At 41.5% G+C, this 108,554-nt stretch overlaps 1 protein-coding gene across 4 annotated transcripts; it reads left to right on the top strand.

Moving 5' to 3' along the window:
• Positions 1–28,956: 28,956 nt before the first annotated feature.
• On the top strand, positions 28,957–108,115 carry wls (Wnt ligand secretion mediator). Of its 4 annotated transcripts, XM_072574121.1 has the most exons (13): positions 29,049–29,314; positions 50,227–50,502; positions 60,890–61,014; positions 62,021–62,182; positions 65,742–65,878; positions 66,602–66,770; positions 69,953–70,050; positions 70,980–71,043; positions 84,581–84,724; positions 89,360–89,443; positions 102,648–102,804; positions 103,971–104,040; positions 105,848–108,115. In XM_072574121.1, the coding sequence occupies exons 1-12, from the start codon at positions 29,209–29,211 to the stop codon at positions 104,012–104,014; spliced, it is 1,566 nt and encodes a 521-aa protein (XP_072430222.1). In that variant the 5' UTR covers positions 29,049–29,208; the 3' UTR covers positions 104,015–104,040; positions 105,848–108,115. The 4 variants fall into 4 exon arrangements, with proteins under 4 accessions (XP_072430223.1, XP_072430222.1, XP_072430224.1 ...); XM_072574122.1 differs by lacking the exons at positions 29,049–29,314; positions 103,971–104,040 and adding an exon at positions 28,957–28,975; XM_072574120.1 differs by lacking the exon at positions 103,971–104,040 and having other exon boundaries at positions 29,050–29,314.
• The last annotated feature ends 439 nt before the right edge of the window (positions 108,116–108,554 follow it).

Raw genomic sequence — 108,554 nt, 5'->3', positions numbered from 1 at the left:
CATGGAGGTGTGTAGGATTTTGAGACACATAAATAGGATGGATAGAAGGACATTTTTCCACTAGCAGATGGGTCAATTGATTTAATGTTAGAAGTTGAATGGTAAAAGGAAAATAGAGAATTTTTTTCAACCAGAAGGTGATGGGAGTCTGGAACTCACTGCCTGAAAAAGTGATTGAATCAGAAATCTTGTAACATTTTAGTAGTCTTCATATATTCATGTGTTGCCATAGCCTTCGGGGTTATGGATCAAGAGCTGGAAAATTGTAATAGTGTAGTCAGCTCTTTCTTGACCAGAGTGGAATCCATTCTATTCCCCGTGCCAGCCTGATTCCATTCCATCCCAGATAAAGGACCTCCCTGTCACAACTCTGACCACTCCCCAGTAACCCTCTTCTCCTGCTGGCCTGATAGCATCTGGTACCCAAACTACTCCTCTCTCCCCACTGTCAGCCTGACCACACTGACCCAACCATATCCATCTCGGACCTGACTCCCCAAAACTCAATGCATTCCCCCATCCACACTCCTCTCCTCCCCTCCCCTACCCACCCACAGTCCTAAGACATTTTCTTAACTCATCTTCTGAAATCCTTGGCTCTTCCCAGCATTGTCAAGTGTGAGGCAGTATATGTGTGCAGGTAGTTGGGTAAATATTTTTGTAGTTTTCGGGACAGAGGAGAACGCTGGTGTAATATGATGACCAAACAGGTACAGTGTGTGATTGCAATGCCTCTGGGTCTGGAACATGCTGGTCTTTAGACAATTCAGTTTACTTCACATGATATCAACAAATGGCTGATAATAATGGTTACAAGGACTATGGGCTCTAACAGCATCCTGGCTGGAGTATGGAAGACGTGTGCTCCAAGAATAACAATGTCCATAGTTAGTTTGTACAGCTGCAATGCAGACATTAACATTACAGTGTGCAGCCATTTCACAAAAAATCAGAATAAATCCAATTCAGTTAATTACTATTCAATCAGTTTACTCTCAATTATCAGTAAATTGATGGAGATGTTATCAGAAGCACTTAATCAGTAATAACCTGCTGACTAATGCTCAGTTTGGGTTCTATCATTTTTTAAATATGGACAAAAAAGCTACTGCCTTCCATTTTGTTTGACCTTTATATAACACCAATTCATCAATACATTGTAATAGAGCCATAAAGATGTACAGCACAGAAACAGACCCTTCGGTCCAACCGTTCCATCCTGAATTAAGCTAGTCTCATTTGCCTGGCACTTGACCCATACCCTTCTAAACCCTTCCTATTCATACACTCATCCAGATGCCTTTTAAATATTGTAATTGTACCAGCCTCCACCACTTCCTCCGGGATCACATTCCTACACGTACCACCCTCTGTGTGAAAAAGTTGTCCCTCAGGTTCTTTTTAAATCCTTCCCTTCTCACCCTAAGCTTATGCCCTTTAGTTCTGGACTTCCCCAACCCAGGGAAAAGACATTGTCTATTTATCCCATCCATGCCCCTCATGATTTAATAAACCTCTATAAGGCTACCCCTCAGCCTCTAACTCTCCAGGGAAAACAGCCCCAGCCTATTCAGCCTCTCCCAATATCTCAAACCCTCCAACCCTGGCAATATTCTTGTAAAGCTTTTCTGAACGCTTTCAAATTTCACAACATCTTTAACATAAGTAGGCAAGATCTGTTGGGTAGGCTAGAGGTTATTAAGATGGACAAATCCCTAGGACCAGATGGGATCTATCCAGGTTGCTGAGGGAGGTGAGAGAGGAAAAAGATATCTTTGTGGCATTCTTAAACACAAGTGAGGTGCCAGAGGACTGGAGGGTTGTTCATGTTGTCCCCCTGTATAGAAGGCTAGTAGGGATATTCCAGGTAACTACAAACCAGAGCCTGACGTCAGTGGTGGGAAAGTTGCTGGAGAAGGTACTGAGGGATAGGATCTATTTATATTTAGAAAAGAATGAATGTATCAGTGAAAGGCAACATAGTTTTGTATGGGGGGATCGTGCCTTACCAAATGAATAGAGTTCTTTGAGGAAGTGACCAAGTTGATAGATGAAGAAAGGGCTGTTGATGTCATATACATGGACTTTAGTAAGGCATTTGATAAGGTTCCCCATGATAAACTAATAGAGAAAGTGAAGTCACATGGTGTGTAGGGTGTTATAGCTAGGTGGATAAAGAACTGGTTGAGAAATAGGAGACAGAGAGTAGTAACTGAATGGAGTTTCTCGAAATGGAGAAATGTGACTAGTGGTGTTCCACAGGGATCAGTATTGGGGCCACTGTTGTTTGTGATATACATAAATGATCTGGAAAAGGGCACTGTTGGTATGATCAGCAAGTTTACAGATGACACGAAGATTGGTGGAATAGCAGAAAGCATAAGGGACTGTCAAAGAATACAGGAGAATATAGATAGACTAGAGAGTTGGGTGGAGAAGTAGCAGATGGAGTTCAATCCAGGCAAATGTGAGGTGGTGCATTTTGGGAAGTCTAATTCTAGAGCAAATTATACAGTGAACGGAAGAACCTTGGGAAAAGTTGATGAGCAGAGAGATCTGGGAGTGCAGGTCCATTGTACTTTGAAGGTTGCTGCACAGGTGGATAGAGTGGTCAGGAAGGCATATGGTATGCTTGCCTTCATCGGACGGGGTATTGAATATAAGAGCTGGCAGGTCATATTAAAATTGTACACAATGTTGCTCAGCCGCTTTTAGAATACTGTGTACAATTCTGGTCGCCACATTACCAAAAGGATGTGCAGAGAGTGCGGAGAAGGTTGACGAGGATGTTGCCTGATATGGAAAGTGCTAGCTATGAAGAGAGGTTGGGTAGGTTAGATTTGTTTTCATTAGAAAAAAGGAGATTGAGGTGGGACCTGATTGAGGTCTACAAAATCATGAAGGGTATAGACAGGTTAGTTAGAGATAAGCTTTTTCCCAGGTTGAAGGATTCAATAACGAGAGGTCATGCTTTCAAGGTGAGAGGTGAAAAGTTTAAGGGGGATACACACAGCAAGTACTTTACACAAAGGGTGGTGGCTGTCTGGAACGCGTTTCCAGCAGAGGTAGTAGAGGCAGGCACAGTAGATTCATTTAAGTTATGTCTGGACAGATGCATGAGTAGGTGGGAAGCAGAGAGATGCAGATGCTTAGGAATTGGGCGACAGGTTTAGACAGTGGATTAAGATCGGCTCAGGCTTGGAGGGCTTAAGGATCTGTTCCTGGGCTGTAAATTTTCTTTGTTCTTTGTTCTTCCAATACAAGGGAGACCAGAATTGCACACAACATTCCAAAAGTGGCCAAACCAATGTCCTGTACAGCCGCAACATGACCTCACAACTCCAATAGTTAATGCTCTCTGAGAAGTTTGTCAGTTGTAAAAAGTCTCATCTTCTTAATCTTGATGCAATGGGGGGGGTGGGCAAGAACACTCCACATCAAGGTCAAATCAAAAGATGGCTGCTGGTATTCCACAACAGTGACTGCATTTTTAAAAAATTCATGGTTAATGAAATGGTTTTGATATCTCATGGGAATGCGGTAGACACCATATAAAGACAAATTTATTTTATCTTCAGTGTTTCCTAAGTTTTAACTGGTGAGATGAGTGGGAGAATAGACAAGTGGGCCACCATAGGTGCATGGTGTATGAATAATGAGATGAGAATGGGACAGTAGTGTAAAAAACACATTAGGTTGGGTGTGGAGAAACCCTTCTTAAAAGTCACTAAAAATGACATTCAGCCGATTTCCGGGAAGGTTTAGCTCAAAATGATTACACCTTCTGTGTGTTGCATTGTTTTCTATTTGAGAGATGGAGAAATGAGCAAATGGGATTTGGTGCAAAACAGAAAAGGGAGAGTAGAGCTTAACGAAGCTGAGATTTGTAGAACCGACAGCACCTTTAGACACTTCAATTCACTGCACATGATATCAACAACTGGCTGATGGTAGTGGATACAACAAGGACTATGGGCTCTGATAGTATCATGACTGTAATATGGAAGACTTGTGCTCCAAAAGTGGCTATGCCCAAAACTAGCTATAGCAAAACATCTCAATGTGCTTCACAGGAGAATTAACAAATAAAATTTGCCACCAAGTGACATGAGGAGATACCAGGACAGGTGACTAAAGTCTCGGAAAAAGGAAAATGTTTTAAGTCGTGTCTTACACAGACATTAAGACTAGGAGGCTGATAAGGAGTACATTGGAGCAACTGTGTGTTTCATTTCAGCCTTTTCAGATCAGTGTTTGTCCTTTTTAAAACCATTTCAATCCATGAAAAGTTCTTGCGTATTGAATCAGATGATTGGAGTTGAATACTGATTGTCCATTTTTACAATGATCGTATCACAAACACAGAGAACTATGATGTAACCAGAGATGATAATGAAGACATTTGGAATGTTGCAGATAAAATATGACTATGTGAAACTATTGCTTAACTAAACCCTCAGACTCTTTGCCCAACCTGAATATGGGTTCGTAGATGTTAATGAGGACAACATTGTAGATTGACGAAGTTGACTTTTCCTATGTTTGATGTGACACCTGAGTAATTGCTTGTAGATATGCTCCATTTTTGAGCTGTGAAGTAATTGTTTACAGCTTATTAATCCACATCTGAGGACATTAATAATCAACCTTATAGCATAGACACATGCCAGCTAGATCAGGTGGAAGTGGCTTTCTCTGAAGAAATGAGTGAACTGCATGTTTAAGCACTACCATCTCACAAATTCTTGGTATTATTAGTTTCAATTTCACTACTTGATGGAATTTAAAATTGAGCCCAGTAATGAATAGATACCTGTCTATCTCATACACAGTTCACACTGTACCAGCAGTATTCAATTGTTCAACTGATCGATGATTGATTCATATCTGTTAACATTTTGGAATCTGGTGTGTCAGCTCTGCAGATCTCTGAAACTTAAAACACAATAACCTTTTTACAAATGGAAGGCAATAATGTGGCAAAATAAATAAATCCCTTTAAATAAATGCTAAATATTAAAATTGTGATGGTCTCATTTATCATTTTAACTTGAATGATCAAACATGAGTCAGTTTAAGACAATGTCTAACAACTGGGTGACTAATATAATATGACTATAGCTGTCCTGATGGCCTTGTGTTAACTTCAATGTGCTACTCTTTCACACAGACATAAAAAGATTCAATATTTACTTCCTTGTAGCATTTAGGTTAAATGGTCTGAATTGGTTGCTTGTATGAGTGTTGCAATCAAAACTGATTCAGGCCTAGGAAAGAGTAAGGTAACGAGATACAGATTCCTGCTTTAAAGTCAATGATTGTGAACCATGGTCAAATAGTCTGTCAAAGTTCACATGAAGAATATGGGAAACACAAAATGCAATATGAGGCTGTACCTTAGTAGCGGTGTGAGTGGTTGAGCAAGATAATATTATCTGGCAATAATAGTAATAAAATTCCAGCTATTACTATTTAAGGGCCTAATCTATTTGTTACTTGAGTACATTTTTCCTGCTATACATTCTTGGTATATAGGAGTGGCACGTCATATAATGCACAATGCATCATTCTGTTACTAATGTGAAGATACTTCCTCTTATTGTCTAATTGCTGCTAAATAAATACTGGATGAAGTCAAAAGTTCAATTCCCCATCAAGTTATGGCTCAAAATTCCTGACTCCCTCTTTTTCAAGGAATATTTGCTCGTAGTTGCAGACTTTTGGCTTCTATGTCAATTAGGATCTTTTGAATTGCTGGAGGCAGAATATACTCCAAATGATTGCTTTTGCCTTTCAATACTTTATTTCAGTTTAAAATTTGCAGTGATACTTGAAGACAGTAAACATGTGCTAAGTGTAATGATTTTAATACAGCCTGGTGTAAAATAATATCTATAGGGATGAAGCATATCATCTTATGTCTTCTGTCAATATTTTTTCTTAGCTAGCTATCATGAATAGGTAATGTTGACAGATTGTGACATCAGTCGATGTGCAATGTTTATTTGAATTAAAAAAGCACATTCAGAGGCTCCGTGTGCAGTGGTAATGTCCCTACCTCTGGACCAAGAAGATTTAGGTTCAAGTCCAACCTGCTCCAGAGGTGGGTAATCTCTGAACAGGTTGATAAGAAAATATCTAGGAGAAAGTGAGGACTGGAGATCAGAGTTGAGAGGGTGTTGGTAGAAAAGTGCAGCAGATCAAGCAGCATCCGAGAAACACGAGAATCGACGTTTCGGGCATAAGCCCTTCATTAGGCCTATGCCCAAAACATTGATTCCCCTGCTGCTCGGATGCTGCCTGACCTGCTGTGCTTTTCCTTTATCACACTCTCGACTCTGGTAAGAAAAGATGCATAGTTACAATCTTCCTTCTTTTTAATGACTGGCAGTGAGTTACAATGGAGTAATTCAGTTTTTAAATAACTTATTTAAGCTATTTTCCTCATTCTTCTAAACTCTAGTGAATACAATCCTAATCAACTCAATCTTTCCTCATATATCAATTATGCTATCTCAGCGATATTATTACACACCCCTGGAGTAGGTGGGACTTGAACCTAGGCACTCTTGGTCCACAGGTAGGGACACTGCTACTGCAGCACAAGAGGGACCTAGTTGCTAATATCTTAGCTGTCTGTGGGGAAAAGCAACTAGCTCATACTGAACTTGGAGGGAAGCTGCTCAGCATCATTTTGAGTAAGTATTGTTGAGATACTGGAATAAGCTCAAGAAAGATATAGTCAAAGGAGCAACATAATTAATGGGATTTGCCTTCCCTTGTTTCCAATGTTCCACACTGCTCTGCTGAAGTAACTGTTATTGAGATATTATTTCTATAATGCTTTGATCTCTTGCCCAAATAGTCATCTTTTAACGACTAGCCTAAGTAATGAGTATTGGTCTCCTTATCTGCAGAAAGATGTTCTTGCTATAGAAAAGGCACAGCAAAGCAACATGGTGGCTCAGTGGTTAGCACTGCTACCTCACAGTGCCAGGGACTCGGGTTTGATTCCAGCCTCGGGTGTCTGTCTCTGTGGAGTTTGTACATTTTCCATCTGACTGCGTGGGTTACCTCCCACAATCCAAAGATATGCAGGTTAGGTGAATTGGCCATGCTAAATTGCCCATAGTGTTCAGGGGTGCCTAGGTTAGATGCATTTGTGAGGGGATAAATTTAGAATAGGGGAATTGGTGGGTTACTCTTCGGAGGGTCGGTGTGGACTTGTTGGGCCGAAGGGCCTGTTTCCACAATGTAGGGATTCTATAAAAGAAAAGGTTTATCAAATTGGTACCTGAGATAGCATAACTGATACATGAGGAAAGATTGAGTCAGTTAGGAATGTTATTCACTGGAATGAGTGGGGATCTCACAGAAACCCATAAAATTCTAACAGGACTAGACAGGTTAGATGCAGGAAGTATGATCCCAATGGTGGTGTCCAGAACCAGAGGTCATAGTTTAAATATACACGTTAGATCTGTGAAAAAATGTCTTCACCTAGAGAGTAGAGAACATGTAGGATTAATTACCACAGAAAGTGGTTGAGGCCAGAACATTATGTGCTTTCAAGCAGGTGGCCGATTTAGCTCTTGTGGCTAGAGGGGTCAAGTAATATGGGGAAGGACAGGATTAGGGTATTGAATTTGATGATCAACCATGATCAAAATGAATGGCAAAGCAGGTTTGAGGGGTCGAATGGCTTACTCTTGCTCCTATCTTCTGTGCTTCTACATTTACTGTCATATTTTTACTGCATTGAAACATCCCAACCTAATCCTAGTCAAGAGTGTAGTGCTGGAAAAGCACAGCAGGTCAGGCAGCATCCGAGGAGCAGGAGAATCGCTGTTTCAGGCATAAGCCCTTCATCAGGAACCTAATCCTATTCTGATTATGCTCTCTGCTGATGATCACAAGCACACAAACCTTCGACAGTAGTGACTGGATCATAGTCAGCAGCAAGAAACTTGCCAGAATGTTTTTTTTCTCTGGGCTAGGGAGTTGACTTCCATTTGCCTACATTCTAAAATCAGCTGCTTCAACCAAGAGCAGGTAACACAAAGGTCCTCACTCTGTGCAGCTCAGCTTCAAAAGACTTCAACTTCTAAAGTAGTAAAAATTTCAAGTGATATAGTAGTTAATATTTTTAAGCGTTCTCAGAATGCTCAGTTATGATTTTGATAGTGCAGATGATGCACTCATGTCATTTCCAACCATTTATAATGCAACTAGAAAGAACTAAGCTCTAAACACCGCTAATAATCTATCATTGGAAGAAAGAAGATTCCTTAAATAATGAATAATTGGTTTTAAGAAACTGATCTTTTTTCTGGCTTTTAAAGGCCAAAGCTAAAAACTGTATGTTGTCAAGTGGCTGTTAAATGTTCTATGTACCATGTGCCCTAAAGGACTTTGTGAAAATCTGTAAATTCACGCTCAGCAAATGTGCGACTACCAAAATGCAATTAGCTTACACACAGCAGGGAAACTGGCATAATCAAGTGGATGTTTTACAAGAGGTTTTCTTTCTCTCTCAGCACTCTCCTGCACGATTACTATCCCCACCCCCACCATCCCTCATAGCCGGTGCCAAGAGGTATTGCCACATGAAAGCATCGCTGTCAGCATCAATCACTATTAGTTGCATGACTACATTCCAGATGCTCAACGGCCTCATTTAGTTACTTTGCTGCTGGAAGCAACTTCTCTGTTTAGTTATAATTCTGGATGGCTCTTCTGGGGTTAAACCCAAACGAACACAATAATTATTTTAAAAGTTGTATCCCAAAATCATGGCATAAAAATAGAAACATAACCATGAATGGATTATTGCCCTTATATGAAACAAACAGCCAATGCCACTTAGGTAGATCACAACTGCTATTCTCTTCCTGCAGTGATTAGCAATATTTACAGAGTAAATACACCTTTAGTCATATGCAAATAGTTGAATAAAGTTCCAAATTAAAGAAGCAAATAAAAACTGGCAACTAACATAAAAGGAAATCCAAAAGACTTCCATAGGCACATAAATAGAAAAACAGTCTTTCACCTACCTAGCCTCCTTGCCACCTTACGCCCAGCATCCTATTTACTTGGCACTCTATATATCTCGCACCTTACTTCCAACCCACTTGGCATTCTGCTACCCACCTGGCACCTTACACTTACTTCACTCTAAACTCACATTTAGCTTCTGTACTTAACTTTTGTCAGCAGGCATCATATGTTTCTGGACCTTAAATATTCAGAAGATGGCAGCTGACAGGTATGAAAAGACCTTCCCCTGACAGTCCCATATGATGATGCAAACATCAGGTGGAAGTATGGCTCCATACTTCTGAAGAAGCCCCAAGCAGAATATCCTGTCAGAAATACAGAGCTATTTCATGGCATTAAGAAAAAAAAGTGAGTGGCAAGCTGCATGAGATTGTCACTCCTCAGAAAATGCAAGTCAATTATTCAAGACAAAATTAGCAGTCACTTGGCGAAATATGAATTTATTAAGGAACATAATTTGTTAGGGGAAGGGAAAGTTGTGTTCAACTAATTTGTTTCAGTTTAGTGTTTGATAACACAGAATGTTGATGAGGTCAATGTGATTGATGTGGTGTACATGGACTTCCAAAATGCTGTTGACGAAATGACATACACCATCCACATCAGCAAATGTATAGCCCGTGGATTAAAAGGAATGATTTTGGAATGGATCCAAAATGTATTGCATGAAAGGCAATTGATTAGTGATGAGAAGTTGTCTTTTGAGAAGTTGACTTTTGAACCTGAGGAAGATTCTCCAGTATTCGGACTCCTGCTTTTCTTCAATATATATGACCTAGACCTCAATGTACAGAGCATGATATCAGAATTTTCCAATGACACAAAACTTGAAAGTACTGAGACTGTAAGCAGAATAATGATAAACTTCAGGAGGATATACATCATTGGATAGAATGGATGGACAAGTGGCAGATGAAATTTAATGTAAGAAATTGATTTATTTGAGTAGGGAAAGGGAGGAGAGACAGTAAAAATCAAGGGGACAATTCTAAAGGGGTTGTGGGAGCAGAGCACCATGGCATATATATGTATAAATCATTGAAAATAGGTCAGCTTGAAAAAGCATCTAATAAAGTATAAAGCATCTTGGGTAACATAATAAGGGCATAGAGTACAAGAGCAATAAAGTTATAATAAAATGCTGGTTTGCCCACAACTGCAGTATTATGTATCGTCTAGGCACAAAACTTTAGGAAGCATGTGAAAGTTTTACAAAGGGTAAAATAAAGTGGTTCAAGAGAGAAGTAGCTTCAGTTACGTGGATAGAGTGTAGCAGCAGAGGCAGTTGTCCCTGCAGAAGAGTTGATTAAGTGGATATTTGATCGAGATGTTCAAAACCATGAGTGTCTGAACAGAGTCGGTCAGAAGGAATTGCTTCATTGGTGGAGAAATCAAGAACCAAAAAGGACTGCTTTAAGAAGTTTGGGAAAAACAGCAATGTGGATGGAGAACGGACCTTTTCCGATGGGCAGCAGTGACAGAGAGCCCCTTCAACCTGTTCCTTTCTAACACAGCTGCAGTGTAATATCCCAAGAAAACAGGTAGGTGATGAGTGGGTGTTTCTTCAAATCAGGAGCTGTATAAACAGCTGAATAGCGCAGACAAGAAATTCACTTTTAAAATAGCTAAAATAAGAATTAATCAATTAAATTAAATGGATATGTTGCACTTTTAGCATATAGGAGCTGGTGCAATCCATGTATCTCTCCAGCGTGAATCACTTATTCCTGATGAAGGGCTTTTGCCCGAAACGTCGATTTCGAAGCTCCTTGGATGCTGCCTGAACTGCTGTGCTCTTCCAGCACCACTAATCCAGAATCTGGTTTCCAGCATCTGCAGTCATTATTTTTACCACAAAGGAAATTGGGTCTGTTGGAAATACGGATATCACATATCCTCTGCTTCCAATTTGCCAATTTCAAAGATCTTGGTATCCTTCTAATCCTGCAAAGATTTAGCTCAGTGTTCACACCCTGAATATTTCCTGTGGCAACCAGGTTGGGAATGTGTGAAAATGAAAGCCTGCCCTAAGGAAGAAGGCATGCCACAGTAACAGGCCCCTTGAATCAATGTATCTCCAGGCATTTTATAGAAAATTAATTTTCAAAACATTTGAACTGCTGAGTTTTCTTAATTGCTTTATTCCCTTGCTCTGTGTGTAAAGTTTATAATGCTCATAGCCCAGATATTAAATTAGAGAACCAGCTGCCTGATCATGGGGAACAGCAATGCTATCTGCCATCCTGCAGTAGGGTCACTTGATTTGCATGATTTCATTACATGATTTCCCACATGTAATGAAAGGCATCTGGTTGGGTTTATGAATAAGAAGGATTTAGAGGGCCAAGTGGGACTAGGTTTATATAGGCTATCTGGTCGGCACAAATGAGGTTGACTGAAGAGTCTGTTTCTGTGCTGTATCTCTCTGTGACTCTATGATTCTATGTTGAAGAGATGCTCCATCAATTAGTGGGCACATAATGAAAAATGTAGCAGCTCTTTATGGAGAAAATGTATCAATTCTACTGGAACCTAACTGGCTATTCAGCAAATAAAGCTTTCCTTGGAGGGTAGCACCAAATTGGAATTTCAGCTTTAAAAATATAAAGCTGGAAAGTTCTATTGCTACTGAAGGTCAACAATCTTCTGCCAGCCATGATGCTACCACTGAGTCAACATCACTTGGGAGTTTTAGAACATAAAGTCCATTGAAGACTAGCACTAAGATACTGTAAAATGATGAAACAAAGAATGTTTTGAAAGAAAAATAGGAATTGCTGGAGAAACTCAGCAGGTCCAGCAGCATCTGTGGAGAAGCTCACCTTTTGTTTTAGTGATGCTTTATTACTATTGCTGAATGGAGTGTGGGACAGAAAGAAATTCTCTTCCTGAGGCTTGGTATCAGGAGGGCCTCCTATCAAACACATCAGGCCTGAGCTAAGATAATAGCATAGGTTGGTGCCAATGCCCCAATGCATCAGTACTGCAAGAAAATGAATGATGTCTTGCACTCCACATGGGTAAGTGGCACCATCTTCTCACTGCAAGCTCATGCTCATTGGAGCATCACTCAGTCTATCTCTGCCACTGCACAGGCATCTTACATAGCCTGCAAGCCTCAGCATCCCATGCATGATTTGTTCAAATTCAGCTCATGCTCTCAAAATATTAACCCTGCCTGATTCCTACTCACTTATGGAGGATGCCTGAACACATTTCCAGGTTATATGTACTGATAAAGTGCTCATCTATTCATAGTCATCATAAACAATCCATCGCTTTGTCTCATTTCAGGAAACACTAGCCCACAAACATGCAGAGAGGGCTAAGACTGGTGGAGAGATATCTTACATAAAGGTCCTTACTCCCTGTGAGGAAAGAGTAATTTAGGGGAAAACTAGGTTCATTCCTGTAGTGACAAGGAGACAGGAATGGCCCAAGAATCCAGTAAGTAATATTGTGGTCTTCTCAGATGTGCCACAAAGGCAAATATATTGGTCTGCACAAACAATTGTGCAACTTCAGCACCTCATTCTTTCTCCTCCCTTCTACAGTGACTAGCAACATAGCTAGGAAAGAAGCCACAGCCTGAGCCCCTTGAAGCTAGTACCACCTCTGAGAATGAAGCCTGTAAACTCACAGTGGATTTATCGGCAAGGCAGTGACCTACACCCTCCACCAGCTTGGAGTCAACTAACTCGTTGGCTACTTTAAGCTACATTAGACTTGAGCAAACAACGTAGTGAGCATCACTGTCATCTTTCTGCACCAATGCCCATGGATCAGATATTCAGAGGACCGCTGGAGACCAGGGACCTGCTCCACCCCCATACAGGAGACCTACCTCTGTATTCCACCATAACTGACATGTTCAATGTGTAGAGAGAGGCAAGGAAACATCAGTCAGCTGTACCAACAGCCCCGATAGCCTGCTACAAAAGATGATGGGGTCCATCCATGTCACAGGACTCTTCTTGTCTGTTCCCCAGGACACACACTGAGACAAACATCAACTGCGCCTAGAGGACCATCAACTAGATGAAAGATGTTCCTTGGTCTGCCCAAAACTTGTTGGTCTTCCAGAACAAGGAGTTGACTTTGACTGAGTGTTGCAGTCTGTCACATACCAAGATATGTGCCGAGGGATGCACGAAAGCTTGGGGCAACTGCTGCAAGGCACATTTGGGAAAGACCACTGTCTGAGATCTTTCTGCCAAAGTTAAATGGGATCCATTCAGTTATTGGATACTCCTAGTGCCTCAAATGCATGTAAATATTGTCTTGAAAAATGTGGTGCTGGAAAAACACAACAGGCCAGGCGGCATCCGAGGAGCGGGAAAATCGACGTTTCGTGCATAAGCCCTTCTTCAGGCATGAGGCTGGTGTGCCAAGAGGGCTGAGGTAAAAGGTATGGGGGAGGGAATTTGGGGGAGAAGCACTGGGAATACAATAGGTGGAAGGAGGTGAGGGTGAGGGTGATAGGCCGGAGAGGGGGTGGAGGCGGAGAGGTCGGGAAGAAAATTGCAGGTCAAGAGGGCTGTGCTGAATCCGGGGGTTGGGACTGAGATAAGGTGGGGGGAGGGGAAATGAGGAAGCTGGAGAAATCTACATTCATCCCGTGTGGTTGGAGGGTTCCTAGGTGAAAGATGAGGCGCTCTTCCTCCAGGCGTCGTGTGGTTAGGGTCTGGCGATGGAGGAGGCCCAGGATCTGCATGTCCTTGATGGAGTGGGGGGGAGTTAAAGTGTTCTGCCACGGGGCGGTTGGGTTGGTTGGTGCGGGTGTCCCAGAGGTGTTCCCTGAAACATTCCGCAAATAGGCGGCCTGTCTCCCCAATGTAGAGGAGACCATATCGGGCGCAGCGGATGCAGTAAATGATGTGTGTGGAGGTGCAGGTGAATTTGCGATGGATATGGAAGGATCCATTGGGGCCTTGGAGGGAGGTGAGGGGGGAGGTGTGGGCGCAAGTTTTGCACTTCTTGCGGTTGCAGGGGAAGGTGATGGGAGTGGAGGTTGGGTTGGTGGGGGGTGTAGACCTGACAAGGGAGTCGTGGAGGGAGTGGTCTCTCCGGAACGTGCGGAGGGAGTGGTCTCTCATTCCTGAAGAAGGGCTTATGCCCGATACGTTGATTCTCCTGCTCCTTGGATGCTGCCTGGCCTGCTGTGTTTTTCCAGCACCACATTTTTCAACTCTGGTCTCCAGCATCTGCAGTCCTCATTTTCTCCTAAATATTGTCTTGTTCAAGTAAGAGATGCCTTTGGTTTGTTTGGACGGAGTCAAACTCCAATGTTTGTTTGTTTCCTTGATATGCTACTGTACAGAACCGAACTGCATTTGTGAGTATGTACACATGTAGAGATATTTTTTATGAATAAAGTACATTTTTTAAAATAAAAAATGCTCTCATTACCGTGGTGGCTCTGACTGGCAAGTTCTTCACAGAAAAGGTAACAGGAGAACGTGAGATCTGCAGACGCTGGAGATCAGAGTCGAAAAGTGCGGCGCTGGTAAAGAACAGCCAGTCAGGCAATATCCGAGGAACAGCAGAGTCGATGTTTCTGGCATAAGTCCTTCATCAGGAATGACATATGAAGGACTTGTGCCTGAAATGTAGACTGTCTTGCTGCCTGACGTGCTGTGCTTTTCCAACGGCACACTTTTCAACAGAAAAGGCAGCAGCCAAATTGGAAACCCAGATTAAGCAGAACACTCAGTTGTTGCTTGGGCTGCGCTTGGGCCTACATATGATCAGTCTATCTATGCAGTATGAATGGCAAGGCAAGAGGAGGATTGAGTCACCTCGACCACTTCAGGTGCCACTGCTCAAGGAGACAACATGGTCACCCAAAAAGGAGACAGGTTCCGGTGGCCTCTTCTCAGGACACTGCAGAGATTCCCTGCTGCTCCACCACCCTCCTTCCAGTGGCCCTATTGTCTCCAGCAGTTGACATTGAGAAGCATGTGCCTGCATCAATTTAGAACATTCTCAAAAGACTGTGGACCTCTGGGTCCACAGCTCCAAAGGATGCCCATCAAAGTCTTCAGATTCAGTATGCTCCCTCCACCTCATCAGTGAATGTTGGACCTGCTTCTAACTGTAGTGGGAGGGAGAAAATAAAACACCTTTAAGGCATAGCAGTGGAATCAGTTTCCATATTGAATTCATATCATCTCCACTTTAGTAAATATATATTCACTTGCACCGTTCTAATACTTGTTGCAGTCTTATTACATCAAAGAAAGCCAAGAATGTTCTCAAAAGTAAAATATGTAGAGCATTCTTCACCATCAAACTAACACGTTGCTTTTCAACCTCCACACCTTGCTACCTCTCTCATCAGCAGCAAAGTGAGCAGTTGCTGTGGAAGATTCAGCTCCATGGGACTGTTGCCACAGGCTGGCTAAACATTCCAGTCATACAGCTTAGCCACATGCATGTTGAACACAAATTTCAGATCGCCTGTACCTCTTAAAAGCAGTCTTTAAACCCTTTAAAAGGGAATTGCACACACTGGAAAGAAGCTGACACTGAAAAGGGGAGAGAAAAAGAGAGAGAGAAACAAGGCTTCAGATTTTTGAATGGAACATTGGAGGCCTTAAGTGATGAAGGGAAACTGGAGAATCGAGACCATGCTTCTGCAGAGAGGCAGGAGATCCTCCAGAGACTGAACCAAGTGAGAAGAGGATTAGCTCCTGGAGCATGGTCCCAAGGACTTGGCAGCAGTTCCACAAGAAGATCAATAACTCCAAGTGGGTGATTGAGGTTAGTGATTGCATCTTCCTATGACATTGCACTAGCCATTGCACCACAAACATCCTACTCTTCTCAAATCACCACAGGTCGATTATTCACCCATCACGAGTCCCTAGTAGCCTGAAACAGACCTAGCATTTAAATCTGCCTAACCCTCACAAACCTTCTAATAATGCAAGCCTCAGGCCCACTACATGTAGTTTCACAAATCTCCAACTATTCAGCTATGGCAGCACATTATAACAGAATCGCTGCCAGTCTTCCCTTTCACTTGCAGTACAATGAAGCACAAAATCAAAGGAACAGAGCAGAACTGAAGGAGAAACTCATGTAATGATCTTGTCTTATAACGTTCTGAACTCCCACTTCATCTTCATGTAATCCTGAAGATGTGCAAGCTATCAATTGCCTTATCATAGGGCATTTACTTTCCAATTCCGTCTCCTTTCATAACCAACCCCTTCCGAGTTTTTGCTTTCAGACATCCAAGAATTGCACCTGCCCAGCTTCAGGAGGAAGATGGATGTCAACACTGCATTGCAGATGAAGAGGTGCCATGACTTCACCTGGCACTTAGTGCCAGCAGTTAAGATATTAGCAATGTGAGAACTCTACAGGTAGGATAGAATTGGGATCTGCAGTAGTGAGTCACCAAACATGAGTGGATTGTAGCCAGGTCAGGGAGAATGTGCCAGCTCACCAGAGGGCTAGGTCCCAGATGAGTTATGCTACACAGGAATCTGACAGCTGCCCAGGAATCTGACAGCTACCCAGAAATCTGCCTTCTAAAGGCAGCCCAGAGCAGTGCAATGGCACTGTGGAGCACAAATCTGCTGTCCTCTCACCACCATTACTCTTGCTGTTGCATATCAGCTAATGAATCCAGACTGAGGTGATGTGATTCAAAGCTTAGCTATTTGGTCGGCACGGTGGCACAGTGGTTAGCACTGCTGCCTCACAGCGCCTGAGACCCGGGTTCAATTCCCGCCTCAGGCGACTGACTGTGTGGAGTTTGCACGTTCTCCCCGTGTCTGCGTGGGTTTCCTCCGGGTGCTCCGGTTTCCTCCCACAGTCCAAAGATGTGCAGGCCAGGTGAATTGGCCATGCTAAATTGCCCATAGTGTTAGGTAAGGGGTAAATGTAGATGTAGGGGTATGGGTGGGTTACGCTTCGGCGGGGCGGTGTGGACTTGTTGGGCCAAAGGGCCTGTTTCCACACTGTAAGTAATGTAATCTAATCTAATCTAATCTTGGTCCAGAGCTGCTCAAGGTTCTCCTGGAGATCCATCGACAGCTACCTCCAGTGAAAGTCAGCAGCCTTTTGCCAGCCAGGCTACAGCCATTGGGGTAACTCTGCATTGGAGCTCTAGGCCAGGCAAAGGCTTCTGCAGGACACAACAAGGGAAAGGACAAAGGTCAACAAATTATTTTTGAATGTGTAACTGGGCATAGTGGTAGACAAAGATGCTATGACAAAGTTTTTGTTAATGGCTCATATTGCAGCATTTTGGCCAGATCATTCTACAATAGAAAATCTCAGTATCAGGATTATCTCAATATCAGTATTCACCCCCCCACATTCAAACTTTACTCAAGTTCACACAGGTACTCAAGCATATAAGTATGGGATCTGTGGAATTCTCTGCCCCAGACTACAATGAAGGTAGGGTCACTGAATATTTAAGGCTGAATTTGATAGATACTTAATAAGAACAGTAAGTGTTGGTTAAAATCAGCAGGTCTGGCATTATCTATGGAGAGCAAAAGAGTTAACAGTTCAAGTCTGATATGCCTCTTCTTCAAAATTGAAGTGGGCTGGGAAAGTGATGGCTTTTAAGTTGTAGAACATAGGTGGGGGTGGAAACTGAGAACAATGGGGAAGCACCCCATTAATATTCTTAATTTATAAGAAAGTCAAAAAGTGTAGGGTTTAGACAGGAAAGTAGAGTTGAGGCCACAATCAGTACAGCCATGATCTTATTAAATGGTGGAGCAGGCCTGAGGCGCTGAATGGCCTACTCCTGCTCCTAACTTGTATATTCTTCCAAATGTATTTACAACAACATGAAATGTAGCACAAACCAAAGATTAAATCTGGAATTTTTCTGGAAAAACTATGCTAACACCACCAATTAAAACATTACAAACATAATGTTAAGCATTTTGAAGTACCATCTGATACATGCAATGATTTATGAGTACAATTCCTGAATAATCAGAGAACTCACTTAAAAGGTTTGCAAAAAATTTTTCATTTTCATTAAAAAGAACACAGAAAGGTTCTGTTGGTCTCTTAATAGCTGCGATGACTAAATGATGACAGTTAATAACCTGATTATTAAAGTGACATATGCTTTTCATGATGTTAGTTCAGTACTGAATTTAAATGGAAAATTCGCAGCCATTTAACATCATTGGGTATATCTTTGTTTGGCAGCATTCCCAGTATAGTTAATTTAACTTGAGTCACATTGTAGTTCTGAAATTAGATTAATCTGAACCTCTTGACAGAGCTGGAGTCTGGCAGGTGCCAAACTGCCAACCACTCAGCCTAAGCACATACCACGCTGCCTCCAGTAAAATTTAAAAATTGATAATGTATTTAATTTTAGATGAGCCTACATCACAAACCTTTCAAAGCTGTATTTAAAATGGAGGAAGCTCTGGATTAAAGACATTAAATTGAAAGGCATGCCAGTTTGAAAGATAACAAAAGCATTGAGCAAGTCTCAAGCTTTGGCATGGATCTGTGTATGTTTGCAAATTTTAAAAAAAGGCTATACAGTATACAGTTCCACCATAATCCTGGACCATTGGAGATGACCAGGTAATTCCGTATTAATCACTCCTGGATACTGTATTATTGTAAATAATTTGGATTGTCGATAAATTGTGAGTAGGTTATCCTTCTCTTACTGGAAAGAGAATTTTGCTGGAAAGATAATCCTGCTGCACCTGAGGGACTGGTTTTGCTATGAACTCAATTATTAGCTCACTAAATTTAACCCCACAAATCTCACCCAACTCCAACTCATCAACTGATAGATAGATATTTATGTTGCCTGTTTTTAATTTCTAGTTTTCTCCTCTCTTCTATGTGTAATGTTTGTTGTGATAACGATCATCAGCAATAACTTTGTTGTGACATGGACAAAATGTCCTAGGAGTCTTTTGGTGAAGTATAATGTCACTACCTTTGAGCCAGGAGACCCAGCTTTAAATCTCATCTGTTCTAGTGGTGTTTAGTAATATTACTGAACAGGTTGATTGGAAAATATGAACGCAATGTTCTGTCACTGGCAACCATGTTAAACTTGCGGAAAACACAAGCACTCTGCTTGTATTTATTGCTCATTAGCAAAATTATCCATTAAAACCCAAACCAAGTGAAGGATACCATACATGTTTATATGAACATAAGAACCAGGAGGAGAAATAGCTCATTTGGCCATTTGGGCTACTCAATAGGATCATTGCTAATCAAGCTGTGTTTTGTCTTCAATTTTCCAATCTAACCTGATGACAGCAAACAGCAAGACAATGTAACCAAAGTAGAGGACAATGACCTTGAATATACTTTTGTCCTCTCCTTTGGACACACATCAGCCATGTGTAACAGTGGCTATTGACTGCTCAGGGGCAAATCCTCTCATAGATACAGCAGCATTCAGCAATTTTCCTTACAGCAGTGAAAAACCACTGGAAGATTTTGGGGCTTTACTATTCAAAGACACAAGAATGAATGCTGTTTTCCATGTCATATCTAAGAGTTCAATATGTTTGTCAGTTTCCATGCAACAACAGCATATGATTAAACATTTATATCAGATTTGCTAATGTTGACCTCAATGCATCTACTACCAAACCAAACTTGGAAGAATCAAAATATCACAGAGTATTCTCCACTCATTTGGGACTGTTTCAATACAAGAGGCTGAACTTTGGTGTCAATTTAGCAGCTGAGGTATTTCAATTCATGATCCAGTCTACACTTCCAAAACGTGAAGGCATGCTGAACATCGATGATGAAGTTCTCATTTATGGTCACACTGAAAGTGAACTCAAGACATGCCAACAATCTTTTAGAGAATGTAACTTCATCTTCAATAAGGACAAGTGTTTGTTTGATGAAAGCAAAATTTGATTCTTTGTTCATGTGTTCAATAGTAAGGAAGTATCACCCAAGCTTTGGAAAGCTGAAGCTCATTTGACCTCAGCTATAGCAAATGCTGCAGATCCTACAAATATGCAGGAAGTTGAGATTCTGTCAATAAACATTGACAGATACTGTAGTTGCTTTATTTCTGACCTCACCGTGCATCTGCCTCCCTATCCAATCTGATCAAAGACACCACAAAGTGGTGGAGAGTACATCAAATAAACCATTTGTACACCAGAGCACACTGCACATAGTCCTATTTCAACCACAGAAAAGTACTTTATCTTGTGCTTTAAGCCAAAATTGCTACCTGCATATTAAGATACCAATTTCAATATGGGTGTCTGCACATACACTATCCCTGTTGTTACTAGCTCTATATCGTTAAGAAAGGGTCTTCAGCTTCTTACAGACTGTAATATTCCTTCATTTACAGCTGTACCATGCAGGTTATTAAGTGTAGCTCTGTAGTGTAATGTCTTAGACCTTTCTGTTTACATATTCATTCTAGACTGGTGCTTTCCCTCTTATTGATGCCAGAGTTGTGTGATCAGTTACATCATTATGATTTATGTAGAACATATACTATGAAAACCAACAGTTCATTGTGTAAGCAAGAACCCTCTCCCCAACAGTTGCTTTGAGTGTTGTCCTTATGCAAAAAGACAAGGTAGACAAGCTATCAAAGCAGATCACTAACACCCTCATAATAGCATCATTTGCGAAGAGAAACACTCTCAATCACATCGTAAACATTCTATTTGTACAGAAACATTTTAAGTAATAATTGATCATAAACCACTACTAAGCTTGTTCAACAATGCAGATAGCAAGTCACCTAATCAAATAGAGAGTTTGATACCCAAACTTCAAGAGTAAAAGTTTCACATTGAGTATCAGCCAGGCAAGGTCAACCCAGAGGACTGTCTGGTATTGCACTCAATGCCAACAGTCAGATTTACTATTGCAGAAATTTATCAAGGCTCCTTAGCCAGCACCTTCTAAACTCATGACCAATACCATTTGGAAGGACAAGGGCAGCAGATACTGTTTCTGTTTCAGAATTCTGGAACACATAGTGTTTTGCTTTTGTCATGCCAATATAAATGCTGCTCTACTGTGATCTATAGTATAGTATTGTAAGTTAAGTGTTCTGAAATTAATTGTAACATCCATACTACCACCTTGGCTGAGATCTTCTCACTAAACTCAGAGCAATACTGAAAATGGATTGTGTTGTTCCAGTCATGTTCAAAACATTTATTTTCTGTTTGTGTGTCAGTTATCCATTGGGTTTGGAAGAGCAATGGCTGCCACTAACCATTGTGCATGTCCACTACCGCTAAAGATTTCTTGCATTTACCACTGCTGATGGTTGTACAAACTCACCACCAATGATGCCTGTGCAGATTTACAACTGGAGACAGTTGTTCACACATGAGCAGCATCACCTCATTTATATTATGTTCCTGCCATTGGTATTGATGTTATCAGAGTTAACGGCATTTTAATAGAGAAGACTGGTGTACTAAACCAAAAATCATTTACATAATAAATTACAAAGTCTTAGAAAAATGTCCCTTTAATAATTTAACTGCTGAAAATAATTCCTACTTAAGTTAATTCTTTTCTTTGCCATTCACATGTTTTCAGTCTATTTATGTATTATTTGAGCAGTCATATAGAATGTTTCACTCTCTTCTATCATCATAGTCTCACAATGGCTCAATGCGTACAGCTGGTGTAGTCATACAGTACATAAAAGCCTTAAATTCGATCATCCATTTATACAGAATTAGTCAATCACAGACAAAAACGGTGGGGGTAGTACATTTGGTCCCAGTTTCCCAGGCTAGGGACAGAGGCTAATATCTAGCCAATGACTCCCCCCTGGAATGTATGTATGCATTTAATAAATGGAGATTTAATCTGCTTGGCTATGACACGTCTTTGGTCAAATAGCCCATGGGCACTGATGATAGGCTGAAGTTGAAGTGTTTTTGATCTAAAACAAAATGTCAAATTGCTGTGTCTCACTGAGGGGGAGCACTTGAAAACTTGGTGCCATTGATCTAGAATAGTCTGCCACTTTGGAGCAGCACATTTATCGAGGGAATTGTGTTATGTTGCATGACTGAATATTGAAATGTTAAATGCAAATCCAAGCTCTGATCTATGAAGCCGGGCAGCACTATTTTATTTGTTCTTGTATTTATCTTTGGCTGGTTTATCTTTTTTGATTGTTGTTATCCCATAGTTTTAGAAAGGGCTGTTTTTTGCATTGTCATTAGAGGGGAGGTAATGGCCTGGTAGTAACATCAGTAGACTATTAATCCAGAGACTGACGCAATGTTTTGGGTTTGATTTGGGTTTGATTCCCATCAAGGCAGATGGTGGAATTTGAATTCAATAAAAATCTGGAATTAAGAATTTAATGACCATGAAACCATTGACAATTATCATAAAATTCATTTGGTTCACTAAAGTCCTTTGAGATGGAAGCTGCCATCCTTACCTAGTCTGTCCTACATGTCACTGCAGACCCACAGCAATACGGTTGACTCTTAACTGCCTTCTGGGCAATTAAGGATGGGTAATAAATTCTGGCTGAGTCAGCAATGCCCACATCTCAAGCACAATACAAAAAGTCCACAAGCATAACATTTAATTACTAGGATGCTGAACTATATAAAAATTAATGAGAACTTGGATTGAAAAGTTATCTTCAGTCCTTTCAGCTTCATGGTAGATACCAATGTTATGACAGAAGGTTGGATACTCCAGCAGTATGGTACTATGTTAAAGAACTGTGAGAAGGTAGGTTACACTGTGTTACATTAATCTAAATCAATATGCTGCAATGACTGCTTATTTCACATCCACTTCTTTATTCTCTTTTATTGAAGGTAGCGAATGTGTTGGCAAACTCTTTGCACGTGTTAACAATCTGTTTGTAGTTACCTAATCTGTTTATAGTGTTACGTTCAAGTGATGAGGAGTAGAATGGCCTCTTTCTTCAACTACTCCTCGTTGACCACAACGGGCTTTTTAAAAAGGATAGGGTTGTGAATTCGGTAAGTGGCTGTTCACACATTGTCACTGTAAAAGGTAGAAACAGGCAGGTTTTGTTGTACTTTTTTAAAGGACGAACATAATATTTATTGTACTTAACCAGGGATAATAAAAAATTGTAAAACATACTGGATCTCACACACAAATGCACTCAAGCTTCAAAACACAAACACACATGCATACACAGACACAGAGTGGGAGGACAGATTAAGTGGTCTTATTAAAAATCCAAAAAGAATTAAATATATACAGATTTTGGACATTGAAGATTTGAATGATTTGAGGCTGAGCTCAAAATTCCCACTAGATTCGGTGTGAGACAATTTAAATAATTTGAGAGACAATGTATCTCTTTTTACAGAGTCAGCAGCCTCTAGGTTGGCTCTCAAAACTCTGACTTTGTTGTGGATGGTCTAACAGGAGACAGGGCTCGAGCCTGCAGGCCGAATGGAGAAAGGAAAAGTTCCACTCTGGGAATCTGCTTCTTGGGCATTACTTCAGAAGCGACGGCTTACCGGTTGAGCTCTATTCTGCTCTGTGGGACCTGATTGGCCAGGACCTGCTGGAGGTGTATGTCAGTATGCTTCTGGCAGGTACCATGAGTGAATCCATGAGGAAAGGCATCATCACCCTCAGCTACAAGCAGAAGGGGGAGAGGGAGGAAATCAGAAATTGGAGACCAATCTCACTGTTGAATGCGGATTACCAAATCTTGTCAAAGGTCATCGCCAACCGGGTCAGGTCTGCTCTGGGATCGGTGATTCACCCTGACCAAACCTGTGCTGTACCGGGCAGAAAGATCACTGAGAGTCTCGCACTCCTTAGGGATATGATCGCCTACATGCAGGACGGGGGGGGGGGGGGGTCGACACTGTCTCATCAGCCTGGACCAGGAGAAAATCTTTGACAGGATATTGCATACGTATATGAGAGATGTTCCCTCCAAAATGGGCTTTGGGGAGGGAATCTGCAATTCGATCAGACTGCTCAACACCAACATTGTCAGTTCAGTCACAATCAATGGGTGGGAATCAGATAGCTTCCCAGACATCTCTCTCTCCTGCCTTGTTTGTGTGCTGCATAGAGCCATTTGCCGAGTCCATCAGGAAGGATGCGAGCCTGAGAGGGGTGACTATTCCTGGCAGCGGGGGCCTACAGGTTAAGGCCTCCCTGTACATGGATGACATCGTTGTTTTCTGCTCGGATCCGCTGTCTGTGCACAGATTCATGTGCATATGTGACCAGTTCGAATGGGCCTTGGGGGCCAAGATAAATCAAGGCAAGTGCGAGGCCATGCTCTTTAGGAACTGGGCTGACCAATCCTCGATCTCCTTCACCGTCAGGACTGACCACCTGAAGGTGCTGGGTATTTGATTTGGAGAGGCTGAGGCATGCGCCAAGTCTTAGGAGGAGTGTATCAGGAAAGTGAGGCAAAAACTGGGCAGATGGAAGCTACGGGCACTCTCCATCGCAGGAAAAAACCTGGTCATCAGGTGTGAGGCACTGTCAGTGTAGATTTATGTGGCACAGGTCTGGCCTATTCCTAGAACCTGTGCCGTCGCAGTCACCTGGGCCACCTTCTGTTTCACATGGAGATCAAAGATCGTCCGGGTCCGAAGGGACTCGATGTATAAAGATCTGGGTAACGGGGGAAAAAACACACCCAATGCCACCCTCACCCTGATGGCCACCTTTTTGTGTGTGGCTGCATCAAGCTGTGTGTGGATCCCTGGTACGCAAACCAAGTGTCACTACATACTGAGGTTCTACCTGTCCCCGGTGTTGCAAAGGATGGGCCTGGTCTCACTGCCGCAGAACACTCCTAGTAGTTGGACTGTTCCATATCACCTGTCCTTCGTGAAGAAATTTATGAAGAAAAACACCTTTGATCACAAGTCCATCAGGAAGTGGTCAGCACGTAGTGTCCTTGAGACCCTTCGGGAAAAGGAGAGGGTAGATCCTATCGAGCAGTTCCCTGAGCAGACTGTCAAAGCCATTTGGCAGAATGCCTCATCGCCAGAACTTTCCAACAAGCACCAAGACATGGCTTGACTGGTGGTGAGAAGGGCTCTGCCTGTGAGATCCTTTATGCACGCCCGGACCCTCTGCCGCACCGCATGCTGCCCTTGAAGCGGCTGCAGAGGGGACAAAACTGTCACACAGCTCCTTCTGGAATATGCCTACACAAAGGAAGTCTGGAGAAGAATGCAGTGGTGTTTGTCAAGGTTTGACACGAGCAGCTCTGTGATGCAGGACTCCATGCTCTACGGTCTGTTTCCCAGGACGCACACTGAGACGAACATCAACTGTGCCTGGAGGATCATTAACTCGGTCAAAGACGCTCTTTTGTCTGTCCAACACCTGTTGATCTTCCAGCTGAAGGAGCTGACCCTGACTGAGTGTTGCGGACTGGCATATTCCAAGGTCCAGGACTATGTGTTGAGGGACTCGCCGAAGTTTGGGCAGCTGCTGCCAAGACGAGATGGGGAAAGGCCACCGTGTAACATCTGCCTGCCAAAGAAAGAATAGGGGACCCATTCAGTAAGTGGGCTCCACTGAAGCCTCAGGTAAATAAAGGGATGGTCAATGTACAGACCTGTATATATGAATGGTTAATTCCGATCTCTGTATGTAAAGAAATGGAATGTATACGTATGTATGGCATGACCAATTGTATAGATATCAAAATAATTTTATGAATAAAGTATATTTTTGAAATAAAAAACAGTACTTCTGCTTCTCAAGTGACTCATAGAAAGCAGTTACTTCAACACAAAAGAGTCAAATGATCCTGTCTCTCCAACTGACCAGGTACTTGAACATGATCATGGTTAGTGAACTCTGGGTCCATGGTTTACATAATTAGATTATAGCTGGGTAAATTCATCTCATAGCCAGGATTATGGTAAAAGGAATTACAGTTCATGATTTGTCCTTACTGAGTTGAACAACTAAATGATTGTTTGGAAACCTTGGGAATGGGTTAGAAGGTGACCCATTCATATTCTGCATGACAATTGTCACTGTCCAGGCTTTTTGTACAGGCCTAACTCCATTTGGATAGCATGCAAATGATCAGCCACCTTAGGAATTGCAGTTTCAAGTCACTGGAATGCTTGTTCAGTCTTTGAAAACTCATTCAGTGGCTTTCAGTCAGTAAATACTTAGTCATTTTTTGATTTGAATCATGACTTTCTGACAGTAGCCACACTACTTAAATGTATTTCAATACAGGGAATGTTTCCTAGTTGTGAAAGATGTATAGATGAACCTGATCATGCATTGCCCTCACTCCCCAACATCCACCAATGTTCAATTTCAGCAAGGGTCACTGGATAACAAATAAGAGGGGTTGCCTAGCTGATTTAATTTCATTCCTAACTCAACTGTACAGATGATAACTGAATCACACAGCACTTCAACAAAGCTGAACGACCTTAACCACAGGAATGATAGAATTTTGAATTTTGCTGGTTCCATGGCTCAAAGATGTCTTGTGGAACATTGGGTAAGGTCCTTGCCTCTGAGCCAGAAACTCCAGTTGCATGATACATGTCCCATTCCAGGCATTGATGGCCCAGAAAGGTGCATTCATAACATGGCTAAAAAGGTTGAGTGGCAATCTACAAATTCTTCAACCATATTGGACTTTTTAAGGGCCAGCTGGCTTAGTTGGCTGGATGGCCAACATGGATCAGCATGATGTCACCAGCATGGGTTTTGACAACTGTTTCAGCTGGAATGGATTTGGGACCCACTTCCTCGCCCTTCCCAAGATGGAACTGTGATGCTGTGTGTTAAACCTGTCTTGGACAAAAAAAACTAAAGAAGAAGAAGCTATGACTCAGTACATTACACTTACCATTTACTCAATTAGCCATGGTGAGAATTTGTGGTCTGCTTCTGCAAAATGGGTGCCACTAACATACACTAAATTAAAACCTTTATAAAGTAATTAAGTAAAAGGCATAAGCGTTTATCTTGGTCTCAGATCCATAAAACATCCCACTCTAGGGATTCAGGAACAGATTGTAACCTGATATTCTGGCACAGTACTGATCAGTCAGAGATGAGGTCCATTGGATGAGATGTCAGACTGAGTCCTCCTCTGCTGTTTGGGTGAATGTAAGTGATCTCCTGACATTATTTCAAAAATAATTCTTAGGAAACAAAAAAAAAGCTGTTGAGTATATTCCGTGCAGATTAGATTAGATTAGATTACATTACAGTGTGGAAACAGGCCCTTCGGCCCAACAAGTCCACACTGACCCGCCGAAGCGCAACCCACCCATACCCCTACATTTACCCCTTACCTAACACTATGGGCAATTTAGCATGGCCAATTCACCTGACCTGCACATCTTTGGACTATTGATAGATTTCTAGATATTAAAAGTATTTAGAGATTTGGGGATATCTTAGGTACAGCAAGCCTGTGTGGTCTAGGGATTGATGATACCCATAGGTTGCAGAGGCCCTGTGAAATTTGGGGGAGAAGGTTGAGAAGAACTGATCTCACCTAATGTTTTATATCCTTCTGCTGACTCAGGCACAGGGAAGCAAAAAATCTATCCTTGCTCATGTGTGATGTTAGGGTAAGACATGATCAGACCCTGCAGTGTAAGTACCATGGTCATCTAGCCTCTCACACAGAAGAGCAGAAATGTTAGATAATATACATTGGCTGGAACTTTACATGGAAACAATGGTGCCACTCCTAGACTCCTGTCTTGAAAGTAGGGGGCAGGTGGTCACCCAGAGCTGAGTTCATCGCCATTGGCCCGTTAATAGGCAGAGGGTGAGACATCTGTCTCCATCTGAGAAGAATACCCACTTCCAGGAGATGCTGGGCATTTAATGACCAACAACTCTCAAATTCTAGCAGCACCCTTAGCGTGATGGCATGAGATAGAAGATAGGTCTGATCTATTTGAATGTCAGGGAAGGATTGATTCACTCAATGGTACACTCCTGCATCCATTCCCTATAAAAGAAGGGGAGTTGACGCTGTCCCATATTTATTTCCCAATCAACATCACCATAGCAGATTATTTGGTCATTACCAGATTGTTGTTTGTGTGGTGTACAAATTCAGTGCTGCATTTCCTATATTAAAACAATGACCACACGAACAAAAAATACGTCATGGCTGTACAGTACTTTAAGTCGGTAAATGTGTCGCTGGAAAAAAGCACAACAGATCAAGCAGCATCCGAGGAGCAGGAGAGTCGACCCGTCGGGCATGCCCAGCTTTGAAATGTGCGATGCTTGAGGAAAGTACTGCCTAATGTGAGCCTTTCTTTCATGTATTAGTTCTATAATTATCAGTGGACCGTCTACAAAAGAAACAGATCACACTCTTGTTTGGAGGACCTTAATTTGTGCGCCTTGTTTACAACATCTGCAACAGTGACTATCCTTCAAAAACACTTTGAAGTAAAGGACACTGAGGTTTGGGAAAGGCGCTATATAAATGTAAATCCTTCCTTTTATCCGGTCAAAAATTCCAGAGGCAAAAATCTGATACGTTAAATTATGTTCTCAGAACAGTCACAGGAACCACTAACCGACAAGGTAAACAAGAAGAAAAAAGTGTTTGGTCCATTTATTCTCCCCTCCTGAAAATATAGCTTTAATTCCAAATGTTGGCACTATTTATCTGAGTATGATGCCATTCCATCATAAAGGCATCTTAGTTCCAGCAGGATGCCCTCATGAGGCTCGTTGATCTTCGCGGCTTTATCTGGGAGTTAAATTGTCCGTCAGCATCCCTTCTTCACAGGTACGACACGGCTGACCATACCCCTCACTCTGCGGGTTGATGGGTTGGCCTTTTAAAATTGCCAATGAATTAAACGTTATTGATCGCAGCGCTGGCAATCAAGTTATTTGAGATACTGTAGCAGTCGGCCGAACTAGATCTGGGAATGTGGCAAGTCATGTGATTGATTTTTTTTGTGTGTATCTGTGTTGTCGGTTTCCCACAGCGCCCCTTAAAAAAAAGCCTGAAGGACGAGAGGGAGAGAGAGAGAGAGGGAGAGCTCGTTTGCAGAATCACAGCTTCCGACACTGGAGCTGCGAGCAGATCCTCGCTTGGATTAAATTGACTCTAATTCAATTAGTTACTGTCACGGCCTGAAAAGAGTGAAAACAGGGTAATAAACGATGGCAGGCGCAATTATAGAAAATATGAGTACGAGGAAGTTGTGCATTTTTGGAGGGATTTTGCTGGTTTTCCAAGTAATTTCCTTTCTGGTGGGAGGTTTGATCGGTAAGTGGCTTCTACTTGTCGCTTTCTTTTGTTAGCTATTTATTACAGTATCGGTAGCAACGTACTATGATCTAATTAGTACTGCCATTGTACTTGGAGAGAGGAACTGCATGGGCTCTTTGTAGCGGTTCAGTCTTGTGCGTAAAGTGGAAGAAAACTTTTGGCCTACTTTCAGTATCAACTATTTTTTTTCCGGAAAACAAATAAAAGGGGGAAAGTGAAGCATGGCGACAGAACCTTGGGAGAGTTGCAATTTTTACTCCTGCTGTGGACAGTTGTACTTGGAGCGGCTGCTTTTGAGAGAAAAGTGCAGGAGAAAACAATAGTTCTTTGAGGAGTGGTTCCTGTGTGGTGCGGTTCTAGTTGATTTTTTTTGGGTTCCGCCAGTTTGGTGAAACGGGCTGAAATCGGGACGAGTGAATTGCACCGATTTCTGATTTCTCCAAAGTTCTGAGCTTACTACCTACGTCTTCTAAATCCGAGGGTATTTTTTGAGTACCAAACTTTTTGAAACCCACCTTTTATTTTAGAAAAAATAAACACTTTTTCTTTTTTTTGCCTTTTGTTCTTGCTCCAGTCCAGTTTCTGAACTTTGTAGCTCCACCTTCTCCGCCTCCAGTTGCGATCGAGGCGAGACTCTGCACTTTTATGGTCGAACAGACTTCGCGGTGTTTGTGTGGAATTTTTAAGGGATTGGGGATGCGGTAGCGGAAGAATCTTAAAAGGGTCGGACAGACTTTTTAATGGGCTCCTGTGGGTTCCCAGGGAATTCACTTCCCAAACTCTGTGCTTCTTCTGGAATTGTTTGTGTAACCGAGGATTCAGCCCCCAGGACGAATTCTGCAATGAGAAGCCCAGCGCCTCCCTCTGTTTTGGGGGTGGGGGTGGGGGAGCCACCGAATTGACCTCCCTGTTGGATGGATGGATGGATGGATGGGGATGGGGATGGGGATGGGGATGGGGATGGGGGTGGGGATGGGGGAGGGGGAGGTGCCGCTCATTTCTCAGCCGGGGAAGTGACCTGCGTGGTTCCCGGCCGAGCGGACGCGGTGCTCGGGAGAGTGATGGAGCGGAGCCGGAGATACCCCACTGAGGCCGGCTCCGGCTGTCAGACTCCGCCGTATTGCAAAAACGGGCAGATTCAGGCTGGAAGGAGCACTTTCTTCTCTTTTTTTCCCCTCCTCCTCCTCCCCCACTTCTCCCCCACCCCCCTCCTCCTCCTCCCCCACCCCCCTCCTCCTCCTCCCCCACCCCCCTCCTCCTCCCTCCCCCACCCCCCTCCTCCTCCCTCCTCCCCCCCCTCCCCCTCCCTCCTCCCCCTCCCTCCCCCTCCCCCTCCCTCCCCCTCCCTCCCCCTCCCCCTCCCTCCCCCTCCCTCCCCCTCCCCCTCTCCCCCCCTCCCCCTCCCTCCCCCTCCCCCTCTCCCCCTCCCCCTCCCCCTCTCCCCCTCCCCCCTCCTCCCTCCTCCCCTCCCCCTCCCCCCTCCTCCTCCTCCCCCTCCCCCCTCCTCCTCCTCCCCCTCCCCCCTCCTCCCCCTCCCCCACTTCTCCCCCTCCCCCCCTCCCCCCCTCCCCCCCTCCCCCCCTCCTCCCCCCCTCCTCCCCCCCTCCCCCCCTCCTCCCCCCCTCCTCCCCCTCCCCCTCCCCCTCCCCTCCTCCTCCCCCTCCCCTCCTCCTCCCCCTCCCCTCCTCCTCCCCCTCCCCTCCTCCTCCCCCTCCCCCCCTCCCCCCCTCCTCCTCCTCCCCCCCTCCTCCTCCTCCCCCCCTCCTCCCCCCCTCCTCCTCCTCCCCCCCTCCTCCTCCTCCCCCCCTCCTCCTCCTCCCCCCCTCCTCCTCCTCCCCCCCTCCTCCTCCCCCCTCCCTCCTCCCCCCTCCTCCCCCCTCCCCCCTCCTCCTCCCCCCCCCCCTCCCCCCCCTCCCCCCCCTCCCCTCCCCCCCCTCCTCCCCCTCCCCCCCTCCCCCCCCTCCCCCCCTTCCCCCCCCCCCCACTTCTTCCCCCCCCCCCCCACTTCTTCCCCCCCCCACTTCTTCCCCCCCCCCACTTCTTCCCCCCCCCACTTCTTTTCCCCCCCCCTTCTTCTCTCCCCCCCCCTTCTTCTCTCCCCCCCCCTTCTTCTCTCCCCCCCCCCCTTCTTCTCTCCCCCCCCCTTCTTCTCTCCCCCCCCCCCTTCTTCTCTCCCCCCCCCCCTTCTTCTCTCCCCCCCCCCCTTCTTCTCTCCCCCCCCCCTTCTTCTCTCCCCCCCCCCCTTCTTCTCTCCCCCCCCCCCTTCTTCTCTCCCCCCCCCCTTCTTCTCTCCCCCCCCCCCCTTCTTCTCTCTCCCCCCCCCTTCTTCTCTCTCCCCCCCCCTTCTTCTCTCCCCCCCCCCCTTCTTCTCTCCCCCCCCCCTTCTTCTCTCCCCCCCCCCCCTTCTTCTCTCCCCCCCCCCCACTTCTTCCCCCCCCCCCCACTTCTTCCCCCCTCCCCCTCCCCCTCCCCCTCCCCCTCCCCCTCCCCCTCCCCCTCCCCCCACTTCTTTTCCCCTGACTTTTATTTCAAATGTTCAAACGACTGGCCCTTGTTTGGTGATAACCCTCTCTATTTCATCGAGTCTGTTCCACCACCACTCGATCATGGCTGATAGTTTGTCAACCCCATTCTTCTGCCTTGTCCCTATAACACCTGATCCTATTACTAATCACGAACCTATCCATCTCTGTCTTAAGTACATTCAATAGCTTGGCCTCCGCAACCCTCTGTGGCAATGAGTTCCATAGATTTACCACCCTCAGGCTAAAGAAGTCCCTCCTCCTCATGTAAGAGGAATTCTAAGCAGTGGTCCCTTCATTGAGACTGCGCCCCCAGGTCCGAGACTCTCCTACTTATGGATACAACATCTTCAGTTCACTCTATCCGAATCTCTCAGTATTCTACAAATTTCAGTTAGATTCCCTTGTCCTTCCAAACTTCAGACTCTGAGACCTCAACTGCTGCTTATGTGACAAGCCCTTCATTCCCGGGTTCATTCTTGTAAACCTCCTCTGGACACCTTGTAAGGCCAGCATATCCCTCCTTAAATATGGAGCCCAAAACTGCTAGTATTATTCAGTCTGTGGTCTGACCAGAGACTAGTACAGCCTCAGCAGTGTATCTGTGCTCTTGTATTGTAGCCCTCTTGAAATGAAGGCTAACATTTCATTTGCCTTTCTAACTGCTGACTAAACCTGCATGTTAACCATAAGAGAATTCTGAACTAGCTCTCCCAAGTACCTTTGTGCTTCAGACTTTCAAAGTCTTTCCCTATTTAGAAAATAGTATATGACTATTCTTCCTACAAAAGTGCATAACCTCATACTTTTACACATTGTATTTCAGCTGTCATTTCTTTTTCTACTCTCCTAACCTGTTGAAGTCCTTCTGCAGCCTCCCTGAGTTCTCAACACAATCTGTCCCTCCAGCTATCTTTGTCTCATCTGCAAACTTAGTAATAATGCTCTGTTCCTTCATCCAGATCATTAATGTATAATGTGAATAGTTGTGGTCACTATACTGACCCCTGAGAATTCCACTAGTTAGCAGATGCCATCCTGAAAAAGACTTTTTATCCCCACTCTGTGCCACTCAGCGAGTCCTCTATCCATGCCAGTATCTTGCCATGACACCCTGGTCTCTTACCTATTTTAGCTTACTCTGGTGCGACACCTTTTCAAAAGCCTTCTGGACATCAAATATAATTCACATTCACTGGGTCTTCTTTGTCTAACTTGCTCATTACTTCCTCAAAGACTTCTAACAGATTTATCAGGCATGACCTCCCCTTGATGAAGTTTTGCTGACTCAGCCCTATTTTACCATGCACTTCCATGTACTGTGCAATCACATCCTTAATAATGGATTCAAATCTTGTGAATGACTAAGATCAGGGTAACCAATCTATAAATTACTGTCTTCCCTTCTGAAACAGGGATGTTACATCAGCCACTTTCTATTTCTGGCTGACTCCAATGACTTCTGAAAGATCACCACCAATGCCTCCACCATCTCTATGACCTCCTTCAGAACCCTGTGGTATAGTCTCATCAGGTCCTAATGGTTTACTCTCCTTCAAACTCTAGCTTCCCCAGGACCTTCCCCTTAGTGTTAGCCAGTATAGTCACCTCTACTCCCCGACTGTCTTGAAGTTCTGGTATGCTATTATGGTATGCTATCCACAGGGCTCTGTCCTTGGGCCTCTGCTGTTTGTAATTTTTATTATTGACTTGGATGAGGGGATTGAAGGATGGGGTAGCAAGTTTGCAGACGACACAAAGGTTGGAGGTGTAGTTGACAGTATAGAGGGCTGTTGTAGGCTGCAGCAGGACATTGACAGGATGCAGAGATGGGCTGAGAGGTGGCAGATGGAGTTCAACCTGGAAAAGATGCGAGGTGATGCATTTTGGAAGGTTGAATTTGAAAGCTGAGTACAGGATTAAGGACAGGATTCTTGGCAGTGTGGAGGAACAGAGGGATCTTGGTTTGGAGGTACATAGAACCCTTAAAATGGCCACCCAAGTAGACATAAGAAAGCATATGGTGTTTTGGCTTTCATTAACAGGGGGATTGAGTTTAAGAGCCGTGAGATCTTGTTGCAGCTCCATAAAACTTTGGTTAGACCGCACTTGGAATACTGCGTCCAGTTCTGGTTGCCCTATTATAGGAAAGATGTGGATGCTTTGGAGAGGGTTCAGAGGAGGTTTACCAGGATGTTGCCTGGACTGGAGGGCTTATCTTATGAAGAGAGGTTGACTGAGCTCGGACTTTTTTCATCGGGGAAAAGGAGGAGGAGAGGGGACCTAATTGAGGTATACAAGATAGAGTCGATAGCCAGAGACTATTTCCCAGGGCAAAAATGACTAACACGAGGGGTCGTAGTTTTAAGCTGGTTGGAGGAAAGTATAGAGGGAATATCAGAGGCGGGTTCTTTACGCAGAGAGTTGTGAGAGCATGGAATGCAGTGCCAGCAGCAGTTGTGGAGGCAGGGTCATTGGTGACATTTAAGAGACTCCTGGACATGCATATGGTCACAGAAATTTGAGGGTGCATACATGAGGATCGGTGGTCGGCATAACACCGTGGGCTGAAGGGCCTGTTCTGTGCTGTACTGTTCTATGTTCTACTGTGGCGGCTGATGCAAAGTACCTATTCAGTGTTTCCACCACTTCTTTGTTCCACATTACTACTTCTCCAGCTTAATTTTCCAGCTGCCTGATGATCACTCATGCATCTCTTTTATGCATTTTTATATATCTTTCATGCATTTTTATATATCTAAAAAAACTCTTGCAATAAATTATTTTATTACTAGCTAGCTTAGCCTCATATTTCATCTTCTGACTTTTTATTGCTTTTTAAGTTTTCCTCTGCTGGATTTTAAATGGCTTTCCACTAATTTTCACTATATTGCTTTCTTTCTTTTGCTTTTCTGCTGTCCCTGACTTCCCTCATCAGTCATGATTGCCTCATCCTCCCCTTAGTGTGTTTCTTCTTGTTTGTGATGAATTTCTACTATGCCTCTTGAATTACCTCCGGAACCTCCTGCCATTGCTGCTCAACCATCTTCCCTGCTAGGCTCCCTTTCCAATTAACTCTAACCAGCTCCTCCCTCACATCTTTTTCGTTACATTTTTACTCCATTGTAATGCTGTTACATTTAATTCAAGCTTCTTCCTGTTGCTGCAAGGTGAATTCTATCATATTGTGGTCCCTGCCCCCAGAGATTCTTTGACCTTGAGCTCCCTGATCAAGGCCTCATTGTTCCTCACCAAATCCAGTCTTGTCTGTTCTCTTGTGGGCTCTACTACAAGCTGCTCCCAAAAAAAACCTTGGAGATATTCCCTGAATTGCTTTTCCGGGGATCTGTTACCAATTTGATTTTCCCAGGCCAGCTACATATTGAAGTCTCCCAAGGTTATTGTTATCAGACCTTTTTCTTGCATATGATTTTATTTCCTGATTTATTTTCTGCCCCATATCCTGACTATTGCTAGGAGGACGATACATTAACTTTTATCAGAGTTTATTTTTCACTTATGTGGTTCCTCAACTATATTCACATCGATCCTATGCCTTCCGATCCTATATTGTTTTTGCTATCAGTTTAATTTCATTTAGAGTCGGAGTTGTAGAGATGTACAGCATGAAAACAAACCTTTCAGTCCAACTTGTCCATGGGGATCAGTATCCTAAATTAATATAATCCCATTTGCCGGCATTTGGTCAAAATCCCTCTAAACCCTTCCTATACATATACCCATCCAGATGCCTTTTAAATGTTGCAGTTGTACCAGTTTCCACTACTTCCTCTGGCAGCTCATACCATATGTGCACCACCCTCTGCGTGAAAACGTTGGCCCTCAGTCCTCTTTTAAATCTTTTCCCTCTGACTCTAAACCTATGCCCTCTAGTTCTGGACTTCCCCCCCACCCCAGGGAAAAGGCGTTGCCTATTTACCCTATCCATGCCCCTTCTGATTTTGTAAACCTCTATACGGTCACCCCTCAGCCTCTGACGCTCCAGGGAAAACAGCCCCAGCCCATTCAGCCTCCCCCTATAGATCAAACCCTCCAACCTTGGTAACATCCTTATAAGTATTTTCTGAACCCTTTCAAGTTTCGCAACATCCTTCCTATTGTAGGGAGACCACAATTGCACACAGTATTCCAAAAGTGGCCTAACCAATGTCCTGTACAGCCGCAACATGACCTGCCAACACCTGTACTCAATACTTAACAAGACGGCAACCCCACTGCACATCCTTTCGATAGGACCTGTATCCTTGGATATTTAGTTCGTACTGGACATGAAAACAAAACAGGTGTCTGCTGAATTGCAGCATTTATTCTCTTGAACTATTGCAAATAGTTTTATTTTGCAAGTTAAAACCACGTGACCTTTAATCGAGAGTCTCACATGTCTGAGCAAGTTCTGTGTTATTCACTTGAGGCGTGGCAGTACTGGCTGGCTAACATTTATTGCCTGTCTCCTTGCCCATGAGAGGGTGATGGTAAGCTGCCTTCTTGAACCGCTGCAGTTGCGCAGTGGGTAGACCTACAGCAGTAGTTTTTGAGTTGCTAGGTTGAGCAGTCTCATTGGCTCCAAAGAAAATAGAGCCTGTGAGTTTGAAAATGGGAAACGCAGATGGGTTGTACAGTGTACAGAGTTGACTGACGTTGAACTCTAAAGTGACAAAGTTCTGCAAGGAATTGGTGTAAGACAGAAAGAATTGCTTTGCCTGAGATTATTTGGCTTTGAAAGGATTGATTCCAGGTCTGTTATTAGCATTTCATAAGGAGCAAAATTTTGTTGAAACTATTGAATACCTTTTTCCCTTCAGCATTTTGTTGTGTTTTTTTGTTTTGGATGAGCTTGATATATCAGGTAACAGTGTATAAGCAGTGACAGTGCACACAATATTGGGTACAAAACTATTTTTTTTCCCATTCTATGTTTAGGCGGATATTGATAATTGATGTCAATTTTCTCAGGAATGACGCTAACTAGTATACCAATTGAGTGGAGTTCTGAAGACTTTGTTCAGTGTGCATTAAGCTCAAAGTTGGGGGCTGTTTATTAGCCATCTGATGGCTGTCCCCCCTTAGGATTGAGGGGAACATAAGCCAATGGGTTTTGGAGTCTTGGTCAGAGCACAAATGGGGGAAATTCAAAAGCAAATTGATCTTCTCTTGCAGATTCATATTGGAAACTGAGTCAGGCAGTTTTCAGTACTTCAAGCTGTTACTTCACCCTTTTTCTTTCCCCGTAATCAAAACTGCAGCAATGGTTTGTCACAGAATACAGTTCTCCCTTGCCTCCATATTATCCTGCTGAACGATGCCACAACAGTTAAACTGTTCCGTTATGGTTAAGTAACTTTGGCCTGTTTTGGTTGACTTGAGTTTGTGACTGGTAAAATTACAGCCAATTACAGATGGCCTCCTTCTTCCAAGATTACAATTTCCCCTCTCACATGATCAACGATGCCCTCCAGTGTATCTCCTCCACTTACTGCACCATTGCCCTTGAACTTGACCCCTCCCAATGCAACAAGGACAAAACCCTCCTGGTGCTCACCTTCCACCCAACTAACCTTTGCATACATTGCATCATCCACTGCCACTTCCGCCACCTACAAACGGACCCCACCACCAGAGACATATATTTTCCTCCCCAACCCTATCAGTATTCCGGAGATACCATTTCCTCCGCAACTCTCTTGTCAGGTCCACCCCCCCACCTTTCCCTGCCACCGCAGGAAGTACAAAACCTGCACCACACCACTCCCTTCACCTCCATCCAAGGCCCCAAAGGATCCTTCCACATCCAACAGAAATTTACCTGTACATTCACCAATATCAGCTACTGTATCCATTGCACCCAATGTAGTCTCCTCTACATCGGGGAGACAGGATGCCTACTTGCGGTTTGTTTCAGAGAACATGGTGGCTCACTGGTTAACACAGCAGCCTCGCAACAGCAGGATCCTAGGTGACTGTCTATGTGGAGTTAGCATGTTCTCCCTGTGTCTGCGTGGGTTTCCTCCCACAGTCTAAAGATGTCCAGGTCAGGTGAATTGGCCATGCTAAATTCCCCATAGTGTTAGGTGCATTAATCACATGGAAATGAGTCTGGGTGGGTTACTCTTTGGAGGGTCAGTATGGACTAGTTGGGCCGAAAGGCTTGTTTCCACACTGTAGGGAATCTAATCTAATCTAAAACATCTCTGGGATACCAGCACCAACCAACCCCACTGTCCCATGGCTGAGCACTTCAGCACCCCTCCCACTCCGTCAAGGACGTGCAGGCATGGGCCTCCTCAATCACCAAACCTTTACCACCTGACGCCTGGAGGAAGAACGCCTCATTGCGCCATGGAACCCTGCAAGCACATGGGATCAATGTGGATTTCAACAGTTTAATAATTTTGCCCCCCCCCCCCCCCCCCCCCAAACATTATCCCAGTCCCAAGTCTCCAACTAGGAACCACCCTCCTGACCTGTCCATCACCTTTCCCATCGATCTGCACCACCCCCCTCTCCAACCTATCATCTTCCTCCTTACCATCATCTACCTATCACATTCCCAGCTACCTGCGCCTCACCCCTCCCTCTCGTGTATTTCTCAGTCCCCCAGCCCACAAGCTTCTGCCCAAAACGTTGATTCTCCTGCTCCTCAGATGCTCCAGCATCACATTCTCGACTCTGATCTCCAGCATCTGCAGTCCTCACTTTTTCCTCCAAAATTACAGCCAAGCCCTTCACACACTGAATTGCATCTAAATATTTATATTCTTGGTTAAAAGGGGTGTATCTGTACATTGGGAGAACATTAGACAAACTAGTCTGTTCCCTCAGAACTTGGTTTCGCAATTCTTAATGTGGTGATGATTTTCCACATATGGTGGCCATCTGGCTGACCATAATAATAAAGTTTCAAATGAAGAATTTGATTCATTTTGTTCCTGTCATGCAATGGCTGGCCACAACCATAATATCTCTTTGTTATTGTAAGACCACAAGTTATGAGGAATCAATTTTTTTTAAATGTTAGAAAATATGCTCTGTGGAAAAGATATTTTCAGTTGAGGCTTATTTTCATTCTGCATTTGAGAGAGAATTCCTTTTGTATGTTGGGTCTATGGTGGTGGATTTTATTTTGTTTCCACAGTTGCAAGTAATTTAATTATTCCTTGGGGTTTCAAATAATTAATTGTAATAAATTGGGAAGAAAATACATTTTATATGTTGAGGCTGAGATTCCAATCCTTTATCCCAAACAATCCCGTCTTTCTGATTTGATTGTAGCTAACAAGGTGGATTTAGAGACTGGTCCTTTGTCAACTCCCTAAGTCATGGATGTTAATCAATAAACTTTCCTTTAGTTATTATTGTTTTTCCTTGAGCTTTTAATCTCTGTTACGAGGCAATATTTTGCTACCTGTTGGACCAGTAGGCAGCTATTTGATTGGGGCATGTCTCTTTGCCTTCATCTAAAGTATTGGGCAGGTGGCATCAGATGGTGAGTAAAAGAATGAACTCAGGCCTTTTGTTTTCTTTGCCCCAATTTTGAACTAAGTGAGTTATGGGCCATAGCGGAGCCCTGCTTGAGAGCTGCAGTTTGAACATTATAGATATTGAACCTGGGCCTTCCTACTTTGACTGGGTCTTTCCAAGTTCAGCCATTGGGGAAATCAAAAGATTATAAATGATTAGGTGCTAACACCCATCACCTTTGCACACTTTCTTTACCATTTCCTAACATGTACAATTAATATGCTGTTTTCTAATAGCTACAACAGTAGTATGGATAGGGTTTGATTATCTGTGAATTGCTCTGAATTTTTTTTCAGCCACTTCATTGTCTGGGCTTACATAAAAGAATGTAATTTAGGCAAGGCCACTGATAGCTCTGGAACCATACCTACCAAACATTAGTCTCCAAATAGTGGAATGCACTTATTGCAGCACACACTATATATCCTGACAACATCTTTATCAGTTGTACTGAAGACTTGCGCTTCAGAATGAGTGTGCCTCTAACAAAGCTGTTCCATTACTGCTACAATAGTGGGATCTATGTGGAGAAATGCCCAGTACATCCTGCCCACAAGAAGCAAGACAAGTCCAGTTGCCACCATATCAGTCCATATTTGATTATCAACAATGTTATGGAGGGTATCATTGAACATGCTGTTAAGTAATACTTAATTGCCTGTTCACCAGTGCTCATATTGAGGCCTACCACAGCCGTTTGGCTCCAGTTCAGCCATTGGGGAAATCAAAAGATTATAAATGATTAGGTGCTAACACCCATCACCTTTGCCATCAACAAAAGAGCAGAATTCTGGAGGTGGTGAGAATGACAGCTCTTGACATTGTGGCGGTCTTTGACCAACTATGGTTTTAAGTACTTCAAAAGATTGTGGTCTATGAAATATTCTTTTTAAGCAGGAGTCCTACCCAGCACAAAGAACAACAATTGTGTTTGCTGGAAGCCAGTCACCTCACGCTTAGGATATTTCAGCAGGAGCTGATGATCTGCACCATTCATGACTTCTCAGAAGTTGAAGCAGTCTGTGTCCAAATGCAGTATATGACCTGGATGATATTCAGGCTTGGCAAGTAACACTTGTGCCACATAATTCCATGCAATGAGGATCTCCAAAAGCAAATCCACCCATCAACCCTTGATGCTTAATGGCAATACTATAATTGAACCTTCAACTATGAATATCCTGTGGGTTACCATTGACAAGAAATGGACCTGAAGCAGCCATGTATAATACAGGCAACAGCAACAGTGCAAAAGCTGGGAATTCTGGGATGGTGATACTCTTCCTGTCTCCCTACATTGCTGTGGAGGTCAAGAGTGTGGTGGAATACTCTATGCTTGCCTGGATGAATACAGCAACAAAATACTGAAAACTTGACCCATCCAGAGCAAAACTCCTGTTTGATTCAATACCTTATCCATCAATTATAGCATTCACTCCATCTGTCACAACACGAATCTGCAATGTGTATCATCTAAAGCATGCACTGTAGCAACGTATCCAGGTTTTTTTTTGACAGAACTGTGCATGTTCACACTATTGCTCAGAACAAGGGGAACACTTCTAATTGCCCTTAATATGTTTTCATGCACGGATGATTTCTGTCATTCCATCATAATTGGCTTAAATTCTTCATTCTTCTGCTCTAGCAGTGCTTATGTGGGAGAGGCTTCAACACATGTATTGTAATAGATTAGATTAGATTCACTACAGTGTGGAAACAGTAGTTCAAGAGGGTTCACTAACTCTTTTCTGAAATGTCACATGGAATGGGAAATAAATGCTGCCCATGTCAATGCTCACACTCTTTGAAATTAGATATTTCTGAAAAGTGCAAATCATCATCCTTTTTAAAATTTGCAAAAGAAACTGAGCCATGAATGCTCTTGGACATTTTGAATATAACACCTATATGTGCCTCTTTTAATAGAGGAACTCCATTCTTAAACATTTTTTTTTGCTTAGATTGGATGTTGATGACACAGCTTTATAAAATGGATTCAGCTAACTCAATGTTTTTGTCTGTTCTGTCATTGAGTTCATTTTCTGTAATACATTCCTTTCACATATGCTACATATTGATATAGCTTTGTCCCATTGCTGTAACTCTGTCCTATTTTAACTAAATACTTTTGTTCAGTATCGCAGTTGATCCATAATGAGCATGGATCAAGTGAATAGCCAAGGTTTATCCTGCAGGGTAGGGGAGTCCAGAACTAGAGGACATAGATTTGAAGTGAGAGGAACAATACTTTCATTGCAGAGCGTGGTGCATGTGTAGAATGAGCTGCCAGAGAAAATGGTGGAAGCTGGTACAATTACAACATTTAAAAGGTATCTGGATGTGTATATGAATAGGAAGGATTTTGAGGGAGGTAGGCCAAATGTTGGCAAATGGAACTAGATTAATTTACGATATCTGGTTGGCATGGATCTGTTTCTGTGCTGTATAACGCTAACTCTATAACATTTTCATACAATTACAATGTTTAAATGACATTTCGATAAGATACATGAATAAGAAATGTTAGGAGGGATGTGGACCAGGAACAGGCAGGTGAGACTAGTTAATTTGGGATTATGGTCAATATGGGCTGCTTGGACCATCTGTTTCCATGCTGTATGACTCTGACAGGGTGAAACAAGTTGAAAGGGCTTTGTGCTGCTGGTTCTTAAATACACTGCCACTGCCGTTCTCACTCAAGTGCACTCCTCTCTTTATGAAGCTGCTATCCCTGCTTTTGTGCTGATGCAGGAGCACAAGGGTCTCCTTTCTTTCTCTCTTGGGTGGTGTTGACTGTGTTTTCAGGTCCCCCTCACTTGCACTTTTTGTTTAATGCCCCTTGATGATAAGTTCACCATCTTTCATTATTGTTTTGTATTTAAAATAAGGTTTGGATTCTTGCTTTTATGCTTAAAATGATCTATTGTCATTTAATATTGTCGATAGTTATGTAGATCACTCCCAACTGCTTATTATCCCATGAGCTGTATAAATCAGTAATCCCATGTCTGAATGTCAGTTTGCACTGAGTTGATCTCAAATTACACACACTGCACTGCTTAGAGTTTGGCCTTTGTCACAGTGATTTAGATGGTTGAAAGCTGCCACGTGATGTTTGCCAGAAATATGTGCATAGACGTTGTAAAAAGCAGACAATAGTTTGGATACTGATTGGCCGGCACCTTTTTTAGATTAGATTCCCTACAATGTGGAAACAGGCCCTTCGATCCAACCAGTCTGTACCAATCCTCCGAAGAGTAACTCACCCAGATCCATTTCCCTTTGACTAATGCACCCAGCACTATGGTTAATTTAGCATGGCTAATTCACCTGACCTGCACATGACTGTGGGAGGAAACTGGAGCACCCAGAGGAAACCCACGCAGAAATGGGGAGAACGCAAACTCCGCACAGACAGTCGCGTGAGGCTGGAATCAAACCTGGGACCGTGGTGCTGTGAGGCAGTAGTGCTCATCACAGAGCCACCATGCCACCCCAGTACTTGAGTAAAAGATCAGGCAGGCAGTTTGCTGTTGCAGAAATCACCAAATTTGGGGGTACTTCATTTTGAAGTCCTGGTTGGTTTTTCCCTTTGCTAAGACATTTTCACTTTGTTTGAAAAATAGGTGTTTATCCTCCTTCAATCAATAACCTTAACAGTAAAGATGGTTTTCTGAATGAACTTAGAGTGGTGCTGGAAAAGCAGGTCAGGCAGCATCCGAGGAGCAGGAAAATCAAAGTTTCGGACAAAAAACCTTCATCAGGAAGGCCTCCTGAATGAACTTTTCAATTCATTGTTCCCATTTTAAAATTATTCCTGCAGAGGGAATATGGAAATTTTCCCTGGCTGGGTCATAGCATTACTTACCCCAAGAGTAGTCACATAACCCTATCCAGTGACTGGTGGATCAAATGCCACATCATTGAATAATGTCTAGCTTCTCATTGGCAGGTGGTTGATTGGCCTACAGTACCTTGTCCAATCAACTGTAGAGGCCATAGTACCACCTTGATACACAGCAAATCTTAGCAGGGCTTATACACTTAATAGTAAGATCTTAGGGAGTGTTGCTGAATAAAGAGACCTTGGAGTGCAGGTTCATAGCTCCTTGAAAGTGGAGTCGCAGTTAGATAGGATAGTGAAGAAGGCAATTGGTATGCTCTCCTTTATTGGTCAGAGTATTGAGTGCAGGAGTTGGGCGGTCATGTTGCGGCTGTACAGGACATTGGTTAGGCCGCTGTTGGAATATTGCATGCAGTTCTGGCCTCCTTCCTATCGGAAAGATGTTGTGAAACTTGAAAGGGTTGAGAAAAGATTTACAAGGATGTTGCCAGTGTAGGAGGATTTGAGCTATAGGGAAAGGCTGAACAGCCTGGGGCTGTTTTCCCTGGAGCGTCAGAGGCTGAGGGGTGACCTTATAGAGGTTTACAAAATTATGAGGGGCATGGATAGGATAAATAGACCAAGTCTTTTCTGTGGGGTGGGGGAGTCCAGAACTAGAGGGCATAGGTTTAGGATGAGAGGGGAAAGATATAAAAGAGACCTAAGGGGCAACTTTTTCACGCAGAGGGTGGTACGTGTATGGAATGAGCTGCCAGAGGAAGTGGTGGAGGCTAGTACAATTGCAACATTTAAAAGGCATTTGGATGGGTATATGAGTAGGAAGGGATTGGAGGGATATGGGCCAGGTGCTTGCGGGTGGGGCTAGATTGGGTTGGGATATCTGGTCAGCATGGACAGATTGGACCAAAGGGTCTGTTTCCATGCTATACATCTCTATGACTCAATGACTCTATGATTGATCTGACATTGCTATTCTGGCTGCTCCATTTAACCACTGGATCATTGGAAGGAGCTACTGGCTTCTTTCAAAAACCATTAAACATTTAACTTCACAAGTTTTTGAAATGCGGCATTTCAACAGAACAAAGTTGTGGCACAGCACATGAGAGTTTAGATCAAAACACTGTTCATTCAATAGTGCCACTCCAGCAGAATGATGCCTGAAAGTGATGTCTTTCACTGCAAAAGCTACAATCCATCATCTATTAATAGCTTCTTCCAAAATGTATGAGGAGCACATGGCACTGTACTGCTAAAGTGTTCTTACTGAATACTAAATTATCATGCCTGTTCCTTTCCTACAGCAAGTTAGTGAATTGAAGCAGAATCATGGTCTAATTTATCCCATACTTATGTCCATGGAGTTGAGGTTAATTGAGTAGAAAGTCAGTTTGTGTTAAAGTTAAAACAGGTAAAGGGAGGGTAAGATATAAGGAGGTTATTTCTGTTGATGTACTGTTGATATTTTGCTATGGAGATAGATTTTAAAGAAGTATTCTTTAATGATTCCATGTTTGAAGATCCAATCCAATTCCCAAAAGTTTTCTTTTCAAAACTTTATGTTTCAAGTTTCAGCATTCAGAAAGGAACCAAGAAGATAATTGTACAACATTTTCTTCACAATGATGCTTACATAATTCTTTGAACTAATGCAAACTGTTAATTGGCAGTGTTTGTCACTGCAGTAGTGGGTGTGAGAAGATAATGTACTGAATTAAATGTACTGATAATGTGGACTGAAAATACTAATACAAATGTGAGACATTTTAACATGTGATACAGCTGTAGTTTGAGCCATGGAATGGGGTTTATGTATCCACACTGTCTCTCTCTGTCTCTTTCACCCTCTCTCCATTTTATATTTACTAGATCTTTAGTGTTTATTTGGTTTCAAGTTCCTCTATATGTTATTGCCCCCACCGCAGCCCTGGGATCTCCAGCCCACAGTTCACCATTGCTCACTATGCCCTAAACATCATAGATCCTGAGCTCTGGAATCACCGCCCCCCCCCCCCCCCGCCCTTCCTCCAACCTCCCTCCAACCTCCCTACTACTTTCTCCTTTTTTGTTAAAGCTACTTTTTTGACCAAACATTTGTGGTTGTAGTTGGTGTCAAACCTTGTCAATGTGCCTTGAGTTGTTTACTTATTAATTTGCATTAATATAGCACCATTTAATAGAAGTTTTGCAGACCCATAAGCACTTTATTGAGCAAAATTACAAATGATGTATGCTGGTTAATGGTGTCGGTGATCATAGGAATTTGATTTGATGCATTGAGAACTTATACGAGGCCTATTACAAATTTTAAATTTTATGGGTTAAATGTTATTTTCTAAAAATATTTTCATGCCTTTTAATTAAAACTGTGTAACAATTTTCCTCCTTTATTCTATATCCTTAATTTTGTGTTATGGCTTTGCTGCTGAAAGGGTAAGTGCATATAATGTTTCTCATTTGCCGATAGCCAACTTGCAAGACCCAATTTAATGCAAGTCCTCCCAACAAGTCCAAACCAATCCTCCGAGTATCCCACCAAAACCCAATCCTCTACATTTACCCCTGACTAATACACCTAACCTACACATCACTGAATACTATGGACAATTTTAGCATGGTCAATTAAACCTAACCTGCTCATTTTTGGATTGTGGGAGCAAACCAGAGCACACCCACACAGACATGGGGAGAATGTGCAAACTCCACACAGACAGTCACCCGAGGCTGGAATCAAACCTGGCTCCCTGACACTGTGAGGCAATAGTGCTGCTAACCATTGCTATCCACTGAGCCACCATGCTGCCAATGGCAGGTATGGGCGGGAAAGGGTAATTGAGCTGAGATCAAATCAGATATTGAATGATGGTGTAGGCTCGAGGATAGAAGCGTGTACAATTTTGTTATTTAAGAAATATTTAGACATGTGCATGGATGGGATAGGTACAGAGTGATGTGGATCAAATGCAGGCAAACGGGACTAGTTTAAATTGTGCAGGTTGAGTGGAAGGACTTGTTTCCATGCTGGAGACCTCTATTACTATGTAAGGGTCAAGATTGCCTACTCCTGCTCCTAGTTCTTATTTTCATTTATTCATTTTTCTCCTTAACCCCAAACCCTGCAATATAATTCTCTTTTCACTTCAAACTGTTCACATAGTGTGGCATCATGGTAGATTCCCTGCCTCTGGGTCAGAAGCTCCCCAGGACTACTTGGCCTTGGAAAGTGTGTTTGTAAAGTGGCCAAACATGTTGGTTGCCACCCTGTAAATTCTTCCAATATGCCTGATGGCAAATGAAAACGTGGGAATGTCTCTGGTCTGCCATCTTTCAGAAGGCAATAACAAATCATTTACCACAATGTGGACCAATCATGTGGAAGTCCATGGGCTAAACCTCAGGAGACGGGAGAACAATCAGAGTGCACCTCATACTGGGGTCAGAACTAGGTTCCTACTTGTTATTAGCACAGACTGAGGTTCTACCTATACCTGGTGTTGTGAAGGATGAGTCTGACCTCTGTGCCGAGGAATGCTCCAAGTCGTTGCACATTCCATATCACCTGTCCTTCGTGGAAACATTTACAAAGAAAAACACCTTTGGCCATAGTCCATCAAGAAGTGGTCAGCATGTAATGTCTTTGAGACCCCAGAGGAGAAGCAGACATGTTGAGTGGATCCTGAGGTAGACTGTCAGTCATTTGGCAGAATGCCTCAGCAACAGAACTTGCCCAGAAGCATGAAGATGTCGCTTGGCTGGTGGTAAGAAGGGCACTGCCTGTCAGGTCCTTCATGCACAGTCTCTGTGTACCACTGCACACAGTTTCTTCACCAGTGCAGACACTGTCACACATCTCCCGCTGGAAAGTGCCTATGCAAAGAAGGTCTGGAGAGAAATGCAATGGTTTTGTGGAGGGTCATCCAGAGCAGCTCCATGATGCTTAACTCTGTGCTATGTAATCTGTTCTCCAGGACACCACCGAGACAAACATCGACTGTGCCTAGAGGACCGTTAATTGAGTGAAGGAGGTTCTTCGGTCTGCCTGAAACTTGTCGGTCTTCCAGAACAAGGAACTGACATCTGACGGGCACGTTCCAAAGTCCAGGACTATGTGCTGAAGGACACTTTAAAGCAGTTGCTACCAAAGCATATTGGGGAAAAACACCAATTGGGGTCTTTCTGAAAAAGTACAACAAGAGACCAATCAGTTGTCTGACCCTTTGGGTGCCTCAAAATGAAGTTTCCTGCACAAGTAGAAAACGCTTTTTTTTAACAGCAGTAGTGAAGCCCTGAGAAGTGTCAAAATTCTAATGTTTTGGTTTATTTTTCTCTCTGAAGAGACTGTGTGCAGAACTGATTTTAAACATTTATAGATTTTTGTGAAAGTATATTTTTGGAAAAAAACTTCACCTGGGCTTGCAAGCTGTATCATTGCACATTTCTTGGCACGGAACGTTTCTTCCCCTGAAATTAATTCTTCATAGAATTTATGCCAAACGGGAAGGATCTCTATCTACTTCAAATCCAATTAATTACTTTTAACGCAATCCTAAAACAGCCACCTGAATTGTGGTCTGAACAGCCCCAACTGCAAATACCGTAAATAATTGCAAACCTCCTCCAAGAACGGTGCTAAAGAGGAAAGAGGAGGAGAGGTTTAGGAAAGGAATTCACAATGGAGGAAGGCAAGGCACTTTTCCAAGGGGTTACATAAATGCAAATATTTATTGCTTACCCAGTAATCATCTTTTGTCTGCTTCTGCCTGCAGTGCAGTCATTTGTTGTACTGTTTCCATATCATTATTGCTGAGTGTGTGAGTGACTGAGGATGTTTCTAGCTTCGCTATTAAATCCATTTGCACATTAGCAGATTCCCTTAGGGCAACTATTGTCTGTTCAGGAAATGTCCTCTTCAGTCATTGCAAGAGGAAATGAAGAGTATTAATCTTGTGAGAGACTATTGTCAATAGCCTGTGAAGGGCAGATGACCACATTCAGATGTTAGTTGAGTGAAGTTTGCTTCAGGTTGAATACTCTGGAGACCAGTTTTGAAAAGTTCTTTATTTCTCCTGTGTCTTTTTATGTGATATAAAATATGAAATTGCTTCAATAACATACTTGTGTAATAAACTTCCACACCATCTTCCTACATACACTTTTGTATTTCTTTATTGATTGTGTTCCCACTTAAAAAGAAAGGTGTTAATCCAGAGTTCACATTACAGAAATTGCAACACAGATGGTGACCAAAAGACCCATTATGTCTGTGTCCATGCTAGCTCTTAACTGGAACTATCATTTAGTCCCATTTCTTTTCTGTTTTTGTTTCTCTCTTTGTATACTTTTCCTTTCAAATATTTTATCTACTTGTAATCTCATTTTTGAAGGGCACAATGCAGTGACTGGAATTCTGAATTAAAAATAGAAAGTGCTGGAAGTTTCTGTTCCTGGAGAGTGGATGTGGATGTTGAGGGATTGTTATTCTTGTTATTTGACACATTGAAAAGCATTACTGCTTGTAGTTACAGAGAAAGACCTTGATGTAGGGGCAGGGGAGGGAGGTGCTGTGGTGGGACATGATACTACCTCAGAGCTTCACTATTGATTGCTATGCCTTCCCTGCAATGGCCCTAAATCTGGAATTCCTTTCTGAAGTTTTTCTATTTGTTTTTAATAAAAGTATAGCAAACCAAATTGTTTGCTCTCATACCTTCTCATTACGTATCATTTTGTTGAAACTACATGACATGCATTGGTAATTTATTTGTTGCTATAAGACCAGTAAGCATTTTAGAATGGCAACCCTCCATCATCCTAACCCTGCTCCAGCTTTTTTAAATTGTTCAACATCTCTAGAACCACTTGCAGTGGTGATTTCCATATTCCCATAAAGTTGTCACACCAAAGGGAGACTCTCTCATTAGAGAGACAACTGGTGGTGGATTAACCTGAGAGTAGCCATACTTCGGGCAAGGGGTAAGGTTAAGGAGGAGAGTTCTTCATCTCAGCCGGTATCAGAGTTGAACCCACACTGCAATCCAGCCGTTTAACAAACCAACCTGTGTGGGGAACAGAGTGGAGCAGCGGGAGCAACATTTTCTCAAGTAGCCCTATCCATTCTCCTTATGGATAATCCCATCTGTATGGCTTCTTGTTACTGTTTCACCTTTTAGTGCAATCTTATGTTTTCAGAAAATTTCAGTATTTTTCCATTTGGCTCATGACTAAGTCATTCTGGCAAATGAGAACCATAAGCATTTTTATACGTATTACTAAGTATGCTAGAAAGGGGAGAATGCAGTAGGATGGCACTCGACATAATGCTTATTTTGAGGGAGAGTTGCCACATACACTTCTGTAATTTCTCTAGGTCTCTACATGTCAAGTAAGGACAGGATGTGATGGGACTGCTGAAAAGCTAATTGCCTTGGAGCTTCATTGTTTCTGTAATTTTCATTCATGGACTGTGTTCTCAATTTAAAGCATCAATAATCAACCATATTCAGAACTTGTAGTTTAGTGTTTGGGTTTAAAATTTACAGTTTCTAAGCAGTTAAATGTAGTTTGGGAGGTTTGGTTTCTGTTCAATTGGCCATTTTAGTTGGAGCTGCATTTCTAATGCTACGATTCATCTGAACAATCTTTCTGATTTTGATGATAGAGAGAAATGGGAGCTAAGCTGAGGAAACAGCACTTCTTTGAAAGCCAATGAAGTTTTTATCACTCCCAGTGTAGTGGGAGTTGACTGAAAATTGAATGGTAGTTGCAAATCTAATTGATATCTAGTCTTCATACAGTACTTAGAGGAGCCATTTAAGTGAACTGTGGCAGAGGTTATTAGAGTTTGCAACTAACTGAATCCAGAAACCAGCTGTGGCAGAGGTTATTAGAGTCTGCAACTAGCTGAATCCAGAAACCAGCTGTTGAGAACATTTGACAAAGAGGGAAGCTAATCCCTATAAAACTGCAACATTTCTAACATGTTTCTGTTTTTTGTTTTTCAGCTCCAAGTCCAACTTCAGGAATTTCATACCTTGCAACAAAATGTGTGGATGTAAAGAAGCATCATCAAAAATCAAAATGGTTCATGCCGTGGGGTCCCAACCAGTGTGAAAAGAAAATCCAGAAGTTTTCTGAAGCTATGCAGCAACAGATTGGAGCCAATGATATCGTGTTTGCAATCCATGTTCCACACCAAAGTCTTGAGATGAGTTCCTGGTTTCAGTTTCTGCTGGTTGTTCTGCAGTTTGAGATCGAATTTCAAATCGGCAATGAGATTAGTAAGTGTTGGTATGAGGAAAGAGAGACATTTGCGTTATGAAAATTAGTTCATTTTATTATTGAGTGGGAAAGGGATAGATATAACAAGAATTTTTATTTGTATAGCACATTAGTGCTTTGCAAGTTCTGAAGTGCTTCACAGAGCACCATGAATATAATTATGATTTTCTCTTGGGGAGGAACGAAACAAGCTGCAATGGAGCAAATGATATAGTTGCTTAAGTGGGGTATTGAAGAAGAGAAGGATGGAAAGACTAAGGGAAGCAATTCCACATCTTGGAGTTTCAAAAGCTGAAAGCATAGACATGAAAGGTGTAACCAATTTATAATCAAATGCTAATGAGATCAGAATTCGAGGAGAGCAAAGAACTCAGGATTTTGGAACTAGAGGAGATTGCAGAAATGGGAAGAGGGGAGGCCATGTAGAATTTTGAATTAGAGGATAAGAAATTGTAATAATGGAGCATTTCTTCATGTAGTAGAAGCCACTGTACATCAGCAAGTATGGGGTTGATGGGTAAACAGCATTTCGTGTGAGTTAGGACACAGGTTGGCTGGCCAGGTTGGTATTAGCATACAAAAGTCTGTAGGTAACAAAGGTATGCTTGAGGGTTTAGCAGCTGAAAAAGCTGTAGTAGTAATGGGGAGTGGTGTGTTCTAGAGATGGGAATTAGCTATCATCAGTGATATTGCTAAATGTGGTTGCAAGCTCTTCTTGGGATCCAGAATAATGCAGAACGAGTTTGTTTTCCACAAAGGGGAGAATTTTGTTTCATGTGGACTTCTGTGGTTTGATTCAGAGTTATACCCTGTGAGATTGTTAAGTCAAAAGCACTGGAGATTTGCTGTATGGGTTCTGAAAGTACAGGAAAATACATATTTTACAAATAAAATACTGTGGAGTTGAATATGTAAACCACACAATGTCAGGAATATTCAGTTAGTTCAGCAACATCCATGGACAGAAAACTAGTCAATTTTTCAGGTCAGTGACCTTTTCATCACTGAAGCTGAATTTGACCAGGGACATTTATACAACAATCAGCTTCAATATCCTGGTTTGCAGGAGAAAGAGTACAGCAAGAGCAGATTGGGTTCTGGCTCCTGATCACTTTCCAGTGATTTGTTTGCATTGGACCCTGATCTTAAACAGCTTGTCATACTTGTTTTCAACGCTCAACAGTTGGTCTCTTGGTTGCGATATTACAGAACAATTAAAACCTTTTACTGCTATAAGTTGATGCCATGAGATGGGGAGATAAATGGGGGGAGGGGGGGAATTAAACCTGCTTGCACAGTAATTGTAACACTTCGTAGCTGATCAGTAGAGTCAGCTCAGGCTAAATTTCAAATCTAAGATTTTCTTAGTTTTCATTGCCCTCCAATGTAGGGATAAGAAATTGAGAAGAAGTATTTTATTTATTTGGGTACGGACTAAAATTCTTGACACTGGTCTGAATGTGCATGCACAATTATTTTCCACTAGCTAAGGATAACCCAGAATAACCTGGAAAATATTATTACTTTTCATTTCGATTTTCTTCTTATCCAATGTCTGTATTTTTATCTACTGATCTGTTAGGACAGTACTCTTATCTTTAATCCGGTTTCCCTTTCTGGATGTTTTTACTTTTATTTGACTTTGCAGCATCCAAGCATTAGGTTCTGGAGCACTTTCTGTGGGAGTCCAAGTGTCCAATTTGTCAGAGTGTAATCTTCACCTGGCATAACAAGTGTTCCAATCAGGAATGAATCTCACAAATGGTTGAAAGTAGACCCCAATCTATGTTTGTGCATGTGTGTTCCCTGCAACAGTCTAGAATGAAATGGAGCCATATAGAGTAGGATGATCCCAGTGTGTGCTTTTAGAGTCATAGAGATGTACAGCATGGAAACAGACCCTTCGGTCCAATCTGTCCATGCCGACCAGATATCCCAACCCAATCTAGTCCCACCTGACAGTACCCAGCACATATCCCTTCCTATTCATCTACCATTCCAAATGCCTTTAAAATGTTGCAATTGTACCAGCCTCCACCACTTTCTCTGGCAGCTCATTTCATACACATACTACCCTCTGCATGAAAAGGTTGCCCCTAAAGTCTCTTTTATATCTTTCCTGTCCCACCCTGAACCTATGCTCTCCAGTTCTGGACTCTCTGACCCCAGGGAAAAGACTTTGTCTATTTATCCTATACATGCCCCTCATAATTTTGTAAACCTCTATAAGGACACCCCTCAACCTCCGAGGCTCCAGGGAAAACAGCCCCAGCATGTTCAGCCTCTCCCTATATCTCAAATCCTCCAACCCTGGCAACATCCTTGTAAATCTTTTCTCAACCCTTTCAAGTTTCACAACATCTTTCCGAATAGGAAGGAGACCAGAATTACCCACAATGTTCCAACAGTGGCCTAACCAATGTCCTGTACAGCCACAACATGACCTCCCGACTCCTGAAGTCAATACTCTGACCAATAAAAGAAAGCATACCAAAAGCCGCCTTCACTATCCTATCTACCTGCGACTCCACTTTCAAGGAGCTACGAACCTGCACTCCAAGGTCTCTCTGTTCAGAAACACTTCCTAGGACCTTACCATTAAGTGTATAAATCCTGCTAAGATTTGTTTTCCCAAAATGCAGCACCTCGCATTTATCTGAATTAAACTCCATCTGCCACTTCTCAGCCCATTGGCCCATCTGGTCCAGATCCTGTTGTAATCTGAGATAATCTTCTTCACTGGCCACTACATCTCCTTTGGGCAGCATGGTGGCACAGTGATTAGCACTGCTGCCTCACAGCGCCAGAAACCCAGGTTGAATTCCCACCTTAGGCAACTGTCTGTGTGGAGTTTGCACATTCTCCCTGTGTCTGCGTGGGTTTGCTCCAGTTTCCTCCCACAGTCCCACAGTCCAAAAATGTGCAGGTTAGGTGAATTGGCCATGTTAAATTGCCCGTAGTGTTAGATGTAGGGGAATGGGTCTGGATGGGTTGCTCTTCGGAGGGTCGGTGTGGGCTTGTTGGGCCAAAGGGCCTATTACCGCACTGTAAGTAAACTAATCTAAACCCCCAATTTTGGTGTCATCTGGTCAAAATCCTGTTGTAATCTCAGGTAACCCTCTCCACGGTCCACTACACCTCCAATTTTGGTGTCATCTGCAAACTTACTAACTGTACCTCTTATGCTCGCATCCAAATCATTTATGTAAATGACAAAAGGTAGAGGACCCAGCACCGATCCTTGTGGTACTCCACTGGTCACAGGCCTCCAGCCTGAAAAACAACCCTCCACCACCACCCTCTGTCTTCTACCTTTTGAACCAGTTCTGTATCCAAATGACCAGTTCTCCCTGTATTCCGTGAGGTCTAACCTTGCTAATCAGTCTTCCGTGGGAAACCTTGTCGAACGCCTTACTGAAGTCCATATGGATCACATCTATTGCTCTGCCCTCATCAATCCTGTGTTACTGCTTCAAAAAACTCAATCAAGTTTGTGAGACATGATTTTCCACGCACAAAGCCATGTTGACTACCCCAAATCAGTCTTTGCCCTTCCAAATACATGTACATCCTGTCCGTCAGGATTCCCTCCAACAACTTGCCCACCACCGAGGTCAGGCTCACCGGTCTATAAGTTCCCTGGCTTGTCCTTAACACCCTTCTTAAACAGTGGCACCACGTTTGCCAACCTCCAGTCTTCCGGCACCTCACCTGTGACTAGCAATGATACAAATACCTCTGCAAAAGGCCCAGCCATCACTTCCCTAGCTTCCCACAAAGTTCTAGCGTACACCTGATCAGGTCCTGGGGATTTATCCACCTTTATGCATTTCAAGACATCCAGCACTTCCTCCTCTGTAATCTGGACATTTTGCAAGGTGTCACCATCTATTTCCCTACATTCTGTACCTTCCATATCCTTTTCCACAGTAAATACTGATGCAAAATACTCGTTTAGTATCTCCCCCATTTTCTGTGGCTCCACGCAAAAGCCGCCTTGCTGATCTTTGAGGAGCCCTATTCACTCCCTAGTTACCCATTTGACCTTAATATATTTGTAAAAACCCTTTGGATTCTCCTTAATTCTATTTGCCAAAGCTATCTCATGTCCCCTTTTTGCCCTCCTGATTTCCCTCTGAAGTATACTTCTACTTTCTTTATACTCTTATAAGAATTCACTCAATCTATCCTGTCTATCCCTGACATATGCTTCCTTCTTTTTCTTAACCAAACCCTCAATTTCTTTAGTCATCCAGCATTCCCTATACCTACCAGCCTTTCCTTTTCTCCGAACAGGAATATACTTTCTTTGGATTCTCGTGATCTCATTCCTGAAGGCTTCCAATTTTCCAGCCAGCCATCCCTTTACCTGCGAACATCTGCCCCCAATCAGCTTTTGAAAGTTCTTGCCTAATACCGTCAAAATTGGCCTTTCTCCAATTTAGAACTTCAACTTTTAGATCTGGACTATCCTTTTGCATCATTATTTTAAATCTAATAGAATTATGGTCGTCTGCTCCAAAGTGCTTCCCTAATGACACCTCAGTCACCTGCCCTGCCTTATTTCCCAAGAGTAGGTCAAGTTTTGCACCTTCTCCAGTAGGTACATCCACATATTGAATCAGAAAATTGACTTGTACACACTTCACAAATTCCTCTCCATCTAAACCCTTAATGCTATGGCAGTCCCAGTCGATGTTTCGAAAGTTAAAATCCCCTACCATAACTACCCTATTATTCTTACAGATAGCTGAGATTTTGGAAGAATTGATATTGAAAAACGCACTCCTATTTCCATCAGTGTTTCCTGCGAGAGTGCTGGGCATTTTTGACATCAGCCAAGGAAAGTATCCACGCTGCAGTAAATAGCTAGCCAGCACCAATTGGAAAGGCTTTACCTAAATAATGGTCATTTAAATAAGTTGTAAGAGAGCTTTTTATGGCTAATAATAAGGGTGGGAGGAAGATCGAGCCTTATATTTGACTAAGTTGTACTGAAAGACTTTGCAAAATACTTGAGCAGGCTGTCTGATCGAGAGCTTAGTTTGCATGCGTCTTGATAGATCAGGAAGATAATTGATAAGAGTTAGCAAAAACTGCCAATAGCAATCATATCCCCTGTGGCTGAAATGAAGCTTATTCACACAATCGGGATGAAATAAATACTCTACTTCAACAACATTTGGCAGCTCTCCAGCAATAACACAGCTGTTGAAGTGGATTAGTTGTCAGGGGTGACAGACATGGTGGAGTGACAGAATGTTAGATTGGCAAGTACTCCAGGCCTTGAGGAGAACTCACACTAATCTGGCGCTTGACCACAAAAAGTTTTCTGTTCTGTTCTTGGACAAAGAAAAGCTTCACAAAAAAGATTTTATGTTCCAACATTTGGAGTGTTTCTAAACTATTATTGAATTTTTGTTGTGCCTTAGACAGTCTATGCATCTACATTTTAATGGAGAAGGGAGGAGAAGTTTATGTGAAATGAACTTGTCACTGGGCTGAAAAATCCACAAAACACTTCTTTCTTTCCCAAGTTGCATTATATTCTGGGATCAAGAAAATAGTCACTAGTTTCTGTGATCCACTGCTCATGATTGCACATGCACATTCCAGAACGTGTAGTTCAAGTGTAAACACAAACTCAGAGTGCTCATTATATATTTTTGCATAAATCCCTATTCATTTATTTGCTCCCTTCTGTTGCTGTAAACTAATTCAGCATGAGCTGAGAATTTAATCTGGATCGGTGTGGGGATCCCCAAAACTAGGCAGTGCATTTGCTCTTTAAACCATTTGCGAATCTTAACTAATCCCTCCCAAACCACTGCTGCAATAACCATTGTTACCACTTTGCTGAATTTCCAGCTGCTGGTTGGCATATTGACCAAAGTTACATATCTTACACTTTAAAATATTGTAAAGTAGTGTGTGTGTGTCTGCTGTAGAAAATGCAGATATTTCAAGTGTGTCTGTATAGTGCCCACCACTGTCTAATATTTGTTGCTGTTCAATGGCTCTCGACTGGCTATTAGGAAAGGAAACCTGTGCTTGCACAATCAATCACTTCAGGATAGGCATGAAAATTTTTTAAAATTTTCAAACAAGTGATATATTTGTATTACTGATAACAGTCTATATATGGATAACAAAGATTGTTCAGTCTAAAAGCAGAAAATGACCAGTGTGTTTCACTAGTCGATCTCTGTAATATGATCTGTATCATTATAGTATGTTGACGATATTAACTGACCTTGTATAACTGACTTTCCTGTGGTATTTCTTCTCACTTATTCTTGTGTCTCATTACTCAACATTCATCCTGATTAGAATGTCAGCAAGAGTTCTCGGGCTAATTTAAAAGTTGCAGACCTTTTTTAAAAGAAAAGCCTTTTATTTTTTGTTTTCAAATGATAAGCACCAGCGCAGACATGCTGGATTGAATGGAGGCTACCTACGCTATAAGCTTCTGCAAGCAGAATAATATTCTGTGTTGCAAATTTTCTTTTTGTTTTGTCCATACCAGGTCTCTGAAATAACTTTCCTTTCCATAGCACTACAATTTTTTCCTCTTTCAAGTTTGATTTTGAGATAAACAATTTTTTTTAAAAAAGCTGCTGACCAGATTAATGTGGTGTAACAGGTGAATGCAACATCTCGGGAACTCCCTCCAATTGACCATGTTCCATATGAGAGCTGATTGACTATTTGACTCTATGTCTTCATACAATCTGTTGGAAGAGATAGAATATAGAAAAGTACAGCACAGAACAGACCCTTAGTCCCACAATGTTATGCTGAGACTTAATCCTAATATAAAATATAATAACTTAACATACGCACCCCTCAACTCACTGCTATCCATGTGCATGTTCAGCAGTCACTTAAATGTCCCCAATGACTTCGCTTCCACCACCTCATCTGGCAATACATTCCATGCATTCACAACTCTGTGTAAAGAACCTACCTCTGATGTCTCCTTTGTACCTTCCTCCTAATATCTTCAAACTATGACTTCTCGTACCAGTCAATCCTGCCCTGGGGAAAAGTCTCTGGCTATTGACTCTATCTTGTGCACCTCAATCAGGTCTCCTCTCTTCCTCCTTCTCTCCAGAGAGAAAAGTCCGAGCTTATTCAACCTTTCTTCATACGGCAAGCCCTCCAGTCCAGGCAGCATCCTGGTAAACCTTCTTTGCACCCTCTCCAAAGCCTCTGTATCTTTCCTATAGTAAAGCGACCAGAACTGGACACAATATTCCAAATGTGGTCTCACCAGGGACTTGTAGAGCTGCAGCAAGACCTCGCAGCTCTTAAACTCAATACCCCTGTTAATGAAAGATGTTGGATAGTAGTGAAGAGCTGGAACTGAAAAAATAAATAGTTCCAGAGTTTGTGTTCCTAGGAAGTGGGCCTGTTGCTTAATTGGGGCCGCGAAATATTCCAACTAGGGCATTTTATGGGCAACACTTTGGGTTTGCACATCCGTATTTGACAATGATTTCCTTTTTAACTCTTTGCTAGTTCAATTTGAAAGAATTATGTAGGAAGGAAAGAAGGAAGTAAAGCACTAAAATATTTATTACTCCATTCTGGAAAGTGACCTTATGTAAAAAATATATTTTTCCTTTTGTTTTTGAAGTTAGTGAAACCAGGGGCATGATTCAGTGATGACGGATGTCTGTAATACCAATAACTCTTTGATGCCTAGACTTTGAAATGGAAATAGCTGTTGCATTGATGCCAAAAGTGGCTCCTTCTTAAAATTGTTTAAATTACCTAGTCATCAAAAATTAAAGTGTGAAAGTCTGAGTATTTTTTAAATGCTGCTTTGGCATCATATTCCATTCAGTGCAAGTCAAGATTGTGACAGTTCCTATTCTTGCTGAATTTAAATTGTTTAAATGACAGGGCAGATTTAGGTATCATGGAGCTACTGCACATGTGTGGTGTGTCTGCACATTACAAAAAGGCCTCCTTATACTTTTATTCCTGTTAGGATCTTCCCTCTAACACAGGGAGAATCACACAGATTAGTTTATAGCAGGAATAATACTTAAGAATGCTGGTACATATTAATATTAGTTCCTAACTAAGTATAGTATTTGGTATTAAGTATACAAATAATCAGAGCAAAAGACAGACAAGACTTTGGCAATGGCTGCCATTTAACCTAGCTGTTGCAGCACGTTTTTTTTAAGGTGTCCAGAACCTATTATAAAATTAATTGAAATGTCAATATTGATTATGCCTGTATTGATTAAATACGTAAGGAAAGTGTATGTAGCAATTAGCCCTAATCAAAAATAGATCCAACAGACTTTGTACGATAAACATGCCTGAAACATCGATTCCGTCTTAACTTTTGATTGAGCTCTACACTTCTGCATTGATTTCAGAATTCACTCATTAGCAACCCTGCCTTTCTAAGAATCCAGTGTTTGGTGCTTTGTCCATTACACTTGCACTCCACGGAACATCTTTGGGTAAAGACCTGGGTTCCTTTTTTTTTATTCTGTTTTCTTCTGGTAATTTGCGTTATCCTAGACAGTTGAGTAGATGAAAATAGCAGTTGGATTTTCATTCCAAGTGATCCTGCTGGAAAATGCTGTGTCTGCCTGAATACAGTATTTGGTTAAGAATCAAACCAGACTTTGTAGTGATACTCCACTAATGTCATTTAGCAAAGGTATCCCAAGTAAACCTGAATATTCTCATGAGAATTGTGGGATTATGCTTTAATAGAAGCTAGCACATGTTAAACTAAGACTACCAAAGCATGTCAAAAGACCAAAATCGAGAAACAAATAACTAAACAGATTGTAATGCAATTATAGTGGTGTTTATTCTCTCCAAGCCTTTGTTGCAAAATATGATTTGTTTAGTGCTTATTTTCCAATAAATCTGTATTCCGAGATATGTAAAGTTTTGAATTGGTCCCTTCATGCATCAATGATACCTACATATGAGCAGGTACTGATCAAAAATATTACCCCTAGTCCCAGCAACTGCAAGTGATGCTTGGGCACTTCTTTCAAAGCAGTAATATAATCTTGATATTTAGAATAATTGTTTCAAATGCTATTTAAAATGATCCCTTTGTCATAAATTAGTTTTTTATTTTAATTACTAAGCTGAACCTTTCAAAGCGTTTGACTTGTAATAGCAGATTGAAGTCTCCAATTAGAATGTCCTGGACAAATTTTTGAGTGTTTTGAATTCTGACATCCAACTCCCAAATTAACAATCAGATCTACATCTCACTCTGAAAAAAATTTAACTCCCTTCCACCTCTGGCTGGAAGATCCCTGGAGATGTTTAGTGAGTGCAAAGTATCAAAGAAATCTTATCGTTGACTTCTGTGACTGAACTGAAAAACAAACTAGTAGTCTCTGCCTTTTAGGAGCAATGCCTTAGAGGTGAAGGAGATCTGGCAAAGCTATCAGATGTGAGTCTTGCAACATCTTGACAATTGCCTATTTATTGTACACTGGCTTCTCCACTGTTCAATAACATCATGACCAATCTTCTATCACCACTCCACTTTCCTAGCTAATGCCCAAAGATTTTATCTGACACTCTTGCTCACTTGCAGCACTTTTAGGAAATTGAAAAAAGTTTACAGTCCTTTGTGTGAAAGATCCTGTTTCTTTCAGTTGTAAATGACCAACCCCTAATCCAACGACTCTGCCCCAAAGTTCTAAACTAAATAACCAGACGAACTAATGTCGCAGCATCTCCAATTGTCCAGTCCTCTAAGAATCTTTCAGTAATGTAATTCCTTCTGCTAAACTCAAGAATAAAAACTTATTCAATATCTCTAGTATTCTTTGGGGCTGTTGCTGGCAGTGGTGCTATTGGAGAAAAGGAGTTTGGAACGATGCATTGATGATAAAGTTTCTTTTACATGTGTGTATTTTTACATCAGTTATCACAGCAAATGTTAAGATAGATAGTTGCACTACTACACAAAAAACCAGTTTGGTTAAGTCTTAAACATAACTAGGTGCTCCTTCTCTTGGATTAGTGGTGCTGGAAGAGCACAGCAGTTCAGGCAGCATCCAAGTAGCTTCGAAATCGACGTTTCGGGCAAAAGCCCTTCATCAGGAATAAAGGCAGTGAGCCTGAAGTGTGGACCATTCTGGGGATATGCAAGCAAACTTCAGCCAACACTGGTGCCTTGAGACAAAAATCCTAATTACAGGTTTTGTGTAGGCAGTCACTGGTGGAATTATACATACTGCTATTTAGTTGGCAAGTGCATTCCAGAAAATACATTTGCCCCTGCATTTTGTTGTCGCTATGTCATAGTTGCTTCATTGTATGTAGAGAAGGATTTATTTCCAAAATTAACTAAGTATTAAAATTGAAATTTTTTTTTGTCTTCAGGCGAGGGAGCTGTGGTGACACTGGATGTTTCGCTTGGCTATCGTGATGACCGCTTTAGTGAATGGACAGAGATGGCCCATTCATTTGAGAGCCGGAAACTGAATTGTAACTTCTCATCTCCAAAGGTATGTAATAGTTTATTTCTCCAGTGTGTCTCTAATACTGTATGCATAGAAGATCTATCGTTTAAAGTTCTCCATTATTTGACCTGTGTCATTATTGTTAATCAGTCTACAAATGAAATTATGTATTGCATTCCATTTATGAACCAGTTATGCAATACCCCACTGAAGTTAATGGCTATGAGATTAATGAATTCCAGGTCTTGATCTGACCTGAGTGAGTTGTTCTTAGTTAGAATGACAGTTAGGCAATACAATTAACAGTCACACAGACAGCTAAATGTAGGCAAAACTCAGCCAAAGTTTCTATTCATGCTTTTATCCAGTTACCACCCTGCAAAATTAACTGATCTGAATGTTCTGTTGAGGCCAGGGCTCTGAAATCTCAGATAGCTCAATGGTCCACTGATGTGCCTACTGAGTCCTTAGACCTGCATGGGGTGCAACTTCACAAGCACCTCGCATATATCCTCCAGTTTGTTGCAAGTGCCTCCTCTTCACGTTTGATCCTCATGACTCATGAAAATGTTATTTTCCCATGGCAAGTATCACAGTTAATGTTTTATGATGATATTTTTGTATTAGCCTTAAAAGATAAGTGCTTTCTAGTATTTATCACAAACCCCACCTCACCCCATTTCAAGCTTAGGTTGAAATACACTTGGTTGATACACAAGAGCCAATGAATTTGACATAAATCTGAGATCACTTTAAGAGAAAATCTTGATAGCAACTTGCATATCAATAAAATTAAAACCAGGATTCTTGCTCCTAAATCATGTGGATTTGGGTTGGGTCAGCATTGTTCTTAATTTCTTCTACTGAAGTTTTATATCAGTTTCACAAATGAAGAGTGCTCTTTTTAACGTCCGTGAAACTTTCTCGTAGCACCAGTTGATACGATGAGGCGAGGCAGGAATAATTCTAATCTTCTGTTAGACAGTTACTTTGATGTGCAGCATAATAAATTCTAATTTTGTATCATTCTATTATTTCTTGTCTTGAACAGCATCATGACAGTCAGGGTCAACTGTATGATTGTGATCTGCTTCCCTTCATGGAGTTGGGGAGTGTGGCACACAAATATTACTTGATTAACATTCGACTTCCTGTCAATGAGAAGAAGAATATCAACATGAAAATTGGAAAGCACAAGGATCTCAGGCTGGTGGTAATGTCATTGATATCATTACTATTCTGTCTTGGTATTCAGTCATCCGTACCGTAGTCAATATAATGAATTTGTGGTTTGTATGTCAGTGAGGTGTGTGTTTGGATAGACTGTGACGCGCACACTTGTAGAATAGCTTCGTGCATTGCATGAAGGCTGCCAGTACCAAAAAATATTTAATTAGGAGCATGAGTAAGCTATTTGGCCCCTCAAACCTGCCTATTATTCAATAACATGCAATTAATAATGCATTCTAGCACTTCCCTACTGTTGGATGTTAGGATAATTGGTCTGTAATGGCTTTTGGTCTCTCTCCTTTCTTGTACAGAAGGGTTCAGAAAGGATTTGTGGGGATGTTGCCAGAGTTAAAGGGTTTGAGCTATGGGGAGAGGCTGAATAGGTTGGAGTTATTTTCCATAGAGCGTCAAAGGCTGAGGGGTGATCTTATACAAGTTTATAAAATCATGAGGAGCATGATTGGGTGATTGTCCAAGGTTTTCCACATGGTCTGGGGGTCCAAGACTAGAGGGGATAAGTTAAGGTGAAAGTGGAAAGATTTAATAGGGGTCTAAACAGCACTTTTTCATGCAGACAGTGGTGCATGTGTGGAACAAGCTGCCAGAGGAAGTGGTAGAAATGGGTACAGTTAAAAACTTTAAAATGTTTCTGGATGGATACATGAATAGGAAGGATTTAGAGGGATGTAAGCTAAATGCTGGAAAATGGGACTACATCAATTTAGGATATCTGGTTAGCAAGGATTAGTTATGCTGTACATTCTATGCTGTACATCTCCATGACTTTCCCAAATAATGTTAGATTTTCATTTTCTGATCCACAGGGATCTTTCCAGACTACAGAGAATTTTGCAGCCTTTTTCTCTGCTAGCACTTCTTTTCTAATACTCTTGGATACATAACTGATCCAGGAGGCTTGTCAGCTTTCGGTTCCATCAGTTATCTGTAGTATTATTACTCTTGTGATTGCTTTAAGTTTTACTTTCCCTTTTGTCCCTTGATCTTTTTTTTTCTCATCATTCTTGGCATGCTTCTTGTATCTTCATCGAATAAGCACACAATATTTGCTCATTGCCTTGTTTTCTCTTTGTTAGTTCCCCAGTCTTATCTAAAGGATAAATACATACTTTTAGCTCGTCTCCTCCTTTTTAATATACTAGTAGAAACACTTGTGTTTTTTTCTATTTCTTGCCAGTTTAACCTAATTCTAATTTCTCCCTCTCAAATACTTTTAATTATCCTTTGCTGGCTTCCAAAATGTTTCCATTCTTCTCATCTTTGAAGCACTATCTGGTTTTTCTTTTAAACATATACTGTCCTTAACTTTCTTAGTTAAGCAACAATGGTGAGACATTCTTTCCTCCCTTCAATATATTGATTTTTGAAAAATTCATTTTAGGGTCTGCATATTAAGAGTCTTACCTTTTTTAAACCTATTCCCTGGTCCACTGTAGCCAACTCTGTATCCATACTTTTGTAAATCCCTTCAAAACACTGATTTCCGATCCAGCTTTTTGCCTTCAAACTGATATAATGATCACTTTGCCCAGAGGAACATTTCACAGTGGGAACATGGCATTTAGGAAAATGAGAGGTGATCTTACTGAATCAGAAGATCTTGAGTGGACTAGGATGGATGTCAGGAAAATGTTTCTGTTTGTCGGTCAGCAATGAAACTGGAGGATATTGTCCTAAAAATAAGAAGCTTCCCTTTTAAAACAATGAGGAGGTTTTATTCTTAGGTTGTCAGAATGGGATTCCTTTCCTCAGTGGGTAGTGTTAGTTAACACTGATAGTTAATTGTTTTTAGGTTTTCTGTAGACAGAGGAACAGAGTTATGGTGTGCATTCAGGGAAGTCTAGTTGAGACCACAACCAGATCAGCCAAGATTTTATTGAATGGCGGAGCAGGCTATTTCAACTTAAGTTTGTATTAACTACTCCCATCTCTTTTACAGATTATCTGATCTAAAATTGCTTGTTTCCCAGTTGGTTCTGTAATGCATTATTCAAAGAAATTGCTTGACATACATCCTATGAATTTAGCCTTGAGGATATGTTTAACAATTTGATACGTTCTATCTATCTATCTGAAGATTGAAACCTTGCACAATGTTTGCAATACGAACCCTGTCTGTAAACTACTTTCAGCAGTAACCTCTTTAAAGGTCCAAATATTTATTAACACAGCTACCCCACCACCTTTTTTCTCTTATCTGAAATGCCAAATATTCACGACTATTTAGTTGCCAGCCTTGGTAACTCAGCCAATACAGAAATATGGCTGAAATCATAAGACAATCGTTTATTTGTACTTGTGTGCTTTGTTTATTCAGATAAAACTCTGTCCTGTTTGTCATTTTCTTTACTCTGACCTTTCTTTTGCTGCTGCACTTGGGTTCATACACTTGGTCCCTTCCTATTCTGGTCAACATTAGCTGCATAGTTGCACTTTTGCCTTGTCCTTTCTTATTAACTTTCCAAATGCCCTCTCTCTGAAGTCCCCATCCTTCCTCACTATTTAGTTTAAAGCCTTGTTATATGATTTGCCAAGACACCAATCCCAATGAGGTTTCAGTGCAGGCTGCTTTGCTTTCCTACGGTAACAGGCTCCCTAATGGAACAGATGCCCCAGGTACTGGCAGCAGTGCTTCGTGAATTATTACCTATTCCTCACACACCAATCCTTATTCAACTCTCTTTACCATGCCTGTAGTACAGTTGTTAAACTTCAAAATAAACAGACAAAAAGGAAGTGAATTTGGGAGCTGGGAAAGAGCATCTTCTACGCTCCATTTGTTTTTAATAGGGATAATATTGGTCTTTAGTGGAGTTTTGAGTAGGATAAGTGGGACGGTTGACTGATGCTATTGGATTAATGTGGACAATATTGCACTGGATAACTTAACTTTGAGACAAGGCAGTAAGAACCATCATCGTTTCTCTGTCAAAGCTGTGGCATCTGATAGAAATCTCCAATTGAACAAGCTGGGATTTTTTTTCTCGAAAGGGGAAGGGTAACCTAATTGATGTCTTGCATAATCTTAAAGGGTTTGACAGATAAATGGAGAGAATCCCTCTTCTGGGGTTTGTTGGAGCTAGGGGGTAGGATATGTCTATGAGATAGTCACTAATAACTCTAATGTAATCAGAAGACACTTTACTCAAAGAGGGGGTGGCCTGTGAAACCTGCTAGCATAAGGAATCATTTGGGCAAATTAACTGAATGCACAGAAAGATAAACAATACAAAGATAAAGGAATAGTTCTGCATATGGAGTGAAGTTGAGAGCAAACTTGTGTGGAACATTAAACATAGCAATGTACCAATTGGGCTGAATGGCCTGCATTTATCTTATAATGTGACATTATCTACTAATGGAATTGAGAGTGTTTCAAGCCTGACTGGTTGGTGTTATGCTAAATTTAATGCCATATGCAGTGCTGGAGAAGTTCTGAGAAGCTTAATTAAAATGTTGTGTTTTATCAACCTATCATTTTGCTCCATTTAAACTAATCTTTATCAATCTGATTCTTTCTGCAGGGAATCCATCAGAATGGGGGATTCACAAGGGTCTGGTTTGCAATGAAAACTTTCCTGACTCCAAGTATTCTTATTATTATGATCTGGTATTGGAGACGTATAACAATGATGACTCGGCCCCCTGTTCTTTTAGAGAAGTAAGTCCAGTACTAAGAGAGGTCTGATGGCTAACTAGCGTGTTTATTTTTAATGGTTTAGTTTGCTGCTTTTCATGCTGACTGTTCATAGCTGCTGTTTTACTGTAGTCATCCTCCAACTGTTGTTCATTGTGATTCACTTTGCTCTTCCTCTGTGACTCTTAACAGATGTGTTTTGCATCTGTTTTGGCTCTCATTTGCAATTGGTTAGTGTTAGAAGTGGGATTCAGTATTCACATAACTGGAAATTGTTCTAAAAATGGTAATTAGAAAATTAAGTTGTTGAAAATATTTACTTCAGGAGTTCAGTTGATGGGTGTGCCTCTGGAAGCATCTGAAGTAATGCCACTTTTAATATGCCATTATGTGAAAAATGGAGTAAAGTGCTGCTATCTCAGTACAATGTGGCATGAAGTAAGATAATTTTTTTTCACCAAGATTTTAATCTGACCGTAATTATTTTTTCGCTTTGAAGTTGTGATAAGTGATGGAAGGACTTTTTTTCAAAAGCTACTGAATTGATTTGTTGTTTCCCCAAGCATCATTGATATTTTTGCAGTGAAATTCTAAAAATGGGTGGGAATTAAAACATTTCTTAGTTTGAGGATACAAACAGACACTCATCCAGCTACTGTAATAGTTATGCAAGCTCTTTCCAAACAATGCTGTAAAAGGCTTTTATTGAAGTAGAATTTTTAAAAGTTGTTCATATTTTATTTACAGAGTAATCTTTGCACTTGGAATCTCAATGACCTTTATAAATATCCCAGTGGAATGGTTTTCCATTGGATTTGACTGGACATGGATGCTGCTGTTTGGTGACATTCGACAGGGGATCTTCTATGCAATGTTGCTGTCATTTTGGATTATCTTCTGTGGGGAGCACCTTATGGTTAGTTTTCTGTGAAGCACACCTACTCAGCTTCAAATGTTGCCAAGTTATTTATTTTTATCTCAAATTCAAATGAAGACTGACTGATTAAGATACATGTTTACCCAAGGGGAGGTATTTTCACATTGAATTTGAAAACTTGGAAGTGAGAAATTTGTGGAATGTAGTTATGCCATTTTGAACAGAGACAGTAAACGAAGATTGTCCTGGATGCTTCTGGCCCATAGGACCGTAAGAAATAGGAACAGGAGTAGATCTTTCAGCCCCTTGCACCTGCTCCATCATTCAGTACAATCATGGCTTAACTGATGTTCCTCACATCCACTTTCCGGCCTTTTCCAAGTAACTCTTGACTTCTCTACTGATCAAGAATCTATCTATCTATCTCAGCCTTAAAAATACACAAGGACTCTGCCACCCCTACAATTCTCTGAAACAAGTACTTCCAAAGATACTCAACCGTCAGAAGAAATTTCTCCTCATCGCAATCTTAAACTGGCACACTTTATTCTGAGACTATGCCCTCTGGTCCTGGATTGTCTCATGAGGGGAAACATTCTCTCAGCATTTACCTTGTCAAGTCCCATAAGAATCTTACAGGTTTCAATGAAATCACCTCTTGTTCTTCTACACTCCAGTGAGTAGAGTCCCAACACGTTTAACTTTTCCTCATAAGGTAATCCCTGAATACCCAAGAGCTTCCCACTGAACCTTCTCTGAACTGCCTCCAATGAAATGAGATCTTTCCTTAAGGGGACCAAAACTGCTCCAGATGTGGTCTAACCAGTACCTTGTATAGTTCCAGTAAGACTTCTAGTACACTCCAATCCTCTTGAAATGAGGACCAATGTTGCATTAGCCTTCCTGATTATCAGCTGAGCCTGTTAACTTTGTGTCCTGTGCACAAGTATCTCCAAGTTGCTTTGTATTGCAGCTTTTCTCCATTTAAATAATACTCTGCTCATTTGTTCTCCCTTCCTAAATGAAGCTTTCATTTTCCCACATTATACTCCATTTGCCAACCTTTTACCCACTTACTGAACCTATTAATATCTCAAGATGTGTCAAAATAAGTCACCCATTCACTTTGGGAAATCCGTAGATTTTGCCAGAGAAACTTATGGAATTGGGCTGCAGTTGGAGCCAGTATAAATGATGATTGTATAAGCTAGTCCTTGATTAAGGGAGTAGATCAAATGAGCTTGTAATTCTTTGACTTTATTGGATAAAGAACATCAACTTGCACTTGGAAGTCAAAAGCTGAGAGGGACAAGTTCTTGTCAAATAATGACAACCTATGAAAGTATTGGTGTTCTTCAGTGCCAAAACAAACTATAAGAAGGTGTGCATAAACAATTGCTGAGGATGAGAGGCATTGTTTACTGTTCTTCTTGGTCACAGTGGATGTTTGAAGTTAATGAATTTTGGTTATAACTAATGCTGTGTTTACTTACTGTGTGTAGTGTTATAATGTTGCTAAAAGGAATTGTCAATCTTGAGGTTGAGTTAATAGGCAAGCTCCTCCTCTCTGATCTTTGAAATCTTTATTAGGATTGCTCGGCTGTTATCTTTTGTCTCCATTTTAGATTTGTTTCTTGGTGACAGACTTGTAGAATGAAATTTTTAGAGCCTCTCTCCCATCTGAGCATACAGCAAAATCGATATTTTGTAATAATTGACTCAAAAGCAATGGATGAAGTCTACAATTTATTAGAATGAAAGGCTGCTGGGCTTTACTAACTGCGCACAGTATTATCTAATAAATAGGTTCTTAAATACAATATGGCACTTCAGTGCACTGTCTGCAGTGCATTATTACTATTACTTTTATGGGAGAAAAATTAAACTTTATCAATAACAAAATCAACAGCTTCCTCCTTTTTCCACTGTGTCCTCTTTCCCTGTATTTTTCCTTCTTGGTTCCCTAAAATGTCACTGCTGGGCAAATGCATAGATGGAGTTATGTTGCTGTAGGACGATGCTTTTAGACTGACATTTCACACTATTACTCTGTAAAACTGTCCTTTGATTTGGCCTGTATGTTGACCATATTGAAGAGCACAGATGTTTCAATGAAATTAATAAGGTTAGTTATTAAGTGCATTGTTGGATGAAGGAGAGAAAGTTTCACTCAAAACTTATCTGCTATATATGAACTTACAGTGCGTGGTGCATGTTCTAAATGCCAGCATAACAAACCTCCATTAACTTGAGCATAAATGTACCATTTTAATATTCATCTGTTTGTCCTTTGGTATCAGACTGTCTCACTACTGCAAGATTCATACTCTTGATTTTGGATCATGCAGGCATGTATATGCAATTTAAAATAATCAAAGTCCAAGAATCGTTACATTTTAAAAGATGTTCATTTTCACAGTGACACTGCATCCAGAGTTTTGCAACTCCAGTCTGTTCTTATTTTGTAAATGATGTTGTGCTGTTAATAACAATTGCTTAATTTTTTATCCTGCCCCTTAATGTTTAGCATCCCATGGTAGCGTTAGACAAAGGCAGACTAAACAGCTTTGTGAGACAATTTGAAATGTAGTACCAGGGAGATGGGATTATGGGGCTAGAGATTGGGGAGCAGTGGTTTTTTTAAACTTTTTTTTATTTAAAAAGACTCAACCTGTGATGTTACCATTCTGTAGGTATCAAGAGCCTGTTGATGCCTGGCCCAAATAGTTAATTTCAGTGCTGACCCCAAACATTAACAGATTATTTGTTCATTGAAACATATGCTGTATGCAAATATCCAAGAGAATGTAATTCAGTGGCTAACTTTTTTATTTTAAATTCCCTAACCCCAGGATAAATTAGAATGCCAATTGTAGATATTCCTGGTTAGAGATAAACAAAACTGTAGATGCTGGAATCCAAAGTAGACAGGCAGGAAGCTAGAAGAACACAGCAAGCCAGGCAGCATCAGGAGGTGGAGAAGTCACGTTTCAGATGTAACCCTTCTGCAGCACTGGGCTATAGATATCCCAACAGAGTTTGTATACACAGTGCAGCTTGGAAATTAAACCCAAAATCTAATGGGCTTCTTGACATAATGTTACTCTGGACTATTGGGGAAATTCTATTTCTTGCTAAGAGACTTGTTTTTTTTTTATTTCAGTAATCGGATTAAGTTCTTGTTCATGTATACTGTCATTGCATTGTGGTTCTGTCCCTAGGATCAGAATGAGCGGAATCGACTGTCTGTTTACCTGAAGCAAATTGTGCCGATTGGTTTTGGTTCCTTCTGCCTCTTCATTTTTGACCTTTGTGAGAGGTAACTATTTGTTACACATTTCAGTGAGTGGTTCAGCTTAATCTAACCACAGACAAGGGTTTTATGACAGCTCTCACTCTCTTGGCACAGTATGTGTATCATTACTGATTGGACAGAGTTGATAGAATGAAATACCTAGTGTTGATTTTTGTAAATTTAATCACTCCATGAGATGTAAATCTTGCTAATTTTGGATAGATAAAGAAGTAGGAACTAAAGATTCAGGACATTTCACAATGCACTTTAGCATATTTCTCAAGATTCTGTAGCCCATTTCATTTACCCGTACAGTTAGCACTCGTGGTGACTGGGAAAGTGTCAGGGATGTGCAAGCTAATATGTACCACCTGTTAGGAAAATCTCTGTTGTTTGCTGTTCACCAACCTTCCTGAGTGTTAAGGAAGGTCTGTACAACTGAGCAGTGAGGAAACAGCCTGAAAATATGATATTTCGCAAGAGCATTGATTGACGTGGAATCCATCAGGAGTATTGTATTCCTTGATCTGTGAGCACTGCTTTCTTCTGGCAACACTGAGAAACCAACAGCCAAGACACATTGCTATGTAATTGGATATCTAACCCAGCCTTTGTTGCATTTAGCCACCAGAATTAGACTGTTAGATTTTTTTTTTTGCTATGGTATAACCTCTCTCAATCTCTTGCGACTGCTTGCTTTGCCTTGGTGTCGTGTGTTTGTTCACTCCACATTGTTTGCTCTTTCTCTGTGCATGTGTCTGTGTGTCTCTCTCCCTGTCCTGACGAGTTAGGAGCAAACATTCTAACAGCGTTGTATAACCTTTCCCCAAGCTGCATATTAAAACTAAACAGTACCAAGCATGTTTTTTCTTTACATTTAAATGTTATGTTTCAGGTACAGATTTTTTTTCTCCTCAAAGACTTGTTCTCAAGCTTTTGTAATCCTCTTACAGGGGTGTACAACTGACCAACCCATTCTACAGTATTTGGGCCACTGATGTTGGTACTGAATTGGCTGTATCCTTTTTTATTGTGAATTTCTCATCAGAAAACTTATATCCATGCAGGGAAAGAAACTGAAATGATTTAATTACCTGAAATGTGTAGGCCTGAGTGCTCCTTCCATCATTAAAAAAGGTATCAAGTTTGATCACTCTGGTATTAAATAGTTGGTTTCTCAGGGTAACAATGTTCATGCAAATTAAGGGGAACAAAATCATCCATTGCTGATGACTGGATCTCAGACTGTTTTGGAAAGCTTTTGGATAGGCTAGTAATAGAACTCTGTTTCTAGCCTGAGTAACGTGGTTGCTCATTGCTTGTTTTAGATGTAATAGTCTCTGCCAGCAACTGCATTGTTTATAATGCAGCTGCCTCTGGAGATGCTGGTGAAAAGCACTTCAGGTCAATCTCAAAATAGTCTCAGAAAATAGCAGGGGCAGTTGTTTATTTCACAATGCTGAGCTAATTGCACAATTAGAGTTCACCTCCTTGCTTCTAAAGCCTCTGAGCTGGAGTGTGAGATGGATGCATTTGCTATTAAAATATTTGGAAGCATATGCTTTTTCTGGCTCTTGTGTGCATTAGAGATAAGCTACTGTGATTAATTCCAGTTCCTTTGAACACATGCAGTATTCTCAGTAAATCATGCTGGGAGATTTTGAAAGAAGAGTCAATTTCAGCTCAGCCCCAAAGCAATTAATTGCAATATTTCACTTGCTTCAACACTTACAGCAATGAACTTGATTATTGAAAGAAAGCTCAAGTTTTGTTTTGTTTTTTACAAACTGATTTCTCTCTTCTTCCTCTGCAGAATCAGCTGACTTTATTGCTGGCTATGGATGTCCATTACTTTAAGTCCAACTGGTTTCATTGATAGTGCTGTCTCCACCAGTGTTAGGTTGAGAATTCAAATCTCTCTCTCGGACTCCAACACGAAATCAAGGCAGACAGTTGTGTAATTTGGAGCTGTCCTGTTGGAGATGCTGTCTTTCAGAAGAGCTGTTAAACCAGGGGGTGATCTAATCTCTTAGGTGGATGTAACAATCCCACTGGGCACTTTTAAGGAAGAGAGCTAATCCTTTCATTGTTTACAATATATAGAAAAAAAAATTAGATCATTGTCACAGTTCTGTTTGTGGCAGCTTACTGTGTGCACATTTGTTGCCAGTTTTCTTACATTATTCAGGTGACTGCATTTCACAACAAAACATCATTGTCAGTAAAGTTTGTCTGGATGTTTTGTGCTTGGGGAGGTTCTGGAAGTGCAAGTTGTTTTTCCTCCTTGTGTCACAGACTTACTGGAACTGAGCTGACACCTGGTATGTTTCAGGTTTATGTGCCTTTTTCATGAGGAAACTGAAAAGATTTCAGGAGCAGGTACCTCACCATCTTTTTAAAAAAAAGTCCTCACTCATGGGTCACTCTGGGAAATTTGTTTTTTGTTATTTTGGCAAGTCTGGTTTTTGGGTAATGATTCCTTTTACATATTTTACTTGCAGCATAATTCAACATCAAAACCTTGTTTTATACAAAATGTCTTTTGGCATTTTAATGTGATAAAACATCCCTAGGTGCCAAAGGAGTTATGCAGCACAATTTGACAAAATTCGCAAGTCATCTGCCCTGGTACAGATGCCTGGTCAGGTTGTAGATAAGCAGAATTTTAAAATGCAAAAGCTGTTTGACCAAGAGCCAGAATAGGTGATTAAGTACAGGGGTAATGGATGATCAAGACTAAGTGCAAGTAAGAACTTGGTTAGCAGAACTTGTTGGATGACTAAGTATTATAGATGGATTGTTGGATGGTGACAGCAGTTTGTTAGAAGTCTAGAGGTCAAAAAGCATGCGAAAGGGTTTTGTTGGTAGATGAATTTGGGTCTGGTGGATTCAGAAGGTGTTCTGTCTGGTGTGGTCTTAGTGATGGCCTTGATATGTGCCAAAAACTCCCCTTGCAGACAGCTAACACCAAGCTTGGGTACTGTTCAGTTCATCTTCAGAGAGTTCCCAGGGAGAGAGAAAGAGATGGGTCAGTCACTAGGGAATTGAGTTTGTGACAGATTTGTGCTAAATTCTGTGTTGCATCCTATGAAATTAGCTTAACTGAGTTATGAAGGCAAAGATCTTCGAGATTCCAGCACCTGTGATGTATTACCTGCTACATGTCAATTAGGGCAGGATTGAACTTGACAGTAACAGTCCATTTCACAGAAATTACATTTCCTGTCAGCACAAGAGAAATGGCTGCTTGACAGTACCGAAGAGGATTTATTTGAATTTGAGCTCCCAAAGGAGTCTCTACCTTCACAAGGAAGGGGAACATTGGAGGGGACAGGTGGAGGCATGCAAAATGTTTAACAGACTGTGTTTTCTTTGGAACTGAAAAAAGGAGAATCAGAAAATCACCAGCAGTATACCCTACGGGGTTAAACATGTCTAGACTGCTGACATCTAATTCCAAATGCTTAGTAAATATTTCAATTGGGCGTTTCATGGTAATTTGCCTTTGGCCTGTGCAAACTCTCTTTTGTGCCCTTATTGACTCATCCAGAGCAACTGGTCTGCAAGAAAATGATTTGTAGGTGGAACTGTTTTACAAAAAATCATTTTGCATTCTGCAACATTTCAGTCATTGTTTAATTCTAGAGCAGAGATCACTCTGAAGAATGTTCTTAGTTTTGTGAAAAGCCTGCTGGTTTGGACAAGTGCCAGCACTGGGAACAGCCTGGGTACATTCCTCCTCCTCCTCCTTCCTCTTGCAAGATTGACTGACTGTACTCACAGTGCCCAGAGTAGAACAGAAACAATGGCTTCTTACCATATCTGTCACCATTTAGTGATTGCAAAAGCAAATGGAGGATCCACTAAGTTGATCCATAAAAAACTATAAGATAGAATTTATCATAAAAGGAAAGTCTTTTGCTTCAGCTCTCTTGGTGTCTAGGTTGGTCAAAGCAGTATGTAGCTAAGCTATGTAGATCAGAAGATTTTTGTTTTATTCCTGTGAATGCATAAATTTTGTTGATATAAGTTAAGACAGTGTGTTACAATCATATTCACAGACAAACAAACATATGAATTGGAAGCAAGATAGCTTTTTGACCACACAAACCTGCACTGTCTTTTGATCAAAACATGGCTGATTTGTTTGTGAACTTCTCTACTTTCCTGTCCACTCCTATAACAAAGCTGTCTAACCCAATCAGAAAAAGATATATTCAATTATCTTGCCTCCTCTGCTTTGGCAAAGGGAATTCAGCATGTCCTCCAACAGGACAGATATATTTTCATCTCTACCTTACTTTTATACTGTGTTCCTAATTGTAGTCTCTCCCACAAGGGAACAATTTCCTAACCACTTGGTGTACTTAAATAGTAATTTGTGATTCATATACTAGGACAGCCAGATTCCTCTACCTCAGAATTCTGCACTTTCTCTCCATTTAAATAATATGCTGCTTTTCTGCCAGAAGTGGACAGGTTCACATTTTCCCATTTCATATTCCCCTGGCCATTTTATTTATCCCATTGACCTAACCTATCCTGTGATTCTAGAGAAGATTTGTAGCTGAGGTTGTGGATCAGATTGTAAGTTTGCCCGCTGAGCTGGTAGATTTGTTCTCAGACGTTTCGTCACTATGCGAGGTAACATCGTCAGTATGTTAATGAAGTGTTGGTGTTCCTGCCAATGGAGAGTTGCAGACCAGTGTCGACAGGAAAGCCATATACACTGGCCTGATACTAAACTACAGGAGCAATTATCCCAACACCCAAAAATGGAGCTGCAACAGGACATTATTTAAACAAGCCACGACATACTGCCGCACCCAGGAAGTGTAAGATGCCGAGGCAAAACACTTAAACAAAGTATTCAGGAACTTATCGGATAAGTGCAATCTGCCAATTCCTACACAACAGACCTAAACAAGTAGACACAACCCACCCAGAGACTCAAGCCACTCCACCATACATTAAAAACATCTCTGAGATAACGAACAGACCACTCCGGCCCCTAGGCATCATGTTGGCCCATGGGCCAACCACCACACTGAAACAGCTCCTGATGAATCTGAAGGATCTAGTACCAACAACCAGCAGAACAAGCATCATATACAAAAATACCTTGCAAGGACTGCAACAAACATTACATCAGGTAGACAGGCAGGCAGGAAACTAGCCACCGGGATACATGAGCACCAACTAGTCAGCAAAAGACATGACCAACTATCACTGGTATCCATACACACAGACGTTGAGCGACACCAGTTTGACTGGGACAATACATCCACCCTAAAACTGGCTAAACAAAGACACACGCGGAAATTCCTCGAGGCCTGGCATTCAAACCAGAACTTCATTAACAAACAACAGTTTGGATCCCATTTACCAACCTCTCAGAAAAAGAACTGAAGTGATATCACCCACCACAACAGACCAAGACAGAAAAATAGCAAGCGGGACAGAACACCACCACGTCATTGGTGGCTCACTGACTATGTTACCTAACATGGTGATGAAACATCTGAGAACAAATCTACCAGCTCAACGAGCAAACCTACAACCTAACTTATCCTGTTGCAGACTTATTTATGTTCTCTCCACAACTTGCTGTCTTGCTTATCTGCGTCATCAGCATATGTAGCAACCATACCTTTGATCCCTTTATCCAAATATTTGATTATAGATTTTAAAAAGCTGAGGCCCAGAACTGATCCCTTTGCAACAGCTTGCCATCAACCTCTGCTTCCTGGTAGCTTAATAAATCCTATTTCCGTGCCAGTATGTTATACCCTATATCATGAGTTCATTGTTTGTGGTGACACCTTAACATTGATCTTTGGAAATTGAACTATACAATACCTTTAGCCATATTCTTTGTTGTACCTGACAGAACTACTGAAACATTATCTATTCTTTTTCATAAAACGATGCTGACTCAGTCTGATTATATTAACATTTTCTAAGGACCCTGTTGTGAGTTCTATAATAGATTCTGGCATTTTTCTGATGATATGTCATGTTACCTGGTCTGTAGTTCCCAGTTTTATTTGTTTCCCTCCATTTCACCAATGCAAAAATTTGTCATTTTCCAATTGGAGATTGGTATAATTGTTAAAATTCCTAATTTTCGATCAATGCTCCTGTTATCTCAACAGTGGCTTCCTTTAAAACCCTTGGATAAAGTCTGTTGGAACCTGATGACTTGTTCTCTTTAGTTTGAACAATTTTCTAGTACTCTGTCCCTAATGAATGTAATTACTTTAAGTTCCTTTCTTCCTTTCACTTATTTTTGAGGAGTATTTCTGGAATGTTACTTGTCTTCCATAGTGAAAATAAACAGCTTTCATTGTTTCAGCCATTGTTTTATTTCCCATTATTCGTGCCTCAGATACATGTTCTCTCAAGGTTACACCTTTTTCTTTTAAAATACCTGTTAAAAATCCTGCTACCTATTTTTATATTTCTAGCTTTTTCTCATTCTCTTCATTGCTCACTCTTTAAAAAAACAGTCGTCAAAGTTTTTCATCTTGCACTCGTGAGGATAATTTTTCAAGAATTGCCAAGTAGATGGAAAACAGTTTCTATTGTATGTGAGGAGAATACACATTGATTGGCAAGAGGACACTGAACAATCAGCATCCCCTTTCCTAATGCTCTGACATTATTGGCAGAATCCTTTTGGAGGTCTGAGTGATGTCAGCATTGGTGGGATTTGGAGCAGAATCAAATGAGAAGTCCACCAAGACCTGTCTCTGCCTGGACCATCCTGCTAGGCAGCAGCAAGCTGCAACTTTTCTCAGTACCAGTCAGCTTCCTATCTTAACAAATGTGCCAAATAAGCTAATTGTTGAGAATTATTGACATTGAAGTCAGAGCAGGTACCTAGCAACTTCAACATGTTGCTTGCTCCAGAGGATCACCATGTTTTAATAAGGTTCCCCATGGAAGACCGACAGCAAAAGAGCTTGTGGCATCCAAGGAAATTTGGCTGAGTGACAGGAGGCAGAAGGTAAAGTTTGAGAGGTGATTGTGATTGTGTCCAGTGGAGAGATCAGTGTTGGGCCCTTGCTGTTTGTAGTATAGACTTGAATGTAAGAGGGTTGGTCAGTAAGTTCACAGCTGATATGAAAATTGGTGGAATGTTAAATTGTAGAGGATTACGGTAGGATAAAGTTGAGTTGGTCAAATGGGCTGATCAGTAGCATTTGGAATGAAAACTAGATAAGTGTGAGATGACTCACTTGTGTTTTACAAGCAAGACAAGGAAACACATGAAAAAACACCCTGGGAGGGCACAGAGGATCAAATGAACTTTGTGCACATTCATAGGTCCCTTAATGTATCAGGACAGCTGGATAAAGTAGTTAAGGCATTTGGAATACTTGCCTTTATTAGCTGGGACATAGAGTTTAAGAGCAGGGAGATTATGCTTGAACTGTATAAAATATTGATTAGGCCACATCTATTGTATGCTTTTCTGGAATCCACATTATAGATGGATGTGATTGTACTGGAGGATGTACAGGAGGTTTACTGGGATGTTGCCTGGGCTGAAGAGTTTTAGTTAAGAAAAGAGATTGTATCGACTTAAGTTGTGTTTCCTTGGAGCAAAGGAGACAGAGAAAGACCTGCTTGAGATGTACAAAATTATCAGGTGCATGGACAGGTTAGGTAGAAAACTTGCCCATGGTGGGGGATTCACTGATCGGGGTGTAGGTTTAGGATAGTGGGCAGGAAGTTTAGAGGAACTGTGAGGATAATTTATTTTCATCCAGAGGTTGTTGCAATCTGGAACTCACTGCCTATAAGTGTGGTAGAAGCATAAATCTTCCAATATTTAGGAAGTACTTAGATGTAAACCTGCGATGTCGATGCTTATAAGGCCAGTGCTTAAAAATGGCAATGGTATAGTTAGGTGGATGCTTTAGACTGGCATAAACTTGATGGGCTGAATGGCATTTTCTGTGTTGTAGACCTCTATGGCCAGGTGTCAACATCTCAGGGCACATTCTGTAGGCACTGCATCGCTGTCCATAGACATAAGGATCCTACATAGGCCGTGAGAGTTCTTAGAGGCTGGCATATCTCTGATCAACTTACAGGATACTTTTGCACTTAAATGCTGTACCTCAGGGCAGTCCGTCAGGATGCTCTCCACCCAAGGAATGAGAAGCCAAATATCAGGCAGCCCACCAGCCATCTTAACCCTTTCTGCTCTCCTGCAGTCTGTTTTCCTCCTGGAACGAGAAAGGCAGTTAGTTGTAGGATATGAAAACGGGTGGCATAGTTACTTTCGTTGCATGTGGGAGGGTTCCCTTGCAAGTGAGAAGGCAACGCTGAGGCCACACATTGTTCATAATGTTGGGGAGGTGAGAGTAAATGAGTGAAGATGTTGCAGGTAGTCAGAGTGGGAAAGTATGAACCTTGGTGGGAGATGGGTACCGAAGCAGAGCGACAGTGAATGAGTATTGGGGAGAAGGTGATGACATACCTTGGCAAAGTGGCCATGGTCATTGACCTTTTTCCTGCAGTGCTGGTCATTCCTCCAGACAGCTGAGACTGCACTGACCTGGTTGGCAGCCATAGACCAGACTGGCAGGATCTGATGTTGTGCTCTCCTCTGCTGATCCTGGAGTAGAAAATGTTCCACCTCTGCATCATCCTGTCCAGCTGGACCTCCAGGTCCCTGCCTATAACGCAGGGACCATTTTCCTCTGTCTGCCATGTCTGGGGTAAATGTCAGGGCAGCTCCAGCCACTGTGCTTGTGTAGATGCACAATGGGCTTTTAAAGATGGCGCATGTACAAAGGATGCTGTTCTTTCAGCACATATCCAGTGCGTGTGAGGTGTGCTGGGAATGGTGCATAGTATGAGGATATAACTGGGCAGGTGGCTAATGAGGTAAGTTTGTTCGGATACAACCCAAAATTTCATTGGGCCTTGCAGTGAAAATCCCCTTTTGTAAAAATATTCAACGCACTTAGCAAAAAACAAAGTAGGATTTAACCCAATGTCTTTATTTTCAGCAATGCTGACGTTCTTTACTACCAAATGACTATTTTCTCATTCTTTGGTAGTTTTTAAATTCAGTTCCTTAAAGCCTTTGGCCTGGATGTGTGAAAATCCAGTTGCTTTTATTCATATTTTTTTGGGGGGGTGAACTGTTTGTGGACATGCAATGAAAATGGGATCATGATCTTCTGGAGTGAGCTTCACAACTGAACCATCTGTTGGCAACTTGCCCATGTCAGGATGTCTAAAACCCATGACTTCAAGTTGTTAAAGATTAGCACAAATATCTTTTAATGCACTTGTTTTAAAGCTAAATTTTCCATCATCCTACAGATGTATTTTGTTTTTTGTTTTGTCCACTATTCCGCTATTTTAGAATTTGGGCATTACTGCTAACCCGGATATTTGTTGACCATGCTTAGTTATGCTGCTGTTTCATCACTTAGTTGTTCAGCCCTGTAAGTGGACTGGAATGGATTTTCAGAACAGGGAGCCCTGGCCTCTGTAGAATTTGAAGTTAGGAACTGGTACAGTTTGCCTCTGTATCCTCAAGCAGGCAAGCAAGGAAATATTTCTGTCTCAATTGGAAGGGGACTAATATACTGGCAGGGAAATTTGCTAGAACTGCTTGGGAGGATTTAAACTAGTAAGGTGGGGTGGGGGGGCGGTGTGTGGGACCCAGGGAGATAGTGAGGAAAGAGATCAATCTGAGACGGGCACAGTTGAGAACAGAAGTGAGTCAAACAGTCAGGGCAGGCAGGGACAAGGTAGGACTAATAAATTAAACTATTTATTTCAATGCAAGTGGCCAAAAAGGGAGGCAGATGAACTCAGGCATGGTTAGGAACATGGGACTGGGATATCATAGCAATTACGGAAACATGGCTCAGGGAAGGGCAGGACTGGCAGCTTAATGTTCCAGGACACAAATGCTACAGGAAGGATAGAAAGGGAGGCAAGAGAGGAGGGGGAGTGGCATTTTTGATAAGGTATGGCAATACATCTGTGCTGAGGGAGGATATTCCCGGAAACACATCCAGGGAAATTATTTGGGTGGAACTGAGAAATAAGAAGGGGATGATCACCTTATTGGGATTGTACTATAGACCCCCCCCCCCCCCCCCCCCCCCCCCCAATAGTCAGAGGGAAATTAAGAAACAAATTTGTAAGGAGATCTCAGCTATCTGTAAAAATAATAGAGTAGTTACGGTAGGGAATTTTAACTTTCCAAACATCGACTGGGACTGCCATAGTGTTAAGGGTTTAGATGGAGAGGAATTTGTGAAGTGTGTACAAGACTATTTTCTGATTCAGTATGTGGATGTACCTACGAGAGAAGGTGCAAAACTTGATCTACTCTTGGGAAATAAGGCAGGGCAGGTGACTGGGGTGTCGGTGGGGGAGCACTTTGGGGTCAACGACCATAATTCTATTAGTTTTAAAGTAGTGATGGAAAAGGATAGACCAGATCTAAAAGTTGAAGTTTTAAATTGGAGAAAGGCCAATTTTGACGGTATTATGCAAGAACTTTCGAAAGCTGATTGCAGGCAGATGTTCGCAGGTAACGAGATGGCTGGAAAATGGGAAGCCTTCAGAAATGAGATAACAAGAATGCAGAGAAAGTATATTCCTGTCAGGGTGAAAGGGAAGGCTGGTAGGTGTAGGGAATGCTGGATGACTAAAGAAATTGAGAGTTTGGTTAAGAAAAAGAAGGAAGCATATATCAGGTATAGAAAGGGTAGATCGAGTGAATCCTTGGAGTATAAAGAAAGTAGGAGTATACTTAAGAGGGAAATCAGGAGGGCAAAACGGGGACATGAGATAGCTTTGGCAAATAGAATTAAGGAGAATCCAAAGGGTTATTACAAATATATTAAGGACAAAAGGGTAACTAGGGAGAGAATAGGGCCCCTTAAAGATCAGCAAGGCAGCCTTTGTGTGGAGCCACAGAAAATGGGGGAGATACTAAATGAATATTTTGCATCAGTATTTACTGTGGAAAAGGATATGGAAGATATAGATTGTAGGGAAATAGATGGTGACATCTTGCAAAATGTCCAGATTACAGAGGAGGAAGTGCTGGATGTCTTGAAACGGTTAAAGGTGGATAAATCTCCAGGACCTGATCAGGTGTACCTGACAACTCTGTGGGAAGCTAGAGAAGTGATTGCTGGGCCTCTTGCTGAGATATTTGTATCATCGATAGTCACAGGTGACGTGCCAGAAGACTGGAGGTTGGCAAACGTGGTGCCACTGTTTAAGAAGGGCGGTAAAGACAAGCCAGGGAACTATAGACCGGTGAGCCTGACCTCGGTGGTGGGCAAGTTGTTGGAGGGACTCCTGAGGGACAGGATGTACATGTATTTGGAAAGGCAAGGACTGATTAGGGATAGTCAACATGGTTTTGTGTGTGGGAAAACATGTCTCACAAACTTAATTGAGTTTTTTGAAGAAGTAACAAAGATTGAGGGCAGAGCAGTAGATGTGATCTATATGGACTTCAGTAAGGCGTTTGACAAGGTTCCTCATGCGAGACTGATTAGCAAGGTTAGATCTCATGGAATACAAGGAGAACTAGCCATTTGGATACAGAACTGGCTCAAAGGTAGAAGTCAGAGAGTGGTGATGGAGAGTTGTTTTTCAGACTGGAGGCCAGAGACCAGTGGAGTGCCACAAGGATCGGTGCTGGGTCCTCTACTTTTTGTCATTTACCTAAATGATTTGGATGCGAGCATAAGAGGTACAGTTAGTAAGTTTGCAGATGACACCAAAATTGGAGGTGTACTGGACAGCGAAGAGGGTTATCTCCGATTACAACAGAATCTTGATCAGATGGGCCAATGGGCTGATAAGTGGCAGATGGAGTTTAATTCAGATAAACGTGAGGTGCTGCATTTTGGGAAAGCAAATCTTAGCAGGACTTATACACTTAATGGTAAGCTCCTAGGGAGTGTTGCTGAACAAAGAGACCTTGGAGTGCAGGTTCATAGCTCCTTGAAAGTGCAGTTGCAGTTAGATCAGATAGTAAAGAAGACGTTTGGTATACTTTCCTTTATTGGTCAGAGTATTGACTACAGGAGTTGGGAGGTCATGTTGCGGCTGTACAGGACATTGTTTAGGCCACCGTTGGAATATTGCGTGCAATTCTGGTCTCCTTCCTATTGGAAAGATATTGTGAAACTTGAAAGGGTTGAGAAAATATTTACAAGGCTGTTGCCAGGGTTGGAGGATTTGAGCTATAGGGAGAGGCTTAACAGGCTGGGGCTGTTTTCCCTGGAGTGTCAGAGGCTGAGGGGTGACGTTATAGAGGTTTACAAAATTATGAGGGGCATGGATAGGATAAATAGGCAAAGTGTTTTCCGTGGGGTGGGGGAGTCCAGAACTAGAGGACATAGGTTTAGGGTGAGAGGGGAAAGATATAAAAGAGACATAAGGGGCAACTTTTTCACACAGAGGGTGGTACATGTATGGAATGAGCTGCCAGGGGATGTGGTGGAGGCTGGTACAATTGCAACATTTAAAAGGCATTTGGATGGGTAGATGAATAGGAAGGGTTTGGAGGGGTATGGGACGGGTGCTGTCAGGTGGGACTAGATTGGGTTGGGTTATCTGGTCGGCATGGACGGGTTGGACTGAAAGGTCTGTTTCCATGCTGTACATCTCTCCGACTCTGTGACTCTATTGACACCCACACACATGGGATTAGATAGAAAATGTACAAAACTGAGAGAAAAACAAGCATGGAAAATTGTTGGAACTTGTCAGTGTTATTAAAGAGAAAAAGATAAGATACTGTACCATGCAGTGGTTAAGCCTGACAAGAAACCTGCTCATGCAATTGTTTACTAGATTGGGCACTAGAATTTAAATCCAATGCAAATAAAATAGATTTCAGTGTAGAGAAGCAATTTCCTTGAATGATTTCTATGGGGCAGGTATAATGAGTGCACTCCCATTTGTCCTTTTTACAGCATATGGAGCTGTTGTGTACTGATCGGCTTTTTCTGTTTCTGTTATTCACTTTGGTATCCAGAATTTGCAGTTTTGTTTCTTAATTATTTGTAAATGCTGTGTACCACTGGCAATTATTTTATTAAATGCATTATAAAATGACAGGTGATACTGGGTTCTCAGTATCTCACCTGCAGAGTCACTAGCAAGTATGGGGAGGGCGTGTGGCCCATAAAAACTAGAAGATACAAGGATTCTATGTGATCTGATCTCAGTTATGGTGGGTTTGGAGGGGTCGAATGGGGCTAGATAGGTGGTTCATTTGGGCTCAGCTTCAGGATAAGGATCAGTTATGGTTCTCATTTTGGATTTTTATTTAGTGAGATGACGATTTGGTGAAACCTGATCTGGATGCATTGCTGCTGCTGTCACATGTAAAAGGCTGAGGTTATATCCTATATTGAATTAATAACTTTGGGCATTCATGCTCTTTCCAATGTATAATTTGTGACTCAAATTCCATTTTTATTTATAAACCATTTGGCAGCATTAATGGTTAATTGTTATGGTTCTGTTCGCTGAGCTGGGAATTTGTGTTGCAGACGTTTCGTCCCCTGTCTAGGTGACATCCTAAGTGCTTGGGAGCCTCCTGTGAAGCGCTTCTGTGATCTTTCCTCCAGCATTTGTAGTGGTTTATATCTGCCGCTTCCGGTTGTCAGTTCCAGCTGTCCGCTGCAGTGGTTGGTATATTGGGTCCAGGTCGATGTGCTTATTGATTGAATCTGTGGATGAGTGCCATGCTTCTAGGCTTGTCCTATAATAGTAGTGTTGTCCCAGTCGAATTCATGTTGCTTGTCATCTGCGTGTGTGGCTACTAAGGATAGCTGGTCGTGTTGTTTCGTGGCTAGTTGGTGTTCATGGATGCGGATCGTTAGCTGTCTTCCTGTTTGTCCTATGTAGTGTTTTGTACAGTCCTTGCATGGGATTTTGTACACTACACTGCAGCAAATCCCATGCAAGGACCGTACAAAACACTACATAGGACAAACAGGAAGACCGCTAACGATCCGCATCCATGAACACCAACTAGCCACGAAACAACACGACCAGCTATCCTTAGTAGCCACACACGCAGATGGCAAGCAACATGAATTCGACTGGGACAACACTACTATTATAGGACAAGCCAAACAGAGAACAGCCAGGGAATTCCTAGAGGCATGGCACTCATCCACAGATTCAATCAATAAGCACATCAACCTGGACCCAATATACCGACCACTGCAGGGGACAGCTGGAACTGACAACCGGAAGCGGCAGATACAAACCACTACAAATGCCGGAGGAAAGATCACAGAAGCGCTTTACAGGAGGCTCCCAAGCACTGAGGATGTCACCTAGACAGGGGACAAAACGTCTGCAACACAAATTCCCAGCTCGGCGAACAGAACCACAACAGCGAGCACCCGAGCTACAAATCTTCTCACAAATTAATGGTTAATGTTGTCGTTTTCTGTTGGAGATGGTCTGTTCAAGAGCATCTTAAACCACAAAGTCAAATCAGTGTTTACCTTGACAACTGTAAATATAGATGGCCTTCATTATAGTCGCAGGGATCTGCGCTTGTCTGTATTTCTTTTTTTTGTGTTTCATGGTGTTCCAGGTCTTCCGAAATATAAGCGGCAAACGATGTTCACTCCCAGCCATGTCCAAAGCAAGGAGACTACACTATGAGGTAAAAATGAAGACTGTATAATGCAATGTTGAATTTTACAGCACAGCAAGAGTTCATCGTTTCACGAGCCCTTAAAGAGGGATCCATTTTAGTCTTACTCACAATTCCCTTTAATTATTATTTCAAGTATTTATTCATTTCCCTTTTCAAAATGCATCATGAACTCTGTATCCTATTTATGCATTTTACTTAACAGTTCTGTGCAGTTTGAAACGTTTCTAATCTCTCTTTCATTGAACAATCTTAACCTTGTATCCTCCAATGACTGATCAAATAATTTTTTTTAAGCAATGCCCTTTACTCTTCTGAATATTTCCATAGATCTCTTTTGCTTTAGTGAAAAATGTCATTTCCTGCTCCCTGCTTCTAAGTGACTCATCGCTTGGATCTCAATAAGTCTGCTTTGCAACTCATCCATAACTTTAAAAATCACACAACACCAGGTTATAGTCCAACAGGTTTAATTGGAAGCACTAGCTTTCGGAGCACTGCTCCTTCATCAGGTGGTTGTGATGACCTGATGAAGGAGTGGCGCTCCGAAAGCTAGTGCTTCCAATTAAACCTGTTGGACTATAACCAGGTGTTGTGTGATTTTTAATTTTGTACACCCCAGTCCAACACCGGCATCTCCAAATCATCCATAACTTTGATATCTTCTAGAGTAGAATGCACCAAACTGGAGTCCATTTTCTAATGGTAGGCAAACCAACGATTTTTTGTAGAGTCTAATTTCCTTCTATTTGTATTCTAGCCTCTTTAATATACTCTCTAATCTTAAATGCACTTTTAATCTTCCTAATGTGTAGATTTGTTTTTCCATTTGAAGCCCACAACTTCGCTTTTTGTACACTTTCCACATTTTAACATGTAATGCTTCCTCCTCCAAAAATGTAAGCTCGCACAATTAGCGAAATTTCACTTGACAGCTATCCTCCTACTCTCTAAATCACACTGAGTTGCAAACATTGATGCTGTACCTCCTACAGCCAAGTGTGTACCATTTTTTCAGTAGTGATTGTAACATTGGCCCCTGGGTATTTCATGGGATATATGGCTCATTCAAAGAAGGCCAGTCCAATGTAATTGCCCTGAAAAGGGACATATTCCCTTTTAACACCACTGCATTAATTTTATCCAGTCTATGGCAGCTTCACAAATAGATGCCTTTTCTAAAAAAATCCTGCGGTACTGCAATTCCAAATCTCAGTACATGTTCTTTACTCTCTCAAAAAATACAATTAAATTTGTCAAGCATGATCTTTTTATAAATCTGCATACTTGGTCGAGATCTGTTTAAATTTAATCCTTCAGTATGAATCATAGAAATGCTGTCTAGTCCATAGCTCCTTGCTGACTCTATTATTTCTGCACAATCCTTTATCCAAAATCCTTGGGGCCTGTTGTTTTTTGGAATTCGGACATTTTCAGATTTCAGAATAAATGACATTTTCACAGTGAAATTTAAAAAAAACCTAAAAGCAGATGCACGTGTGAATAGTACATACGCTGAGACACAATTGATGCCTGTCAGTGCTTGGCCACATCGCCACGTCACATCTGAGTGACGCGGTTCAAGTGGGTGTGGGGTGGGGTCACCTGCTCGCATGACAAAATGATGCTCCACACTCCATGAAAAACATTTCGGATAAAGGATTGTGTACCTGTATATTGCCAGCCCCATTTTATTCCTGTTAAAGAGTCTTATTTGCTGTGAGTTCCTCACCTTGTTCTCTCACCCCAGTCTGGAATGAATCCAAACCCAAATAAATTATGAAGGAATGGTTTTGAACCTTCACCTTATCTTTACAAAGACATTTGAATGATGTTAGTATGGTTACCAATAACACCATGGTTGGGCTACTCTGCTAAAACTGCATCCAGTATTGATTTAATGGTACATGGCATTACAAGAGAATGCACTCATGTTCAGCTGTTTACAGCAGTAACAGGGGATGGAAATGTGGGGAATAGTGGAAATATGTGGCTGACAGGAATGATCACTCAAAACAGTACTTGAGAAAAAAGTATGAGTACAAACCATTGGTGGGTCTGGCCACAATAGTGCTGGATTGAGGGGTCTGGACAGTGTCGATTGTCAAAACTGTTTCTGTTGGTGCAAGAATCCAGAGGAAGGGAACACTGCTCTGTGGCGATTGGCAAAAGAATAAATGGTGACATGAAAAACTTATTCAAACTGTGTGGTTAGAAGCTGGAATGCACTGCCTGAGATTGTGGTGGAGGCAGATTCAATTGAGACCTTCAAAATAAGGTTAGATAATTATTTGGAAAGGAACAGCCTTTTTGAGGGCTGTGGGGACCAAACTACTTACTCTTTCAGAGAGCCAGCGTGAAAATGGAAACAAGCCAAATGGCCTTCCTCTATGTTGTAAACATTGTATGGGTGAAATTTGACAGGGCTGTTGTCTATGGGAGTCCAGCGTCACATCATTGGGGAAGACATGCTAGATGTAGGAACCAATTAGATGCTGAACTAGGCAGTGTTTGGGAAAATACCCCTTGATACTGGTATCATCAATCAAGTACTATGCTTTCCCCTCCCTACCTCACCCAAGGAAGTCAGCAAACAAACCCAATAGACTTCAATTAGTATCTGGGTGGAAAATCCTGGATTTAATCAGATGTAGGCAGGAAAGTGGCTGGTTTCCCAGCAAACGCCCTTCAACCCAGTTAAATGGATCCTCAAACACACTGCCAGGTCAGGCATTAAATTCCAATCTAAACTTTTGTTTTAATGATGAGGGGTTGAAAAGAGCAGAAAGCAGCTTTACAAACTTAAGATAGAGGAGGTAATAGGAAGAGACTGATTGATTGATGAAGAACTCCAGTATGCAAATGTTTGAAAGAATTTAAAAATTGTAATTTATATTAATAATTTTAGTAGAATGCATTTAAAATGTAACATTTTATAATTAATAACTCCTAAACTAACAATCCTTTGAATGTATCACTGGTTGATAGTGAGCATTAAGAATGTTTGTAATATTTAAGTTCAAGTACAAATTTCCCATTTTGTCTAGATCACTGAATAAGTGCAGTACAAATAGTTTGCTTTGTGCCTTGGAAGGAGTGCAAGTACTCTGAAAATTCTGTCCTTGAGTCTCCCAACATTTGTTGGGCTCCCAGAATCAGATGGGGGGAGGGAGGATATGTTGGTTCAAGGCAATGCATGGAGGGGCTGTCAATACTAGTGCAATGAGGCAGCAAGATATTTCAGTGGGAAAGGCCAGAGATAGTCTTGTCTGAGTGACTTGATTTTTCACAGCCCTTGGGTGCCATGATAGATGATATCAGCACCTTCGTAGGTGTGAACTAATGAAAGAAAGATGTGAACAGGGGCAAAAATTCATTATTGGACAGTAATTCAAATTTGTGTCACATTTGTTACCTGTTAGCACCTATCCAAGATTCCATTCCATTGACTGTACCCCAGAACGCAAAACAAACACATCAACTTTCCATAGTGTTGGTACAGCTATGATTAAATAGAAAGCATAGTAACTAATGTTAATGCTAATCAATGTTGTCTGACAAAGCAAGGACAAAATCATGAATGAATTTAGAATAGATGACAATTGATATCAGTGATCTGGGAATAAATTGACTCAATGGATGGCATGCAAATGAAATTGTTGGATTGGATGTTGATGAGGTAAAATTTTATAAAAGTGGATGAGAATTTAGGATAACAAGAACAAGGATTAGATTTTAGTGACAAAATAAACTGAAGTGGGCGGGAGAATTCTGAAGAAGGGTCACTGGACCTGAAACATTAACTCTGATTTTTATCTCTAGATGCTGCCAGACCAGCTGATTTTTTTTTTTCCCCCAGCAATTTATTTAATTTTTGTTGTTGATATGGGCAGGAAGTGCTTCAGAAATGGAAGCGATGTTTTGTGTTGAAGAGAATGTTGGTTTTGCAAGCTCAAGCTCCACTCAAGACTGAAAGTGAATAAAAGGGAGGGGAAATGAATTATGGTGTTTGTGGTTGAGGTGAAATTTATCACTATGGTTATCCCATTGTTCGGTAAAAGGAAATTGATTTTGTCCAGGAATGAAATTTGGAAGGTTGGGATTAGTTGTGGAGGTAATGGACATTTGCACTTAATACCCACCTGGTCTAAGTTTGTGAACGTTGCTGCTGCAAGGTACCAGCCAAACAAGATGGATCTAGGGATGGCTCTCTGTGTGACTCTAGAAATAATGGAACAGAGTTAGGAAGTTTTTCTGAGGATGTTTGGATAAAAGGAACCTCGCTGACCTATTGGAGGAGAGGCACTGGAGAAAGGTGATTGGTTTGGTCTGTTAAAGGCTGAGGGGAAGTCCAAAGAGTTTATTTGTGATACTTAATTAGGAGTGCACAAGTGCTTGGGAGAAATGGAAACCTGGCTAGAGGGTTCAGATAGGAAGTTGCAGGAACAATGGGCATTGATCTTAAGAAATACATGAGAACTTTGAAAACTGAAGCGAGGGTCAGGGTTTCACTGGGTGTGGAATTTCTGACAGGTAAGGACTGATAATTTTGGAGTTTTGAAATGGATAGAAGAGTGAACCATTTCCAGTATCAAATAGCATTTTACTAGTGGTTTTGCTGACTGCCTCTTTATTTTTTAACAGGGCCTAATCTTTCGTTTCAAATTCTTGATGCTTGTCACATTGACATGTGCTGCCATGACTATTGTGTTTTTCATTATAAGCCAGGTAAGCTATAACCCATAAAATTAACCTGTTGTTCAAATATTGTGTATTTCTACTTCTGGTTCAATGTTGAGTAAATGAAAACAGGACACAGTGATACCCACATATTATAACCAGCTATGAGAAACTAGGTGGTGTTGCTGTTTAAAATAGACAGACTTGGCAACTCTTTACCTACCAGATCTGATTGACTGACTTCAACCTAAATCATGGTCTGCAAGGATCACTCTTCCAAGCCAATTGTGGTTCTCTTTTAAATATACATCTTGGGCTCTGAATACCTCACCAGGGATTTTAACCTGAGGTCTGCTTGGCTTTCTCACCAGATCTAGATTGAGGGTCAGAAGATGCCCACACAGTTTAAAACAAACTAAATTTTTTTTTATTGAATAAGGACGCTTCACTTTGCCACAAGGGAAAACCTTTTCCCATTTGCCTGATCATATCTGGAGGCATCCCACCTTTTTCTGGGGGAAAGAAGTTTCGTCGAGTTCTTACTTTTGTAAGACCATAGGTGCAGAAGTAGGCCCTTCAACGCATTGAGTCTGCTTTGCCTTACAATGAGATCACTCCACTTCCCTGCCACCTTGTCCCATAATTGATTCTCTCATTGATTAAAAATCTATCGCAGTCTTGAACATACTTAATGATCCAACCTCAAGAGCCCTTTGTGATAAAGAATTCCACAAATTCACAACCCTCTTTTAAAAAAAAATAAATTCCTTCTCATCTGTGTTCCAAGTGGTTGACCCTTTTTTCTGAAGTAATGCTGTCTGGTCTTAGACTCTCCCACAAGGAGAAAACGATCTTTCCACATCTAGTTGGTTTTCAAGGTTAACCTGCAGAGGATTACTGCTGTGCAAGCTAAGTTGAATGAATTCTATTTGGAAACTGAAGGAGATTACAGTATTTTTTAAGCATCTGTACTATGAGACTCTCAACTCTCCGTTGGCTTTTATCTGTGCTAGAGAATTATAGTGACAGTAGAAAATCTTAAGTAATTGCATTTTTCTAATGGAGTAGAAAAGGCTGAGTAGATTTAGAGATGTACAGCATGAAAACAGACCCTTCGGTCCAGCCCGTTCAGATATCCCAACCCAATCTAGTCCAACCTGCCAGCACCTGGTCCATATCCCTCCAAACCCTTCCTTTGCATATACCCATCCAAATGCCTTTTAAATGTTGCAGTTGTACCAGCCTCCACCACTTCTTCTGGCAGCTCATTCCATACACGTACCACCCTCTGCTTGAAAAAGTTGAACACTTCAACTCCCCCTCCCACTCCACCAAGGACATGTAGGTCCTCGGACTCCATCGCCAAACCATAGCAACATGACGGCTGGAGGAAGAGCGCCTCATCTTCCGCCTAGGAACTCTCCAACCTCAAGGGATGAACTCAGATTTTTCCAGTTTCCTCATTTCTCCTCCCGCCCGCCCGCCCGCCCAACCTTATCTCAGTCCTAACCCTCGAACTCAGCACCACCTTCCTAACCGGCAATCTTCTCCCTCACCTTGACCTCCTTCCACCTATCGCATTTCCAACGCCCCTCCCCCAAGTCCCTCCCCCCCTACCTTTCATCTTAGCCTGCTGGACACACTTTCCTCATTCCTGAAGAAGGGCTCATGCCCAAAACGTCGATTCTCCTGCTCCTTGGATGCTGCCTGGCCTGCTGCGCTTTTCCAGCAACACATTTTCAGTTCCGCACTCCAGGACAAAGGCTTTGTCTGTTTATTTTATCCATGCCTCTCATGATTTTGTAAACCTCTATAAGGTCACCCCTCAGCCTCTGACGCTCCAGGGAAAACAGCCCCAGCCTGTTCAGCCTTTCCCTATAGCTCAAATCCTCCAACCTGGCAAACATCCTTGTAAATCTTTTCTGAGCCCTTTCAAGTTTCACAACATCTTTCCGATAGGAAGGAGACCAGAATTACACACAATATTCCAACAGTGGCCTAACCAATGTCCTGTACAGCCGCAACATGACCTCCCAACTCCTGTACTCAATACTCCGATCATAAAAGAAAGCATACCAAATGCCTTCTTCACTATCCTATCCACCTGCGACTCCACTTTTAAGGAGCTATGAACCTGCACTCCAAGGTCTCTTTGTTCAGCAACACTCCCTAGGAGCTTACCATTAAGTGTATAAGTCCTGCTAAGATTTGCTTTCCCAAAAAGCAGCACCTGTCATTTATCTGAATTAATCTCCATCTGCCACTTCTCGGCCCATTGGCCCATCTGATCAAGATCCTGTTGTAATCTGAGGTAACCTTCTTCACTGTCCAGTACACCTCCAATTTTGGTGTCATCTGCAAACTTACTAACTGTATCTCTTATGTTATTAAACAAAAACATTTGGGTGGGTACAATGAAGAAAAGGAAGGGTTTAGAAGGATACCTGTTTAGCATGGATGAGTTGGACCAAAGGCTCTGTTTCTATGCTATACAACTCTCTGACTCTTACAAGCTGCAAAGCAGACATGACAACAATCCAACAGATTTCCCATGTATGCAGTTCGCAGACACAAAAACAGATGAACAGTCAGGCAGAGTCGCATTCAGCACATGGGACTCTTCTAAAAGTGAACTCTGTCTTAAAGGCTAGATACTATAGAACACTTACCATTCTTTGTAAATTTGGAGTGGTTTCATTTTGATGATTATCTGAGCAGCATAGGTAAACAAATGACACTAATGACTAGAAACTACAGCAGAAGACAAATAAATAATGTAAACTAAAAGCAAAGTACCATTTGATGCTGGATATCCAAAGAATCCTAATGGACTAAACATTAACTTTGTTTGTTCTACAAATGCTGTCGGGCTGCTGGATTTCTCCAGGACTTTGTTTCTATTTCATACAAATAACATTAATCATCACATTTGACTTTTATCATGCCACATGTTCAAGTGTTCTTAAACACAATTTAAAATAGTTGTCATTGGTGTCCTATATGACCAAACGGTAAAGAATTTCAGTCAACTTTAATTCTCTGGCTGAAAATGAAATCTGGATCTCATTGAAAGTAAATGGTATCCAATTGGCCAGTCATGGATTCCTTTATTGCCATAAGGAAACCAGTTACAGAACAATAATTTTGATTTTTAGTGTGCAAACAAACTACACTAAATGAAGTTGTACGTTTACCAATTGAGTTGTCAGGGTGAATGGTGAGCCATTGAATATTCATCTTTTCAATGCATTCATGTTTGACCCTACTGTTGATTTCTCCTTGTCTTCCTTCAGTAAGGAACAAAGTTTAAACATCACACACCAGGTAAGCATCCAGCAGGTTTATTTGGAAGCACTAGCTTCCGAAGCACTGCACAATATTTCAGCACATCAAAATGCATTGATTACCTAGAGCTAACACACTGAATCTAATTAAGGACCATCAGCACTCATTCTGCAATATGTTTGCTTTCCCATAACGAGTTGAATCAGTTCTGTTACAATTATACAAAAGACAGGCATCTATTAAATATGGGCTCTGATTACAAGCAAGACCAACTGCTTCCAATCTATTTTGATGCAAATTTCCTCTTTTGCAATTAGATTAGATTAGATTCCGTACAGTGTGGAAACAGGCCCTTAAGCCCAACCAGTCCACACCGACCCTCTGAAGAGTAACCCACCTGGACCCATTTCCTTCTGACTGTTCAAATAAAGTTTTAAAATGGGCGGGGCTATTACATTGTTGTTTTCAAAGAATGGATACAAGGACTGAATATGAGCCCCAAAGTATCAGTAAAAGTTTTAGAACCCCATGTAATAAAAACAGAATTCTACACTTTTTTAAATCATATGTATATTTGTGCCTTTGTGCATCAAAGTGTGCCGATGTGAAATCTTCATGCTCGCCCATTTGGGAGGAAGTGGTAACAGCTAATGACGATTCAAATAACCTGTTAAATAGAGTTTGATCATCTAATCATGAGTCATTTGGCCTATAATCAATCTGATCCATGACATTTAGCAACTTTGTTTCATTTGTGTTTAATTTACTTTGCTGTGGATTGCTACCTTGATGTGGTTGAGGTTTCTGCATTTCAATGAGTGCTTGACCAATACCATTGGGAGCTCCTTACTCTTGCAAGGGGCACCCATAGTGACAAGGCAAAGTGTGGTTCAAGAAGTTCTCAACAGCAAAACAGGCAAAGGAATACTGCTGTTCAACCACAAAGCAGATTGAGGTGATCCTGATTATCATGGTTTGACGCAGCACATGATCTGCCCCACGCTGTAGAGATTCTATTCTATGATTTCTCAGGTTGGTGGTCAGATTTTGGCCTACAGTGCTGAGTCCCAAGGACTCATTTTTAAAAAGACCTTGCACAGATTTCTCCCAGGATCCATTTGCTAAGTCCCATGGTGATGGGAACAGAACTGTGAGCATGGAGTCCCAAATCAAGAATTTACATGTCCTACAAATGCACAAAAGTGATTGGACAACAGTGGGTCACAGATGTCTTTGCACAGCAGCATCTGTGACTGAGGAGTCCACTCAAGGTATGCTTTATTGCTTTGAAATGGGAGAGTATTTTTTTTAAGTGCCAGAAACAGTGTCTTAATTTCTCCTAACTGGGGACTAGTCCCTCCGGGATCCCCATCTTTGTGGTCAAAGGAAGCATGTCCCACAATTTAGAAAACTTTGAACACCCAAATGGCCATTTGGAAGGGAGAACTTCAGTTCTACCACCACCCTTAGTGAGACCTGACTTCCTGGCAGGGGCAGCTGAAGGAAGAAGCTGGGGGGACACCTCCCAGAAAGAATGCAGCAATCCTAATATCCAAACAATTGGTTTTACCATCTGGAAATTGGATCTTGGTACAGTGCTAGAATTTTCCAGCTGTTTAACTGAAATGCTTACTGACTGGTAGCCATAACCAAAATGACTCTATCATCAACATTTATGTCCTGACCCTTCACTCAGATGAAGGATATTAAGGCCAGTCTGACCTTGATGAAATCTTCAATGCTATTCCAAAAGAAGAAAAGGTCATCCTTCTGGGAACTCTAATGGCTGGTTTGGTCGTATGATGTCTGGAGTGGAGCCATGAGGAAAAGCAATGCAAAAAGTGGTTTGCTGACACCATGGCCTCATTTTAACAAACCATCACATACAGGCACATACAAAGCCATCTGAAGTCAGCGTTGTCATTGTTTGTGTCAGTGATATCTGTATCACTTGATCCTCAGGAGACTGTTGTCTGCTGGACATATTGTTCACTTCTTTGATTAATAATGAACATCCAACTCGCACCAATACATCGTGATGTCCAATAGGAAGAGCACCTCAGAAGGATTTTCTGAGCCGCAGAAAATATCACTTCCTCTCTTGTGGACAAGAGGGAAATAGCATAGTAGTTTGCAAAACTGATCTATCTCATCTTTTTTAAAGAATGACGACTGTTGTATTCTTGAGGTCAGACAGAAGGAAAAAATGCTTTTTCTCATCCTAACTCTATCGGATCATAGAATCACACAGGACTGAAGAGGCCCTTAGGCCCATCGAATTTGTACTGCCAAAAAAACCTACATTCCAGACTAGTCCCAATTTCTTATATTGCCTTGAATGCTCATCCAAAGACCTTTTTAAAGGTTGTGAGATTTCCCACCTCTACTACCCTCCCAGGCAATGCATTCCAGACTCTCACCCTTTGGATAAAAAAAAATTATCCAAAAATGCCCTTAAACCTCCTGCTTTTCACTTTAACAATTATGCTCCCTTGTAATTGACCCTTTGACTAAGGGGAACAGCTGCTTTCTATTCATCATGTCCATGCCTCTCATAATCTTACACAGCTCTATCAGATCCATCCTCAACCTTCTGTGCTCCAAAAAAAAAGCAATCTAAGCTTATTCAGCATCTCTTTATAGCTAAAGCGATCCATCCCAAGCAACATCCTGGTGAATCTCCACTCCAATGCAGTCTCATTCTTCCTAACAGAGCAGTGACCAGAACTGCACACAGTACTTCAGTGTAGCTTAGCCAAAGTTCTGTACAGCACCAACATGACCTCCCTTGTCTTTGTTATAATCTGTGCCACAACTGATAACTACAAGCATCTGACATGTTACATTAGCTACACTATTAACCTGTCCTGCCACCTGCAGGGATCTGAGGAAAAGCATCCCAAGATCCCTCTGGACTTCTGCGCTTCCTAGTGTCTTGCCATTTATTGAGTACTCCCTTGCCTTTGTCCTTCATTCAAAGTGCATCTCCTCATATTTACCAGGGGTAAATTCCATCTGCAGTTGATCTGCCCATCTGATCAATCTGTTTTATATTCTCCTATAACCTATCACCTTCCTTCTCACTGTTAGCCACCCAGTCAATCTTTGAGCAATCTGCAAACTTACCTGTTTTCCTTCACACATTTTCAGCTACTACATTTATGAATATCACAAATAATAAGGGACCAGCATTGATCCCTGTGCTACTGTACACAGGGCACCAGTCACACACATTTTTACCGCACCATCTGTTTCCTGTTACTAAGCTAATTTTAGGTCCACCTTCCAAGTTACCCTGGATCCATAAGCAGGTTAGGTGGCCATGGTAAATTGCCCATCGTGTCCAGGGATGTGCAGATTAGATGCATTAGCTGTTGAAAATGTAGGGTTACAGGGATAGGTTAGAGAGGTGGGTCTGAGTGGGATGCTCTTCAGAGGGACACAGTGAACTTGATGGGCCAAAATGGCCTGCTTCTATGCTCTAAGGATTCTGTGGCCTGTAATTCCCTGGTCTATACCACCCTTCTTGAAAAGTGAAATCCCATTAGCTGATCTCAAGTCTTCTGGCACCTCCCCTGTTTCCAGAGGCAATTTAAAAATTCAGGTTAGAGTCCCTATAATTTCCTTCCTCCGTTTCTCACAATAATCTAGGGTACAACTGATTCAGACCTGGGGATTTTTTCACTTTTTTGAATCTGCCAAAACCTCCAATACCTTTTTGCTTCAGGTTGTAAGTTTATTCGCTGAGCAGTGTCACAATGCTGGCCTTTTTAACAAGGTTACTATGCCCCTTGAGTTTTTTTCCAGATAGGGGGGGTAATTGGCCAGGCTCCAACTAGGCTTGGTTTGAAAAGTTTATAGGGGTACTTTTTGTTTACCCCTTAACAGATAATCCTTAGGTTTTCATGTCTGAAGAAAGCCAGTATAATCAAAGGGGAGCGGCCAGCTAGCTGTATATCATTCTCTCTCTCTCTCTCTCTCTCTCTCTCTCTCTCTCTCTCTCTCTCTCTCTCTCTCTCTCTCTCTCTCTCTCTCTCTCTCTCTCTCTCTCTCTGTTTCTGTTTCTCTCTGTTTCTCTGTGTCTCTGTCTCTCTTAAAACTTCGTAGTAGTTGGACCAGTTAATTCACTCCAGGAATATCCACTATACGCTTACCTAAAACATAGACCAAAGTTACAGTCTGCGCTACCTGCTTAAAAATATTTTGAGGGGTTGTGCCTGGTCCATATCAGCTGGAAGGTTTGTTTTCAGATGTTTCGTTACCATACAAGATAACATCATCAGTAAGCCTCTGGTGAAGCAATGATGTTATGTTCCAGTCAAAGTGGTGCCCTTCTTCATCTGTATGTAAGTTTACTACTGATAGTGAGTCCAGACGAAGAAGGATACCACTTCACCTGGGATAGCGTATCCATCCTAGGACAGGCCAAACAGAGACATGCACAGGAATTCCTAGAGGCCTGGCATTCCAACTGGAACTCCATCAACAAACACATCGATTTAGATCTCATCAACCATCTTCTGAGGACGAAATGTCTGAAAACAAACCTTCCAGCTCAGTGAGCAAACCCTTGACCTGAGGTACAAATCTTCTCAAAAATTGAAAACTTTTTTGTTTCTTGTATCAATCTGCTTAAAATTACACAGTCCATCTTCTTGAATTCTGTGCTTGCATCTTCCTTCTCCCAAGTAAAGAAAGGTATGAAGTACCCCTTTAACACTGTACCGGTATTGTCCAGCTGTGTATACATTTTGCTTCCTTGTCCCTAACAACAATTGTCTCCTGATGTAATGACTAAATAAAGGAGCTGAAAGAGGCACCTTTTAAAATCTAGGGCATTGTCAGGCCAGGTTGTGTGATAGCACTGATACTATTTATGATCTACCTAATGATGATTCTGACCTCCATCAATCATTAATTGCCCTCAATACAACCTCAGCCATCTCCAAAGCAATGCATGATCTATGTTTTATAGATGACTATATGCATTGTGCACCAGATTTACCAGATCACTTAAGTTCTACATACATGAAACTCTGCCTGTCCGTGAATGCTGTCCAAACCAAACTTTGACCTCTGCTCACACCCAGTCTGTGAAATACTTCACCTCCCATGTATGTTGAAGGGAAGGTTCTGGAACATGTTGAGTACTACTTGTACAATGGCAGTCATGTCTCTCAAGAATACCATTAACCAGGAGATCAGCTGTAGTGGCCATGGCTTTCTACAATATTTGGCTGCAGTTGTTTGATAACAAAGATCTTGGCAAGTCAACAAAAAATGTAGTCTAGAGTTGTTTCTGTAACTACACTGCTGTCCGGTAGTAACACCTGGACTGCGTTTCAATGAAGTATTGAGAGGGATACAGAAACCCCATGAGCAATGTCTATCACATTTTCTGGAACCAGTGAGAGGACCATGGATCAAACGCTAGTCAAGTTGCTCTCACTGTGTTCTGAAGAAGAGTTACTGGACTCGATGTTAACTCTTATTTTCTCTCCACCGATGCTGCCAGACCTACTGAGTTTTGCCAGTAGTTTCTGTTCGTGTTTCAGATTTCCAGCATATGCAGTGCTTTGTTTTATTTGAATGATTAAATACTAGTGTTCTTCTTGAAGACGGTTCCACAAGCATTCAGGGAAAATTCCTGCAGATCACCTCCCAGACTGGTCTTGCATGCTCAAATAGATAAAGCTGTATGGATGAATATAGAAATTGCTTCAAAGACACTCTGGAGTTCTTTTGAAATGCAGTGGTGGCACTGATTTGATGACAATGACGCACTTACTACCAAATATGGCCATCAATCCGATTCATGCTTTGAATCCCAAGATGGAGACAAAGAGTTGAGGAGCAGAAGTATGCCATTTGGCCTATCAAGCTCACTTTTCCACTTAATGTACTCATGGCTGATCATTTGCCCATAGCCCTCTAGAGTAGAGGTTGCCAGTCACTAAATATATTCAAGACTGAGATCATTAAGTTATTGGCTGCTGGTAGCATCAAGAACTGTAGGAATGGGTTAGGAGACTGGAGTTCTTGACTACTTGAGCGAACGCCATGTCATTCTGCTCTTATTTCCTATATTAGATTAGATTAGCTATAGGTATGGAAACAGGCCCTTCGGCCCAACAAGTCCACACCGACCCTTTGAAGAGTAACCCATTCGGACCCATTCCCCAAGCCTATATTTACCCTGACTAATGCACCTATCACTACACGCAATTTAGCATAGTCAATTCACCTGACCTGCACATATTTGAATTGTGGGAGGACACTGGAGCACCCGGAGGAAACCCACGCAGACACAGGCCGAGATTGTGCAAACTCCACACAGACAGTTGCCCGAGGCAGGAATCGAACCCGGGCCCCAAGCGCTGTGAGGCAACAGTGCAAACCACTGAGCCACCGTGCCACCCACAATATAAGCACGTACGGCCTAACTCAAAAATTAGTCTCAACTGTGTACAAAGAGAGAACGCACAAAAATAAAAACTCAACCTGCCCTGTACAAATGTATAAATGTATGTAGAAAAATATATGCTCAAAAAACCTAAACTTACTATTTAACTAAATAATAACCAACAGCAAGTTAATCGATAGTAATAACTCAACCCAGCCAAACAAGACACTCACACATTCACAGTTCCTCCTCCCTGGATATTGGACTCTTAAAACGCAATCATTACAGCTATATAAAAGCCCTTATTAGTGTGGCACATAAATCTGTGTCCAGGTATTCCACAAAGGGCTGTCCTGCCTTACAGAAATTCTCAGTTCTGTAGTGTACCATACTTGTGAGAAAATCCAAAGGGATATGCTCCATAACAATCTTCCGCCACCCGAACAGGCCCACGGGTTTTTCGGATACCCAGCCTTGCAAGATATTCTTTCCTGCACAGAAAGTGAGGATGTTGAAAAGTATTTTTCTTAGGTGCACCTGCAGGGAACACACTGGGCAGGCCAAGAAGAGGAGAGATCAGGTCCTTCTCCACCCTTCCACCCAAAATCCTCTCCATTGCACCTGCCACAGCACTCCAGTATGTTTGAAGCCTACCACAGGACCAGACACAATGGGTAAGAGTGTCCGTAGAAACCTTGCACTTGGAACATGCTGAAGATACCCCTGGTTTAAATTTTGACAAACGGTCCGGAGCCAAGTGGACCCTGTGGAGAATCTTTCACTGTAAAGCATGGGTCCTATTGCAAATTGATATCTTTCTTGCGCTTTCCCAAGTATCTTCCCATGCCTCTGAGGAGACTTCAACATCTAGCTCTGTCTCCCACACCCTGCAGAGTCAATCGAACACATCTAAGGGGGCACCCCCAAATTGATGATATAAAGTACTGACAGAATGTGTATGCTGAGCACTGAGCACCCTCCTCTCAATGTCGGATTTGTAGGGATCAGTCGAAAGTGTAGGGATTTTATTCAAAAGACTAACTTGAAAAAAATGAAAGAGGTCCCGTTAGATACCTCATATTTCCGTGTTAATTGATCAAAGGACATCATTGTGTCTCCTTCAAATAAATTGCCCATGCAAGACATACCCCTAGCTGGCCAATGTTTGATTCCTGAATCTATCATCCCCGGTTGAAAACCCGGCATACCCATTACAGGTGTAAGAGAAGATGTTTTGCCAATATTGCCTTCCCTCTGCTGAATTGCGCTCCATGCTTTAACAGTATTTATAAATAATGGGTTATGGCAATATTCCTTAAATGTCCTCATTTTGTCTAAAAACAGCAAACTAGTAAGGGGGCACCTTGCCTGGGAGGTTTCGATATTTAACCATATTGAAAGAGTCCCCATAGGCCCAATCACTCACGTAGGATAAAAGCAAGCTTAGGTGGTAGCTTTTAATATCTGGGAGATCCACTCCCCCCAATCTGTGAGGCAACTGCAGTTTAGATAATTTAATGAGAGGCCATTTACGATGCCAAATAAAAGAGCTGAACCGGTTGTTCAGTCTCCTAAATATTTGTTTATTGAAAATCGGGGGAACATTTTATAGCGTATAACAAACTGTGGGGCGGGGGGTGGGGTGCGGTGTCATGGAACTTAAATAGACCCAACTCAACTGTTAGCAAAAGTGAAGAAAAAGAATTTTATTATATTAGTCTATCCTCTGTATTACAGAGGGGCACAATGCAGCCAGCAAAGGCCCGGAGCATAATTCAAATACTTGACTTATAGTGTTTCTTATCTCATTATCAAGGACAAAGACTATGCAAATTTGAATTGTTATTCGTTTTCATTCCTTTTGTTATTTGGACATACTGTCCTTCATATCCCGTAGCTTTTGCTGAATTTCGACTGCTCACAAGACTAGGTTGAATGTTTACTAAATTCCACAGAAACAGAAACAAGCTGTCTCCTTAACTGCAGAACTCAGCAAAAGCACTCTGTGAACTTGAGCACAGTATCAAATTTAGAAAGCATTTCTCTTTTTACAAATTTCACAATAAATGGATGTTAGATTTCACAGTAAATATTAAATTTCCATTCCGGGTTGGGGGGGTTGCGGTGGGATCCTGCAATATTAATGAATATTAATATTCATCTTAATAAGCACTATCTGACCCAACTACGAGACCAGAAGCGGCTCCCATCTTTGAAGGTCTTGTTTAATTTTGTCAAATAATTGAACAAAATTGGCTTTGAACAGCCGATCCAGAACCGGAGTAATGAATATGCCCACATGCGTCACTCACATTGCAGCACTCGCACAGCTTGCTGTTTGCAACAGCACAGGAATGTAAAGGGGAACTGGTGTTGATATTCTTTCTAGCTCCTAAATTACTTGTCACGTCAGGGACAATTTTTGAGTTTGTGGATGTGTTTCACAACAATTGGCTGCATTTTTGACTTTCTTTCCTGCCTTAGTTGCTACATAGGTGTCCTGTGGTAAATGTTTAGGAAATGCTTTGGCTGTCATCACTCTAACCTGTGAATCCAATGTAGAAATTCTCATCAACCACTACACACTGAATACTGGAAATGTTTTACAAAGGTTCTACTACTCTACATAGATTTTAGTTTACAAAAGGCACTGATGCCCATTATATTTTAATCTTCTCAAAGAATGACTACTTTCTACCCTGGAGATATCTATTGTGTCTTTAAAAACAAGAAGAGTTTTGAAGTCTGTGGAAATAATTCTACTTCTGTCAGTCTCCAGTCTGTAATGACTGATCTTAACCAGCATGCCTATAAGTATGCTACAATTGGCCTCAAAAACAAAGAAATTCATCACTTCATTTCAAATGGTTATGTGGTGATGCTGCTGGAAAGTCTGTTTGTGAACTCCAACGCAAGGAGAACGGGAGGTTTAGTTCTGAAAACTAACCTCCAATTCCATAGCCACAGCTTGTGCATGATCAACCGATTATATAGCAATGTAAAACCAGAAAAGGGAGACACATCAAATTAAAGCTAAGTACTCCAGATTCCACAGAAAGCACTGGAGAAACACAGCAGGTCTAACAGCATCTGTAGAGAGAGGACTGAGTTAACATTTTAAGTCTTATAAGACTGTGTTCTTCAGAACGAGCAACAGTCCTATTGGACTCCAAACAATAACTCTGTTTCTCTGTCTACACGTGATGCCAGACGTGATGAGTTACTTCAGCACTTTGCTTAAAATCTAAGGGAGGCACTTTGGCCTGAGCTGGTCCTGACATTTCCATTTGACCTTTTCATTTTAGCTTGCCTGACATTTCCCCAGTTTGTTGTTTTTTTTTGTTTTGGTGCAAGTTGAAGTTCAATAAAAACCTGCACCTTCAGGAAAAGAAGGAACTGTGTAATAGTAAATGCTGCAAATAAATCTGAAAATAGAGGTAGATCTAAAAGCATCTGGGCAGAATAAAAGTTGAAACTCATTTGATTCTGATTTATATTCCTTTCAGCACTTTTGTTTTTCTTCAGCTCTGACAAACAAGTCAAATTCTAATGTTCCTTCCTCAGGTAAATGAGGGACACTGGAAGTGGGGTGAATACATTGTCCAAGTAAACAGTGCATTCTTCACTGGCATTTATGGCATGTGGAACCTTTACGTCTTTGCGATCATGTTTCTGTATGCTCCATCCCACAAGTGTTACAGTGATGCTGATCAGTCAAATGGTGCGTATTTGTTTTTAAGTCAAGTGCTGAATGTCTGAACACTTGTTCCTCTGGAGAATATTGGCAGAAAGGCAATTGAGATCTTTAATATTTTAAGGCTCTATGCAATTGTTTGCATCCTTACTGAATGATTTTGGCAAGTTTTACGATCTGATGTTACACTGACCATGTGGGACATTACCACTTGGCTTTGCGAAAGTGATAAAAGTAAAAGGTGATAAAAGCTCAAAGGAAAGGTTACAGGGATGTTGCATTGGCTTCCTTGCTACATTCTTTCAGTCTAAAATCTGACTTGGATATTCAACCTTTTCTTTTCAATACAATTAGTCAAAATTGAAAACCAACAACATTATCTACCCTTGTAGGAATAGTGACCAGTTAACATCCTTCCTCGTCAAATGTGCCTCATATATTCACTTTGTATAGCTCAGATTAGATAGGGTCATAAAGATGTACAGCACGGAATCAGACCCTCTGGTCCAACTCATCCATGCCGACCAGATATCCTAAACTAAGCTAGTTCCCATTTGCCAGCACTTAGCCCATATCCCTCTAAACCCTTCCTATTCATATACCTGTCCAAATGCCTTTTAAATGTTACAATTGTACCAGCCTCCACCACGTCCCCCGGCAGCTCATTCCATACACGTTCCACCCTCTGTGTGAAAAAGTTGTCCTATAGGGCCCTTTTTAAATCTTTCCCCTCTCATCTTAAATCTAAGCCCTATAATTCTGGACCCCCCCCCCCCGGGATATGACTTTGTTTATTTACCCTATCCATGCCCTTCGTAATTTTATAAACCTCTATAAGGTCACCCCTCAGTCTCCAGCGCTCCAGGGAAAACAGCCCCAGCCTATTCAGCCTCTCCCTGTAGCTCAAGCCTTCCAACCCTGGCAACATTCTTTTTGTAAATCTTTTCTGAACCCTGTCAAGTTTCACAACATCCTTCCAATAGGAGGATGATGGTTACAAATATGTTGCTCTTTGATTTCATAAAATAGTTGTTTACTAATATTATCAGTCACCACATCTAGTGTCCAATTATCAATGTTAAAGGTATTGGTTTGTTGTGAATGCAAACCATGATAATTCCATTGGCTCAATGTTGTTCATAAACTGGAATGTTGTTAAAAACCCAACTGGTTCACTCATTCCTTTTTTTTAGGAGTTGTAATTTGGACTTTTTCCAGTCCCACACCAAGGTGCTGACTCCTACTCGGGCGTGAGGCAACCTGGTAAGGGATTGATTGTATCCTAGTACTATAAACTACAGCAGTTAAAGAAGAATGCATGATATCATCTTGTTAGGAAAAACTAAGAACCTTGGAATTTACAGTCAGGTACTGGCCCTGCCAGAAATGTCCACCTGCTAAGTATGCTCCTCACAAATCATGAATTAACAAATAGGCATATAAGTAAGCAAGCATCAAAAAAATACAGAAACTAGCAGGCAAGAATCGACTGCAACGGTTCTCCATAAACTCAAATCATACTAAAATCATTTTGGAAATCCGTTCAACCACCATCTTTGAAAACTTACTACCACCACGTAATGCAAGGTTTGAAAATGTGGGAGACCTCTTAAAAAATTACACTTGCTCATTAAACATTTTCATATGCAGTAATTCCTCATTTATTGTTATAGTTTATATTGTTAAAAAGTGCATCTTTAAATGAATAAGATTTTCACATTATAGTCAATATAAAAGCTGAGTTAGGTTCTTTTGTATTTAAAAAATGAAAACATTGTATCCTTTAAGTTAAAATACTTGTTAAAATCTTAAATTGGATAGATTAAATAACTGAAATGTAAAAGGTGTAAGTAATGTACTGCCTCTACACTAACTCATTGCCTCATCCACTCCCCCCAAGTCACTGTCAATGGTGCTTGCTGACCCGCGCTCTCGTCACTTCCCTACTTGCCACATGCCTGTCCCAAACTCTTCCTAAAATGTGAGATGCTGTATTTTGGAAAGGCAAATCAGGGCAGGACTTTTAGACTTAACAGTAAGGTCCTAAGGAGTGTTACCGAACGAAAAGACCTTGGAGTGCAGATCCATAGTTCCTTGAAAGGAGAGTTGCAGGTAGACAGGATAGTGAAGAAAGTATTTGGCATGCTTGTCAGTGCACTGAGTATAAGAATTGAAAAGTCCTGTTGTGGCTGTACAAGACATTGCTTAGGCCATTTTGGAATACTGCATTCAATTCTGTTCTCTCTGCTATATTGTGAAGCTTGAAAGGGTTCAGAAAAGATTTACAAGGATGTTGGAAAGTTTGAGAAACAGGAAGAGGCTGAATAGGCTGGGACTTTATTCCCTGGACTGTCGGAGGCTGAGGGGTGACCTTTATAGAGGTATATAAAATCATGAGGGACATGGATAGGGTAAATAGCCCTGGTCTTTTTCCCAGGGTGGGGGAGTCCAGAACTAGAGGGCATAGACTTAATCTGAAAGGAGAAAGATTTAAAAGGCACCTAAGGGAAAACATTTTCACGCAGTGAGTGGTGCACATATGGAATGAATTGCCAGAGGAAGTGGTAGAGACTGGTACAATTGCAACATTTTAAAAGGCATCTGGATTGGTATATGAATAGGAAGATTTGGAGGGATATGGGCCAAATGCTGTAAAATGGGACTAGATTAATTTAGGATATCTGGTCGGCATGGACAAGTCTGTTTCTGAGCTGTACATCTCTATGATTTTTCTCTGAAAAGTTGCAGGAAGAGGAGTTATAGCAGTACTACAAGCTGAAGAGGTAGGGAATGGGAGGTATCGACTACTGGGTGATGTGATCCTGCATCAGAACTAGATGAAATAATGTTCAAGCAAAACTGATAGTAACTGTAAAAACAGTCCTTTCGAATTAAATGAATGACACAAAATTTTACTTTGATGATAAGCCACAAAGCTTGCCTCAGCCAGTTAGCAATGAAACTTTGTACACAGAACACACTGCCTCATGGGAGAAGTGAAATCGAAGGGTGCAAACAAAACTCTTGCTGTGCTGGCCTAATAGTATTCTGCATTTTATACATTTCCTAGGTGATCTTGGAGTAAGTGGTGGTGAGGAGCTGCAGTTGACCACCACAATTACCCATGCTGATGGACCAACTGAAATCTACAGATTGGCTGGCAAGGAAGCACAAGAATAATTATTGGAAAGGAATTGAGGAAATCCGATCTCAGCAACACAAGTCAAATGAGGCTTTCCTGTCGAATGGGAAAGCTGTATTACACTGCTCATTGTGTGGACATTCTGTGATAGGTACTTATGTCGCATTTCTGTTGCTGGAGGGATGGGATTTCTCCTTCCAATAGTGTTACCACAACTTGTGATGTCTGTGGAAGATTCTAGAGTTGGCTTTCATAAAATAAGATTTTTAAGTCTGAAAGAATCCATATGCACATTTTACTTGTCAAAGCAAATCATCATCACTGTAGTTTATATCTCACTGGCATTACTTTCTGTAAGTATATCAAATATTGTAGCATTGCTGCTCTCTGTAGGCAACCACCTCCAGTGCTCAAGGGATTGGTCCTAAGTGAGTGTGCAAGAAGGAAAGAAAGAACTCACATTTAACAATGCCTTATCAAGTCTCCCGATGCCCCAAAGCAGTTTGCATGTAACAAATTACATGAAGGTAATGGATTTAGTTCCAATCTTACAAGGAAGGGCATTAGTGCAGGTATAACTCCTGAAAGACATCAATATTATTTTCAGTACACTCGCCTCTGCATACACTACAAAAGCATTGTTAAAGCTCTGATTTTCTGCATACACAAACAGTTGCTTTTGGTGATATTAAATACATATTATTTTGAAAGAGGAAGCAAAACCTAAAGGAAGTTGAATGTGGAGCTTAATTTGTTGAGATTGTTCTTGCCAGTAAATACACATGATAGTTTATGCTATATACAAATAGCCAGAAGACTTGTGTAATGGTAAACCAGCATTGTTCATTTTGCAAATTCCATGTTGCACTTTTCATTCATAGTGCACTTGGTGCTCATATTGTACCCTGGGCTTCCATTCACAACTGTGAGATGTTGTCAAAGTTGACGTTCTGTGTGACTCCCTTTCTGTCCAGTAAAAGGAAGCAAAATAATGCTTTAGACAGCAGAGTAATTCAACAATTACATGATCAATCTGGAATTTTTACTTTGAGCAAAGTGTCAGACCTTCATTCAAATCAAATACAGATTGAGGAATTGGAGGTGCAGCCCACCATGTTAAGAGTCTCACTTGAGCAAAACACTGGGTATATGACCCCACCTACAAAAACATTAATGAATTTATTATACAGGATGCCTTGTTCTGTATCTCTTTCCCCCCTGTTTTTCCTTCCTTCCTTTACTAGAGATGCTGGGTCCATTACCTCTCAGCAACCCTTGGTACTTCATCTGTGTTCTGCTCTGAATAGGCTTTGGCTGACCATTAAGCAACCAAACAAAGGTACAGCAACAATCTGATCATATCAACAAATATATGGATACTGATCAGGAATGTGACAAAGATCTTTTTAAGATTTTCCCTCCTCGTAGCCCAGGCTACCATGATCAATGGAGACATGGAAGCCAATGATATAGCTGAGATTAACAGAAGGGAAAATGCTAATATTGTATGTCCTTTTCGTTCAGTATTACCATATCATTAATTACCCAACTGTGCCTGATGCTTTTAAAGTGTTTCTCATCTTGTTCCCAAAAAGGAAAAAATCTTATGTCAAGTGAATAGATGCAAATTAGGACTTGATATCAACAAATGTGAACAAAGATGTCAGTCAACTAATCAAACTTAGATGTTGCAAAATGTAGTGGAGCCAGTGGGGTGTACAAGGTTAAAAATCACACAACACCAGGTTATAGTCCAACAGGTCTATTTGGAAGCACTAGCTTTTGAAGTGCTGCTCCTTCACCTGATGAAGGAGCAGCACTTTGAAAACTTGTGCTTCCAAATAAACCTATTGGACTGTAACCTGGTGTTAATTGATTTTTAACTTTGCAAAATGTAAGCATCAGACATCTGTATCTTCGAGTAGGGATATATTGCACAATACAATATCTCAAACATTAAAAGTTGAAAAAATATTTACTCCAGTGGCCATGATTTTATTTAAAAGGGACATGGCATGTCCTTTCTTCGACTCAAAACACTTGAGGTGACAGTTATACTGCTTTACTGACTGTAGCTATTTAATGATATAACAATGTAGAATTATTATTTTAGGTGAATGGTGGCTAGGATTTTTTTTAACTTGGAAGTAGATTTGCTTGTATGCTGATTTTAAATAAAGTTTGTATACTATGTTATTTGTGTATATCTTCTGTGACTGATCAAACTGTTGAAAGCAACCAGGTTATTGGTTTCTACACCTCCCTGCTGCAATCTTAAACACCATCTCTTTGAAAGTACTTTAGGAGAAATAGGAGTTGTTGCCCAGGAATGGCCAGAAAATTACTTTCCATTAGCATCAGGCAGCTCCTGTAACAGTTGATCAATCCACAACAGCAGTTTTGTACTGGATCATTTGGGAGGGAAAGAAATAGCTATTGTTTTCTATCTGTAAGATTAACTGTTACGTTTGTAGCAATTTACCTTGTCTTTTGCACCTTTTGTGATTCACACAAACTGAGATCAGTTATAATTTTTTTCACCTGAAGATTTGTCCAGCTCTGACATTGACATTAGCAGATTATTTGAGGTCTGTGTGAACAAAATAACCACCTCTGCATTATTTTGTAATGGTCA

Source organism: Chiloscyllium punctatum, chromosome 7 (assembly GCF_047496795.1).
Source record: "Chiloscyllium punctatum isolate Juve2018m chromosome 7, sChiPun1.3, whole genome shotgun sequence".
Classification (NCBI taxonomy): domain Eukaryota; kingdom Metazoa; phylum Chordata; class Chondrichthyes; order Orectolobiformes; family Hemiscylliidae; genus Chiloscyllium; species Chiloscyllium punctatum.
This window is presented reverse-complemented; position numbering and strand designations above follow the sequence as displayed.

What these genes read in the sequence shown, in the direction of transcription:
- wls (XM_072574120.1), top strand. Translation starts at nt 29,209, where the DNA reads ATGGCAGGCGCAATTATAGAAAATATGAGTACGAGGAAGTTGTGCATT. An exon ending in TCTGTGGGGAGCACCTTATG is followed by an intron (nt 66,771 to 69,952) that starts GTTAGTTTTCTG and finishes TTCTGTCCCTAG; the next exon opens with GATCAGAATGAGCGGAATCG. An exon ending in ATGTTGGTACTGAATTGGCT is followed by an intron (nt 71,044 to 84,580) that starts GTATCCTTTTTT and finishes CTGTAAATATAG; the next exon opens with ATGGCCTTCATTATAGTCGC.